We start from the raw sequence: 144,179 nt of genomic DNA on the forward strand, positions 1-144,179 counted from the left end.
AATTCTTTTTTCTAGGTTTTTTTTATTTTCAGGCTGATCCCATTTGCAAGCCACTGCCCTACACTTAAATGGCCGAAATCGGCCAAAAAAAAAAGTAATTTTTTTTTTTGCAACTGTTTTCCATGTCAATGGCCATATATTTGGCCATTGGCATATTTTACATGTTATATACACCCTTTATTTGCAATTGTCATGGCTCCATTTTGTAGTTTGCAGAAATGTACTCGGTTACTAACCGAGTACATTTCCTGCAGATTACATTAGTCCTGCACGGCCAGCTGCCAGCTTCCTGGATCACAAATTCACCTTATTTGCATAGTTTTCACCTGTAAATGGGGTAATTTGCATACAGCAGCTGTGTCTATGCAGGAATAGTGCAGGAACGCTCGTGCACATCCCGGGAGCTTGTTCCTGGATCTCTTGGCAGCCATATTGCCTCCAGCAGCTCCTGCACTATTCCTGCATGTCATGCTGAGCTTGCTGAATCCTGGGGATAGTTTAAAACCAATTAAAGTACTCTGTGCAGCATTTTAAAGCTGTTCAGTTCTACCACATTAGACAAAGGCACGAAAGGAACAGTGGTATCTCCATATTTAAAAAAAAAAATCCACCTCCAGACCTGTTAGACAAGGTAATGACCTGAAACACCTCCACATCCAGTTTACTGCTAAAAAGAGAAATTATTGTACCATAACTAACTATGGGACCCCCTTCATGTCCTTCACAGCCCACACCTTCTACCTAACTAGTATGGAGTCTCAGTGTATTAAGCCAAGCACCATTTTTTAGGAAACTTCAACTACCTCTCAATATACTTGAATATTTATATAGCCTCAGACATATATGACCAAAATTTCTGGAGTTCATCAAAATAAATGTTTTGGATCAGTTAGTCTACAACTTAACCAGGGACTAAAACATCCTGGATTGGTCCTTAGAAAATGTGGTAGCTTTGCTACTCACTGATTCCTTGGTGAAATCAGGCCACAAATCAGTCACATTTACCATAAAACTCAGGATCTCAGAATAATAAAATGATAAAAGAAAACAACTTATACAAATGCAGCTATGAGTGCTGGCAGATACTGTACCAAGCACAAATGCACACAGATATTATTTGTTATTTGTTGGTTGTGTAGGAGATCTGTTCAGTTCTGCATTTTCACAATGGCATGAAAGAAGGCACCTACAGTTGTTATTCAAGACAAGTGACTCATAAAAGGGTTAGTTAAGACAATATGAACATACAAAGTATTAGTTATAGTGAATACTGCAGACGTGTAACAGATAGTTAAAAAATCCTAGGTTCATAGGTACTTACTAGGCTATTGATGTGTGAGGATCATAAAAAGGCTGACATTCCCATGATAGTTTTTAGCCCTTATATTTTGCATTCAAATAACCCAGAGGTAAGCAGACCAAGGATATGTTGGGACATTTACTTGTTGCTCCTATCCATGACAGACAAGAGTTCTAAGCAGGCAATGAATCTGTGGTTTCCCAACCATTCAGCCAAAGTGCATTTGTATAAAGTAAAAGAAGGACTCCACTTTATGTGGAGTGGAAGATGGTTCCATAGAAGAGATATTCTCCATGATAAATACCTATCTCTCCAACATGTTCTGTTTATATTCTCTTTTTTGTCATTCTAAGGGGATGTCTGTTTTAGAATATATTAAAATAAAAATAGCCACTTACATGGATTCAGATGTATTAACAGTGCATAAAATATCAAGTTATGATGAAAAACTGGACACTGGATCCAACTCAGTTTTGTTTGGCCAAGGGCAGGTCATGTCTACTCAACCTGGTGGACTTCTTTGAGAAGGTCATCAAAGCAATGAACAAGTGCAAAATAGTGCATATTGCTTATCATGACCTGGCAGTGGCATTTAATATAATAACGCACTTGGTCATTGTAGAATAACTCATGGAATTAGATATAAGCCCCTATGTCATATACACTGGATAGCTGGGTGGCTCTTAGATTGGAACCAAGAATGTTCTAAGGTATTTTCTGAGGGGTAGCTGGAAGGGGGAAAGAGAGGTAAAATTGGAGCTGTATCTGTCAGCCAGTAGGTTTGTTATATCTTCTGGCTCAGTGTAGGTAGCTCCATTTACAATTAGTTGTTTACATTGTTGTGTACTGTCTTTGAGGTTGTAGACATACCTATAGAAATTTATATGTTTGTCCTTGGCCTAAGAGACTATTTTACCTAAAATTTGAAATTGTTAGAACTGATTTTCCCTCTGAGTTACTTGTTTATATCGATGAGTCTTTATCCTGCTGGGACTTGCACTTACTAATTTTTGCCATGACTTTCTTCCTTTTATTATGCAACCTAGGGTACCTTGTTTTACAAGTTTGTTCTGTGCTTATTCCTCATAGGCACAATTGACTATGTCTCTATGCATCTATTAACATGATTATTTAGATTCTCTGCAAACAATTCCACTTAGACAGGAGTGTCCTCAGGGTTGAGGGGGGAGGGAGGGGAGTGAAATGTTGCCAGGTTATCACTTACTACCAGGAAGTTAGCCTTAGAGTAGTTCTTATACATTCCTGAGTTAGCTGGGATTCTCAGTTTTATTTTTACTTCAAAGGAGACTGTTTTGTGGTCTGACCTTACCAAAAAGACATTACAACAGGGGACGTACAGCTCACAACAGGGGATGTGCAGCTCTGTCCCATGCTATTGAGGACTATATCCTGTATGTTTGCACCCTAGTAGGTGAACCAGCAATCTGGTCTAGGGAGTTTGTGTTTACAAAGTCCATGAATCTCAGTGCCTGCACATTTGTTGTCATACATGACTCCCAGTTAATAGTGAGGTCATTAAAGTCACCCATGAATATGGTATTGGGTCAGATGGTGAGTGGCTCAAATAAGTTTACGGATGTATTATGGGTTTCCTGGGTCATAGAGGGAGATCTATAGCTTGCAAGGAAGTGGTATGGGATTTTTGCCTATGGTTATTTGAATGTGGCAAAGCTCAAGCATATCACCCTTTTTGACCACCCTTGAAGTATATTTATTTTGTATATACATTGAGAAACCTCTGCCTTTAGTCTTTGCTGTGTAGTAACTGGTCTAAATGCATGAAACATGTTACAGTCTTGCACTGCCGGGTGCTCTTTGTAGTTTTAAACCATGTCTTAGTGACTGCACGGATGTCAACATTCACTAGGATGAGGAAAGCTTGTAGGGAGTGGATTTTCTTGTTTAGACTCCTGGCATTGAGCAGTAACATCTTTATATTTTCTTGGTTTTGATTTGCTAGAAGGATTGTCAAGTTGGCATTGCCTAAAAAAACATCCACAGAGGTTATTCACAAAAAAGGATACAGTGCATACACAACAGGGAGGCATAGCTGGCTCAATCAGCATGCTGTGCTGATACCACAGGATGGCACTCCACCCCAGGTATCTCTTCAACTGAAGAGCCAGAAAAAAAAAAAGTTACTTCCACCATCCACATCACTCTAGGTAGCCCTTCCACTGAGGAGAAAAAAAAAGTTCACTTGTAATAACCTGATGGCTAGCTGGGGTTAGCATGGATGTAAATGTAAAAATTAATAATGTAGTCATCAGGTTATTAGAGTTATTATATCCATGCCCCCGAACTTGCCCAATATTACTACATTGTAGCCTTTGAATTATTACATTTACATCCAGGCTCACTCCAGCAAATTCTTCCACTGAAGAGCAAAAAAAAAAAAAAAAAAAGCAATCAGGTTATTGCAGTATTACAGTTACATTCACAAAACTGGACAATTAATTGCCAATGGCATCCTCTCAACACTTTGCACTGAGGGTGATTGCCCTTCTTGCCCCACCCTAGCTACACTCCTGAAAGAAGATGTACTACATGGATGGCCTTAAAGCCCTATCATTGTACTTGGTCTCCTGCAGACTGTTGAAGAGGTGATCTATGCCTGGCATACAAGCCATCCTTGGATCCTGCTCTGATGGACCTTCTGCATCTCTACAAAACAAATATCATCAGAATTACCCCATCAGTGGACATAACCCTTGTTTGCCATATAAATAGGGCATGTTGAAGGGACAGGTTTATGTTTTCTCTGTAACAGGCTTTTTACCTACGTGAAGTAGACTTCTTCCCTAACCCAATTCAAGTATAACTTAGACTAGTGATGGGAATCAGAAATTCTCCCCTAGTCTAGCATTTATGCCCCTAATGTGTGTAATATATTAATACAGTAAGATAGAAGGACGCTTTGAGTAATATACCCATTTACAAGTGTGCACAGAAAAGCGTGTCCTAGCTATCAGTGTTGCTTTGTAGGATGCAAGCGACATACTGTCCCAGTACAAATGCAGTGTTCTGACTACATAATGTTTGAGAAGGGGTTTATATTATTTGCTATTTCTATATTCCTCAGATGGCTTAGTGGTAATTAATGGAGATATGTTTGTGGTACTAATTATCACATTACCAGTGCCACTAATATCAAAGCTGTTGTACTAGCATTCATATACAAATGTTACTTGTTAAATTAGCTGATTGACTACTGTGTCAAATTGCTTCATAGTGCATTTTGTAAAGCATATGAGTATCTAAAGTGCTTGTTCCACTGTCCTAATCTGCAACTATATTTCTTCCTAGGAATACTATCAAACTTTTCACCCAACTCAGCCCGCCCCCTATGAAAGGCTCACAATGCTAGGAGACTGCTGCTCATGTTATACTGAAAATTCTAGCAGTCTAACTTATTTTTAATAAGTACGGAAAATATTATAGGATACAAGGTTAATATTCTTTCTCACTGTTATCTTTCTATGTTTGGGGAAATAGTACTTTAGTATATTGCTCGGGGGTCCGCAGCACCAGCAACATCCCACTAGGCTCCCCCAGTAATCCTACAATTACAAGAAAAGAAAATCGCAAGGAAACTTGTAATTTCCTCATACCCATTCACTCTACATTACTGTTCTACCCTGACCAGTACATACAGATTGTCTCTGGTGTCCCATGGTCTGGTTGGCCTTCACTTCGCTTGGCTCACTCTGCTCCCCTACTCTGCCCCCACTTCCCACCTGCCCCCTCTATATCTACCTTTATTCTAACCCTTTGTCACCTGACCATACCTTATACCACTCAGCTACTTCACATTATTTATTCCATCCATGCACCCTTTCTGACTCTCTGCCTTAAACACACATGATAGCAGCTGGCCATGCCTTCACACCTGCCTCTATACTTGTACCACAATAGTGCTAATACCCAAGCATCACTCCGATACAGTATGCAATTCACTCTAAAATTTCTCTTCCTTACTCTAACAACTCTAGCCTACATCACATCCCTACATACTAACACATCTTTAGACAACGCTATATTCCATACAGCACATATTTCCACAGAAACAAAAACACACATAAACTTCCCTGTCAGTTCAACATTATTTAATGATAGCTCAATACTACACATACATAAGATTTACACACCAAGATCTCACACTAGAAAAATATAATTTAGATCCAACTTAGAAATAGCACGCACAATTACACATATACTGTTTATTACAAAAAGGCTACTTATCTCAGGAGACACACACCCAAACCCAGGGTCACACAATACCTTACTCTCAACCAAACAGATATCTGACTTAGTGATTCTTAACTTCAACACCAGGAGTATATCTAACAAACTTCCCTACCTACGTACATTTATAACACACTACTCTCCAGACATACTGACCATCACTGAGGCCTGGCTAAAACCTCGCACCCAAAACAAAGAAATCCTCCCTCCAGGATATAATATCTTAAGACTGGAAAGAGTAGGCAGGAAGGGAGGTGTGGTGGCAATTCTCTTTAAAAACACACTCAGCATCCAACCTCTACAAACCCCTCTACCTAAATTTCAAAATGCCAAAACCTTAGGCTCAGTCCTATACTTAAACAACACTAAACAAATCAACGTTCTTTGCTGCTACATTCTCCCAGGGAACAACTCCCCCATAATTGAGGAAATCTTACAGGGGACTACAGATAATCTTCCACAAGAAACTATCCTACTAGGCGAACTAAATACTGACTGGTTAGCCTGTAATTCTAACAACCCCACTAACTATATTAATCTTTTTAGGTTTTCTCAACTTATTCAAGAACCCACTAGAGCAGATAAAAAGACCCAAAAACAGTCTATTCTAGATTGGACTCTAGTCAATTGCCCCAAATAAAACTACCAGACAGGCTGTCTACCAGATTGTCTTAGTGACCACTTCCCCACATTCCTCCTAAGCAAATACACCAACATACCCAAGCCCATAGTTTATAGACAAATCAGAGATGACCACAAACTAAACCCACTGGATCTTAACACTATTCTAAAACAGGGTAACTGGGAAGCACTATGAACCCTAGAATTAGACCAAGCAGTTGACTACTTTAACAGTACTCTCACTAATGTCCTTAATATAGTCGCACCCATCAGAAAAATTACTAGAGTTAAGGCAAACTATGTACCATGGCTAAGTAGGGGCACAAGAGCCCTACTAAAGTCCAGAGATAAGGCTTGGAAAATCTAGAAGAGGGATAACACTAGCCTAGCCAAACAAAACTACCAACAACTTAGGAATCAGGCCAAGAAACAAACCAAACTTGATAAACAGAACTATTTCCTTGGTGTCCAAAGCAAACACTCAAAAGATCCTCAAAAGTTTTGGAAAGCTATCAACTCCTACTAAAACCAGATAGAACTACCACTCCAGCTCCCAGCTCCACCAATAATACTAATGACATAGCCTCTCAACTCAATCACCATTTCAGAGTCCATTCTGACATTATCCACCCAATTATCCAAAAACAACTATAAATGTATCCCAACCAAATTTCCAGATAACATTCCTTCCTTTTCTGTCTCACCTGTTCCCATCTCTATAATCAAAAAACTCCTCCTAAAACTGAAACATACCACCCTTGCAGCTGATAGTCTACCTGCTAACTTCCTAAAGATAGCTGCTGAATCCTTATCTTACCCTATTTCTATCTTTATGAACCACTCCATACAGGAAGCCTATAGCCCTCAACTATGAAAAATCTCATACGTCATTGTTGGATGGAGCAGTGGTGCAGCCGTAGCGTTGTCCCCTCCCAGCAAGAGATTCTCTGGTTTGAATCTTGGCTAGGGTGCCTTCTGTGTGGAGTCTTCATGTCCTCCCTTCATTTGTGTGGGTTTCCTCCAGGTGCACTGGTTTCCTTCCATGTTGCAAAGACACATTTGGAGAGTTTCTCCGTGGGCCTCTGCTGAAAATTGGCTTTGTTCCAAGTTGGACTTTCCTGGTTAACAAATGTAAAATAAATATCCTTCCTCTTCATAAAGGTGGCAATTCCCTCAACTTCTCAAATTACTGTCCTGTTGCCATTCTGTTTCCCTTAAGTAAACTACTTGAGAAATGTATCCTCTCTCAAGTTATGCAATTCCTAAACACACATAATCTCCTCTCACCCCACAGCATTGCTTCCGGCCACAGCACAACTCCTGCTCTTTTCTCTTTTACTAACTTGGTTAACCAACACAGAAATGACAATAATTTTGTATCTACTATATTGTCTGATCTCTACAAAGCATTTGATATGGTCTCACACTCCATACTACTAGACACTCTAGCCTCCCCATCCTTTGCCCCTTGTACTATTGCCTGGTTCAAAAACTATCAGATAAGCAGCAATCTATTCAATGGCAAGGTGTACAATCTCCTTTACTTCCATCTACCATAGGCATACCACAAGGCTCAATAATAGGCCCAATTCTTTTCTCTATATTCACTAACAATCTACATACTCCCACCCATCTTGCCACACTTATACAGTATGCAGATGATTCATCTCTAATCTGCTCAGCACCATCACTTACCACTCTACAACAACTCAGTCAGGAATCCTTTAGCTCTGCAGAAAGATGGATTACTGATATCCAACTTATCCTAAACCCCAACAAGACTAAATTGCATCTATTCACCCCCAGTAAATCAAAATCAACCCCTTTTTCTTTTACAATCACTTCCAAACATGGCACTATCATTTCGCCTTCTGCCCATATCAAACTCCTCAGTGTAGAAACTGACAAAAACCTTCTCTTTGATGTCCGTATTTCACAAACCATCAAAAAGGTCCATAAAAAAATGGGAACACTATATAGACACAAAATATCCCTCTCAGATCAGGCACACATCACCCTAGCCCAAACTCATCTATTGTCCACTCTAATGTATGCTGCACCAATTCTTATCCAGATAGGAAAACTTGATCTTGCCAGACTTGAGTCATGTTATAATAAAATTGCCATGTTTGCTAACAACTCCACCTTCAGAATCCATCACTGTCAAGCTCTAAGGAAGCTACAATGGCTAGAACTTCCTCAGCTACTCAGTTACCACAACCTAGTCATTGCCTACAATATTTGAGATATCCTAATAAAATCCCAGCACTAAATCAATTACTCAGTTACTACAGAGCAAATTGTCTTCTCTGCTCTATTGACAAATCACTCCTCTGTATCTCTAGGGCTAACAATACTGCGGGGAAAACACTATTCTCTCAAACCATAGCTAGAGCCTGGAATAACCCCCCCCCTTCTCTGACTTTTGCGTCTACTACTAGACAGTTTAAAAACTCACTTAAATCACATCTAATGAATACCTGACTATGTACATGTATTACATAATCTTCACTGTTTTACAACTCTACACAGCTTCATTCCTATTATTCTTACTGTAAATATGCTTCATTGTTTAGAACTCTAACAATTGATCTCCAGTTTGACGCTACTTCATGTTAACCATGTTATTTTTAGTTCACTACTATTGTTGATATGTGTTTGTCTGTCTCATGTTCTGATTATTATTACCTACTGTGGAGCTTTTCTCCCTGGGTCTCTGCTGTAAATGGACCTGTGTCCAGTCAGACTATCCCAGTGAACAAATGTAAAATAAAAAATAAATAAAAATAAATAATGCCCAGAGGCAGCCTGCAAATGCCTGACCACTCAAGCTGTAGCCTAGATATTCCCCTTATAAAGATATTAAGGTCCCTAAAATGTGTTAGGTACATTTGGGATGCATACCTAGGCTTGAAAAGGGACCTGTGGTCATTAGCCTTGTATACACCTATGACCCTATGAACCTATGAAGTGAAAGTAAAATGTTAAAGTTTATTTTTACAAAAAGCAAAATAAATGCATACCAACTTACAGCAAATTGCAGTTCTTCATGGTCTAACTCATCAGAGCTATGACGCATAAAATGCCCCCTTTACCAAAATCAGGTAGAATTCAATAATTTTTGCAACAGGCTGCATCCCCTCTATATATATCTCCTCATACACAAACATTGGAGAAAAAGTATTTTTCAAATAGTTTATTTATTTGTTATGAATTGGGCAAATGCAAGCCCTCCACTTTCCCTTAAAAGACACAAGTAACCTGAAAGCGGAATGACTTTTGTCAACAAGTGTTTCTCTTCAATATGTGTGTGGCAAACATAAAAAATCAATAGCTCTAACTCAAAAAGAAGTTGTACCAAGGCATAATTGCAATAATTGGCAGTGGAGATGTGGGTTGCAAAGTATATCTTCACTTGCATTTCTATGTAGATCATACCAAACTCCAGCATTCGTGAGTAGATAACAAAGCCACCCACACTCAGACCACTGATTATTGCTTAAACAGACAAAATTTCTTGCATAATTTATTAACAAATGCAGATAACAGATTTTTACATAGGAAACGGGATAAACAGTAGTGCACGTGGTTTGATTTAATTAAGATAAAATTAGGAATTGTAACATTCTGCATACATAACTGAAAATATCACAGAAGTAAAAGCATTCTAAACTAGTCAAGAATGTTTTGAAGGATATAGTTGCCATGCCCTGTAATTGAAATGGCTCTAATCCAATTATTTCATGGTTAAAAGTGTTGCAGTTTCTGAGTTTTTTAATACATACCAGACAACAGAAACTCAGCACCATAGGTTTTGCTAGCAGATTAGGACTACTTGGCTCTTGGTTCATGTCCACACCTGGAGCACTTGGCTCTGGTCATATATCCGTGTCCTTACCTGCTTGATAAGCTTCTCCTAATGATTTTAATCCTCCATGTAATTCTTCCCACGCTCTTCTAGTACTGAAAACAGTAATAAATGACAGCATTTCCAAGAAAATGGGATTGTATTCTTAAAGGTGCATTTGACATTTTGGCAACAGAATATAAAACAAAGTTTTTTTTATATCATAATCCCTCATGTTAATAAAGCATTACTACAATAAAGAAACCTAAATAATCCACAATTAAGCAGTCTCCTGCAATAAGCATATGACAATTAAAGTAACAATGCTTCTACAAATATTAACAAGTGTTTTAAACATTGAATTGGACTGACGTCCGTTACAAGAATTACAATTATGTACAGTTCTTTGACATAACTGTTCAGCTTAGTTTATGTAGAGTCACACAGTGCAACTGCAATGGACTTGACAACTGTCACAGCACTTGACCCCAAGCAACTTTGCTTATAGTGTTCTCTTCACTACAAAACTGTGTCCCTTTTAATACTTCTTCAAGAAATTCTGTTATGAAGAAAAATTGCATTGACTGTAGCTCTTTTGGCAGAATTGCCCTATGTGGTTAACAGAAGACAGTTCTCTAATAAAGCAGTCACCTTATAGTTCTCATCTTCTTCTTCTTTCAGCTGCTCCTGTTACAGGTCGCCACAACAGATCAACTGTTTCCATTTCTTCCTGTCATCTGCATCTTGCTCTGTCACACCAACCGCCTGCATGTCCTCTCTCACCACATCGATAAACCTTATCTTAGGCCTTCCTCTTTTCCTGTTACCTGGCAGCTTCATCCTTAGCATCTTTTTCCCAATATACTCTGCATCCCTCCTCAGCACATGTCCAAACCAATGTAATCTTGCCTCTCTGGCTTTGTCTCCAAACCTTCCAACCTGGGCTGACCCTCTAATATACTTATTCCTAATCCTGTCCATCCTCGTCACACCCAGTGCAAATCTTAACATCTTCAACTCTGCCATGTCAAGCTCTGACTCCTGCCTTTTTGTCAATGCCACTGTCTCCAACCCATATAATAGTGCCTTAATATACTTTATCAGGTGGTATTATTTGGATAGTTTCAAATGTTGTCTTCCAGTGTCCTTAAATTTATTTATTTTCAATTTTTTTTATCAAAAATGATGAATAAAGTGCTGTAGAAATGAAATGTAGAATGTATCCATTTATTTATGATATACAAAGTTACTGTTATCAAGGTTTAGTTTTACTATATACAGTTTATTATAGATTACACAACAGACTGCATGCAATCAGGTGCCATAATACAGGCCAAATGAATGATATCCTTGTCATGAATTTGTGTACCAGTCTATGTCTAAAAAGCATAATGTTTATAACAATCTAGAAAAGAAAACAATGCAGCTTCTGTTAATGATCTTTGTATTATACCTGATTATTTTCACAGCATTAACTGCACAGCATTATGCTTTATGTCTGGTAGGACAATTAGACATTATTAACTAGAAACTGGCAGTGAGAAGTATATTCTGGAGCCCATAGCAACTCCAAATGATGTTATTTCCAGGTTGTGCTACAAAATTCACTTTTTGTGTTAAGATATATGTTGTCTGCACTATGAAAGCATTAAAAAAGTTGTCAAATTGAGTCTATTGTTTATTTAATAGCAATGTAGTGATCATAATAACTATTTTTGTTAAATGATTTTATTACATTTCTACAGCAAGTAAAAAAGCATTGCACAATTATGCTTTAGTTGCCTTCAGATTCACCAAGCCTTTGTTTCTCATAATTACGTCTTTCAATTAGGTGTTCATTCCTGTTAGCCTGTCACCTCATCACCAAGCCTTTTATCACTTCTTTCAGATCCATTCAAATTCATCTCCACTCCTGCCCTGTTAGTCTCCCCAGAATCTTGTGAGAATTGTTCATGACCCCTACATCTGACCTACTTTCTTCTCTCCCAACTCTTTCTTTATGGATGATCAGCCTCCATTCACAGATATAGTCTACTCTATTGGTTTTCTTAAGCAAGTTTCCCTTTCCTCCCTGCCTCTTCATATAAACTCCTACCATAAAAGGTCCACAGTTTGTACTGGTTATGGGATGTCTTCTTGTCTTTCCCTTAAAGACGTCCACACCTTCTTTGCTATATTACCCATCATGCTGAATTCCTATTTAATTGAAACAACTCGGTTTCTTCCCCTTCAAAAGTTGTAGAAGTCTAATGAACACAATTACTTCTTTGGGGATTCCTTCACCCTGCTTATCTCTAATTTCATCAGATCTCCTCTTTGTCTCACCTCACTCATACATCTATCTCTTTTATTAACTCACCTTCCTATTTGCCTGTGTACCTTTATAAAGCAATTCAAAATATTTCTTAATCTCTTTCATTACTTGTCTTCTTATTTTTTTAGTAATTCTGATTTTCTTCATCATAGCCATGTATTTCTTTCCTTTTATGAATAGTTCAGTTAGATTATCCCATTTCTACCTACATCTATATCCATTTTTTCCTCTTTGCTATCCTATATTAATCTCCTCCTTGTCTCTCATTTTTAACATGCCCTTTATTTTCTTATTTATCACTTATACTTGTGAAATGGGCTAAAGTCATTCAGCAGGCCTATTGTTAAGGAAGACCCAATGTGCTACTCATGCAGACCTGGAATAATTCATGCGGAACAGTGGGAAAAGTACCATACTCTTTTTGAAAAGGGTGATAGAGACTGTTTCTTGTCAGGAGAACATGAAGGAGGACTTATCCAAGATGAAGATGACTACTGAGGAAGAGGAATTAAAGCCATCAGATCTTGGAAAAATAACACTACCAAGGATTACTGCATACCATGTTAAGAAGATAGTTTAGTCAGATTCACACAATGAAAACATCAATATGTTGTATTTAGAGAATAGGAAATAAAGAATAAATTTGATTTTTACTTCAGAAATAGCGTGTTTCATCTCCAACAACTTCTGAGATGGTTCCTGAGATCAAATAAAGAAATAATGACAGAGACAGTGGGATGTCATCGGAAAGCGATGCTGAATGCCAGCAGCATTTGTCACTGGAAATGCAGAAAAAGGGAGTGAGACAAATGTGTGATCATATGCAAGTGTTACAGTACATGGAATATATGTTTGAAAAGACATAGAATGAAAGATGGAGCTTTAGCCTACAAAAGAGTACTGATAGGGATTTTCAGAGAAAAAAAAAGATACCAAAACCATTAACGATTAGTTCTGTGAGATACTAAGATAAGCTATTTGGACTTCACCAATGCACATGTAAAATAATTTATCCATTTAGGGTTAGAAACACTTTTTGACATGACCTTTAAGATCACTGGTTTAGGGGCTGCATTTAATACTTCATTAATCCCCTACCCCTAAATCCAACCCTACACTTCAGGGTACTTAAAACCCTTTCTCTAAAAGTTGCACTAAAAGAATAAACACACTCATCTTCTAGAACTCATCGCTTTATTTCTGAATGTCTGTATTTGCTTCCCTTTTGATATCTGCAGTCCCCTCTGTACTGACCAATCTCAGTATTTTGACTGCAGTTACTTTATGTAGGGTATCATTAACTGTGCCTGGCATTCACGAATTCTCCATGCAAGAAGAAGCTGTTCTTGCACAGAGAATTCCGTATCCGTGTAGAGCAGCAGCGCACCTTGCATATTCATGAAGACATGCTGCTCAACTCTCTACATGGACACGATCCATTTACAAGTGCAGAGGGCGTGTCTGTGCAGTGCATGGAGTGTAAACAGATCCCCTGTGCTCTGAAAGTGCCGTATGGCACTTCCTAAGCTGTACGGACAAAATATTAGAGCTTAGCTCTAATATCATCCCAGTATTTCAGTGTCCATGGACACTGAAATGTAAATTAGAGCATTTCAGTGTCTGCGGACACCGAAATCAAGCATGGCACTAGGAAAGCAATACAGGGGGTGTGTCATAGCATCTGTGACATACCCCCTGTATTGCTAAAGTGCTGTACTGCACTTCTGCATCCTGCAGAAGCAGGAAATGTGTGCAAACGCTCACATAACAGGGGATAAATCCCCCAAATGTAAAGAAGCACAACCACAGCCCCACAAAATAAATAAAGCCTATACTGAACATGTAATGCATCAGCATGAAACACACACAGAATCCTGAAAGCCCAGTCATTGCCATTATGTCACAAACACAGTCCCAAGTAGTTGTCACAACACGACAATACACACCCTTATAACCTACAAAAATAATAATATGCCCTTGTTTTTAATACCATAAGGGATGTTTAGGTGTAGCTAAGTGGGTGTGTACATTACAGCATAAACATCCAATAGGACCTACATGAAAATAGAGTGGCAACATGTCCAAGCCAAGATAGGGTAGTGGATAGAGTTTTAGCTTTCCATGGAGGTGTTCATGGTTTGAGTCCCAAGAATGCCAACTTATTTTATCATGTGAAGGTAGTGCTAAACTTATTTTAGTAAGCTTAAATTATGTAGCAATTATTTTTTGTCAACCAGGGTAGTGTAGCAGTTCTAAAAGTGAGATGTCAGTGTAGAAAAGATGTGAAACCCCCCATATAAACACATGTGCCTCATAAAGTATAGTCACACAAGAATATAATGTAATGAAAGCACATAGAGAGATGTCATGGAAGGTAAATGTAAAATTATAAATGTGTATGGAAATATTTATTTTATATTATACAATGAGTGGACATTAACATACAAAAATGAGTACACTAATCGGCCAGCCCAAACAGAGTGCCTGTTGTAAATCCAACAGTATGGAAATGGAAAAAGGTCCAGATGCCTGGACTATTTCCATTTGTATATTTCCTGCTTTTTATTTTTTGTTTGCAGAGATAACAATGGGGAAATGAAGAATTCTGTTCCTTTTTTTGAACATATCTTGCTATGTGTTATGAGTTGAAGAACTCGCAAAACATAGCAAGATATCATAAAAAGATACAATGGAGATCTTCTTTTCAACAGAGAAAGGAAGATCTCTGTTGTCTTTTTAATATATCTCACTATGTTATACGAGTTCATCAACTCGTATAACATACCGTGATACGTTAAAAAAAGCAATCGAGATCCCCCTGTTTCCGTTGCTACCTCTGCACAGCACTGATATACTGCATAAGTGTAGGAACACATCCCTTACGTATGTGCAGTACATCAGAAATGGCCCAGGATACCAGAAAACTGCAGAAGGGCAGCTTGGAGGCATAATACAATGACATTATTTAAGAAAGGTTAAGTACTGTTTTTCTTAAATAATGTCATTGTATAACAGCAATAACCCATGACTGGGTGCAAGCAATGCTGGATTTACCCATGGATTGCATTGTCTGGTCATGAGGGTATTGCCCTCATGACAAAACCACACCAACTGTGAGTAAATCCAGCATTACCCACACCCAGCTGTTAGATATAACATTATACGTATGATATGCATAAATGTGCCTTAATCAGTTTGTATCCATCAGACCTTGTTCTGCCTAGCAACAAAACAGTTTGCCTTATCAAGTCTCAAGCCCAGGATGCTGCCCTCAACAATTACAGCAACATACCACTACACCATCTGAGGTGGGAGAATTTGTAGTGCTTTCACAACAATATCCTGCATTCAGGTCATTTAACATTAATTAAAAAAAAACAGCACTCCCAAGTGTTGAACATTTGACATTGAACATTACAATCAGAGGAATGCACCACTACACCAACTGAACTGTAGAAATTAGTGCTGCTTTTTCAAACATATCATGCAATAGAGGCATACAACATTAGAGAAAAAGCTTCATGGAACCTTTTGTGTGTTGTATATGGACACACACACACACACATATATATATATATATATATATATATATATATATATATATATATATATATGTCTAATGAAACATATATAGTCATAATATAGATATACATATATTAAATATATATATATATATATATATATATATATATATATATATATATATATATATATGTAACATGCAGTGCAGTCATATCTCAGAACCATCTCTCTCTTAACCTGTTAGTGCAAGATATCTGTACAAAGACTATAAAAGGGGGGATGAGCCACATATACTAACATATTTCAAAAATTGCTTTTATAAATGAAGACATGTTACAGCAACAGTGTGTGTTTCAGCAGACAATCACTGAAGGATATGATGATGGGAACTGAAATGTCATGTCATTTATTTATTGACATAAATCCTTGGATCATCACCATGATTTACCAGACAAATATAAATAAATTGTGGAACTGAACATAAGTATGGCCCAAAAATCTGGACATTCTGTGGAAAATCTGCTCAGAACCCCTTAATGCAATGAATGTGGACCAAGCCTGACAAAGTGGGGGGACAAAGGCCTGAAAATAGGGACATGTCCAAAATACATCAGTAGATAAACTGAGAATGTTCATGTAGTAACAGTGTATGTCCTAACATACATCAACTGAAATATCACAATTCCAGAACTCGATTGATTCTCATTAGTTACTGACCTCAGTCCCCACATCATCCCATTGTTGTGTCATGCATACATAACAGTTATGGGGACCAGACCACAAAGATATTGGCCATGCAACTGAACATCCTATGAATATGTGGTCATAACACAGCATTAGGGAAAATACACTGAGCTACCGAGCAAAGTCCAGACTACAATCAGACTGACATAACACTACCCAGGTCCAGCTCTGGGGCTGTACACATGCATTATCAAATATAACAGGCAGTACAGGGATGTAATACTAGTGGAACACAGACACTGGTGTGAAAGTGCATACCCCCAAACAAGTGCACCACAGTCACAGCAAAGTACCAGTAAGCAAACTGAACACGACAGTATAATACTGTGTGAGCAACCACATACCCTTTACCACTCACACATTATCCCTACATATACTGCCCCAATTCACAGTTTACTGGGAATCCTGAGGTGTTACACAACATTTCACAGTCAGCCTCTATAAGCATATGGACCTGATAGACCACCAGTAGCTGTAGCAGTATGCAGAGTAATATAGGTAAAGGATGTTTGGCACTCACAGCTGCTATTCTCCCTATCCAGCCTAAAAAACATATACACACAACACTGCTACACAACCTTGGCAGTCTGTTCACAATGTCCAGACAGACATACTGTCATATGTGCAGATTTCCACAGAATTACCATGGTATGGACCCACAGTCCTGGCCACCACTGCATACCATGGCCAGGATATCTGCCAGTTCATTGTCATGCTAACTGGAGTGCAGTTGTCAATTAATGATATACCATACCTCTATACTTTGAAGAGCAGGAAATCTGGACAATGCATGGCATACTAATGGGACAGGGAGCTGGAAAGAGGGACATATCACACATAATGGTGTTAGAAACTGAAACAGTAGCTGCTGTTACACATGTTGTTGTAACATTATATCCCAGAAGGAAATGATGTGTGGAACACCAATGGATGACAACACTTACTGAATACAATCCTCACATTATCCTACCAACCCCACCAAAACAGATGTTGGTTGAGGAACAGACCAAGCATAATAGGCAAACATCTGGCCAGTCTATGGACAACATGCCAGTTGAGAGCTGAGTCAGAGGCATATCACTGTCAGATGTCAAGTCACCCAGTAAATGAATGTCTGGACAAACTCTCTCAATGTAGCAACCCCCCATGTGTATAACAACACCAGTGACATACATGCTGTACCAAACTATGGAGCTTTGTCCTCCATGTTGCTGGGCTGTCTCCACATGCCCTGTCCTGTGAGGTATTTCCACCTACTGTCTGTGAAGCTGTAACCCCCACACCTCCGTAATGTCCCCCATACAGGCCAGGTAAATGAGCAAGGCCCACATGAAGGGCATCCCATATGTTGGATCTAGAAGCTGTGTCCAGTACCACAACACAATACTATGTGGGCACCTACATAGCTTTATGGCTTCAGCAATACCCGACAGGACAACATCAACTCCCTCAAGGTAGGCTAAATGCTTCTGGTGGAGAGCTGCACTGCGCAAACCACATACCTGGTCCATAGATTGGCCGAACAGGCCAAATCAGGAGCACACACCAACCTGGCATCAAGTCAGCCTTTGTCTGATCAAGCATATAAGGTCACAGGTGGAGTACTAAAAGACTAACTATGAGTACAAATTGGACTCATCCACCAAGGCCAATCACAAGGCCATCTTCACATATGTCTGCAGTCTCTGAGGCCACAAACCAACCCATCCTGTAATGGTGATCAATCAGACCACATACACACACAAAATAGCTATAGTCAACCTACTGCAGACAGGTTTAGAGCAAACATCATAACCTGGCTCAGCAGCACTATAGCTGGATATGCACAGCAACCACACACCTCCCCTCATCACCAATGAGCAGGTACATATTGCCTACTGAAAGGCAACAAATGTAAGTATCCATGACACCTGATAACATCCCTGTCTGCATCCTACATGAACTCAGGCATGTGCTCCCAGCATCATTACACACTGTAGTCACACCAAGCCTTGGCACCATCCACACCACATCCACATGGAAGATAGCCAATGTCATCCCTTGACACAGACATGAATGAGGAGTATAGGAGTAGGAAATTAAGTACCCTCATTGGGAGGAATATGACACCTCAGGAACAGCAGTGCAATGCAAGCTGATACGGTGTTGATACAGTACAGGGGTATGGTGTGGTTGTGTGTGGTGACTACTGGTAGTCAATGTAGATGTGCAGGTTCTGTACATATGGTTGCCAAATGTATGCGGTCCTGTGATGTGTCTCCCTTGTTATCTTGTTATGTCTCCCAGGTGCAATGTTGTATCAGACAAATATAATCATTGAAGCCATACTACACAACTCTGTCATAATGTTTGGATGAAGTCAGCAACATCTGCAGGAGAGGACTGGCCTGTGGAATGACCTTGTCCACAGGGAGAATGATGTCGGCCTGCACGCATGTACATATGAGCAGGTCTGGCATCTTGAAAGAGACTTCAATCGCTATGCCCGACAAAGGGCTGCTGCAGTGACCAGGGACCACACAGCCACAGGCATGGGCCTGGCCTTGCAGCCCCATTGACATCCACTGGGGACCTCCACGGGTACCTTGGGGCACCCATCCCAGTACAACATCAGAGCACAGACCCCCCACATACTGGAGATGGTTGGCACCCAGAAAATGGATGAGAAATGTGCAGGTAAGGCCCCAGTGTAGATTACTAGACTAGTGTAGCAGGCATACTTGTAATTGTAGAGTATCTACGCGCATGTGTCAGGTCAGATTGCAGTTGTGGATGGGGTTTTCTAATGCACAGATGTGCACATCTATGGTGAAGGACAGCAAATTGTGTAGTACTGGGGGTTGTACTTTAAATGTGCAGACATGGTGCATCCATCCTGTACCAATGCCACATGTGGGTCTGCTGACCAACTCCCCTCACACAACAACCTAGGTCCCTTCGGTCTGCATGTGGGACAGCAGCCTGCAGGTGGTGAGTATGCAATTGTACTGCTGTGGTTTTCCAATACCCAGGTATGTGAAGGCCGTGCAATATACCATGCACACAACTGTCACTCATAGCCATATTGCTTTATGTGCATGTTCACTTGTGTTGGGGTCAACCGCATTGTATCACAATCATCACCACAGAGGCCTATCTGATGAGAATGTGTCATCCCTGTAGCATAACTCATGGCCTGTCAGTGCAAGACTTCTGGACAGAGAGCAACAAAATGGGTGGACAAATGGCCTAAGGTAGGGACATGTGTGAAACATTACTGTCATATAGTGGATAAAAACAGTGTACACACCCCTGTTAAGATGTCAGATGTTTGTGATGTATATACAAATTGAGACGACAATATGTCAGTCCTCATCTTTTCCAAACTGTAATGTGACCTATGACATGAACAATTCCCTGTACAAACAATCAATCTGTTGGCCACCAAATATGGAGTATACAAACCTCACAATATGATGGATGCATATATGTGCATACCCTTCAAATAATATGTTATTGCAGCAGCTTGTGATTTACTGACAGCATACAGTCTGCTTGGGTACACACCAGCCATCAAGTAAAGGCACTCTGACTAACACCAAATGCTGTCCAAGTGGGATAATCATGACATTTGCTCAGTTGCCTGCAACAGCAACAGCCATGCCTTACAGACAACATACAAAGTAGTAAAGGGATCTCATATTTGAAAGCTATCAGTCAAGAGTAGGGTACAAAAATATTACCACAGCATGGCATACACCATGGAACACAATGGAGACAGTTGTCAAAAGATGGATTGAATATGGGACAACAGTGCTTTTGAAAAGAACATGATGGTCCTCCAAAAATGCTGACAACACATGTCAAGACTTGGTCAGGGAGGTTGCCAGGGGACATACAGCAACATCGAGGGAGTTGCAGGAACCTCTTGCTAGTACTAGTGTTCTGTACTACCTGTGAGAACACTCTCCTTTATTCTGCCATCCAAGGGTGGATACAAATTGCAGTACAGCACATCATGTCTCCCAAAGGCAGGTGTGAAAATGTGTTATGTTGTAATGAGACTAAGGATTGACCTCAAAGCCACAATACCAACAGTCGTGTGGTGCACAAGCAACACCTCTCATAACCTCCCAATGGTGAATCACACTGGTGGCAGTGGCCTGCTGTGGGGCTGCCATTACACAAACAGAACAGGGCCTGTAGTCACGGTGGTGGGAATTCTGAACATTTCCTAATAACACCCACTTCTGCCCCAAATCCTTCAGCCATCTGCAAGAACGCTGAGGATGAGGAGGTGTGTCAGCTTTCAACATGACAAAGAACTGAAGCATACATCCATAGCTACCTAAAAATGGCTCTACCTGAACACGAACATGGTTAAGGATTGGCTCAGCCAGAGCCTAGACCTACACCAGATAGAAAACCTCAGTGTGACCTGATGAGGGCTATGCACATGAGCTGCCCTTGCAATCTGACAGAGTTGAGTGACCTTTGCTTGAAAGAGTGGCTAAATTATTCCAGGTCAGGATGTGCCATGCTGATAGACCCCTTCACAAGATATGTGAACGCTGTAAGCCACTTACAAGGTGCTTCAGCAACTTATCAGTTCAAGAGTGTGAACACTTATGCAATCACCATATTGTACATATTGCAGGCATTATATTTTACACGTAACACGTGTTTATTGATTGGATTGCACAGGTCATATGTCACATGGAAGATGGGTAACATATTTGAATGCATTATTGTAGTTTCATCTTGTATATTACAAGAACATGGCATGTTAACAGGTTTGTGTACACTTATCATATCCACTGTAAGCTTACAAGGCTGGTGGTGTAACAAGAATTGTGTGACCATACATTCACTGCTGGTTTGGAGATCTGACACTCACATGTATGTCATTAATTGGTGATGTCACTCCTCAGATCATCCCACTTATGTAACAGAGAAACACAGGGGATATGAGCCAGACCTGTACACATCCTGCGGTGATATTTACAGTAGTGAGGTATGTTCTGTAGTACTTGCCACTGTGCTATACAGGTAACAGCAATGATGTGTACATGGGTGCAGTCTGTGCTGGGGAACGGCCATCCCATACTAACACTAATCACATATCCCAGAGCTCTATATTGTCAGTTACATGTAATAAAACTGGCTGCAATGTATGATGTTGAGGGCCATGTGTCATGCAGTCACCATGTGGGTAATGTGTGGTCTGTGTAACAGATTTGTGCCACCTCACCTGTAAGTGTGTGTGTGTGTGTGTGTGTGTGTGTGTGTGTGTGTGTGTGTGTGTGTGTGTGTGTGTGTGTGTGTGTACCAGCCAACATCAAAGTACATGTATTAATGTACATATGTTGTCTTCCCCTCACAGGTGACGATGGGGTTTGGGTTCCCCCTTTTGGAAAATGATGTCATTATCTCTGCAGACTCTGACAATGATGATAGGAATAGCGAGGTACAGGTGGGATTGTCAGGGGCTAAATCTGTGACATTAATTGGCATCCCGTTCTTGTGCACACCATCGCTGTACACAGTGACAATGCCCACACATACCCCGTCACCAGTGGTCACAGATGATGGACAGTTGGCAGGTGGTGGCATTGATCAGGCTAGTGTGGTGTGTGTAGACACTGGCCATAGCCAGAGTGCAGGCAAGGTCCCACACAGGTGGATGGCAGGGGTGCTTGCAGGAGGAATACTGCTTGTTGGGCCACTGTTGCAAGTGCCACAGAAGGAGTCACCAGATGCATGTTCCAGGCTGTCATGGATGCACAGGCACATAGTGAATGCCACAACACACAAATACTCAGAGTGGTGGACGCAGCTCTCCCTGATGTGTGCGGTGACATACATGACTTTGTTGGGTCCACACATCAAAATACTGAGGTTATTAATAGACGGTGGTGTGAGACCTTGGCAATCTCCGACCGTGGCATGTCTGTGCTAGAGCATGTGGTGGGAGATGGGCATCAGTCACGTGGATGTAGGTCATCATCAACAAAGGCTGAGAGTATATGGGGACATGCAACTTCCCACTCCTGTAGTGGCAGTGACACCAGCACTACCAAAGGGGGATTGTCATCCACATCACACCGGAGCAGGCCATGGCCACATAGTCCTCTCAAGTCCTGTCAGGGGCATAATTCCAGTGAACAGTCATCACCATCAGGAAGGAGTACTGTATCTAGCCTTGGGCCTGGTGGTGCCAGTGATACCTCTGGCAAGACCAGTTCTCATCTCTGTGTCCTGAGACGGTGACCTGGACACCCTGCCATGTACGGTCACCAGCTGTCCAATGTACCCCTGTGTAGGGCTGCCACATGGCATGACTGTGTGCATACATACATACACATATCTGTATCATAGGCAGGTCACCTCCAGACATGCACAGCACCTCTTCACAGCCCATCTACTGGATACCCCTCCAAACACACACACATTATGTCAACTGTATGGCCCAGCCTAGCCCTTTGGCAAACCCACACAACACCCTGTGCACATTATGATACCTGTGCCACATCCATGTCATCCATACCATTGATGCAGGGACATGCTAATATGCGTCTGATGCACAGGGTGAATATAGTACAGTGTAGGTATGTAATCCTATGTATGGTGCTGTCTGCTTGCATTTCATATGGTTACACATACAGGTGTATGTACCTTATTAGCCAGGATACATCATTACTGTTAGTACCACTGACTGAATGTAGTCTGACATGCTGTATTCTGTTTGTGTCCCAGGTATCTGTGTGTCTGCAGGCTGTGGCCCTACAGGCATTCCCAAGAAGGAGTACGTCAGACTGGGTATACACTGACCATGTCATAGGCAAGATACAGCTTCATATGTACATGTACCATGTGTGTATGCATGCCACAGTATGTGATGGTCACTGTTGTCAGACAGTGTCACCTTGCATACATACCTCTTGTCACAGATAGGTAGCCCTTAGACATATCAGCTGAGTGTTCTGTACTACCCCAGGCTCATACATACAAGACAGGTTACTGCAGTACTGTCAGCAGGTCCTTCACAAGCCTAGCCATTACATTAACTGCAACAGATTCACCTGTCAACACCTGTTGGCCCAGCCATGACTTTAACATACACTCAACCCTGGTGCAGTTGATGAGGGCATGCATTATACTGTGTATGACAGGTCTGTGATATGTATCACTGAGTCCACGAGGTGGAACAGTGAGATAAAATGGTATATCCTTGGCATACACACAGTAAGGACTGACACATGGGATGTGCACACAGTAACAATAACACAGTTGACAATACACAGATTAGTAAACCTACATTTCCACCATTATGTATTGTACTACTACATACACATTACATGCCCCACATAGATTATAAGCATGGGACATAACACACTACCTCTTTAAATGTGTAATGTTCTGAATGCCTACAAGGATGGTGAGATGACCCACCAGACATAGAATGTGGAGCCATGTATTGCTCCTACAGGCCTCAACAAGTGATAGTGTAGTAGATGTTGTATCAGCATGATGTTTCAGGCAGGTATGATGCATGATGCTGAAGTGTGTCATTGTGAACAATTAGGCAACAATATCACATACATGGGCATTGTTAAGGGACACAGACCACATAAGGTTTGCCTAAATAATGGAATAAAATAAAAGGTCTACGCTTGTTTCCTGCCTTTCCTTTAACTAGTTTAGTCCACATACAAATTTGCTATAACCGGGCCTGTTTGTAAGCCTCTGAGCAGTGCCAAAAGGTCTGCTCTTCAATTGTTCCCTTACATCTACTAGTTCTCTCCTCTCCTGCACTTTTACTAGTTTATTACTCTAGCACTTTACCAGACTTCTTGTAGCAATTATTGTAGCACACAAAAGTGCTACCAGCACAAACTGTTCTACAAGGAAACAGCTCAATTACTTATTATTAATGCCCACCCCTCCAGGCATGTGTAAAGGTCATTTCCCTGTGCTTTCACCTATTAACCTGGTGAACTTGGGCATCCTGAGGTAATGTAACAACTGCCTCATGTACACTGACATCCCTCTTCTCTTACCTCCCAACACTCAGACTTGTGAGAGATGCACTTATACATGCAAATTAGAAGCCACACACTGTCCAGCCAAGACCGGAATAGCTGGTAAAGAGGAGAAGGTCAACACGTGCATGACACCACATGGAACACATAACCCTCCAAAAGACACACCAGCACTTCCTGCACATAACACACACCACACTCCCACCTTCATGGAGGTTCTCATTGCAAATCTAAACAAACAGCAGAGGCCTCCAAGGGAGAAACGCAGTCGACCACCACAACACAACACCAATCATGATGCACATAACTCTCCTAAACAGTATATCACTCAACCAAAGCCTTAAAGGCAAAACACCACGTACAATGCACTATTCATAGGTGACTCGATAGTGAGGCACACTGATGTCCCACTCACTAGGTTGAATAAGGAAAAAGTAAGAGTCAGCTGCCTGTCAGATGTCAGGATACACCACATAACCCATGCACTCAGATCACTCAACAACAGGTACAAATATGACTGTCATTATATATGTGGGTGGGAATGACCTGATATGTCCCTTCCTGGACTACATGAAGAGATACATGGAGTTGCTCTCAGATTATGTAGCCTAGCTGGGTATGACCCTAGCCTTGAGCAGCATCCTAATATCACCAAGAATGGGTTTATATCAGAACATCGAATGCTCTAAATCTTGAATGACATAACATCGAAATGGATTCATCGAACCATTAAAACATCGAATCCATGTCAATGTCAGTTACCAATGGTGACAGGTAACAGTAAGGGTATAGGCAAAGGGGCAAGTGCCCCTGCACCCCCCACACCCCTGCTACCTAAATATACCAACTCTGAGATCATGCTACAGTGTAGGAAATGGAAATAGTCTGTTTCTGCACTGTAGTGCACTTAACTGCGATCTCTGAAGTGGTACATTTAAGTGGCAGGGGGTGTGGGGGTGCAGGGGGACTTCCCCCCCTGCATGGAACAATTTGTTTGTCATCTGCACTCCGCATGTTTTTTGTTTGTTTTTTACCCCCCCAATTTGATGTTCTGAGGTTCAATGAATCCAGTTCGATGTTATGTCATTCAGAATTTGGAGCTTCGATGTTGTGATATACACCCACTAGAATGATACCACAGTACAAGCAGAAAATTATTGATTTCAACAATTGGCTATGTTTCTGGTTTCATTCCAAGGGGGTCCAGTGTCTGTCTGCCTTGCCTGGGATGACATGATTGACAGACCTTGATGCTTTGCCAGAGATGGCCTGCATCTGTCACCCCTGGCCTTCTGGATACTGGGCAAGGCTCTTGCCACCACTATAGTGCCTTTTTTTAGGCTGTGTGCCAAAGACCAAATTACCTCCACAACAGATACAAACAACTGCAGTCTAAGGGTCATGCTGTTCAATGCTAGAAGTGTAACTCTCAAAATGCAGTCACTCGAAGCACTCCTTAAAATGGCAAACATTGACATTAGTGCTGTAACACAGACCTGGTTCAAAGCAGCGGAAAGCACTCCTGCTCTACCAGGCTATACTTCATTCCACACCATTTGGCTCAAGAACTTGGACCAAAGCTCCCAAGGCAGTTGTGTTTCCATGCTCATAAAGGATGTGCACACCTCCACACTGGTATCCCAACATAATGCATCCGAGATACTGCAGGTACAGCTAACATTGGGTAATACAGCGATTCAGGTCATAGCCTGGTATAGTTCCCCGACCATGTCCCAAGACTCACACTCCTCATTCCTAAGCACCCAGGAGAATATTAGGGGCCAACCTAACACTCTCATACTGAGTGACTACAACTACCTCTCCATTAACTGGGAAAATTACTCATGTACCAATACACTTGCCCAATGTTTCCTGGAATTCATTAATTAAAATGCCCTGGACCAGCTCATTCATACCCCAAATACAGGTGGCAACATCCTTGACCTGGTCATTACTAACATGGACAACTGTTGCTCTACACCAATAGTCAAATCCTCCCTGGTTAGATCCAACCACAAACTAATCACCTTGGGAATCCACATCCCTCCTACCCCCTCCTGCAAAAGTAACCACCATGGCAAACTTCTACAAAGCTAACCTTGGGTTCCTTAAAGCAGAGGTGGCTAAGTTCATGGCACCCATGCAAATGGAGAAAAGTTGCATGACCACCAAATCATACACCAATGCACTGTACAAACACATACACATATGCATGGATCTTGCCGTACCCAATAGAACCAAGACGTTGTCCTCCAAAACAGGAAGCCAATCTGGTGGTCCCCTGGCATACACAAACTCAAAAACAGAATAAATAAACTGATGCAGAATAAGGTGACGTCCCATGACTGGAACAACTCCCTTATCTGCCTCAACAAAAGGTTGAAATCACTCATCAAATCCTCTAAAGCTAGCTATGAAAACAGAATTGCAGCAGATAGTAAAGACAAACACAAGACCTTCTATAGTTATGTAAGTAATCTTCACACCAATGCCCAAATGTGCTCTGAGCTACTGCACAAAGATACCTCCTACAACACGCCAACAGATATTGCCAATATACTGTCCGACAGATTCAGCGCAAAACTAACCCCTCCCCCTCCAAAGGACCAATCATAATACCAGTAGATTGCCTGACATCCAATATTACTGCTGCACAGGTTAAAATAGCACTGTCCAAGGCCAGGAATACATTTTCTATGAGACCTGACAATTTCCCTGGCTGTGTTCTACATGAACTACAGCGTTACCTGGCACCACACCTGTGTGCCCTGTTCAATCGCAGCCTCACCTCAGTCTTTGTCCCTACCAAATGGCACACTGCTACAATCATCCCTCTCCACAAAGAAGGAGTGACTACAGACCCTGGGAAATATCACGCCATTAGCCTCACAAGTCTGATATGCAAAGCTATGGAACACATCATCATGGACTTAATAAACAAAGATATAGGGAATCTCCAAACTCTGGATCCCACACAGTTTGTTTTTTGTGGAGGGTAGATCATGCCTGCACAACCTGGTCAACTTCGTTGAGTCACCAGAGTTGTGGATTATGTCAAGGTGGTCATACAGCCTACCTTGATCTGGCCAAGGCCTTTGATACCATTCCCCACTCTGGAATCATATAAAATCCACTAAGGTAGGCATCAACCCCTATATCACTAGGTGGGTTGCAAATTGGCTCACAGATAGAACCCATGGTGTGAAAGTAGCTGACTCCAAGTCAGACTGCAGACTAGTTACTAGTGGGATCCCACAGTGTTTGGTCCTGGAACCTCTCCTGTTTGGAATCTACTTCTCTGAAGTCCAGGCCATCACAAATGTACTCTGGATGACAAAGTTCACAGACAATTGCATGTTGGGTGCTATTATTAACTACCCAAGTGATGTTGACATCCAGCAGAAAGGCCTCACTGAGACCAATGTATGCTGTCAGAAGCATGGCCTGAAGCTCAATGGCCAAATATGTGTCAGCATTCCCTTTGGGAAAAACTCAGTTCCCAAAAATTACCACATCAGTGGTAGTCCCTGAACACAGAATGCATTATAACAGATCTGTAAACACAGGTTAACAGCAACCTCTCTTTTGACCACCACATTGCCACTGTGGTCAGACAGTCCTTCTATGTGGCACATCTGATTACTAATGGTTTTGCATCCAGGAAGTAGGAAGTCATTCTCTCCCTCTACTCTTCCCTCATTAAGCCAATCATCATGTACAATGCCCCATTTGGCATGTATCTCAATGACACCTGCAACAACTGTAGAGGCCACAAAAGTACCTCACAAAGATGATCCTAGGCCTTAAACAGTTGTCGTATATGGACAGGCTCAACTATTCTCTGTCTCATATCGCCTAGTTAGAGGCGATCTCTGCTTGACTTACAAAGCCATGTCTCACCCGCTCTGTTAGAAATGCTACATCCAAAGATATCCCAATCTCTCCTCACCACATGCTCCAGAGACCTCAACCTCATTACCACAATCAACAGAACATGTCAGAGGGATGGGTTCATAACCCAGAGACTGCCCATATTATGGACTAGACGTCCCATACATGTCAAACAGAACACCTCACTGCTACTTGGGCAGGGACACGAAGCACTGATCAGAGAGAAAGGGTGCTGGATGTTTTAGCTTGACCACTAGGCTATGATCTGGACCCTATAGCTGTGCCAGTGGGGAGTCTTATTGGAGATCTGGAGAGAAAGGCAGAAAGCAGCCCCAGACCAACTGTGATCTCTGTGTGCTCTTAGGGGAAATTGTACTTTACTGTGTGTATTTGTTATCCTTTCCAATGTGGACTCCTCTCCCTGGTGTTAGTGGTAAGGACTGAGGCATGTTGATTGCTGGGCCAGTGCATGGGCATCACATATTAATTGTTTGGCAGTGGTGGGGTACCCACATATTAATTGGTTGGTAATTGGCTTGTAGTGGTGTGGATAGTGAATTCCTGTAGCTTGTGTACAGTGATCACTGAAGGTGTTTTTGTACTCTAAATCAACCACACAGTGAATGCACCGAGTTCAGATCACAATTGTTTTATTTCTTTTGTTAGCTTAGATAGTCAGGGAGAGCAGGCAAGCATGTCAGCAGAGGAGCATGAAAAGGTGACAAGGAGCCAGTTGGCTGAGATGTGCCAGGCTAAAGGACTGATGCAGAGAAACCTGACTAAGGCAGACATGATTGCAGCTTTGGTCACGGCTGCATCAGAAAACAGCAACCAGGAGGATGATCAGCCTGACCATGGCCATGTACAACACTCAGGCAATGAACAGCTCAACCTTTGTGCAGAGGACCTAAAAATCCATCTGGAGCTAAAGAGACTTGAATTGGAGGCCAGGCATTTGGAAATGGAAGCTGTGGAAATGGAGCATCAGGGGCAGCAAGAAAAGGGAGATGCTGACTCTTTGCCAGAGTCATGGAGGTAATGGGGAAAGCACAAAAGGTCAGTAAATTTCTTCCACAGCTTACAGATGGGGATCATTTTGATAGTTTCATTCATATGTTTGAGAGGGTATGTAAACAGTATGATGTTGACCAAAGGCTCTGAGTACAGTTCCTGACCCCCTTACTCCATGATAAAGCTGTAACTATTTTGTCCAAAATGTCTGATGTTGACTGTTTTAATTATATTGCTGTTAAGAATTGCTTGTTAGAATTTTTTAAGTTAATACATGAAACTTATAGGAAAAAGTTTTGTGAGCATAGACTCAAGGCAGAAGAAAGTGTGAGTGAATATGTCGCCGAACTGAGCACTTATTTTCATAGGTGGATGTCAGGTCACCACTTCTGAAGGGCTGGCAGACCTTTTGGTAAGAGATTGGTTAGCTGATAGACAAAGTACTACTTCAGATGAGTTGGGGAAGAAAATAGACCTATACCTAGCAAGCAGGGCACCCTGCAAAGGATAGGGATCCCCAGTACTGCTCATAGGTCTAATGGCCCAGACTGCCTCAACAGAATCTGCCAGTAGCAGGGGAAGCCACTAGACTAGTCCAGGTAGACTTCTAGGACCTAGGGTTAAATGTTTTGAATGCAGCCAGTGGACCCATGTGGCATACAGATGTTCACAGAGGCAAGGTGGGGAACAAAAGGTGAGAGAGCCAGTAAGTGGGAAAGAGAAAATGCCAATGGTAGGTTGTCATGAGAGAACAGGGGTACCAAACGACCATCTGCAGATGTCTTGACAGGGAAGGATTTTGATGAGGCAGTAATATGTGCTAATGCAGTTACACACAGTCAGACTTCAAGACAAGCATGTGGATCTAGTAGCCTGGGGAGACCCAGACAGACCGCATACTTGCAGCCAGGACTGGTGAGATGGTTACTTCAGGGAGGAAGCTATGCTGTAGCAGTGGGACTGAGGGTGAGCCACAGCTGCTTGTGGGTACTGATGTTCCCTTGCATAAAGTGACTGCAAAGGTAGAGGTGAGTAGTTGCACCCAGGATGACAGTGAGGCACCACTGTCAGAGGATGCCAGACTTCCTGTGGAAGGGTAGCTGGGGGGTTACAAAGAGAGAGTTGAGACAGGCTCAGCTCTCAGACCCGTCATTGCAAGGCCTTAGGCAGGTAGACAGGGAGGCACCTGATTCTCAAGGGAAGGGGGAATCTGTATACTGGGACAAAGGGTTACTATATATTGGACCCCTGAGGGAGGGCTAGAATGTGAGAGGGTACAGCAGTTGGTAGTGCCTAGAGCCTACCATCTGGCACTTCTAGTCATAGCCCATTATATTCCCTTTGCAGATCATATGGGCATAAAACATACAAAGAGACATATTATGCAGAACTTCTACTGGCCTGGAATTTCCAGAGATGTAACTGGGTACTGCAGGAACTGTGAGCAGTGACAAAAGGTAGGCAAGGCAGGACAGGTGAGAGCTCCTTTGATGCCTTTGCCTGTGATTGAGGAGCCATTTCTGAGGGTAGCTATGGATATTTTGGGGCCTCTGAGTATCCCAAGTTCCACAGGGAAAATGTATACCCTAGTTGTAGTAGATTATGCTACAATATACCCTGAGGCAGTGGCTTTGTCCTCTATTGAGGCAGAAAAGGTGGCAAATGCTTTGTTAGAGATTTTCAGCAGGGTAGGTTTCCTAAACAAAATACTGACTGACAGAGCTATCAATTTCCTGTCAGAGCTGCTGGCTTGTCTGTGGAAGAACAGTGGGGTGAACCACCTGAAGACCACCCCCTACCATCCCCAGACTAATGGTCTTGTTGAGAGGTTAATCTCTACATTCAAGTCCATGCTGTGGGCATTTGCAGACTAGTTTAAGAGGGAGTGGGACAAATATTTGCCCCATCTGTTGTTTGCTTACAGAGAGGTTCCCCAGGAATCCATAGGTTTTTCACACTTTGAGTTGCTGAATGGGCATAGGGTGAGGGGACCTCTAGATTTAATTCATGATGAGTGGGAAGGTGGGTGTAAATCTCAGAAGGAGTCTGTTGTGGCATATGTCCTAAACCTCAGGACAAGGGTCAGGGAACACATGGGCTTGACCCAGGAGAAAATGTCAGAAGCCCAACAACAGAAAAAGGTATGGTATGACAGGAATGCTTGAACTGGAGAGTATGCTGTAAGGCACCAGGTAATGGTTCTCATTCCTGTCCAGATATGACAAGCTGCAAGCATCTTGGGTGGACCCTACAAGGTGGTAAGAAAGGTAAGGGATATTAACTAAATAGTAGAACTCTAGGCAGGAGGCAGGAACAGAAATTGTACCATGTTAACATGAAGAAACATTACCATGATAGGGAGGCCCTTGTGCTGAGTATTTGCAGTGGATTGTAAGAGGAGTTTGAAGGAGATCTGGTGACTGATCTCCTCAGAGAGGCTCAGACTGACACCTCAGTGGAAGGGGTAGCAATGTCCCAGCAGCTATTTTCTACCCTAGTTTGAGAAATCCAACCAATGTTACAGTAGTTTGAGGACATGTTCACTGAGAAACCAGGGTGCACCCACCTGCTACAGCACCTGGTGGATACAGGACCCCAGAGGCCTATTGGCCCCGTATAGGGTGCCTGAGACAGTCAAACAGACTCTGAGGGAGGAGAAACAAGAAATGTTGGAACTTGGGGTAATTCAAAAGTCCAACAGTCACTGGGCCTCCCCAGTGGTGGTGGTGTTAAAGAAGCATGGCAGCACCAGGTTCTGTGTGGACTACAGGAAATTAAATAGCCACACAGAGTCAGATGCTTTCCCCATGCCTAGGACAGATGATGCCCTAGAGCAGCTGGGTGGGCCTAAGTGTCTTACAACCATTGATCTTACCAAGGGTTACTGGCAGGTGCCCCTGACTTCCAGTGCTAGAGAGAGGTCAGCCTTTGTGACTCCTTTTGGCTTGTATCAGTTCATAAAGATGCCCTTTGGGATGGAAAATGCCCTAGCAACTTTCCAGAGGCTGGTAGATCATATCCTAGCAGGAGCAGAAGGGGTTGCCCTTGCTTACCAAGATGATATTTCTGTCTACAGCCATTCCTGACAAGAGCACCTTCAGCATGTCTGGGAGCTGCTGGGCAGACTACAGAGGGCAGGGTCGACCATTAAGCCCAGCAAATGTCAGGTGGGTATGGCAGAGGTCTCCTACCAGGAACATAGAGTGGGGAGTGGTAAGATCAGGCCAGAATCTGCCAAAGTGGAAGCCATTCAGACATGGCCTGCACCCATTACCAAAAGCAGATGAGGGCATTCTTAGAGACAGCAAGGTACTACAGAAAGTTCATCCCCAATTATAGTACTATAGCTATTCCCCTCAAAGACCTGACAAGGAAAAACAGGCTAGATAAGGTTGTGTGGACCCCAGCATGTGAGCTGGCATTCCAGAAGCTTAAAGAATCTTTGGGAGGACCCCCTGTGTTAGCCAGTCCAGATTACAGCAACAAAACTGTTGTGCAGGTGGATGCTTCAAACCATGGGGTGGGGGCTGTACTTAGCCAGATTTCATCAGTGGGAGAAGAGCACCCAGTGGTTTATCTCAGTTGTAGGTTCTAACCCAGGGTGGAATGCTATGAAGCTGGAGAAAAGGAATATCTAGCCATAGTGTAGGCACTACAAAAACTTCAGCCTTATTTGTATGGAAGAAAATTCACTGTAGTTACAGACCACAATCCCCTAACATGGTTACAAAGAGCCAGCCAGCAAAATGCCAAGTTGCTAAGATGGAGCCTAGGGTTGCAAGGATATGATATGTCAGTGCAGCACTGCAGTGGGATCAGCAATGCCAATGCAGATGGGCTGTCAAGACAGGGAATGGGTTAAGGTATAGTCAGATAGACCTAACCCTCTCAAGCAAAGTTTCTCAAGGATCACTTGAAAAACTTGCTTGAGTTCTCCTGGGTTGATATGTGAAGCTATATGAAGGCTGCTAGCCTAGCTAGATTGGATTTTGTAGATAATTCTGTCATTTGTAAATATTAATATAAGCCACATGCTTGTTCTCTTAAATGGAAGAAAATGGTGATAAATGTGGAATGTCAAAAATGTAACAACAGTGTACTCTGCTGTCAGAAAGTGGATAAATCAAGCCTTGTATGATTGTTTGATCTCAAACTCAGATCCATGATGTCTAAACCAGCATATTCTTTCTATTGTTTTGAGACCAGAGTTAATTGCTAAATTTTACATATATAATGTTTACTTATTGTGGTTTCCTGACCAGGTGCAAGATCAAAGCAATGTAAATGTAGAGTTTCTGTTAGCCTGAGAAACCAGTGAATTGTTAAGAATGATGTAATCTAAAATGAGTAAGCAGGAGGTATTATCAATTTAAAGGACTTTCTCAGAGACAGAGAGAGAACATTTTCCATTTGTTTTCAAACTGACAACATCGCCAGCACTGCTTTGCTCTATATGTAAGTTTGTTTTAGAACTGTGTTTGCTCTTAGATATAGATAGGAAATAGTAACTCTAGTCTAGCTGTTTTTCTATATTGATGTCAGAACTTTTCTACTGTATTATTTTAAGCATTTCTCTGTGATCTCTGAACTCTTGACTAGCACTGTGTATTAAGAAGTATTGTCTTGTGTTCTTATTATTTATTAAATATTTTTAAATCTTTCAACTGTGGCTGTTTTATGTACAGATCATTTAAGCTTTAGAGTACATTGCATGTATATAGTGATACTGTCCAAGCCACTCCAATGGCTTTGGCCCTGAGTCACACTTACTATTTGGATAATAATATTGCACAGTAATAATTGGACACCCTTTAGTAAGGGCCAAATTAGTATCTGATATTAGTGGTTGGTGGCAGTGATTCCTACCTTATCACCTGGCAGAGAAGGGGCATAGCTGGAGATCCTGTGCCAGCCTTCCCCATAAGTGTCTCAAAGTGTGTGTGTGTCAGCTACTTGGGCAGGGACATGAAGCACTGGTTGGAGAGAAAAGGTCCTAGAGGTTTTAGCTTTACTACTAGGCTGAGATCTGGACCCTATAGCTGTGCCAGTGGGGAGTCTTAGTGGGGATTAGGAGAGAAAATGAGAAAATAGCCCCAGACTGACTGTGATCTCTGTGTGGTCTTAGGGAACATTGTACTTTACTGTGTGTGTATTTTTTATCCTTACCAATGTAGACACCCTTACTGGTGTTAGTGGTGAGGATTCAGGCACCTTGATTGCTGGGCCAGTGCACAGGCATCACAGAACATTTGAACCTAAACATCTGGTTATTCCATAAACATCTGTACAGAGGACTGGAATGGCCTGCACAATGGTTTAACATGTTGCATGTGAGACAGCTGCCATTACCACACTATATAAAATAATGCCATCAGGAGGGGATAAACAGGCATGGATGGTATACAAATCAAAATGCTATCAGCTAAACAAGATATGATCTATGCCAAAAGAGACACATACACACACACACACACACACACACACACACACACACACACACACACATGCACATGCACATGCACACATGCACACACACATGCACACAAACATGTGTGTGCACATGCACACACACATGCACGCACATGCACATGCACACACATATGCACACACATGTGCATGCACATGCTCATGCGCACGTGCACACTTATGCACACGCACACGCACATGCACACGCACACGCACACACATGCCCACACACATGCACACACACGCACACACATGCACACGCACCTGCACCTGCACATGCACACACACACACACACACACACACACACACACACACACACACACACACACACACATACATGCACATGCACACACACACACACACACACACACACACACACACACACACACACACACACACACACTTGCCAATATTGGATGTAGAACCCCTACCTTTCTTGTTATGCCTACTATAGTTTTACACACTTACCAGACATACCACAGAGCTTTCATGATTTCCTCTAGTCTCGAGGTACTTCTAAGGTTAATGACATCAGCAGGCCTAGTAAAGTAGGGTGATGGGACATTTAAATGGTGGTACACAAATCAAAATGGTATAACCCATACAGTATATTATTCTCACACTCACACAAATAGTTGCTGGTGCTAAGAATAGAACCTCTGCCTATCTAGTTATTTCTACTACAGTGTTATGCACTTATCATCAGATGCACCACAGAGCTTATATGATGTCTTTTATTCCCAAGGTACTTTTAAGGTGAATGACATAAGCAGGCCTAGTAAAGTAGGGTTCATAGGTTCACAGGTGTGTACTAGGCTAATGGCCCTGGAGCCTTTACAAGCCTAGCCTATAGGATTACCCTGGAATCATGCCACCCGACCTTAGTTCCCAGTGCCTATGTCAAGTAGAGCCACTGGAGTGATCCCCAGGGTGAATTCTCTATTTCCCATCCATTCATCAAGATTTTTTTTGAAGAGGACCAGTGAGGTACTCTGCTTGACATCTATGGGAAGTCTATCCCATAGCATGGGCAGTCTCTGGGTTATGAACCTGTCCCTCCAGCATGTTCTGTTGATTGTGGTAATGAGGTTAAGGTCTCTGGATCGTGTGGTGTGAAGGGATTGAGATTTCTTTAGATGTAGCATTTCTAACAGAGCTGAGTCAGACATGGCTTTGTAAGTTAGGCAGAGATTGCCTCTAATTAGGCGATATGAGACAGAAAATACTTGGAGTCATTTTGAGTTTGTCCATATTGAGTACAATGCCCCATTTGGCCTCTCCAGTTGTTGCAGGTGTCTAGTGAGGTACATGCCAAATGGGGCATTGTACTCAATGATTGGCCTAATGAGGGAAGAGTAGAGGGAGACAATGACCTCTTTCTTCCTGGTTGCAAAACCCTTAGTAATGACATGTGGCACATAGAAGGACTTTCTGACCACAGTGGCAATGTGGTGGTCAAAAGAGAGGTTGCTGTCAACCTGTGTTCCCAGATCTGTTATAACACCTTCTGTGTTCAGTGGACTACCATCGATGTGGTAATTCATGGGAACCAGGTTTTTCCCAAAGGGGATGATGACACAGTTTTTGGCATTGAGCTTAAGGCCATGGTGCTAACACCAGTCGTTGGTCTCAGTGAGGCCTTTCTGTAAGATGTCAACATCACTTGTGGAGTTAATAATAGCTCCCAACTTGCAATCATCTGCAAACTTTGTCAGGCAGAGTCCCTTTGTGTTGGCCTGGACTTCAGAGAAGTAGATACCAAGCAGGAGCGAACACAGGACCAAACCCTGTGGGACTCCACTCTTGACTAGTCAGCAGTCTGAGTTGGAGTCAGCTACTTTGACACTGTGGGTTCTATCTGTGAGCCAGTTTGTAACCTACCTAGTGATATAGTGGTTGATGCCTAACTTAGTGAGTTTGTCTATGAGTCCTGAGTGGGGAATGGTGTCAAAGACATTGGAAAGATCAAGGTAGGCTGTATGAACCAACTTGCCTTCATCCACAGCTCTGATGATTGACTCAAAGAAGTATACCACGTTGAGCACGCATGATCTACCTTTCACAAAATCAAACTGTGTGGGATCCAGAGTTTGGAGATTCCCAATATCCTTGTTTTTTAGATCCATGACTATGCCTTCAATAGCTTGGCATATCAGACTCATCAGGCTAACGGGGCAATAGTTCCCAGGGTATGTAGTCGCTCCTCATTTGTGAAGAGGGATTACCATAGCAGTCCGCCATTTGGTAGGGACAAAGCCTGAGCTGAGGCTATGATTGAACAGGAAACAAAGGTGAGATGCCAGTTCACTCTGTAGTTCATGTAAGGCACAACCAGGGATATTGTCAGGACCCATAGATGCTGTATTCTTGGCCTTGGACAGTGCTGTTTTAACCTGTGCAGCAGTAATACTGGGTGCCTGACAATCTACTGATATTGTGATTGGTCCTTTGGAAGTGAGAGGGCTAAAGTTGGCACTGAATCGGTTGGCCAGTATATTGGCAATATCTGCTGGCTCGGTATAGGAGGTACCCTTGTGCAGTATCTCAGAGCACATCTGGGTATTGCCATGGAGATTCTTTACATAAGTATAGAAGGCCTTGTGGTTGTCCTTACTATGTGGTACAATTCTGTTTTCATAGCTAGCTTTAGAGGATTTGATGAGGGATCTCAACTTTTTGTTAAGACTGATAAGGGGGGTTTTCCAGTCTTGGGGATACACCTTATTCTGCATCGATTTTCGACTTCTGTTGTACCATTTCTTTATGGCAGGGGACCCTCAGATTGGCTTCCATTTTTGCAGGAGAGTGTCTTTGTTATATTGGGTATTGTGAGATCCATACATTTGTGTATGTGTTCGTATAGTGCATTGGTGTATGATTCTGTTGTCATGCAACTATTCTCTATTTGCATGGGTGCTGTGAAGTTAGCCACCTCTGCTTTTAGGACCCCAAAGTTAGTTTTGGAGAAGTTTTTCATGGTGGTTTCCTTTGAGGCAAGGGTGGGAGGGATGTGGATTTCCAAGGTGATTATTCTGTGGTCAGATCTAACCAGGAAAGAGTTGACTGTTGGTATAGAGCTATGGTCACCCATGTTAGTAATGACCAGGTCAAGGATATTGCTACCTCTAGTTGGGGTAAGAATGAGCTGATCCAGGACATTGGAATTAATGAATTCCAGGTAACATTGGCAAGTGTATTGGTACATGAGTAGCTTTCCCAGTTAATGGAGGGGTAGTTGAAGTCACCCAGTATGAGAGTGTTAGGTTGGATCCTAACATTCTCCAGGGTGCTTAGGAATGTGGAGTGTAAGTCTTGGGACATGGTTGGGGACCTGTATCAGGCTACAACCTGAATCGCTGTCTTACCCAATATTAGCTGCACCTGAAGTATTTTAGATGCTTTATGTTGGGCTACCAGTCTGTAGATTTGCACATCCTTTATGAATATGGAAACACCACTACCTTTGGAGCTTTGGTCCAAAATGGTGATGGGACATTCACAGGGTGCTACACAAATCAAAATGGTAAAACTCACACAGTATACATTTCTCACACTCACACACAAAGTGTTACCAGTACTGAGATTAGAACCTCTTCCTATCCAGTTATTTCTACTATAGTGTTATGCCCTTATTAGACATGCCACAGAGCTTACATGATTTCTCCTACTCCCACAGTACTTCTAAGGTTAATGACATTAGCAGGCCTAGTAAAGTAGGGTGATGGGACAATTACAGGGTGATACACAAATCAAAATGGTATAACCTAGACAGTATATGATTCTCAAACTCAAAAACACAAAAAATTGCTAGTACTGAGATTAGAACCCCTGCCTATCTAGTTATTTCTACTACAGTGTTATGCACTTATCAGCACGCCATGGAGCTTACATGTTTTTTTAGTCCCAAGGTAATACTAAGGTGAATGACATCAACAGGCCTAGTAAAGTAGGGTGATGGGACAATTACAGGGTGGTACGCAATCAAAATGGTATAACCAAGACAGTTTATTATTTTCACACATACAAACAGTTGCCAGTACTGAGATTAGACCCCCTGTCTATCTAGTTATTTCTACTACAGTGTTACACACTTATCAAATGCGCCACGGGGCTTAGATGATTTCTCTTCATCCCAAGGTAACTCTAAGGTGAATGACATCAGCAGGTCTAGTAAAGTCATGTGATGGGACAATTCAGGGTGGTACACAAATAAAAATGGTATAACCCACACAGTATATGATTCTCACACACACACACACACACACACACACACACACACACACACACACACACACACACACACACACACACACACACACACACACACACACACACACACACACACACACACACACACACACACACACTGGACATTGTGCAAAAATCTGTACAATTGAAAAGTATGCCTATGTACCTATAAGGGGGGGTGACATCAGCATGACTGATAAAGTAGGCCAGTGGGTGGGTAACTTATCAGAATACTTCTTCATACAAACATACACACACTTATACCCCACACAAACATTTGCCAGAACTGAGACTAGATCCCCTGCCTATCTAGCTCTCTGTACTACAGTGTTGCACAGTTACAGCACACGCTACAGAGCTTGCTGGCATTACAACTGGCCAAAGGTCCTGATAAGGGAAATGACATCAGCAGGCTTGATAAAGTAGGCTTGTGGGTTTGAGGCTTATCAAAATACTTCTTCTTACAAACATACACACACACTCAGTTGTCAAGTCTGAGATGAGAGTCCCTGTCTATCTAGTGATTTGTACTATAGTGTTACGCACTTATCACACACACTACAGAGCTTACTGGGCTGACAGCTGGCCAAAGGTAACAATAAGGGGAATGGCATCAGCAGAACTGATACACTGGGACACTGGGAAGTGTTGTGGGTGTGAATGGCCTAAAACTGTTTCACCTACAAAAAAACAAACACACACACCCTCATTCTCACATACACACACACACAAACACACACACACATGCACACACACGCATACACACACACACACACACACACACACACACACACACACACACACACACACACACACACACACACACAGTTACCAGTACTGAGATTAGAATCCCAGTGTGACTCAGTTATTGCACCTGCTACAGAGCTTATAGGGGTGTGCAATAGTACTTCTAAGGTGAATGGCAGCAGCAGTTGTTGGGAAATAGGGCAATGTGAAGTATACTGAGTGGGAAGAGTCTCCTAATACTTGGACCTATGGAGACATGCATACACACACTGCCAGATGATGTGATATTACTCTACTCATCACTCATTAGACCCATTATAGAGTACAATGCCCCTTTTAGTATGTAAATCACAAGACATCTACAACAACAGGAAAGGCCACAGACATACCTCACAAAGAGGATTACCAGCCTCAAACAAATGCCCTATGCAGACCATCACAAAAAACTCCAGCTTTACTCCGTCGCATATCACCTACTCAGAGGCGATCTCTGCCTAACATACAAAGCTATGCCAAACCCAGAGCTGTTGGACATGCTCCACTTAAAGAAATTCCAATCCCTCTGAGCTACACGCCCTAGGGACCTAAACCTTGTCACCACAATAAACAGAACATGCTGGAGGGATAGATTCCTGTCCCAGAGACTTCCCATACTCTGGAACAAACTACCTATCAATATCAAACAAAGCTCCTCATTAGCACTCTTCAAGAAAAATCTTAATGATTGGATGGGAAATAGTAAATTCTCCCTGGGATCACTTCTGTGGCTCTGCTCAACAGGGGCACAGAAAAATAATTTTCTTGGGTGGCAAAAGCCAGGATACCCTTTTGGCTGGGCTTATATAAGCCCTAGGGCCAATAGCCTAGTACCTAAATATGAACCTATGCACCTATTATAAGCTCAGCCTCAGTACTGTTAAACAAGTGGGCTCACCTTTTATGCTAACACATACAACTGTTTACAACTGGTATGCCACTGTCCACAGAACGACATCACTTTATGCCATTCAAGGAATCCGTGTGTGTGTGATTCACTCTGTGTCCCCCTGTGTATCTCTCTGTATCACTGTCTGTCTCTCAGTTCCCCGCATCTATGTGTGTGTATGCTTGACATATGTTATCTGTTGCCTATACATATATATATATATATATATATATATATATATATATATATATATATATATATATATATATATATGATGCAGATATAACACATGGGCCACCTAGGTATTCCTGTCTGATGCATCTGTCTGATGCATGTGTGTGTGTGTGTGTGTGTGTGTGTGTGTGTGTGTGTGTGTGTGTGTGTGGGGACAGTGGAGGTGAACATAGCTGTCTGCATGCATGGACAGATATACACAATACAGTCATATATTCCGATGTGGGTCCCAACATGTCCTGTGATTCTCTAAGACTAGGAGCATGCCCAGTGTGACCTTCTATAGTTAGGGTTGAACTCCATTCCAGAGATAGGTGTGCTCCAGCCCAGGGTTTTGTGTGCTATAACCATATCTCTCTGGAGTACACAGCAGTTTTGCAGGGTACTTGTTTTGTTTAGCAGACATTTTCTGACATATCTGTAGTCTGTAACTGCAATGTATTGTGTTGTTACCTAGTGAGAGACATCCTCAGATCACCACAGTGCTTTACCAGAGGAATACTAGTTCTATGATGCATAGACCAATATTATGAGAGCAGCTATGTAAATTCTTCCCAACAAGGCCATTTGTGAGGTGTGGCTACAGGCAGTGTAGTAATGACACACAGCTGTGTAAACAGTCCAGCAACCTGGTGATATACTGGCTGGGGATATCCTGCTTGTGTAGTATATTTCTAACCTGAGATGTCATATCCTTGTGTGTGCATACCTTTGACCTGTACATTTTTAAGCAGGTTGTCCAGGTTTTTGGCTAGAGGTTTCATCCTTTCTACGCAAGCATGTGTTTTTATGGTAAGTTAGTTAAATATGATTGAAGTGTGATGTTACATGATAATACAGACATTACTGTTTCAGAATACATTACCTTCAAACCATTTCCCCTACTACAAACCCCTCGCCCTACCAACTTTCTCAGTATGTAAAGGCAATATTTACAACACATGCCTATCATTGTGCCTTTGTTCCACTTTTATTGCGCCCCTTGTCCCGACATCTTGCTGTCAGAGTTTGGGAGTTATGGGTGTGGGCACAGAGTGCATTCAACTGTGCAGGCATGTCCATTCTTTGTAAAAGCATACATGAGAAAACAGGATTATTGAGAATGACCACTGGCAACAGTACCACAAAGCACTTAAATTCACAAAAACCCTGGCACTTCTGCTACACATCCTTCAAGATGTCACTATGTGTAGTATATTCCACATATCACTGTAACTTCCAGGTATGTCAGTGGCAGAGAAGTGGGTCTTACTGACATGCATAACAGTTGGCACTGCAGTTATCTGCACATGGCCCTGTCAAAGGCAGTACTGTACCTAGGGCAGTACAAGATGACCACCAGAAGAACAAGCTGGCCAGATCCAGAAAGTATTAATCACACACACACATAGCTGATTGACCCCTGCATATTGTGGACAGGCAACATGTTTTCATGTGTGTGACACCTGTGCCCAGGCCCAGCAATTGAGGATCCTCAATCCTCACCAGTAACACTAGTAGAGTCCAGATCTCAGCCTAGTGGACGACAAGCTAAAACAACCAGAACCCTCTATGTCCAACCAGTGCTTTGTGTCCCTGCTCAAGTAGCTGACACACACACACACACACACACACACACACACACACACACACACACACACACACACACACTTTGAGAAGAGTTTATATAACCATACAGACACTCCTGGGGAAGGCTGGCACAGGTTCTCCAGCTGTGCCCCCTTTTCCCAGACTATACAGTAGTACCAGCTGCCACCACCCACTAATATTTATCAGCTACTCAAAGGCCCTTAAAAGGGTGTCCAATTATTACTTGTAATATTATTATCCAATTGGCAGTATAGCCCAGGGCTAAAGCTATTAGAGTGGCTTTGTACAATTTTACCAAAGGCATGCAAGTACTCTAAAGAGCTTAAATTATCTCTACAAAAACAGCCACAGTTGAAAGGGTTTAAAAATATTTAATAACAAATAGTCAAAACACAAGACAATACGTTTTACTACACAATGCTAGTCAAGAGTTCAGAGATCACAGAGAAATACTTAAAATAATTCAGTAATACAGTTCTGACATCACAGAAAAACACTTATTCTAATCTTTCTAGTTTCTAGATATTTCTAAGAGAAAACACAAGTCTAAGATAAACTTACATATAGAGCAAGACAGTACTGTGAGATGGATGGTCAAGACAAAAATGCTTAATGCTCTCTGATTCGCTCTGTTTTTAAAATCACATTCCTGGTTCACATTACATCCTTCTTCACACTTCTGTGGGTGCCCAGGCTAACAGAAACTACATTTACATTCTTCACCTCTGGGCAGAAACCCGAGCAATAAAGGACATTTATGCATGCAAATTCTGGCCATTAACTCTGGCCTTAAAACAATAGCAAGAATTCCTTTATCTAGACTGGCCGGAGCCATGTTTACATCAAAGGGTCACAACATGCTTTACTTGGTCAGCAGAGTGCACTGTTGTTACATTTTTTCCAGTTCCACGTGTAACACTAGTTTTACCATTTAAGACAACAAGACTGTGGTTTACATTAATATTTACAGATGACAGAATTATCTCCAAAATTCTATCTGGCTAGGCTGGCAGCCTTCATCTGTCGTCACCCAATCTTCACAATGTGTATTGGTACAGCTCTGCCAATGTGTGCTATGCTGCTTCTTCCATGCATGCATATATGTTAGTACATTTGTGTGGGTATATGGGGGGGGGCACACCTGTCAACTGTACACATTTGCTGATATTTGCTTTACATTTTGGTTCCATTTACCATACTATAGTGCCTTGTCTTGGGGAGTGGAGGCATATCAGTATAGAGGCCAGGTCAGATTGTACTGGCATATATTTAATTTTCAGACTTCTTACCCTTCATAGCCTTACTGCAACTGTGGGTCCTGCTGTGCTATGATTGTGTGAGTCTGTAGGGGGTTAATTTAACATTGCCACCATTTGTGAGCCTTTACCATAATTTTTTCTGTGGTTTTCTTCAGCTGACTTGCTGTGTAGGTATGAGGGGTGGTTATGGGACCCCCACCCTGACATCCATGCCTGTGACCTATAACCTCCCCAGTTAGTTGCCCCCACATATACACTGCAGTGGGACTTGCCACCTTGGGTACTACTGCATAGTGTGTGGAAGCCAGTTTCAGCTAGACATTTCCTGGTGTCCCACATAGCTGTCAGTTGTGTGCTGTTATCCCAGTAGGTCACTCCATTCCCTTGCATGAATGCAATCATTACCATAGATATGCTAGCAGAACATACTATTCCATTCCTTTATTGTTAAGAAAACTGACTTGCCTTGTACTTGCATCAGTTATGAGGATGGTGCTTGAGGGCCGCCTATGTTGGATGCACACTCTACACTGCCTATACATGGTATGTTACAGGTAATGTGATGTGTGTGTCATCCATTTGCTGTGTGTGCAAGTCTGAGAGGGTGTCAGTCCCTGGGGTCCCTACAGTGTGAGTATGTGTGCTATGAGTTGCCTCTTTGCCAAGACATGAGCATACTGGGCATGCCACTGTCTACCTCTGGGGGCAGGCTCAGGAGCCTCCTCCTGTGAGTCCCTCTGTGCCTGTGGGGACCTTGGCAATGGTGGTGGGCTGTGTGGCCCTTACCCATGCTGTTCCGACTGCAGCTGTTTTTGCAGGATCATATTGTGTAACATGGCACATACTATGAACCTGTGTGCACATGTGGCTGGAGAGTACTGCAAGGCTCCACCAGATATGTCAAGGCAGCAGAACCATGACTTGATCATCCCAAACGCATGCGTTATATTGATCCTGGTTTGTGCGTGTGCCTCATTATTGCATTCTTGTGTGGGTGTGTGTGCATTTCTGATGGGTGTCATCATCCATGGCTCCAGTGCATAGCTGGCATCCCCCACCAGATGGCCATATGGGATGCTCCTACTAGCAATGCCTGGTACAACTGTGATGAATGCAGATGTGGAAGTCGTGATAGCTTCCAGTGCTGCCAGCACATACATTCATGATAATGCCCTGGGCATTGCACATGACCTGTCAGTTGATGGAGGAGAACCCCTTGTGGTTTATGTAGACCCTACCCTCTTCACCGGGTGGTGCTTTGATGTGGATGTGCATGCAGTCTATGGCACCCAGTACCTCCAGGTATTGTGCTACATAGTGGAGGAGATGCATATTTCTGGTCCTCTCCTCACGGGTGTTGGGGAAGCAAATGTGCTCACCGACATGTGTTAGCATGGTATATAGGAAGTGGTGGAGTACCCTGGATGCAGATTCCTGTGAGACCCCCATGATGTCCCCAGTAGGTCTTTGCAAAGTACCTGTACCTAGAATTATTAAGGCTACACATACTTTGGTGTCCACTGGGATGGGTTCCACATACCTTTGTATCCACTGGGATGGGTTCCCCTCTGTTGGTTCTAACTCTGAGTTGAGGCCTGCACAGCTCAGTGATTTGCTGAAGTATGTCTCTGTCCACCATGTAGCACTCTACTATCTCCAGATCTTGTAGCCCCTGGTAGGTTACCCTGGGTCTGTGCACTCTTCTCCTCCTCCTTGGTCTGTGGCAGTTGTCAGCATTATCCTCCTCTACGCCGTCAGCCTCTAGCACATACTGATGGATCAAAGCAATGGCAGCCCCTAACATTTTCCAAGTTAAAATTCCCCTGCATGTATACACCAATGGTGGAGAGTTTGTAGATAAAAACAGACTGTAAGGTGTTTCCATACTTTATACTGCTGTGCTGCAGATGCTGCCTGTATGATTGGCTGACTATGATACATTCCAGCTGCCAGCTATATTACTCATGGCTTTGCTTTGGCTACTGTGAGTGTCAGAGGAATTAGTGATGCATGATTGCCTTTATTCTGCTGTTACCCTTTTTGTAATTAATTTTTACTTGCATCTTCTCCCATTTAGAGCTATGTGGCCAACTCCCAGCTGTATTATAATCACATGGCCCATTCTGAGTTGCAAGACGCCCTTAGTTGTGATTTATATGTCATTTCACCTTTATTTTGTGCTGTTGCCCTTTAATTTTATTTTACATGTCCTCCCATCTTCAGGTATGCAGCCAACTACCTGCTGTATTATATGTGCATGGCCAATTCTGAGTTGCAAGTATCCCATAGTAGTGATTTCTACTTCATTTCTTCTTTATTTTATGCTGTTGCCCCTTATTTTTTATTTTACATGTCCTCCCATTTTCAGCTCTACAGTCACCTGTGAGCTGTATTATTGAGCGTTTTCACTGGCCCATTGTGGGTTGCAGACTCCCATATTGCTGATTTGTACACCTTGTTCTGCTACTTCCTTTGCCTTTTCCTATATTCTTCCTCTTTGTGCCTGCAGGTAGTGTAAAGAGCATGAAATGTCCCTCCCCTGTGCATGAACATGCTCCTCAATTCATGGAATAAGAATAAACAGCCTCAAACACATCCCCTTGCTTAGCTGTGCTTAGCTAAGCTGACACCAGCCAACAGAGCTCCAATGTGCTTACAGTAAGCATGACACACACCCTTTTCATGTCCATTGCTCCTCCTGCCTACACGATCATGTTAGAGCACCTACACAGTTAGATGCAGTCTGACACTTAGAAAAATTCCTGAGAAAGTTGTGATTCAGTATAAGTCCCCTCATTAACATACCCCACTGCATTAAGCCCTAGTTACTGCACTAATCATGAGCCTTCCCCTTAGCAATCACTGTTCCCTGCCAATCTTTACTTTCTGCATGCCATTGACTATAAAGGAAAAATGCCGAAAGTTGTAATAATGAAGTCCATCTCCCCATTTCTACATATTCCCTCCCTTCCACTAGCGTACCACTTCCCCTGCCCTCAATGGCCGAGTTCGGCCAGCAAAAATAAAAGTTTTTTTTTTTTTTTTTTACATGGTTTTGCATGCCAATGACCATATATTTGGCCATTGGCATACATAACCTGATTAATACATGTTTTCTGGAGCACTGACATTCCTCCGTTGTATTATTTGCAGAAATGTATTCGGTTAATAAACAGAATACATTTTTGCAACTTGCACTGTTCCAGCACAGAGACACGACGCATTGCTGGATCACTAATCCAGCTCATTTGCATGGTTTTCACCAGCAAATGAGCTGATTACCATCCAGCACAGCTTTACGTGCTGGAACAGTGTAGGGCTGCTCATGCATGTCAAAACAGCATGTACCTGTATCCCAAAGCAGCCATTTTCTGTGCAGGAGCAGCTACACTGTTCCTGCATGGAAAATACTGCTTTGTGAATCCCAGAGTGTATCTATATTATCTCCTTTCATAGCTTTACCACTGGATCAGACTCAGTTTCAGGTTTACCATCCACAGAGATCTAAACCTTCCCACATGTTAATGTTCTAATACCATAATTTTGTCTTTATTAGAGCATAGTATCATTATCAATGCTTCTAGCTTTGCCCCTTTTGCATGTTCTACAACTGTTTGCAACAAGGAAATTCATGTACAGTTATCACATCATATGTATGATTAGGCCTTAAAATTATAGAGCATAGAACTTTGCCTACAACACTTTGTGTTTCTCCATGGGTTATAGAATACATTGTCTTGTAAGCAAACAAGATAAGCATATATATTAATTTACTTGCCTGTTGGTAATAGTTTTATTCTTGCTCACATATTGTGTACAAATAAAGGTTATCATGCTTCTTGACTACACCACTCCTTGTAATTCCTCTCCATCTATAAAACAGTACATTTAATACGTTTGTTAATAGTACAATGACAAAATGCAGGTTCTACACTTTCAGTAGCTAAGCACTCAGCCAGACCACATTCCACTAGTTATATATTAATTCACTTGCCTGTTGGTAATAGTTTTATTCTTGCTCACATATTGTGTACAAATAAAGGTTATCATGCTTCTTGACTACACCACTCCTTGTAATTCCTCTCCATCTATAAAACAGTGCATTTAATACATTTGTTAATAGTACAATGACAAAATGCAGGTTCTACACTTTCAGCAGCTAAGCACTCAGCCAGACCACATTCCACTAGTTCATCTTCAAATGCTGGTTGCTTAACAGCTTGTTGGCAGTTATGATGTCACAAGGTATTTTCATAAGCTATACAATACTTCACTATGTGTCACCTCTTAAAACAGTTAAAGAAATTTAGTTTGTATAGCATTAATTTTTGCTAACTCACAGGCACAGACTCATGTTTTTGTTTTATTTTTGAAGATTGTATAATTATGCTCCTAAAATGTTTTGTGATAATTTTGAGCTTTTCTCCCTGGGCCTTCACTGAAAATGGGCTTCTACCCAGTCAAACTTTTCCCGTAATCAAATGTCAATAAATAAATAAATAAAGTATTTACTTTGATTACATGCATAGGCACATACTTAGGTGTGACTTGTCAGAAGCCATTACTCCATGCAGGTCTTACTTAAGATTTATACTTTGAAACAATACCAAATGTTTGACTACAGATATTAGTTGTTCAGAGATTATTTATTATTTATTATTTATTTCTCTTTATTTACCAGGCAATCCCATCTGGGGATTCTCTTGTTTTCAACAGAGGCCCGGGGAGGAAACGCTCCACAGATAAGAGAAAATACATTACATAACAGAAAATAACTATACAGATAATATAGATAATATACTGAGCAAATGCCAAGAACAGAGAGCCAATAGAAAAGCCCTGTGGGAAAGTAAGATAGAGAATAACCAACTGACAGTAAACAGAGACAAACCTATTGAACTATACAAATAATATAGAGAATACAGTGAATTATATATCACATTACACAGGGTAATGCAGAGTACTTTCCATACACATTTGAGTTATTAAAACATGAAATAGCTGATTACAGAGAGAGAGATTTGACATTTAAAAGTAGCTAACTTTGTTAGTGAGATTTTTAGTTACAGTATGTAAAGGTGGATAACACCAGAAGTAAAAAAAGATTATACTGAATGATGTATTTAAAGAAAACGTTATTTTGAAGCATGCATTTATATAAATTGTTTGGTAGTAACATCTTAAATGTGTCTACTGCCATGGTGTAATATATGTATATACATATAAATATATACACGCACACATATGTCTATATATATATATATATATATATATATATATATATATATATATATATATATATATATATATTTATATATAAAAACCAAAGGTAAATAAATAAAAATGCTGCCGGGATGAAATCCAACAGATTTTATTAGAAAACATCAAAATAGTTTAAGCACTTTCATTTGGATTGACACAGAACTTCTTCAGAAACATTTAAATGCAAAGAATCATTTCCTTAAATAAACTTCCCTTGAATTTGGCACCAAAAAATGCATTTTTATTATTAGTATTGTGCTTTTGAACATCATTATATTTTCTTATTAAAGTTATGACTGTATAGCTTTAAGAATTTCTATGTGTTTTTTGGCGCCAAATTCAAGGGAAGTTTATTTAAAGAACTAATTATGTTTCTGAAAAAGTTCTGTGTCAATCCAAATGAAAGCACTTAAACTATTTTGGAGTTTTCTGTAATAAAATCTGGTGGATTTCATCCCAGCAGCATTTTTATTTATTTATGTTTTTATCAGTATGCTGGTTTTTTTGCTACTTTTTTCATTTTTATAAACCAAAGGGTAAAAGGTAACACAGACATGCCATTCAGTAAAGTCTGCAAGAAAAACCCAACCCGGCTAGAGTTTTCATTCTGTGATACCTTAAACATTTTGTAATGGAGGTCCATGAGATATATGCAAAAGATCTCATGGGAAAATTAAGTGTTTCAGCTACATGGCTTCTGCATACCTGTGATTTTTTTTTACTTTTTAAGTCATTATGGATACATTCAGGCCGATAAAGCCAACCCCCCACACCAGACAGAGATGTGCAATATTGGACATCAAAACAGCAAAGTACTGACATCGAAAATGTTGACATATTAATGTCGATAGCACAACATCAACAAGCTACTGCACATACTCTGAAAACTAACCTCTGCAAAATAAAAATCAAGTGTTTTTGCAGGGTGACACCCTACTGAACACCCCATTATCCGTATCACCAGGGGCAAGTGATATTGCAGGTAGAAACCTATCCCTCCCTTCCTGACAAACATTCTTATGGTTCTAACAATAAAAAAAAATGTTAAAAATCTTAATGAAATAAATGGTATAAGTCGAGTGAAGCACAATAAATGGTCTGTGCCCATTCTTCAAGTGTTAAACAGAAACAATTTTTTGTTTTTGTGTGATGATAAGTTAAGTATAAGGCAATTTGCTACTACTGAACTATAATTTGAACCTAGTATGAAAGCATTAATGACTGTGCTGCATGGTAGGGGGCTTTTCCCCCAGGGCCTCCGCTGAAAATGGTCTATTGCTCAGTTGGACATTCCAGGTTAACAAATGTCAAAATAAAGAATAAAATAAAAACAAATAAATACAATTCTCAAAAAATTGGCTTAGCATCTCCTTATTAACAAATACTGTCTGATGATGATTCAAAAGAATACATGACCATTAATACACAGAGAGGTTTGCTTGTGTGGACATTGTATTGTCTGAGTTCTGCACCCTCCAGGTTTTCAAAGAATAATAGAAATCTGCTCAAAGTATCAAATAGGGCAATGACCCTAGCTCATAGAATGAGGGCCTCCATCAAATACAGAAAGTGCTGTAAAAACTGGAAGAGCATGGTTTGACAGCAAAATAAATGAATGGATGAATGAATAAGTACATAAATGTGTGAGATGGCAAATTGCAGACTGAGTATCTGTGGCATTTGACAAATGAAAATGAAATCTGACATTCCATCTGAAAAGCTAAATGCGATTCAGGATACAGCCACCACCTTACATTTAGGCATTTGTTGGGATGGTAAACTACTATTGGGAAGAGTGTATCTACTCATAAGGCATTACAGACTCTGTGACACAAGCTGGTTTAACAAATTCAGGGAAGTTGAAATCCCAGCAATGTAAAGATGTATTAATGACTTGTAAAGTAATGATGCATTGTGTCCCATATGTGCCTCCTACACTAGCTTTTTTTAGCATTTTTATTTGATACTGAGTCATGATTCATCAATGTATCCCCTCAGCAGAGGCAACTGTCATTTACATTTCTAAAACACCCTCATGCAAAGAAAAATGTTTACAAATAAAGAATGAATATCTAGCTTTGATTTTTTTTTTTTAACTATAGAAATTAGGTCTATATCTCTGTCATGAAAAGTTAAGCTGTGTTTGCTGAGCACATGAATCTGCCCACCAAGATAATATTGAATGTCAAAAGGGCAATGTAGACTGGTTTGTCAAGAATTCAGTTAACTGATGTCACTCGTAAGATAGCAAAGGGTATGACAGAATTTAATTTCAGGAAGTGTCAGTGAAAGATGAAATAATATCTTGAATGACAAGTGATGAGAAGTAACTGTTGAAAATATTAAACTTTTAAAAGAAGATTGGCCTTCTAGTACTCTTTTGTTGTGGGGGGCTTGTTTGCTGCTGTATGTGAATATCATGTGAGATATATTCTTATACCTGCTGCATTAGTGATCAACACATACTGTAATCACCAAAAAGTGTCAATGCATGAATGTTAAGGATATCAGAAATGAATAAAATGGGCAAAAAGGAAGTTTCTTCAGGGAATGGCCCTATACTACTAAAACGAAAGGATGTTCACCACACACACTGCTACTTACACGTGCACTGACGGCAAAATCACTGTATCTTGGGAAAAGGAAGAATCCCTGTGATAATCCACTCTCAGTCACATGGTATAACACCCCCAGAATCACACATTAGCTATCATACAAGTATTGATCTCAAATATATCAATTCTATGAGTGGCACTCTCTTACACTCTCTGTTATATCCTCTTATCCTGACAGTAATTAAAATGGCTGCTAGAAGTGGTTCTCCCCATTACCCCGATTAAGAAACACTAAATAAATAAACATAGCAATGCAAACTTAAAAGCATAAGTTTGTCAGTAGAGAAAGGTTGGGTTCTTGAGAAGCAAGAGTTGTATCTCTTTGGAAACTGAACATACAGTGACAGAAGAACTGAATAGTATACATTTTCATGGTGTGAAAAAAAGAAACTCTGCATAAATGTTCATGTGGTGGTCAGAATTTGATGATGAAAGTGAATGCATTTAATATCTGGCAGTTAGCAGAGAGGATTAAGTCTATGAGCTGATAAAGAGCTGCTTCCTGTGGTACAGGTTTGGTTCCCTCAGTCTTCATTTGTCTACTGTATGACCTTGAGCAAGTCACTTTACCAGACACTGCTTTGGGGCAACTGGGAAACTGGGCAAGGTTCATCAATGGGCTATAGGACCACAAGCCCAGCAACTTCCTATGAACCTAAAACATGTGCACCATATTTGATGTAAATACAGATATCCAGGCAGACACCATTCTCTCCATAGGATTTTTCAAGAGGACACTGGAAAATATTGCATTTGATTTAAAAAATTTCTTCATGATCTCTGCATTCACGCTTGAGGAGGATGCATGTTTATAAGGGCTAGAAGTATTTCACATGAATGTGTGTATGTCACAAGTTACAGTAAGTATATGAAAACATGATAACCATCACCTCAGAATTGTGTTGCTTCTTTGAATAATATGGAAAAATCCATTCCCCTTATATATGAGGACATCCTGCAGGCAATGAATTGGCAGGAAAATATATTCAAACATGCAAAATGGAAAAACTGATAAATGCATTTCTGGATGTAGAAGATAATACTTTGATATTCCTCTTAAAATACAGTTCCATGCCTAACTGGACAGCTGGACAGACACCAGAAGATTTACACTTAAATAGACTTGTGAGATCTAAGCTTAGCTTATTTAAACTAAAATTAAGTGTAGTTATACACAGATATCACCTACAGAAATTTCAACATGGCAAACATGTTTCATTGGATAGGTTCAAATTACCTGTGAGATATGTATAGTGAGGCCCTAAGTATAACCCTTCCTTTGGATGAAATATTAAACCAAGGTCCCATCTGTTTTGGTGGTAGCTCAAGTGGTTGTGAAAGCTTCTACAACAATTAATCAAAAAGAGTAAGGGAAGTTCTCAAATGTCCTGGCCAAATTTCCTCTTGTAATAGAAATACCACCTTGGGCCTCACCTGGAAAGACACTTCTAGCCTGGTGGGACTAACCAGATCAACAAAAGATAAATAATAATAAAATGTATGACTATGGAGCACAGAAAACTATTCTCATTTTGTGCTGATGAACCAGGCATAGGAATTATCTACATATTGTTAATGATCAGTTAAGAACAACAATGAGTGTTAGGAGTCACCTTTGTGAAATAGTGTGTTGAAATACAAAAAGAAATGACATGTCAAACCTTCACAGAGTGGTATAAAAAACCCAAGACTTCACAGGAGTTTATAAAGCTAAACTGTAAGCCAGAACTGGTATGTCTGTATAAGGTGGAAAGTTTTCTGAGCTTCTAACATTTGGTTGTGAAGTTTTCCAGCTTATATTTTAATGGAGATTTATGTGCCACAAACCAACACACTCAAAGTGCCATTTAACCATACTAAGCTGTAATCATATTTTTTAAACACAGATGAAGATAATGCACTATCCTGACACTGCTATTCATTTCAGTAGAAGGACTGACATTTAGGAAAAGTAACCAAGCTGTATTATAAAATGCAACTGCAGATGAGTACAGAGTTCAGACAATAAAGTGTGCTTAAAGCCTATAATTGATCTTTCCATGTTTTCTTTCTCCATACAGTACAAAAGGGTTTGTTTCCTTCTTAGCTGGCCTTAAAGGTTGCAGTAGCAGTAACTGGACTTCACCTATGGGTCCTCACTGCTCATCTCAATGAGGTTCAACTCAGTAAGTCCAGAAGAAATTTGTTAAAATAAGTTGTTGCACTCTCCCAAGTGCAGGGCATGCCTTCAACATTTCTCAAGCCTTATATATCTCAACACTATGCTCACAAAACCACCAACACCTTCATAAACTTGGATATACCAAGCACATGGTCACACAAACACACACAAAAAAAAAAAGTAAAATAGCTAAAACAATAGGACTCACTGATGGACTCACCTTAAAACAGCACTGGCAAAGATTTTTAATGAAAAAGTACAGTTTTTGTAAGTACTTACCATAATAGTAAATATCCTACTGATTGCAGTAATCTTAACAAATGGGTTATCACTGCTGACACCCAGATAGGGTACCAAAGTTTTAAATTCTCAAGATCATATGTTCGACAAGTGACTTCAACTTGTTACTAAAGGGGTATAAACTCAGACATACAAGTGTAATTCCTCAGACTATCTCCAAGCTAGCAGCTTGAAGACCCCTGACAGCAAGAGACTGGTCAGTTAGGAGTGAAGTATGATGTGGTATGGAGGTGCCCTTTGTTCTAACATGCTGTCCACAGTACAGGAACAGGGGGAAGAGAAGCAGATAGTGCCTATGAACTTATGGAAAAAGAATATAGAGAGGCAAAAGGGTGGGAAGAAATACTGCAACAGTGATCAGTAGGTCATCTAGTGTTATGGTAAGTTTTTACACAACTGCACTATGTCCTGATTGAAATTACTGTTGCAGTATTCATAACAAATGTGTGATAACCAGAACTGAATGGGATGTAAGGGTGATTGATTAATGAGCTTCAGGACTGTCCATGAGGCCCAAAAGGACTGGCCTAGTAAACTTAGCCCTAAAGCTTGCAAATGCATCAGTTCTGTAGTTTTTTAGACAATAGTTGATCCAATTCTGAGTGCATAAAGGAGACAAACAGTTGGCCAGATTTCCTAATGGATTTGGTTTTGTCCAGATACAATCTTAACTGGCCGTGAATGTCTTGAAAATATAGCAATTTTCCCCTCCTGTTCTGTGGGTTGGGAAAGAAGGTAGGGAGATTAATAGCCTGGTTAAGTGACAGTGCATTCATGAATGAATGGTTCACGCTCAGTCTCAAGGACACCCTGTCCTTGCGATAAATAAGAAAAGGTGGGATGGCCATGAAAGCCTGAAACTCTGAGACTAACACAGCTGAAGTAAGAGCCAAAAGTAGAATAGTTTTTCAGGTGCAGAATTTGAGGTTTGCTTAGATTACTGGTTCTAAAGGAAGAAAAATAAGTTTCACTAGCACAAAGTTGAGATCCCAAGGAGAAATTATGGGCTTCAATGGTGATCTAAGATGCAGGACCCCTTTAAGGAGCATCTGTCTGTCAGATAACTGTGTCAGACAGGAGTGGCTTCAGTCTGGATATAAGAGGAGGATTGAGGGGTCGACACACAAAGATGTCTGACAGGTGGGCTTTGATGGAGGAGTAGGCCAGATCTGTATGCATGAGCTCACATAGGCATTTTAGTAGAGGAAGGTATCTGTGATATGTTGGGGTCCTGTCCATTCCAGTGGCACCAAAAGGAAACTTCCATTTGGTTATGTAGGATTTTCAAGTGGTGGGTCTCCTGGCTTCTTGGCGAACCTTAATTATGCCCTCTGAATGATGGTGTCTTTAAGGAAATAAAACCCCATCATCCACAGAACTAGGTTCAGGGATGACAAGTTATATACCGGCAGTGGCCTGTGATGTTTGTCAATATTGGTGCTGAGTAAAGGAGGGTATGCAGTAAGAAGGTAGTGGTGATATGACAACTTGCAGTGATAGATAAATAAGGTTTTGCAATGTAGAAAATGTATATTTTTTGGTGTGTTTTTTCTCTGTGCATTGAGTGTGGAAGTCAAACTCTAGGTCTTCCCCTGTGTAAACCCCTAGTAGCTTGGTTTGTGTGACAACTTCTATTTTGATATTGTTGGAAAAGGTAATAGTGAAGGATGCTTTCTTTATTGTGAGTTGTTTGCCAGTGAAGAGAATTAGTTTTGTGTTTTTAGGGTTTATGAATAGCTGAGAGGTAGTTAGTTTTGTTTAGAACTGAATTCCTGAGTCAGTTTTTGTAGGGAATCAAAGCTGTTTGCTGAACAGATGATGGTAGAATCATCTGCATACTGCACTCTTACTGATCAGATCAATGACATTAACAAGGATCCTGAACCGGATAGGTCCTGGTATGAATTCTTTTGGGACCACCAACTGTAAAAGGGAGTAAGGATGAGATGTATGTGAGCCATTTCACTCTCTGGAGTCTGTTAGAGAAGAACCTAGAAAAACAGGATACATAGGAACTGTCAAGGCCTTGATTGGAGAGAGTATAAGATAGATGACAGTGTTGCAGGCTTTTGGATAGATCAAGAAAAAGAGCAGATACAAGTTTACAATACTTTCTCTTTGTGTTAACAGTATTAGAGAAATTAAGGAGGCTGATGGAGGTACTGTGCAAGAGGTTCTCTGGTTCAATTCCAAGTTGTGGTGCTTTTTGTGTGGAGTCTGCATGTCCTCCCTGTGTTCACATGGGTTTCCTCTGGGTGATCTGGTTTCCTCCCACATTCCAAAGACATGCAGTAGGTGCGATTGGACACTTTAATCTGGCCATATGTGTGAGTGTGTGTGGTGTAGAAGAACTACTGTGGCAGGGCTAGCCACCCAGTAATGTAAACCTTGGGTGTAGATGATTGTCACTTTGAAGTGACACCCCGAGCTAATGTTGAAAAATGGGAAAAAAGGGGATGTGAATGGATGGAGCTACTGTGGTGCAGGTGAAAACCATGCTGTGAAGGAGAGAGGAATACATTTTGTGTGATATAGTCTAGTATGATATGAAAATAGACTGGAATACTGCCCTCAGTGGTTCAAATCAGTATGGTAAGGATAGTAACAATGGGTTTTATATTATTAATCTTTACATTTATGAACACATATCAGTAAGTCACAAGCCTTGTCTGAATAAAAGTAGCCGGATATATTAGAGATAAAGACATTTATCCTCCTTTCAAAATTGCCATAGTCACAAAACTGAAGTCTAGGTTTAAAATGCACAAAAACTATACACTTTTTTTATCAAATCATCCAGCTAAAACTATGAATAGTGACAGGTCTCAAAAGCTGAAAAAAATAGAAAGATAGCAAACCCACTTGGATCACTCTTTAACCACAGTCTGAACTGGCTATTTTCCAGTAGAATGGAGGACAGTAATAGTAATCCCTCTGCGCAAAGGGGTCCATTAAATGACCGTGGGAATTATAGGCCCATAAGCTTGACTAGCTTCATCTGCAAGGCCATGTAAAGAATCATTATGGACCTTATTAACAAGGACACAGGTAATCTCCAAACTCTGGATCCAACCCAATTCAGATTCATTAAAGGTTGATCATGGCTGTTACACATGGTTGACTTCTTCAAGAAAGTCACCAAGGCCCTGGTGAAGGGAAAGGCATACTGCCTATCTTGACCTAGCCAAGGCATTTGACACAGTCCCCCACTCAGGAATTATAGACAAACTCTCCCAATTGGGAATTAACCCCTGCATTATCAGATGGGTAGCCAACTAGCTCACCAACAGGACACATACTGTCAAACTGGGTGACTTCGCCTCTAGCAAAAGAAAAAATCACCAGAGGCATACCACAGAGTTCTGTGGTGGGTTCTGTACTGTTTGGAATTTATTTCTCAGAAGTCCAGGCAAACCTGGATGGCCTGTGACTGACTATGTTCACTGATGACTGCAAATTGGAAGCAATCATTGAGTCTCCCAGTGATGTTAATATACTGCAGACAAGGGTTAATGCAGACAAATGGCAGGTGCCAAAGCCATGGACTAAAGCTAAGTGAAAAAAATGCATTATTACTCCCTTTGGAAAAGCCAAAATACTGCTAATTACATTATAGACAGCACCCCCTCAAGTGTAGACCCAGTAATATGTGATCTGGGTACTCAAGCTAGTAGCAATCTGAACTTTGACCACCACATATCCACAGTAGTAAGGAAATACTTCTATGGGGTGAAACTTACAAGTAAAGGCATTGTGTATATATCTAAGGATGTTATAATTTTATTATACTCAGTCCTCATCAGACCAATAATTGAGTACAATGCTAACTCTTGCATTTACCTCGTCAGATACCTCCAATTATTGGAGAGACCACACAGGTTTCTCACCAAGAAATTACAGGGTACACAAAACAAATCTTACCTGGAAAGACCAAAAGCCCTGTCACTGTATTCTGTCTCCTACATGTTGCTAAGGGGTGAACCATGCCTGGATTACAGAGCAGTCTCTGACCTGGCCCTAATGGAAATGCTACACATCCGTAAATCAAACTGCAGGAGGGTCACTTACTCCTGGGATCTTAAACTAGCCTCTGACATGAACAGGTCATACTGGAGAGATAGAGGCATTTCCCAGAGACTGCCACTTCTCTGGAACAAGCTTCCAATTTACATGACACTGAGGCCCTCCTTGATCTTCTTCAAACAAATCTAGATCAATGGATGGGTGACTGCAAATTCACTCTTTAATTTCTCTAAGTCATTTGGGTTTCTAATAGTATGACAGGAATGGACCCCATTCCTAAGTCAAAGTACGATTAAAGTTCATGAAATTAGTATTGTTTCAATCTTTGATGTCAACCAGAAGTGCTCTTCGCAGCACCCACAATGTGCCCAATAATGACTCCTTCTGAATTTCATATGGAATTATATGTATTAGTAACATATCTAAATATGATTGTAGATTCTTTTTTATAAGACCCGTTGCTCCTACTACTATTGGAACTCTCTGGGTATCTTTCTTCCACATTGCTCTCATTTCTACCTGCAAATCCTGATATTTTATGACTTTATCTCTATATGCAAGATACTGTAGTCGCTGGGTGTAGCAATTTCAATGATCAATGCTACTTTTGTTTTCTATTTATGGACCAAAACATCTGGTTTTCTCACATCTATCTTTGGAACTGTTGGTAATGGGTAACCTCATGTTATGTAGACTTCATCATTTTCTATGATGCTTTGTGGCTCATGTTTCCAGTCTTTTTTTATCCACTTCAACAGCATAATATTTGCACTATCCCCAGTACAACAGTCTTGCCACATTATTATGCCTTTCCGTATACAATCATTCTGCTATTAATATGTCATAACTAGCAAAAAGGTGTGTGACTGTTTCCAATTCTGCTTTACAAAACCTACATTTGCCTGTTTCTCCCACATGTTCAATAGACTTTGTAAAATGTAAACCAATGTGTATGTAGCCCAATATCTTGGGCCACCAATATTAACCTTTCATCTTTCGGTTTGAATTTGCCTGTCCTTAACCATTCCTGCATTCAATTCTGATCAACATGAGGTTCTTCCAGACGTTTTCTATACTTGCAACTATATTTATGCGTTTTCCACATTTCTTGCCTTCTCATCTGATCCTTCACCTTATATTCTTTCTTTTGTTTTTTGGCACATTCAGTTGCTGCCTGAATTGTATCTACTTATGGTTTGATTTCCATTCCTGCTTGACACCTATATGCTTCAACTAGACTAAGCAGGAAAGTCATCTTAGATTTATTCTCCTCATGTTTGGGTCTTGTGAGGTCAGTAGATATGTGTGCAATCCCACGATTGCAGATCTATACATGCAATCAGTTTCAAGGAGGCCAATACCTCCTTTGGAATGGGGAATATATAATCTTGGTATGCACTGATTTTAGAAATCATATGATGAGCATGAAGCATCTTTCTTGTTTTCCTGTCTAATCTACCCAACACCTTTTGAGGCCAGTCAATCACTCCAAAAGTATAAGTTAGGACAGGAAGAGCAAATTGGTTTATAGCTTGAATTTTGTTCCTAGATGTCAACACAGTTTTCAGAATGAATTTAAGTCTTCTAAAATATTCCTTTCTAAGTTTTATTCACATTTGTTCATGTTTTATTATTGATCCTTTATCAATTCCCAAATATTTATACACTCCTTCTTGCTCAAGTTGATTTATATCACATTCTTGTCCCAAACTGATGTTTTCCTGGTGCTCCAGTTTTCCTGCTTTAAAGGTTGCTTTTGCACATTTATCAAGACCAAATGACACTCTTATATCATCTGAAAAAATGTTGACTACTTGCAGTTGGGCTTTCAATTCCTTATCTGATGAGGTATGCAGTTTTAAATCATCACCATGGCCTAATCTGTTAAGTAGACAGCATAATGGGTTAAATGCAAGACAGAATAGCAGCGGTGACAGGGAGTCACCATGGAATATCCACCTTTGAATTTTTATTCCTGGAAGAATAATTTCTCCTTTATCATGGCTTAATTGCATAGTGGTCTGCCACTGTTTCATGGTCACTGTAATGTATTCAACCAGTGTAGGATGAATCTTACACATTTTTAAACACTCTTTTATTCATGAATGTGGGATACTGTCAAATGCTTTTTTGTAGTCAATCCATGCCATACATTAATTTTTCCCCTTTTTAGTGTTCTCCACTATGATTTTATTTAACAACAAATGATCCTTTGTTCCATATGACTTTTTGTATTGCCCTTTTGTTCTATTGCCATAATACAGTTTTCTTCAAAATGACTATAAACTCTGTCGGCATCAATTCCATTGTATACTTTATACGTCGTCGGAAGGCAAGTTATTGGTCTATACTTTTAAGGGTAGCTTGCAGGTTCACTCTTAAGTAAGAGGATTGTTTTTCCTGTTGTTAACCAGGCTGGTGTTCTTTCAGGGTGCGCATATAAATAGTTCTTACTCATGGCTAAATCTTTGTGCAAAGATGTTAATACTTTTAACCAGAAGTTAGGTACTGCCTCTAGGCCTGGTGTTTTCCAGTTGGGGAGCTTTTCTTAATTTTGTTTCAATCTCTCTGGTTGTTACTTCATCCCATTTCATATCATGTACCTTAGAACTTCTTATTCTTTCTTTTACTTCTATCCATTTAGCATCTTTGTTATGTTCCACAGGATCTTCATAAATACTTCTCAAAAATGTATGTATTTCTTCTTTTTTAGGTGGTCTTTCAATTACTTCCACCTTGTTTCTGAATTCTCTGTAGAACTTTTTCGTGTCATTAATAAACTGCTTATTTTGTAATTTTCCTTTATATTTATCTGTGTAACTTCTAAGTTTTTCTGCCATAGGCATGTATAAACAGTGATAGTGTGTCTGGTTATGAGCGTGAGGTTAAAAATCAAAGACAATGGTCTGTAAATAAGAAGACTGTCCATTCATGGGAGGCTGGATTTAGTTTAGCATATTTTGAGTTTGCCATTTTATCCAGGTATCATTAAAGCACAAGTCATAAATGTTTCCAGAAATAACAGTCTCTTAGGTATGATGTTAGAGGATTCCATGATAGCAGGCTTGGTTAAAAATACTTTTTCACTGGCAGAATGACTAAAACGTAGATAAGTAAGGGGAACATCATTGTAATACATTGCCATTAGAAAGAGAGTGAGTGAATGAGTCAACAAACAGATACATTTACCTTAGTGAACAAGTGGAGAAGATAACATCCTAATCCTCTGACTATAGAGGGTCAGCAATGGAGACAGCCCACAGCTGCATTGATCTGAGGGAGTAGATATAGAACGTATCACTCTGACACAGTCACTTCAGAGAATATGTTAAGGAGATACTGTAATACTTTGACCTTAGGCAGTGAATAAAATAGATAGCATACTAATATATTGCCACTACGGAAAAAGTAAAAAACGTAGCTCCATAATCCATTGATATTAGGGAAAAGCAAATGAGGTAGCACCCTGTCACTCTGACATTAGGGAGAAAGAGTGAAGAAGACAGCACTCTGATCCATTAAACATAGTGAGTAAGTGAATGACAGAGCACCCTTACAGATCTGAACTGAAAGAAAAGATTAATGAGGTGGTAACCTGATCCACTGAGGGATCCACTGAGGGAGTAACTGAAGGAGATATCACCCTGATCCATTGACTTTAGGAAGTAAGCTAAACACGATACATACAGCTTAGAGAACAGCTGGTAGAGACAGCACCATGATGCATTGTCTTTAGGAAGTAAGCTAAACACGACACAGCACCCTTACAGATCTGAACTGAAAGAAAAGATTAATGAGGTGGTAAGCTAAACACTGATACATCCACCTGAGAGAACAGCTGGTAGAGATATCACCCTTATCCATTGACTTTAGGAAGTAAGATAAACACGATACATACAGCTTAGAGAACAGCTGGTAGAGACAGCACCATGATTCATTGACTTTAGGAAGTAAGCTAAACACGATACATACACCTTAGAGAACAGCTGGTAGAGACAGCACCATGATTCATTGACTTTAGGAAGTAAGCTAAACACGATACATACACCTTAGAGAACAGCTGGTAGAGACAGCACCATGATTCATTGACTTTAGGAAGTAAGCTAAACACGATACATACACCTTAGAGAACAGCTGGTAGAGACAGCACCATGATTCATTGACTTTAGGAATTAAGCTAAACACGATACATACACCTTAGAGAACAGCTGGTAGAGACAGCACCATGATTCATTGACTTTAGGAAGTAAGCTAAACACGATACATACACCTTAGAGAACAGCTGGTAGAGACAGCATCATGATTCATTGACTTTAGGAAGTAAGCTAAACACGATACATACAGCTTAGAGAACAGCTGGTAGAGACAGCACCATGATTCATTGACTTTAGGAATTAAGCTAAACACGATACATACACCTTAGAGAACAGCTGGTAGAGACAGCACCATGATTCATTGACTTTAGGAAGTAAGCTAAACATGATACATGCACCTTAGAGAACAGCTGGTAGAGACAGCATCATGATTCATTGACTTTAGGAAGTAAGCTAAACACGATACATACAGCTTAGAGAACAGCTGGTAGAGACAGCACCATGATTCATTGACTTTAGGAAGTAAGCTAAACACGATACATACACCTTAGAGAACAGCTGGTAGAGACAGCACCATGATTCACTGACTTTAGGAAGTAAGCTAAACACGATACATACACCTTAGATAACAGCTGGTAGAGACAGCACCATGATTCATTGACTTTAGGAAGTAAGCTAAACACTATACATACAGCTTAGAGAACAGCTGGTAGAGACAGCACCATGATTCATTGACTTTAGGAAGTAAGCTAAACACGATACATACACCTTAGAGAACAGCTGGTAGAGACAGCACCATGATTCATTGACTTTAGGAAGTAAGCTAAACACGATACATACACCTTAGAGAACAGCTGGTAGAGACAGCACCATGATTCATTGACTTTAGGAAGTAAGCTAAACACGATACATACACCTTAGAGAACAGCTGGTAGAGACAGCACCATGATTCATTGTCTTTAGGAAGTAAGCTAAACACGATACATACACCTTAGAGAACAGCTGGTAGAGACAGCACCATGATTCATTGACTTTAGGAAGTAAGCTAAACACGATACATACACCTTAGAGAACAGCTGGTAGAGACAGCACCATGATTCATTGACTTTAGGAAGTAAGCTAAACACGATACATACACCTTAGAGAACAGCTGGTAGAGACAGCACCATGATTCATTGTCTTTAGGAAGTAAGCTAAACACGATACATACACCTTAGAGAACAGCTGGTAGAGACAGCACCATGATTCATTGACTTTAGGAAGTAAGCTAAACACGATACATACACCTTAGAGAACAGCTGGTAGAGACAGCACCATGATTCATTGACTTTAGGAAGTAAGCTAAACACGATACATACACCTTAGAGAACAGCTGGTAGAGACAGCACCATGATTCATTGACTTTAGGAAGTAAGCTAAACATGATACATACACCTTAGAGAACAGCTGGTAGAGACAGCACCATGATTCATTGACTTTAGGAAGTAAGCTAAACACGATACATACACCTTAGAGAACAGCTGGTAGAGACAGCACCATGATTCATTGACTTTAGGAAGTAAGATAAACACGATACATACACCTTAGAGAACAGCTGGTAGAGACAGCACCATGATTCATTGTCTTTAGGAAGTAAGCTAAACACGATACATACACCTTAGAGAACAGCTAGTAGAGACAGCACCATGATTCATTGTCTTTAGGAAGTAAGCTAAACACGATACATACACCTTAGAGAACAGCTGGTAGAGACAGCACCATGATTCATTGACTTTAGGAAGTAAGCTAAACACGATACATACACCTTAGAGAACAGCTGGTAGAGACAGCACCATGATTCATTGTCTTTAGGAAGTAAGCTAAACACGATACATACACCTTAGAGAACAGCTGGTAGAGACAGCACCATGATTCATTGACTTTAGGAAGTAAGCTAAATACGATACATACACCTTAGAGAACAACTGGTAGAGGCAGCACCATGATTCATTGACTTTAGTGAGTACATAAAAATAATATTAACCTGATCCATTGAACTTCTGGAGTTAGCAATGGAACAGCACCCTGATATATTTACCTTATTGTGGAACTGAAGATGACTACACCCTGATCAGGAGATCTTAAGCGAATAAGCAAAGAAGATATTACCCAAGGAAAGAGGACAGTGCTCTGATCTAGCAATCTTATAGTCTAAGCAAAGAAATTCATAGACTGATCTACTGATCTTAGGGAGTAAGCAAAAGAGATGTTACCAAATTTATCAGTCTTATGGGGTAAAGGAAGGTTATAGTACTCTGATTCATTACCTTATCTTCTTCTTCTTTCGGCTTTTCCCAGTTAGGGGTCATCACAGCAGATCACCTGTCTGCTCATGATTGGCAGTGGAGTTTTACAGTGTTGAGTTGCCAGCCTGGCACTCAACCTTCCACAGAAGGTACACACATGCACACACTCACACCTAGGGCCAATTTAGAGTGCCCAATCCACCTAGAGCATGTCTTTGGGATGTGGGAGGAAACCCACGTGACCACAGAGAGCACATGCAGACTCCATACAGAAGGCACCCCAGCCGAGGATCGAACCGGAGAATCTCTTTCTGTGAGGTGGCAACGCTAACAACTGCACCACCACGGCCACCCTGATTCATTACCTTATGAAGTAAGCAAAAGAGGATGGACTTTTATACATGACCCTTGGGGAATATACAATGGGCATTGCACCATGATGCACAGATAATAGAGAATAAGTGACAGAGATAGTACTATATCCCGTTTATTTACTTATTTATTTATTTTACATTTGTTTACTAGGATAGTCCATCTGGGTCAGAAGAACCCATTTTCAGTAGAGGCCTGGGGACAAAAGCTCCTACAGTACAATCAGTAATGGTAAGTAACCTTTACAGTTCCATAGCAAGAGACACATACATCAGTAATTAGACATTATCAGAGGAAATCAAAAATATATGCAGATAATACCTGTTATGCAACCTGGCCTTTGGTAATTGATACAATCTGTTAAAGGATTGATTTCTATGTTATAGTAAGTAGTTATAGCTGTTGACAAGTATTTAAAAAATTTGCAGAGGAAAACAAGCATTTTTGCATGCAACACAATCTGGTCTTTGGATATCCGTACAAAGTGTAGAAGGATCTTTGTGAGATAGTCAGTAGTTAAAATAGTTGTACCTTATTTTAATGTGGTGTTTAGGGTAGTTGCATTATAGTGATAGGGATGTTATATATGAGGAATGCCAGGGGGCTATTAGTTATTCTTAAGTAGTGTCAGTTTAAATGAGAGAAATGTCAAAGAGAGACTCTGGAGGGCATATGCATATAGACAGAGGGATGGAGGGGGGGTATGAGAAATTAGCCAGGAGTAAAGCATGAGCAAAGCCAAGACTTGTTAAGATGTTGCTTTAGGGATATTTTCAAAGCTACTAGTTCAGGAATACTTATGGTTGACCGTGGGAGTGAGTTCCATGTTTTAGCTACACTGTAAAAATATAGGCTTTGTCCAGGAAGCTTTAGAGATAGTAAGAAGCTTCTTATCTTCGGACCTGAGGGTTCTACTGGGGCGGAAGGTGTGGTTATGTTGTTCAAGGCAGGGCAGGCTAGGACTTATTGATTATGTTGTGTAGTGTTGTGAGTTGGGTATAGAGGAGATGGTTGGGGAATTCTAGCCAGTCTAGCATTTGCAGTGGTATACAACGGTGAGTGCTGGTTTTGGAGTTTGTGGCAATTGTTGCCATTTTGTTGTAGTACTGTTCCATTTTGGATCTAATGGATGTCTGTAGGTTAGAGAATATAGTGGCACCGTATAGAAGGGAGTGTAGTAGGAAGGTTTTTGCCAGGGTGATCTTGGTTAATGCGGTCAAGGAGTGTGATGCCAAGTTTCTGTTTTTTTATGTTTTGTTGGACATGGAGGTCAAACTTGAATTGATCATGTATAGTTATACCTAGCAGTTTGGTGTGGTGGACTATTTCAAGAATAGCATTATCAGAAATGTGTATTTTGAATTGGCTTGTGTCTATGGAATGAATTTTTAGTAGGAAGAAAGTGAGTTTAGTTTTCTTTGCATTTATGAATAGTTGGTGGTTAGTGAGCCAGGATTCAAATGTTGAAAATGCTTGTTGTGTGATTGTGAGAAGTTGGGGTAATGTAGGACAGTTGCAGATAATAGTGTAATCATCTGTATACTATATGAGTGTTCCAATGGATGAGGCCATATGTAAGGTGTTTGTAAAAATGTCGAAGAACAGGGGACCAAGTATAGAGCCTTGTGGGGCTCCAGTGGGGTTGTGTAAAAGGGGAAGGTTTCATTTAGCCATTTTACTGCTTGTTTTCACTCGTGCAGGTAACCGTGAAACCTTTGTAAGATGGGAGGGGTAAGGCCAAAGTCAGAGAGCTTGTGCAAGAGTAAGGAATGACAGATGGTGTCAAATGCCTCAGAAAGGTCATGAAATATGGCATATACCAAGTACCCTGTGTCCCTAGCTCTGTTAGTAGTTTTAGTAAAGGATAAAAAGGCAGTGGATGTGCTGTGGTCTAGTCAGAATCCATGTTGAGTTTGTGTAAGAAGGTTGTTTTGCATCATGTATTTCATTACATAAATTTTTCTAATATTTTTGAAATGGGAAATAGAATGACTATGGCTCAAAAGTTAGCCAGTTCAGTAGATCAGCTGCCTTTGTGGATAGGGATGGTATAGGGCATTTTCCATCTTTCTGGTACTTCACATTATGAAATAGATCTTTTAGCACGATGTTGATTGGGTAAGCTATGGAGTTGGCAGCTAGTTTAAGGTAATGGGGAGGTTGTCAGCAGATGTAGAGCAGGGTTTTAGTTTTAGGAGAAGTTTTTTTATTAGGCTTGTAGGTATTGGTTGTAAGGAGAATATTGTTGAGTTTTCAGAAAGGAGTTTCCAGCTGTTATGTAGGATATGGTCAGAGCTAGCAGTGGATGTACTATTAGGGGGAGTTGAGGAGGAAGAGGGGGAGGGTTGGGGTTATTAAAGATCAACTCGGCTATGGATTGTATGAAGTGGTTGTTAAATTTTTTTTGCCATTTGGGATGAAGGAGCATTTAGTGAAGGGCAGGGATCTTTACAAGTGCCAGGATGAGAACTGTTTAGGGTTAGTTTCTTTTTTGGGGGGGGGTGTAGGTAGATATAGTAGGATTGTTTGTCTTTAACAACCTTATTTATTTTTATTTATTTATCATTTGTTGACCAGGAAAGTCCGACTAGGTTCCTCCTCAGAGTTTGTTTTCAGGCCCGGGGAGAATGTGATATACATGTCTTTGTTGGGGAGTGGGAGGAGTACCGAGTGGACGGAGGAGGAACACAGGAGAACATGCAAACTCCACACAAGGACACACCCCCACCCAGAATCGAACCGAACCGTGCAAACTCTCTGGCCGACAAGAGTTAAAAGCTGCACCACACCACTGCCACAATAAACCTGTTTTTTTACTTGCTTCCACAATTGTTTGAAGTGTATTTGATCTACATTACTTTTGCTATGCTTTCAGAAACCCCATATTCATCCCTTTTTTTCATTAGAGTTTTACAAGCCTTGTTTAGCCAAGCGGCAACATTTTTTTTATTCTTTTAGTGCTGACTGGAACTAAGGTGTCCAGTATTTTTATAAAGCTGGTGTTAAAGTTGTGCACCACTTCATCTAGTGGAAGATTTTTTAGTGGTGTCCAATTTATTCTGAGAAGTAGTTCACTGAATTTGTCTTGGGTAAAATTGGTAAGGTTATGAATGGACTTTAGACTATGGGTTCTTGGTAGGTGTACATTAGTTCTAATCGTAAGTGTCAGTAGGTGGTCACTGAGGGAGTTTGACAGAGTGCCACTAGAGTTGAAGTTAGTTGGATGTGACACCAGAATCCAGTCTAAGGTAGATTGTGAGTGCAGTCCTTATTGTATCTAGTAGGGGAGTTAATTAGTTGAGAAAAACCACAGAGGCTTATACTGTTTGATGGTAGTTCTAATGAGATGGACTGCCAATCAATATTAATGTCACCTAGAATAATAGTCTTATGCTTGATGGTTTAGGAGGTCCAGGATAGAATATCCTTTAATAGGCCAATATTTTGTCCTGGAGTAATGTAGAGAACAACGATGCAGATTTGTTTAGTACTGTTAAGGTTTATAAAGGATGTGAGCATTTTGGTGTTGGGGAAAGTGGGATGTTGTCATTAAATAGAGTTATATTAATGGTGTGGGCATAGTGCAGAGTTACTCCTCCTCCTTTCTTGTCTGTCTAGTGTAGTTATGCTCAGCATAAAAAAGCAAAAAAAAAAAAACACGGAAAATCCTCCAACATAAATGTAATTTTAGTCAATAAATCACACAAAAGGATAAGCACTTTTGTTCTGTATGTACAAAACTTCATCAGATAAATCCATGCAGAAAAAAGTGCCATTTAAATAATTAAAGAATGTCATGTGATAAAATATTGTGATAAAATACATGACATAAACAATGCTGTGTATTTAAAAGTAACCTAACCTCTTGTAAAAAAAACAAAAAATCATAGCACAACCGAAAAGAAATGAATGAGTAAAGGTTATAAATATATAAAAACGTATATAAATATGGAATCCCACACAAATGCATTCTATAAGCACTTACACGAGTGCATGGATCTTGCTATTCCAAACAGAACCAAGATGCTATCCTCCAAAAAAAGGAAGCCAATCTGGTGGTCCCCTGCCATAAACAAACTCTACAACAGAAGGAAGAAACTGTTGCAAAAAAGAGTAAAATCCCATGAATGGAGGAGCTCCCTGGTCAGCCTCAGTAAGAAGCTGAGATCCCTTATAAGATCCTCCAAAGCTAGCTACAAAAACAAAATTGCCGTTGATTCTAAGGGCAACCACAAAGCATTCTATAGATATGTCAAGAATCTCAATGGCAACACCCAGATCTGCTCTGAGTTACAGCACAACGGTACGAAAATTACAGACCATGCCTTCTGAACCTGATCGACTTCTTTGAGGCAGTCACCAAAGCTGTAGATGAGGGTAAGGTGGTTTACACAGCCTATCTTGACCTCACCAAGGCTTTTGGCACCATCCCCCATTCTGGAATTATAGCTAAACTCACTAAACTAGGTATAAATCTCTACATCACAAGATGGGTTGCCAACTGGTTCACTGACAGAACCCACACTGTTAAAAGTTGCAGACTCCAAATCTGACTTCAAACCAGTGACAAGTGGAGTACCATAGGGTTCAGTCCTGAGAACTCTCCTGTTTGGTGTCTAATTCTCTGAAGTACAGACTAACACAGAAGGCCTCTGGCTAATGTAGTTCACAGATGACTGCAAACTAGGAGCCATAGTCAAATCCCCAAATGATGTAGACATCCTACAGAAGGACCTCACTGAGACAGATACTTGGTGTGAGAGGCATGGCCTCAAGCTCAATGCCAAAAAGTGCATTGTCATCCCCTTTGGTAAAAACTCTGTACCCATGAACTACCACATAAACGGCAGTCTACTTAATGCCGAATGTATGATAAGAGACCTTGGGACCCAGGTGGACAGTAGTCTCTCCTTTGATAATCACATCGCCACAGTAGTCAGGAAATCCTTCTATGTGCAACACCTCATCACAAAAGGGTTCTCATCCAGGAAAAAAAGAGGTCATTGTTCTCCTCTACTCGGCACTCATTAGACCCATTATAGAGTACAATGTTCCTTTTAGAATGTACCTCTCAAGACATCTGGAGCAGCTGGAAAGGCCACAGAAGTATCTCACAAAGATGATTACTGGCCTCAAACAGATGTCCTACACTGACCATCTCAAAAAACTCCAGCTTTACTCTGTAGCATATCGCCTACTCCAAGGAGATCTCTGCCTAACATATAAAGCTATGGTAAACCCAGAGCTGTTGGACATGCTACACCTAAAGAAATCCTAATCCCTCCGAGCTACACATTCTAGGGACATAAACCTTGTCAACACAATAAACAGGACACGCTGGGGGGATAGATTCCTGGCCCAGAGACTTCCTATACTCTGGGACAAGCTACCCATCTATGTCAAGCAAAGTTCCTCATTAGCACTCTTCAAGAAAAATCTTGATGGGTGGATGGAAAATAGAAAATACACCCAGTGGATCACTTCTGTGGCTCTGCTCGACAGGGGCACAGGAAATTAACTTTCTTGGATGGCGTAAACCAGGGAACCTTGTTGGCTAGGCTTACTTAGGCCCTTGGGCCAGTAGCCGAGTACCTACCTTTGAACCTATGAACCTATAAAATATTAATCAATTCCATCTCATTAGAAAAAAACAAATAGAATATTTCATCACCTTAATGCATTCAACTTCGGTAATGGAGCAATGGCAATATGATCATTCAACCCTGGCCAATTGGCGGCATTATCCATCAGTGGATCTACGAGCACACATATGAGATACAAAATGGAAAAAAAAACACTAACATCCTATTTAGACATATTAAAGGGCATACCGGGCATTCTTTTAAATTCACTGTTTTGGAGAAGGGCATACCTAATCCATGTGGTAGTCCCTGGACAGTTCTGCTTGAGAAGATAACTATTTTGGCAACTATATTTTAATTCTTATAACTGGCCATGTGGTATTTTATCACATTACTTTTTTTAATTATTTATATAGCATTGTTTTCTGCATGGATTTATCTGATGAGGTTTTGTACATGCAGACTGAAAGAGCTTATCTTTTTGTATGATTTATTGATTAAAATTACGTTTATGTTGGAGGTTTTTCTGTGGCATTTTTGGAGTTTTTGTGCTGAGCTTAGGTTGTTTCTCCTTCCTGTGCAGTTCTTAGTCTATTTATGCCATAGTTAGCTGGTAACACTTCAACATCTTTTATGGTTGGTTTAGCCAGGTTTCAGTTAGGGCTAAAATGTCTGGTTTGTGTTGGTCTATCCAATCATGAACAGGGGATATTTTATTGTGTATGCTTCTAATGTTAAGGGGCATAATATTTAAGCTTCTTGGACATGTTCAGAGGTCTTGGTGAGTATGTGTACCTGGACTGGGCTGAATATCTCCACACTGAAGCAGTGCTGAGATTAAATAAGAGAGTAGTGTATTAATTTTTTTGGAGAAGTACAAATAAGAGGTATAAGACAATATTTACTCTGTGGGGTGTATAATAGTTTAGGAGGTGAGTAATAGCATAGGGAATAGAGAAAGAGTTGTAGGGAGATATCCAATAAACTGTTAAGATAAGGTTGGTGGGTGCCAGTCATAGTATGTGATAAGGGTGTAATTGTTAAGGCTTGAGGTGGTAGTGATGTTATATGTGTTAAGATGATTAGTAGAGTTGTTAGGCTTGATATTAAGTATATAATTGGGTGAATAGGGTGTGGAAGAAGAGAAATTGTGGATGTTAAAGTGTGCTATAATAGAGTTATGGAGTGTGGTCCTAGTTAAGAGCTGTTCTGAGTGAATATGTATGACTGGGGTACTTTAAGGGGTGTGTTGGGAATTGATTGTGGAGTTGGGTCAATGTGGTGGGTGATGTGGTTGGTTAATTGAAAAAGAGGGTGGAGTTATAAATATATAAATGTAGGAGTAGTGGGGGTGGGTGTTATTTGTGGGTAGGGTAGGGGAACGGAGTGAGCCCGAGTGGAGCAGGCTGAACCACCTTGCAGTAAACTGTGAAGAACAATCAGTCACAGAAACAATAGTTAAATCACATAAAGAGTGGATTATAGTAGCTGTTAAGCCTGCAAGAGTGAGGTATGTGAGAGGAAGTTGCAGGCTACAAAAACAGAGATATATACAGGAATATCTTATAGCCAGCACGCAATCATTTATACAGCTTTAATGGCCATAAGAGTTAGGGAAATGGAGGTTTATAGAAATAGGTTACACAGACCGAGGTGGGGTTCTAGAAAGTACAATGTGAAACTGTTGCTGAGAGCTAGCATATAGGTAATGATAGACTTCATACAGATGCACTGTGAGAGTTGCAAGGAGGGATATGAAAGTAAGTGGAGGCAGAGATGCACAGGAGGGGATAGGGCAAGCAGTGTGACTTGGTGATATGCAGACAGGCTTAAAATGCAGATAAATTGCAAGTATATACTTATATTGGTTAACATACATTAAATAGATAGGAATAGGCTCTGGCAGGGCTGAGTGGACCATGTAGCAGCTGATTTTCATGTTTCAGACAGGTCAGGAATGAACTTGCAGTTGTTTGGTGGAATCAAGGGCTTGCAAACTTTCTCAGTGTAGTATCCACAGAAATAGTTAAATATCAGTTAGTTATCTACTCCTGCACATCACCAGGATGAGTGTGGGGAAAAGGGAAAGCCAAAAATGAGAAAAGAAAGGAAACAACTGAAGCAGATAGCAACCCAATCCACACTGACCTTGGGAAGTAAGAAAGGGAGATGTCACCTTAAGACACTGACCCCTTACCCCAAGCCAGAAATAAATGAGATAGAACTATGATACCGTGTTTTCTTATGAAGTGAGCAAAGAAGACTGCACTGTGAATCATTGACTTTAAACAGTAAGTCAAGGTGATAGCTTCCTAATCCATTGACTTTCAGGAGTAAGCAAAGAAGACAGCACCCTGATCCATAAAATGCAGAAAATAAGTGAAGGAGATAACACTAATCCGCTGATTTTAGGGGATAAGAACAATAGATAGCACTCATTACACTGACCATAAAAGTTAAGGGAAGTAGACAGTGCTCTAATGTATTGACCTTATGGTGTAACTAAAGAAGATAGTACCCTAATAAATGGACACAGAAGGAGCTAACAGCCCTGATCTAATGACCACAGAGAGTAGTGGGTCTATATTAGATGATCGAACTTTTAACAGTTCAACCGTCATATGGCCAACACCATATGATCGAACTTTTAAAAGTTCGAACATCTAATAAAAAAATAAATAAACTACACAAAAACCTACCTGAATATTTTAAGCAGGAGCAAGCCCCCCTGCACCACCCACATGGGGGGCTACACCCCCCACACCCCTCATTCTTTAAATATACCAGCTCCGAGATTGCACTACATTGCAGAAAAGGGAAATCTTCCCATTCTGCGCTGTACGGAGATCTCTGTTAAAATGTTCAAACTTTCAGAAGTTCGAACTTCGACAATCTGATATAGACCCGAGAGTAGCACCCTAATATATTGAACAACACAAACTGCATGCAGCATATCACATGCTATTTGCATTTTATTGATGACATCTTTATTGTGTGGGAAGGTGACACCTTGCAGCTTGGAGATTTTATCACTTTCCTCAATCAAACAACCCCCTTCCTGAAGTTTGCCTCTTCCCATAGCTATACTTCAACCACTTTCTTAGATATGCAGATTTCCAGGAACACCAACAATAACACAATCACCACTGATCTATTCAGAAAACCAACGAGGGTTAACTTATTACTCCACAGTAAAGGTCTACATCCTACAAAAAACAACTATAATGTAGTGAAGTCCCAGGGCTATAGATTAGCTAGAATTACCACAGAGATGGAACCATTTTTGAGAAACCTGAACAACTTTGAGAATGATTTTCTAGTGAGAGGCTATGAAAGTCATATGTTAAAAAACATCCTGGAACCCATTATGCAACTGAAAAGGACTGAAGCACCTTCACTCAACCTCCCCAGTAGGAGAATGTTAAGAAATTCCACAGAGAAGAACAAATGCAAAAAAAAAGCTGCATCCTGACATACACTTTGGATTATCACAGTATCAAAAATGTTATTGAAGAAAATTGGGACATTGTCACAGGAAACGATTTTCTGATTAACATCTTAGGTGAAGCCCCATCCTTTGTTTATAAGAAGGCCAGGAACATTACAAGTTTTCTTGAACGTAAACCTAGACCATATGAGAGAAACACTAAAAGATGTGAAAATAATTGTACATTTTGTATATTTATATAGCAAGGTGATAGTTTGTATTGCCCTTATTTAAAGAAAATCATTAAGACCAGTCCAGGTGGTGACTTTAACACTACAAAAGTAATTTACAGGGCACAGTGAATGAATGTGATGTATTCTATGTGGGCAAGACTGTAAATAAACTCAAGCGTAGGATTTCATATCATCTGTCAGAAATCCACTCTGGATCTAAAAATAATGCACTAGCCAAAAACATTTCTCTTTATAACAGACACACAAGTTTCAAGTTTCAGATCCTGGATCACATAGACATGGGTGATCTTGAAGGAGACATCTCGAATATTCTTGAGAAACTGAATTCATGTGGAAATTAAAGCTGAACTCTTTTAGGTAGCCTGGACTAAACTACTACTGTTCAATTTAAAGTGTACTGAACTTAGAAAATTGCCACATTGTTTACATGACTAATTTTATTTTATTTTATTCTACCAGTTGGTTTTAAATACCATTTTTAATCAGTTATAATTTAAATGTATATTTTGTTTCCATCATCATACATTTTTTCTTATTATTTATTTCTTTTTCTGGTTCTTTTTTCCACTTTATTCAAAATGATGTGTAATAACAATACTAATTATACATTAATATTTTTATAGATAGTTTTTAGGGTTCTTGTACATAGACATGAAGAAGTCTAGAAGGATGAAAGTGATCTTTGTTAACAATAGGTTATGAAAATAGAATATGAATTTTACAATTGATTTTTTCCATGCAAAGTGTATATGTATATATTTATATATATTTTTGATTGTCAAGTAGACTAAGGTCGATATATTTCCAGCCATGTAGTATATTGTCTTGGATAAAATCACAGACTTAATAATCTACTTAATAGTCTGGTTAAATAAGAGGTACCACATCATTATAAATTTTATTTAAAGTACATAAGGGTTATATTATTATGACAGCTACTAAGTAGAGCAGGACCAGCTTGAATGTCACACTGATGGGGGAAGGGATGTGAATTTAACATGTGTACCAATAACATTTTGTTTTACAGCACAATAAACCACTCCATTGCCTGATAAAAAGTATATATATATTTAGAAAGCTTGTGAGGAAACTATTACTCTATTTTTGTTTTACTTGTATCAATTGTCTGTGTACTTAATAAAGGATTTTCGACTCAAAACAGACTGTCTGCCTTGCTTGGATTACTTTCAAATACTTAGTAATTCTGTACAATTATATAGTTTTTATTATTTTTTTTTACTTAAGACGAGATTAAGTTTGCTACTTCTACTACAGTTGTCTGATCGGATTAATATACAGTGATTAACTAGAGATATTTGGACTGAAAATCTTCCACACAGAGAAGTTTTTTACACTGTTTTGTTTTTGGACCCGCTATACTTGTTTAGTGGGTTGTTTTGAGACTTTGGGGATACCACGGAGATTACTTGTTTTTTTTTGTTTGTTTTTTAAAGCTGCATAATGTCTGTCTCTTCATATAGTCCAAGGGGGTACATCTTACGTCATTTATACCTACATGGATTATGATGGAATCATATGGGTACCTGGGGCATAATGACTTGAGTGCATGTGTGATTTAACAGATCTTGGATCCAGATAAGCAAACGACAGTTATCTTCTCCTTCTTCAGCCTGACTAGTTGGGGCATTAGTAAATCTTCCAATGTAGTCCCCTGTGATGAGAGTACTGGGAAGTCTGTTTGGTTGGCTTAGTGTTTGGACCTTCACTGAGAATGTGTGGTGCTTGGTATTGCTTTACTGCGTGCCTTTGGGATTGCTGATGCATAGCTTTTACAGCAGGTGGTTTATGGAATCTTTTTTGTTTAGGAAGATTGTTTTTAAGTGCCTCAGCATATGTCAGTCTATGTGTGTGATGCATGCTATGTGAAGTGGGTGTTGTGTCGATACTTTCAACAGCCTCGTGTGGATTTGTATGCGAGAGTTTCCCTCCAATGTCATTGTCTAATTACATCTCTTACACACTGTGATTGATTTGTTAAGGATTAAGTAGCTGACAGCAAACATGAGACAACTGCTACATTGTCTCAAGATTGGGGAGAGAGATTGGATAAGCAATTCATAAAGAAACAGTGGACGGAGATATGTATGTCTCCCAAATATGCAACAAAATCTAGAATATTTAAGATTTTTGCCTGGAAATGTTTACACAGATATTTTTATACCTCAAGTAGACTGCAAAGAATTTTTCTTCAGGCAGACAGCAAATGTTAGAGGTGTAAAAGAGAAGAAAGAGGTAACTGCGAACATATTTTCTGTGAGTGTGGTGAGTTGATGGACTTTAAGAACTCCCTGCAGGGTGCACTGTCAGAGATGCTGGGTAGGCAGACTGGTCTGACAAGGGAGATGATTTTTCTGATCTATGATACAGAATCTGAATTGCCTAGACATGGTAAGGCCTTGCTGTGTCTAATAATGGTGGCTGCCAAAAAAGCAATTACTAAAGCACGGAAATCAAAATCTAAACCAGCTATACTGGAAGTAGTGAATATATAACAGATATAAAACAACTGGAAATGAGATCTTTAGAAAAGGGCAGGAGCAAACTATACAGGAAAAAATGGGAATTACGGGAACAATACATACAAGGGAGGAATAAGGTTTAAAAGGTAACAGGACTTAAATGAGCTATGTAATGTTTGAGTGAGAAAGATTGGGTAGATTATAAGTCATGTATAATGTTTGTAACTGGGGATGTGTCAGTGTGGTTTATGATGTAAAATGCTTGCAGCTAGGGTTGTGTGAGTGTGGTTGTTTTTTGTTTATATAAATGTATGATTGTCTATCTAGTAAGTGATGGTTTAATAAAGACATTTCTTGTTTAAAAAAAGGCAGGAATTGAATAATTTATGTAAAATTGCTTAGGTTATATGCTATATAGCAATATATGTGACATTTAATGTTTATATTAATATAACTAGATTACTTTTATATGAATATAAACTTGCCTGTGTCACAAGTGATAATTAATTACACGTGTTGAAAAAAAATCCCATACCAGCCAAGCTGGCTACAGAGAAGTTAGAAAATTGCATATCCATTATGTCCAATCCTTTGATTTATGAAGTTGACCTAAGGCCGCTCCTGGCTACATGGGAGTGGTGTATTGGGGTAAGAAGGCTATTAAGGATGCTTTGTTTGTGCAGGCTAATAAGAGAGCTTTATCGGGCCAAATTAAACTAAACAGTGCTAAATTCTAAGGACTTTAATGCTTACACAATACTGAATTCTATTAAATCTTTAGGTATTACCACTCGAGGCCCAACTAGCTGCTCTAAAGCTTGTTTGCATACAAAGTATTTACATTATATTATCGCTTTACATATTACAGTTTTATGGATTGTTCAACACAGAAAATTTGCTTTCTAGGTGTTTGTTACTCTATAGTGCACTGCTAACACACACAAACATGCAAAATTTATAACAACTAAATAATGAGCCATGTGGCCAATAAAACTCTGCTAGGAGTCCTCTTGTATATTTCAAACTCAGATAGACCAGGCAAACACCCCCCTGCCACAAAATGAATAAACGTAGTCCTTGTTATGTAAAAATACAGTAGACGTGACCCACAAGTGCAATGCAAAGACAAACCACTTAAACAACTAGCTAACAATCCCTCTCTGAAAGTAATTTCAAGACAGTAACAGTAGAGGAAGAGCATTTTTAACAAACAAAAAAAAAAAAATCTGTGAAATTAACACATATAAAAGGAGGAAACAAAAACAATCACGCAAAATAACATAAGTGTGATTTAGCAAAGGCACTTAACTTTCCTTGGATGGCACTGAATGCAAGGAAAACATTTCTGGAATGCAGGCTAAGACCACAAGGTTTGCTGGGCTCCAGGAAAATGAGCAAGTCACAGTATGTAGTAAGGGAGGTTTCCTCAAGAACAATACTGGTTGGCTGGGTGGGGGCTTAGTAACATGGGTCTATGGAAAACAGTGGATGGGAAGAGGACATAAATTGCTTATATTAACAGTCAATCGCAATGATAGAGAGGATGGACGAATTTTGAAATCACATAATCATAAGGGGTGAAGGGCAGAGACACAACCTTATAAAACAACAACCATCCCTTTCAACTGTACCTCATTATGAGGAACGTACCTCATTTGGGGTCTTAAAAAGTTCATGTTCCTCGAAGCTCCACAAAGTTCCACATTGAAAGGGTCTGTAACACATTCAGTGTTGGGAATTTTTTAAGTGAAATCCATGGTAAATAGAAATAAATCATATTAATTCATTAAAATATATTCTTTATAAGTAAAATCAGCATATTTTAACCATCCTATGACCTTCCTAGCTGAAGTTGTTAGTAAGCCATTAGTACCTGTTCCACATTTTGCCTATTTGTTCCTCATTATGAGGGCCAGTGTTCCTCATTTTGGAGATGAAAGGCTGAGAGCTATTACAACAACAGCACAAAGGTGTGAAGACTGGAAAATTTTCAAGGAACAAGCAGGCTAGCCACAGAGATTAGCAATCAAATGAAGGCAATATAATAGCTCTTTCAGAAACTTTAGCTTAATGTGTTAGTGGGGATGATGGGGCAGACACAGAATGCAAGGAGGTAAATAATAAGCAGAATATAAAAGCACTGAAGCACAAACTGGAGCAGAGGCAGTTCTCTCACTAGTGAACTTCTACAGTTTAAGGCATCAGACTATGCAGAAATATGCCAGCAAAATTGTTTATCAGAAATAATACAGTAATAAATGATCAGGACACACGTCTGGTAGTTGGAGTACACCGTTCTGCCACAACTGTGAATTAAACTATAGGGTTTTGGCCCAGCAGTGTTTAACATAGAAACATATGGCTTTTACAAATAATTCCACTTGTGGAAATAGGAGTACAGAATAATTAATGTCCTAGAACAAACTATAAAAATGCAATCAGATGGAACAGAGCAGAAAAACAGAAAGCAGTATCCCCAGACAGCTCACAAGTGCACTTAAACGTTTAAGTAGAATTAAAACAGTTAATATAATTTAATTCTCTTTCCTGTTTTTTGAACAGTTCCACACCTCTCCAAGCTGTGGATAAAAGACCTTTGTAGCTACCCTGCCTCCCCCACACACACAGTGTTTTTTATGCAAGACTTGTAGAAATGGCTCCAAAGTGTGCATAGAATATCGTCTCATCCATTAAAGAATGTGGATATTGCAGGGCCATTAGTGAAGGTCAGCAATATGTACCAGTATATTCTGATAGTAATAAACTATGTTACTACATTTCTTGAGGCTAGTCCCCTCAGGAAAGCTAACTTCACAGCTCATCTAAAGGATATGATGTTGCTATTATTCCAATGGGTACCTAAAGTTACCTAGAAGTATGCTAAAATGAGATAGCAAAGTTTCCACCAGCTCAACACATTTCAGTCACCACTGCACTGCACTCCAGTCTTTAAACTGACCTAAATTCCCTCATCATCTCACCTACATATAGGTAATTACAGCTTATAACATAATTCATAAACCCTTTTCCTGTCCTTCCCTCAACAACATCATCCTTTGCTACCAACCCGGAGACCTCTGACAACAAACATATCATCTCAATCTACAAACACAATAATTCTCCTGGTCTCAGCCTCTACTCCGACACTCTAGCAAAAAAATTGGAATTCTATGCCATTCCCTATTAAATCTAACCCCAAACCTCAAACATTCAAAGCCACACTAAAGGAATTCCTAACAAAACTTGGCTCTGCTCCTACTCCATTCTTGGCTAATCTCTTAGTTTCCTTTGCACTTCCTCTTCTGCTAGTTGTTACATTTCCTGTTGTATTCATTATAATAATATGCACCTATGTATTTTCCACAATGTTCCTGCTCTTCTACAAATGCTGCCACTGATGTCTGTTGGTCATTTATGCAATGTTATTTTTAATTCTGTATCTGTGATTTATGATCTGTGTTTCTACTGACATGAATGGAATGTATGTTACTATTTTGTAGTCCTGCCTGTGAAATTTAAGTGTCTCTGTCTTTAATGTTTTGTATGTAGATATATATGGAGACATACATTGTACATGTATCTATAGTTTTTTTTCTCTGCAACTATTATGTTCAAAATTATTGAATACTTCTACCAGATTTTTAAGGTAAAGTATTGAGAGCATCCATTTTTCAATCACAAACCAAGGGGTTTTGGGAATGTTTTAACAGAACACTAAACTCGATGTAAAAAAATGTCATAGAACAAAGATGGAAAACCTAGGACCAGCTACCCATATCAAATGCTTTTAGTCTGGGAGATGCCTCTGTGGGATTACGTGAAATGCCCCAGTCAACTATGAGATATAGTCAGAGACACGTGGAAAGAGGGGAAGACACTTTTAGTATGCTTTTAGATATTTGGCAGAAATTTGACCACCATGTGTCCACAGTGTTCTATGTGGCACAGCTTATAGGTAAACGCATGGCAGCCAGATCTAAGGAAGTCATAATCCCACTGTACTTGGCCCTCATTAGACTAATAATTGCACCCTCTTGGCATATACATGACCAGCCACTTGCAAGAGCTGGAGCAGCCTATGCGGTTCCTTATAAAATAATACAGGGTGTGAATAACATGCCCTATGCAAATCAAGTAAAATCCCTATCCCTTTGCTCTGTCTCCTACTAAATATTAAGGGGTGATCTATGCCTAACCTACGAGGCACTCTCAAATCCAGCTCTGACGCAAGTGATACCCATTTGGAAGAAAAACTACAGTAGGATCACCCTATCTAAAGATCTAAACCTGAGCTGTGACATGAACAAAACATGCTGGTGAGACAGATATGTGTCTCTGAGATTACTTGTTCTCTGGAACAGGCTTTCTATTCACGTAAGGCAGAGCTCTTCCTTGGCCCTCTTCAAATTCACTTTAGATCAATGAATGGGGAATTGTAAATTCATTCCTCAGGTGGCACCCATGTCACTTATGGACATGGGAGGTCTGTAAAATGCTCAAAGACATAGTCACAAACCTAAGCCATTACCTAGCACTTAGGAATTGAAAATTGGGTAAATTCAGATAATAATGGCTAGGCGTGAAAGGACTCTTAAGCTGTTAGCCTATTTATCTCTTATGAACCTATGAATCTATAAGAGTGTTGTAGAGCAGTGCACTGACTTGCAGGAAAGAAAATGGGTAATATCACCCATTGTGCATGAATAAATAGAAGAAGAAACACAAGCCAGCCAACAGAGGTTTAAAATAGGAATTCCCACTACAGGGAGTTTCAAGTAGGAGATTAAGCCTAGTTCTTTTCCCTGTGACAGAAAATAAACTACTGTCTAAATGGAAAGGACACCACAAGGAAGCTGCAAAAAATGATGAAGAAGAATAGAAGATTAGACTGGTAATGAAGAGGCATGCAGAAGAAATGTGTTACTTAAATGTCTTAAAACCCTAAAGGAGGCCCATGTCAGTAGGATAAGTACAGTTTTTGAGGTCAGGGATTCAGAAGATGAAAACATGTTGTGATTTAGATCTAAGATTACAGTGGACAGCACCCTTTCAAAACCATTTTGGTAAGAATTACAGGACTTCCTTTTTAGGAACAAATATATCTTTCTGAGATGCCTGGGAAAATCATTCTTATCAAATATCACACACTAATATTTCCAGGAAGATAAATAAAAGACTGTATAAGGTTCCAAAAGTCAAGAAACAAGCAGTCCCATAGGAGATACAAAAGATGGTAAACATGGAAGCATGTGAAGAATCAAGCTGTGGTATCATCCATGCCAGTCTTGAAACTAGATAACTGTCAACTTTTTAACGAGTTGCAGAGATGCAATACTATCTCTAAATTTGACAGCTACCCTGTGCTAGATAAGTTGATACAACAGCAAGATAGACTAGGTTATTAAATAATCTGGATGTTATGAAGGAGTACTCACAAATCCCTTTAAACAATGTGGAGAAATCTTCCTTTACAAAAACAGATGATTATTTTATTATCAACAAACGAACACTGTGAGAACCACACAGACGGAAACTAGATGGAACCAGACTTTTTAATAAAAAAAATATATAAAAATAATAACGAGTTAAGCACTTTCATCCTCCAATGTCAGACTTCATCAGAACTAAATGATATATCAACAACCAACCCTTAAGTAGTGTCCCAATTAACCCCTCCACTTCAAAATCAATCACTAATTATCGTAATACCAAATTTATACCTATTTATAAGACAATACAAAAACCTGCCCAATAACCACCAAATACCTCTGCTGAAAAGCTCGATACAGACAAAAATCCAAAAAAGAAAGCTGAGGTAAGGCTCCAGTGTCCAAATGAATGCAGAAACCAGTCTTTAGGCATTGTATAGAATGAAATCTTCTTTAATGTCACACAAGCGCTTTCACACAATGCTTCTTCAGCTTTCTTTTTTGGATTTTTATACCTATTTATACCTATTTTAGGTATAAAGGGTTAGAAACTTGAAAAAGATATTGGAGAACTACACGGTTAGCAACCCTCTATGTAGCCACAAGAAGTTGGAGACATACTAATAGGTTCATAGGTTAGTACTAGGCTAACTGCTCTTGTGAGCCATTTTAAGCCTAGCCAGTTATCCCCTGTGAGATTCAAACTCTGTACCTTGTGTTTGTAAGGCAAACACCTTAATCATTAGGCCACCCTCCCCCCTTTTTTAATCAATGCGAGTTCTTGAGTAACATGAAGGATATCTATTTGGAAGCTAGGGATTTAACTAATAGGTCCTCCAGTTATTTTAACTGTAACAGTAGCGGTGTTGTTTACCTAGGTTTATTTATAGCCTGCACTAGTTTTTCATTAAAAAACCAGAGAGATTTTTAAGAAAACGTATCTATGAGCACATACATGACATAACTCATTTAAATTAATCTAATGCTTTGTAGATACATTCTAAATCTTGTCCTTTGAATAAATTTCATTTTTTGTGCTACAACACGTAATAGGTTTACTATCAAAATTGGAATGGCAGCTGTGCATTTATTCATAATGCCAAACCAAAAAGTCAAAAATGCACTCACCATTTTGTACTAAATGTCAGAACTAATAACTGCGATGTTCCCATTCAAAAGTATGAACTTTTGGAATTGAAAATCTGTGTTAGTGTTTACGTTTTGCAGGGTAGCAAGCCCCCCCCCCCACACCCCTTGCAAATTATAGATACCAACTCTGAGATTGCAGTATGGTGAGGAGAAGGGTAAATTCCCTGATCCTCACTGTACCGTGATCTCCATTCACAATGCCGAACTCATACTTAGGAATCACGCTTTACATTCGTTATCATAGATTCATTCTATTTGGGTTCGGAATTGTCCATCAGTAAAACTGTACTTTTCATCACCTGGCGTTTGACAAAGTGTATTTCAAGGTTTTGATAGTAAACCATTAGTACTAGGGAGGCCTTGGGAGATGACAGTTGAATGTAGGAAGTTGTTATGACAGCTCAGATTAGTGCAGGGAAAACCCCTGGGTTAAATGACAACATTTCTATTTGAATATGTTAAAAATTCATGCAGCTAAGTTATGAGATTTCAAATTCCCATATATCACACAAACACACACACACACACACACACACACACACACACACACACACACACACACACACACACACACACACACACACACACACACACGCATCTATATATGTACAGAGAGAAAGCATTATTTTTTGTGTAATTTCTGTGTATATGTTATATAGATCTATATCTAATCTATATCATCTATATATATATATATATATATATATATATATATATATATATATATATATATATATATATATACAGAGAGAGAGAGACAGAGATATGTAGATTAATATATATATATATATATATATATATATATATATATATTTTTTTTTTTGTAAATTTTTACGGATATATTTATGTAAGCATATGGTTTTATTATTCAGCTATTTCTGATGTATTTATAGGATTAGGCAGTCATATATTAGTTTTTTAAAATACATCTTTAGTATAAATTTATAGGCAAGGTTTTTGTGGCTACTTGGTTGCCTAGTAGTTAATTACATCTGACTTGTTAATTGTCAATTATTTTTGAATTATTTTTGACTATGGTCATTGATTTTGAAGTGTCTGGAGTAATTGGAGGACTATTTAAGAGTTGGTTGCTGCATCATTTAGTTCTGATGAAGTCTGATATTTGATGATGAACGCACTTAACATGTCATTATTTTTATATATTTATTTTTTTATTAAAGCCTGCTCCTGCTGTTCCATCTGGTTTCCATCTTTGTGCTTCCCGCAGTGTTGGTTTCTAGTTTCTGGTTCTGAAACTGGTATTCTCTTGGTTAGAGTATTTCAGTATGCTGACCTTCCTTTCTGCCTCCATGAGGCCCTAGCCATATTTCAAAGCTTGAAGAACTGCATAATGGGCCCTCACCATCCTCATTCTCTGGTCCATTTGGATTATGAGGTCATGCACTCCAATGATTGGGATTCACATCTTCCCACACTGTGAACTGTACTAGATTCCATATGATATACTATTCCAAGTTTTAAGTCTCACGGTGTGGCAGTTCAGTTACATGTTTGGGAGGCGGAAGATCAAACCATCAAAAGTAAAAAAAAGTAAAAAGTTAAATATATCAAGGAAAGACCAGCTCCCCAGACAAAATAAAAAAAAAGTCTTGTGGGTTATAAGAAGTTTATTCCCTCATTCGTTTCAATAGTATGTACCCTTATGAATCTAATTAAAGGGGAAACTGCCTGAATGGGCCATAAAATTTATTTTCCTAGCCAGTTCCAGTTCTGCTGTCTCCTGACATCTCCAAGCTTCTTCTACACAGATGTTTCTGAGGTGAGGACAAGGACAGCTGTATGAAACAATGAAAACCCAATCTGCTATTTCAGTATAAAGTTAACCAAGGCAGAGACCAGATATTCTACACTTGAGAGAAAAAGAGAGAGAGAGAGAGAGAGAGAGAGAGAGAGAGAGAGAGAGACAGAAAGTGCCTTACTAACAGATGGCCTTGGGGTCCTTATGTTATTACTTACTAGGTAGGTGATTCACCTTAGAGCCCCACCGCTGTGGCTGTACAAACAAAAAAGAAGGCAACGTCAAGCTCTGCATGTGGGCCCTTAACACTGAAATGATTGCATTTCTTTATCCAACATCATCCTGGTTTTCATCACAACAAAGCAGATGTCCTTTTGAATGCCCATGGACCTTTCAATTGGCTTAAAGCTGATAGTTCCAAGTTGGGAGGTCAACTGCAACATGGCACAGTAATAACTTAAATGATGCTGTAATGACTAGCTAGGAAATTAAAGTTATTAAATAAGATAAATTACAGGTTATTGAGGATATAGATACTTATTCATTTAACAGGAGATACCTGCAGACAAGGTAAATTAATTTCCAATGTGCACCTGAACCTTTTTACACCTGAATTATGTGCAATATGGCAGAATTTGTTGGAACAATGATTCAAAGAAGTGTGCAGTACACTTGCATGAAGGACAGATGAATTGAAGCAAGAGTGTTTGTCGCTCAAACAGGAGTCTGTCTGCATGTCAGACTCCAAAACCAATGTCCTAAGTAATAAAAATGTTTTCCTTGATAGTTGAGCCATGAGCTGGGGGTGTATTTGGCTGTATCAACACTTGAGCTTATTAGCTGTTAGCATCTGAACTGAGTATTTCTGTTTTTGTAGCTGAAAGACTAAAAGACTGAATGTGTTGTTTTATTTAACCTGTTACTGCCATGTACAGTTATGTTTATGGTCAAATTAACCTTAGATTTTTCTATTTGTAAGCTTTGAAAGGTTTGCTATCTAAAATGCTTCACATAAAATTAGGCCATATGCCTACTAGAGCTAAGCAGTTCAACAAAACATAACTATATATATATATATATATATATATATATATATATATATATATATATATATATATATATATATATAAATATATCTATATTATATGGTTTACTATCAATATTGCGAAAGGCTGAAAGGCTAAATGATTTCCGTTCACAGTATCAAAGTAAACCATCAAAACCAGAATCTTGTCCTCGCCACAACGTCAACCCAAATGATCAACACATTTGAGTCGACATTGTCTTTGAAAACATGACATGATATCCATACAGGAGCTGATGTAAATCAAACTTCTATATGACATATCATGTTTTTTTACAGGGGCTAAGCTCCCCTGCACCCCCCCCCCCTGTGGGATGCTGTGCCACCCACATCCCCTGTTAATAATATATTCCAACTCCGAGATTGCACTACAGTGGGGATATGGATGAATTTCCAATCCTCACTGTACCGCAACCTCCGAACAGTTTGTTGAACACACTTAGGCAAATGGACTACTGCATTCACATAAGTGTGTTCGACCATCCCACTCAGTTTACATTCTGTAGACTACAATCTGATTTTCGACAGCATACGTGCTGACAGGTTGTTTTTCACAGTATTGATAGTAAACCATATTTTTATAAATATATATATATATATATATATATATATATATATATATATATATATATATATATGCAAATAATATATATATATATATATATATATATATATATATATATATATATATATATATACACACACACATACACACACACACACACACACACACACACACACACACACACACATACATATACACGCACATACACTCACATACACAAATAAATATATATATGTATACACTAAAGTATGTATATAGCACATTAAGCAAACTCGAAGGCATCTTCTATGTATGTGAGTTTTGCAATACACAGTACCTTTGCAATATTTATCAGTTAACACCCATTATGTTAGAACACATTACATTACTATTGTTGATAACTGACAGTTGGGGGCATAGTTTTTGATGCTGAATAAATAATATAGGCTACATCATTCTAATGACATTAGCAGTATTTAGGCTGATTAGGTATATTTATTCAAAGTAAAGCATAGAGGTAGATAAGGTAACATGGCAGTCAAACACTGTTACCAGAAAAAAAAACATATAAATCTTAACTAAAAGGCAGAATCAACAACATACTTAATTATTCCAGTACTATAAATGGCACAATATTTTCTCATACTGTAACTTTTCAGGGCTTGTTTGTCTTATTTTCCATTAAATGATAGTGTTTAAACATAGCTTGCATTCCCCAAGATAATTTCTTGTTAGGTTCATGATTTCTTTTTATATTTTCCATTTGTCTATTGGCATCTAAACCATTCTAAATGAACTCTTCTGCAGGATTCAATAATACCTACACTAAGTGTACACCGTTCTAAGTGAACAGACAACACAGACATCAATCTCACCTTCTTCCTCCTAATTTTAGTTTTCCTACTTATATTCTTGCAGCTTTAAATATTTATTGACGGATTTCTTCAATAAGTGTTTCTGATGTGCTTCTTGCCAAAGTATAACATGGTAGAGTGAATTTATTTTCTAGTACATTGTCTCAGTCATCAGCCTTTTATTTTCTGTTTAAACTTGAAACCTAAACTAGCGTCCAAATAAGACATAGATTTTTACATTTGCAGTTTTCGAAAAAAGGTTACAATTTTGTACAATTTATGCAAAATTGCTGATGTAATGCATAATTCATTAGTGGCACATTTCATCCCAAGAGATATAGTGTGGTATAGTATGAGTAAAGGTTTTTGCAGCCGCTGCCTTCCAACAGATGGAAACTACTCCATGAAATATGACTCCTATAAGCCTCAGGTAAACTACATGCAGGCTCCCATGTGCCTTAACCTTATTATGTCAGAACGTTATGATAAAAACAGGAACATTTTAACAGACAGCATCAACATAAGGCAAATCTACTAAAGCAAATTGTGTGCACACAAAATTGAACTACTATCCTGATAAAAATGTTGCTAACACTTTCTCTGACCAAATAGATTTTTAATGCCATCATGTGTCAGTATTACATAATATTCAAAAGACTGCAATATTTACAATGAAAATAAGCTCAATCACTACCTTTCAGAGCATACTAGTAATTTTCCTCATGGCAACATACTCTTCAAGATATCTTCTGTCTTCATTGATGCCTATAGCCTGCCACAGAAATTATATAAATAGGCAAAACCTTATGCCAGCAGATGTACTACTGAACTAGATTACTATTTATTATATTTTGTTGACATGCTAGATACAACTGAGACTGTATAGCCAAATATTAAGTCAATACCCTTTTTTGTAATACTATAGTATTTAGCACACATCTTGTCCACAATGGAATACAAAAACTTGATAGTTTTATCAGTGGTATGGCAAACGTGTCCTTCAGCCATTCCAAACAGATAACCACAAAATCCACCAAGAAAAGCACCAGAGAAACTGAGAAAGTTCTTTTTTAGCGTAGTTAAAATTTAATGTTTGCTATTCGTCCCAAAGACTTCATCAGAAATGATAAAATACACTTCCAAATCACTTTTAAACCATTCAAAAAACATTTAACCAATCAGATCATCTCATTAACAAGTGAATTAAATACATAAAAACATTTAAAAGCATGCTACAAAAAATGTACAACTCAAAGTGTCCACACAGTTAACACAGTTTAAAACACAGGGGCATTCACCCCTGTATGTTCACTTTAGTAATTTTCCTATTTTTTAAGAAACATTTTATGTTCACCATATCATTCAGACCAGGGGTAAATAAGAAGCAAGTTTAATCTGCCATTCTGCCTCTCTTTGTTCAACATAATTTCTAAAATCCCCTCCCCTAAGGTCATGCTTAATGACTTCTACTATAGAAAAAGTAAATTTATTCCAGTTGTCAAAGAATGCTTAAAAAGGGCATTATTACTATTTTTTGTTTTTATACCATACAAGTGCTCTAATACCCATTTTCTTAGACTCCTTGTGGACATGCCAACATAAAAACTTGGGTATGTTGAACACATCGCAAGATACACTATACCTGTTGTACTACAACTTAATTTTCCAGGGATGGGTATAGTAAACTGTAGATTTTTTACAGTAAACTGCAGATTTTTGGTACCGATTTTTAAGTATAAGGGCGATGTGCAGAGCTGTAGTAACTAAAGAGGGATTGAATTGATCAGTCACAGCATGAAGTTATGGGAAAGAGTAGTGGAAGTTAGATTAAGAAGGGATGTGATGATTAGTGATCAGCAGTATGGTTTCATGCTGGGAAAGAGCATTACAAATGTGATGTTTGCTCTCAGAGTGTTGATGGAGAAGTACAGAGAAGGTCAGAAGGAGTTGCATTGTGTTTTTGTAGACTTAGAGAAAGCATATGACAGGGTGCCTAGAGAGGAGTTGTGGTATTGTATGAGGAAGTCGGGAGTATCAGAGAAGAATGTAAGAGTGGCACAGGATATGTACGAGGATAGTGTGACAGTGGTGAGGTCTGTGGTGGGAGTGACAGATGCATTTAAGGTGGAGGTGGGATTACATCAATGATCAGCTCTGAGCCCTTTCTTATTTGCAATGGTGATGGACAGGTTGACAGACGAGATCAGACAGGAGTCCCCGTGGACTATGATGTTTGCAGATGACATTGTGATCTGTAGTGAGAGTAGGGATCAGGTTGAGGAGACCCTGGAGAGATGGAGAGATGCTCTAGAGAGAAGAGGAATGAAGGTCAGCAGGACTAAGACAGAATATATGTGTGTGAATGAGCGGGAGGATAGAGGAATGGTGAGGATGCAAGGAGTAGAGGTGGCGAAGGTGGATGAGTTTAAATACCTGTGATCAATAGTTCAGAGTAATGGTGAGTGTGGAAGAGAGGTGAAGAAGAGAGTACAGGCAGGATGGAGTGGGTGGAGAAGAGTGTCAGGAGTGATTTGTGACAGACGGGTACCAGTAAGAGTGAAAGGGAAGGTCTACAAGATGGTAGCGAGACCAGCTATGTTATATGGGTTAGAGACAGTGGCATTGACAAAAAGGCAGGAGTTAGAGCTGGATGTGGCAGAGTTAAAGATGTTAAGATATGCACTGGTTGTGATGGGGTGGACAGGATTATGAATAAGTATATTAGAGGGTCAGTCCAGGTTAGAAGGTTTGGAGACAAAGCCAGAGAGGCAAGATTGTGTTTGTTTAGACATGTGCTGAGGAGGGATGCTGAGTATATTGGGAAAAAGATGCTAAGGATGAAGCTACCAGGTAACAGGAAAAGAGGAAAGCCTAAGATAAGGTTTATGGATGTGGTGAGAGAGGACATGCAGGTGGTTGGTGTGACAGAGCAAGATGCAGAGGACAGGAAGAAATGGAAACAGATGATCCGCTGTGGCGACCCCTAACATGAACAGCCAAAAGAAGATGATGTTGATGATGGTATAGTAAACTGTAGATGTCCCAGGAACACAAAGGGACCCTCAGAAAAAAATCTGCATGCCCTTCACCCTGAACATTTAAACATACCCCCAGTTTCACCAGAAGTAAGGGTTGGCCCAAAGTTATTATTTTCAACAAATTTTTAAAATATTGATTTTTCTTGTAAACAAAATGAGTTTGTGGAGCTTTTAAGTGCTAGTACAGCATTTCTAAAGTTCGTGGTGGGGGAAATAGGCAACAAGGTTTCCTTTTTGGAAGTTAACTTGACAATGGACACTAATAAGAATGTGTTTTTGAGTAGTATTAATCGTAAGAGTACATTTTGTAACAGCTATGTCCATTTCAAGAGTTGCCACCCTTACATTATGAGAAAAAATATTCCTAGAGAACAGTTTTTTCGAGCATCTTGAATGATAGTGGAAGACTCTGTTTTTTTGAAGGAAATTAACTTCATAAAAGAGTTGTTTCTAGAAAGAGTTTACCCTGGACACCTACTTGAAAATATGGCTCAAGAGTTCATTCATAGGAGACAGACAGATTTTCCTCCTATTCTGCTAAGAAGTTTTGTTAAAAAAGCTCAGAATGTAGTACCTAGTGGCACACATATAAAAGAGAGAGGGGGATAAGGTCCCAGATTTTGTTTTGATATGAATGTTGACAGTAATTACATCCTCAGATTATTAGTAAAAATTGGAAAGTAATTATGGGTAATGCAGATTTATCTAAAGTTCTTGGAGAAGGCCGCCATTTTATTTACAAGAAAAATCAAAATTTTAAACATTTGTTAGAAAATAATAACTTTGGGCCAACCCTTCCTTCTGGTGAAACTGGGGGTATGTTTAAATGCTCAGGATGCAGGGCATGCAGATTTATTTCTGAGGGGGCTTTGTGTTCCTGGAACATCTACAGTTTACTATACCCATCCCTGGAAAATTGAGTTGTAGTACAACAGGGATAGTGTATCTTACGATGTTTTCAACATGTCCAAGTTTTTATGTTGGCATGTCCACCAGGAGTCTAAGGAAACAGGTATTAGAGCACTTGTATGCTATAAAAACAAAAAAAGTAATAATGCCCTTTTTAAGCATTCTTTGACATGTTCTAACTGGAAGAAATTTACTTTTTCTATAGTAGAAGTTGTTGGATTTTAGATATTATGTTGAACAAAGAGAGGCAGAATGGCAGATTAAACTTGCTTCTTATTTACCCCCTGGTCTGAATGATATGGTGAACATAAAATGTTTCTTAAAAAATAGGAAAATTACTAAAGTAAATATACAGGGGTGAGTGGCCTTGTGTTTTAAATTGTGTTAACTGTGTGGACACTTTGAGTTGTACATTTTTTGTAGTATGCCTTTAAATGTTTTTATGTATTTAATTGACTTGTTAATGTGATGATCTGATTGGTCAAATGTTTTTGAATGGTTTAAAAGTGATTTGGAAGTGCATTTTATCATTTCTGATGAAGTCTTTGGGACAAATAGCGGACATTAAATTTTAACTACGCTAAAAAAGAACTTTCTCAGTTTCTCCAGTGCTTTTCTTGGCGGATTTTGTTGTTTTTTGTACTGTGGACATCTTGGCCTGCTTGTATGCTGCTTTTCTCTTTTCATTCCAAACAGATGATAGCAAGAACATCCCACTGTATTTGTCCTTAGACAGGCTTATTTGTGTCTTGCATGTATAATAAAGAAACTGTGAAACAGAGGGAGGAAGAAATCATTGCTGTTGATATTCACTTCTGAAGTTTTAAATTACTAACAGGAATCCTATACATCTTAAGAGACAAAGTGTCAGCAACATGCCTCTTTCTTTCTTTCTTTCTTTCTTTCTTTCTTTCTTTCTTTCTTTCTTTCTTTCTTTCTTTCTTTCTTTCTTTCTTTCTCTATTTTAAGCTCTAAAATAAACATTTCTTATCACTTTCTATTCTCATAAAGTAGAGAGAAATGTAGTTTATGTCTAGCAGGTATAGGTCATATGACACATGAAGATTTTGTCTAGAATGGTGCTGTTAAAAGATTAAAGGCCACATTTGAAATTGCTAGCTCAACTTGGGAACTACATAAAAGCTCCACTACTACACATTCACTTCTAACAGGAATACAAACAATTGCATGACTGGTTTCCAGTTTTCATTATTGGTTAAAAATACCCCACTATTCAGATAAGACTGTAGATTTTGAAGACGACTGACTTTTCATTATCTGTTAGTGAAACAGAAGATGTGCTGGACTGGGTCTTTGTGCCATGCGAAGTTATAGCCATTTCATTTGTTTGATATTCATCTCCAGAGGCTACATGTAGACAAAAATGGACTTCTCCACACATCGGTAATACTGTAGTCATTCCTTTATGGGTGAAATAAGTACCTTACTTGTCACAGCAAAGGTCTTGTAGATGTTATCCAGTGCTGTCATAAGCGGCCTGTATTCCAATGTTGCCTGTTGATGGAGGTTTGTGCATACCAGTGGCAGCAACACAGCAGCACACAATGACCACCAGGTTATCACAATATCCTACCTCACAATGGAGGTGGTCTTGCTAAAGAGTGACCCAAGATGTGGCCTCTTCTCTGCACACTTTATATAGATCATGTTTCATAACTTCCACCATGTCCCCTTTTACATGGACAGGGCGCCACTTTCACTTCATCCTAACTATATCTCTGTCATTTTGCCCAACAACGCTACATATGTCTATAAATCACTATAAATAGCTACCTAACTCAGTATTTTATATTTTATAACAATATTTCTCTGACTACTTCATAATCTTACTAGGAGTACCAGCCAAAGTTTTACACTTCTTTATGTCATATTCAAAAAAAACAAATTTCAACTGGATCTAATCCCCCATCCCTCTCAAATAGTTCTTTCTCAGTGAAATATTGACTAAATACTGATTTGAATGCAATATTTCTTTGGAAACTTATGACAGTTATCTTAACAGTGAATGATGTTCTAATCCAGGGATTGTTATATTTAAATCAGTGACAGAGCAAAAGAAATAGAGCTGTTTGTGTTAATTTCCAAGACATCAAGCCAGAATAACAAATGTGAAGTTTTTCATTTACAATGTGATAAATATATATATATATATATATATAGAGAGAGAGAGAGAGAGAGAGAGAGAGATTATTCAAACTAGTTGAAAAGAGAATTTGCAGTAACTGACCTTTAAAAAATCAGCATCTTAAATGCTAAAGCATAATCCTGTGTCTATGAAATGAAAAAGAGCACGTCCAATACCTGCAGCTTAACAGCTAATGTGTGAATGATTTCATGCAGCACAAAAACAAGACGGATACATATAAACAGAAGATTCATCCTAACATCTTAAAGGAGAACCTAATATATATGGATTTCAGTTGACATCATGAATCCAACTACAGTGAGAGCAGTTTTGATGATAAAAAAGTAGAAAGGAAAAAACGAGACACTGCTGTTAGTAGGCATACCTAGCTATCATTATGGAATGCCTGGATAAATACCCAGTTAGGGAGTAGTACAGGATAAGTTCACGTATTACTACTGATGCAATTATAAACTTAATCTGCCAATAATGTAATGAAAATGTTAAACAGAACATATCTTGTATGTGTTATAGTCTTTAGAAACATTTCTGAAATATACAGAATGCTATCTGTATGGCTCATGCTGCAGTATTAAGTAAGCCTTCAAGCAATGGGGAAGTATTTTCAAAAATGTATTTATTTTACATACCCAATGCAAAGTGATGTCTACTTTTTATTTGTGTAAAATGCACAGTTTGTTCAAGGTTCACATCACTAAACAAACATGAGAGGAAAACCCATGTAGGAATAAAATTGCCTTATTCAGATATTTTATCACGAGTCTTCAGAATTATAAAACTAATATTATGGGAATTCATTAAGTTTACCTATTCCTGTTCATTATTCAGAGTCTAAGAGGGAGTCATGAAAAAATGTAAAGAGTTATTCTAAATCATTGCACCTTTTTCACAAAACATTGAGAAGGGCAGATTAATAGAAGAAAATTAGTAAAAGGTTTGTGTGTTTACATATCAAGACAGTATATATGTGGCACTTATAGAACATACATTGAAAGATGTATTCAGAGATATAGTCCAGAACTTAAATAAGTTATAGTGTAGCAGGCAGCTCAGATGTTAAACCTTCAAATTCATGATTGAGGAAGGTGGTTTATGTGTCTGCTTCTGATCATTGTACTCTGGCTAATGGAATGAGTGGTACAAAGTATAGCAATGATGTGCATTCCCTGAGTGCAGTATGCACCATAGGAAGAACAACACTGAGGGTAAGGTTTAGTATATGGTATTTATAGGATCCATAGCCGTCAACTGTCCAGATTTTGTTTTTGCAGAATGTCCGGATATTTTTGCTTCACATATTTGGTCTGTTCCACATAAAATGTATGTTCTTTTGACAAATTAGTGAGAATTAAAGTAATTAAATAATGACAGACATTTTATTTTTAGATTTCATATCCTTCAGAAAATGTGTGCTAACACAAAACATTTTATTCTAGCACCTTTCTAAGTTTATAAGAGCAATAATTAAAATGTTTCCCTATTTTTGGGTCTTTCTTCCCATTATTTTTGGCTGTGTCCAGATTTCTTATGCCAAGAGGTTGACAGATATCATGGAATCCAGTATGTCAGAGTAGTGTAACAACAGTAATACCAAAGCTCTGTAGTTTCATAGGTTCATAGGATGATACTAGGCTATTAGCCTGGAGGCCCTTATAAGCCTAGCCAAGAATTTCACCCATGTTCCCACAAAATCAGCAGCTGTTTTCTCTGTCCAACAGGGACACAGGTGGGATCCTAGGGGTATATCTTCTGTTTCCTATCCAGTCATCCAGGTTCTTCTTAAAGAGGGCAAGTGAGGTACTATGCTAGGCATGGAGAGGAAGTCACTGGCACACAAATCTATTCCACCAACAAGTTCTATTAATGTCACAGACCATGTTGAGACATTGCATATGGGTTGAATGAGTGGAGTTTGACTTATGGATATGCAGCAACTCCATCAAGGCTGAATCTGAGATGACCTTGTATGCCAGACACAGGTCACGTCTGAAAAGTCTGTATGAGACTGAGTAGACAGACAGGGATTTTAGCCTATCTGTATAAGATAGGTGCTTGAGACCCTGGATTTTCCTGCTCAGAAACCTCTGTGGTCTCTCCAACTGCTGTATGTGCTTAGCAAGGTACATGCCAAAGGGGGCATTGTACTCGATAATGGGTCTGATAAGGGAGGAGTACAAGGATGTTATGACCTCCTTGTTCCTGGATGAAATACCCTTACTTATAAGGTGGGCCATGCAAAAGGTCTTCTGTACAACGGAGGCAACATGGTGGTCAAAAGTCAGGTTGTTATCAACCTAGGTGCCCAAGTTCCTCACTACTGATTGCGTGCTTAGTACGTTGTTATTAATGTGATAATTAGTGGGGGCACCATTTACTCCAAAGGGGATAATGATACATTTCTTGGCATTCAGTTTGAGGCTATGCTTCTGGCACCAGTCATTAATTTGGTTAAGGCCCTCTTGGAGGATGTTCACATCACTAGGGGAATTTATGACATTATTCATCTTGCAATCATCTGCAAACATGGTCAGCCACAGACCACTGATTTTGGCTTGCACCTCAGAAAAGTATATCTCAAACAGTAGAAGCCCCAAGATCAATCCTTGGGGTATGCCACTTGCTACGGGTCTACTACTAGAGGTGGTTTCCCCTATATTGACTGAGTGGGTTCTCTCAGTAAGCCAGTTAGCTACCCATCTGGTAACATATGGGTTGATGCCTAGCTGGGAGAGGTTATCTATTATGCCCGAGTGGAGAATAGTGTCAAAGGCTTTGGCTAGGTCAAGGTAGGTGGTGTGCAGTGTCTTGTCCTCATCCATGGCTTTGGTGACTGTTTTGAAGAAGGTGACCAAGTTTAACAGGCATGTTCTCCCTTTGACAAAACCAAACTGTGTGGGATCAAGTGTTTGGAGGTTGTCAATATCCTTGTTTATAAGGTCCATGGTAAAGCATTCCACGGCCTTGCAGATCAGTCTAATTAGGCTGATTGGTCTATAACTGCCTGGGTTGGTGGACTCTCCACCTTTGTGCAGAGGGATGACAGTGGCTGTCCTCCATTCTGATGGGATGAAGCCATTGCACAGGCGATTGAATAAAGTACCTAGTGGTGCTGAGAGCTCTTGCCTGAGTTCATGAGGACACAGCCAGGGATGATGTGGGGTCGCATCGAAGCTGTATTTTTTGCCTTTGAAAGGATATTAATAACCTGCTCCCTGGTAATAAGGGTAGGGGGCAGGTACTGGGGATGGTCTGATTTACTGATGAGGGGACGGGGGTGAAGTTTTCACTGAACTTGTCTGCCAACAGGTTGGCTATATCTATGGCATTTGTGTATGTGGTATTCTTGACCACCAATTCAGAGCAGATTTGGGAGTTACCTTTGAGATTGTGGACATATGTGAAGAAGGCCTTGTGATTGTCCTTAGTGGATGTGGCCAATTTGGGCTCAAAGTTAGCCTTAGAGGATTTCACCAGTGACATCATTTGCTTGTTCAGACAAAGGAGAGATTACTTCCAGCTTGGCACCTCCTACTTCTTGGTCCTGGACAGCAAAGAGCCTGTTTATTGCGGCTGTCACCAGATAGGTGTACGCTTCCTTGAGGAACATGATTTGGTCCCGTCAGGTATTGCTGAGTCCATGCAGCTATATAGGTGCTCATATAGTTTTTTGGTGTAAGCTTGGACATTAGTGCTTGATTCAACTGATGGGATGGTGGATGTGAAGCTCCTTATACCTGCTCACAGGTTGTTGTAGTCAGCTTTGTAAAAGTTTTTTTGTTTGACCCTGGCAAGGGGGGTGGGGTCAGGAGAGATGGAGACATTAAAAGATATTGCTTTATGGTTGGATTTTACAAAGGAGGATGACACTGTAGGGTGCTACAGTGGCTACTAATGTTGTTTAGTACCAGGTCCAGCTGATCCAATACATTGGCATTGACAAAGTTGAGAAATCTCTGGGCATTCGTGTTTGAACTAGAATAGGTCTTCCACTCTATGGTTGGGTAGTTAATGTCACCCAGGATGAGGGTAGAGGGTTGAGTCTTGATGAATTCAAGTAAGTCCAGATAGGTGGAGTGGGTCTTCTGAGTCATGGCTGTGTGTCTGTAGCTAGCTATGATTTGAATAGCTGTTTTCTCAATAGTTAACTGCACCTGGAGTGTCTCCTGTGTGTCATATTATATGACCAGCCAGGAGGTGTGTGTGTCTTTGGTAAATATTGAAACTCTACCTCCTTTGGCTTTGTAGCCCTCCATTTGGGGTCTGAAAGTATGATAGGACAAGTAACCTGGTAAGGTTGAGGAGCTCGCCACAGCTTTGAACCAGGTTTCAGTGACTGCCCAAATGTCAGCATCTTCCAGGAAAAGGAATGATTGCAATGATTGCAGTTTCATGTTAAGACTCCTAGCGTTCAGCAGAATGACCTTTAAATTTTGTTTGAAAGAATTTTTCACATTGGTAATTTTGTCCTCATGACTTTACCTAAAAAAGACACTGGCAAAGATCCTTTTCCAGAAGCCTGAAGCTGACACAAGACAGATGAAGGCCATATCTGGCAAAGCATTGCGGTCTGTCAATCATGTCCTCCCAGACTGTCGGGTACTGGATCCCCTTGGAATGACACCAGAAACTAAGCAAATTTCAAAGTTGTTGACATTAATCATGAATTGAATTTATGAAATATACTTGCACCTGTCACCCATAGCCTTTCAAATACTGGCCAAGGCTCTTGCCACCCCCACAGTGCCTTTTTTAGGCAAGGCTCAAAAGACAAACCCAGCTCCATAAACAACACAAGAAACCAGAAACTGAGGGTAATGCTACTCAATGCCAGAAGTCTAAACCTCAAACTGCACGCACTTGAGGCACTCCTTAGCATGGAGCAAATCGATATCTGTGCAGTAACTGAAACCTGGTTCAAAGCTCCAGAGTGCACCCCAGCACTACCAGGCTACAACTCATACCATACCTTTCAGCCCCAGAACCCAGACCGAAATACAAAAGGAGGGGGTGTATCCATTTTCATAAAGGATACCCACACCTCCAGGTTAGTAACACAGCACGAGGCCTCTGTGACCATTCATGTGCAACTAACAGTGGGCAAAGCTGCTTTTCAGATTGTAGCATGCTACAGATTACCTACCTTGTCTCAGGACCCCCACTCAGCATTTCTGAGAACATTGGAAAATATAAAGGTCCTACCTAACACCATAATATTGGGAGATTTCAACTACCCAAACATTGACTGGGATAACTACTCAAGTACATACTCCTTTGCCGAATGCTTCCTAGAGTTTATAAACTCGAACACCCTGGAACAGCTGGTCACCATGCTCACAAGAGGTGACAACATACTGGAACTGATCATCACCAACATGGGGGATCAGTGCTCCACACCAGAGGTAAACCCCTCGCTGGTAAGATCAGATCATAAACAAATCACACTGGACATACACATCCCGCCTCCACCCCCAGTCAAGGAAACCACTGTGAAAAACTTTTCAAAAGCCAACTTCACACTTCTCAAGACTGAGGTGGAAAGTTTCAAAGCCCCCTTGCTAAAGAATAGTTCTGCCCAAACCGCAGAATCCTTTACAAGTGCATTCTATGAGCATCTACAGGGATGCATGGATCGAGCCATCCCAAGTAAAACCAAGACTCACTCCTCCAAAAAGAGGAAACCAGTCTGGTGGTCCCCAGCCATAAATAAGCTATACAACAGAAGGAGGAAACTAATACATGCTAGAGCAAAATCCCAAAAAGAAAAGCATCACTGATCAATATTAGCAAGAAACTACGATCCCTCATAAAATCATCCAAGGCCAGTTTCGAAAGAAAAATTGCCAAGGACTCTAAAGATAACCAAAAAGCCTTCTTTAGCTATGTCAAAAATCTAGGTGGCAACTCTCAGATATGCTCTGAGCTAGTGTAAAATGGCAAAAAATACACTGAACCAACTGTCATTGCCAACATCCTGGCTGACAAGTTCAGTGCAAACTTCACCCCCCTTATCCCCATCCCAGAAGAATGCAGAGCTCTAGTAATCATGGACACACAGGTAAAAACAGCCCTCTCCAAAGCTAAGAACACAGCATCAATGGAACTGGATGGTGTCCCAGGCTGCGTCTTACACGAGCTCCAAAAGGAACTAAACCCTCACCTAAATTCACTGTTCAGACTCAGCCTTACCACAGGCTATGTACCCAAAGAATGGCATACAGCAACAGTCATCCTGCTCCACAAAGGTGGTGCCACAACAGAACCTGGGAACTATCACCCTATAAGCCTGACTAGCCTGGTCTGCAAAGCTATGGAGCGAATCATCATGGAACTCATAAACAGAGACATTGGGAACCTCCAGACACTGGACCCTACCCAATTCGGCTTTGTTAAAGGCAGATCCTGCCTTCTAAACCTAGTTGACTTCTTTGAAACAGTTACCAAGGCCATAGATGAAGGAAAGGTAGTCCACACAGCCTACCTGGACCTAGCTAAGGCCTTCGACACTATTCCCCACTCTGGCATCATAGATAAGCTCACCAGCTTGAACATTAATCCCTATGTTATGAGATGGGTGGCCAACTGGCTCACGGACAGAACACACATGGTCAGAGTTGCGGGTGCCATGTCCAGCTCTAAACAAGTTACAAGTGGCATCACACAGCGCTCAGTCCTGGGACCCCTCTTGTTTGGTATATACTTCTCTGAGGTACAGGCAAGCATGGGATGACTATGGCTGACCAAGTTCACAGATGACTGCAAACTGGGGACCATAATCGACTCTCCGGCTGACACAGACATTCTCCAGAAGGGTCTTACAGAGACAGATAACTGGTGTCAAAACCATGGCCTCAAGCTGAATGCCAAAAAATGCATAGTCATCCCCTTTGGGAAAAACAAAGTGTCCACGAATTATCATATAGGTGGTAATCCATTAAGTACGGAAGATGTAATTAGGGACCTGGGGACCAAAGTAGATAGCAACCTCTCCTTTGATAAAATTCCTTCAATGTAGCCCACCTAATCACAAAAGAGTTCACCTCTAGATCAAGAGAGGTCATTGTGCCCCTCTACTCATCACTTATTAGGCTCATAATAGAGTACAATGACCAATTTGGAATGTACCTTACTCGACACCTGCAACAGCTGGAAAGACCACAGAAGTACCTCACCAACAGGATCATGGACCTCAAAGAGATGCCCTATGCAGCTTGACTAAAGAAACTCCAGCTCTACTCGGTTGCTTACCGCCTGCTCAGAGGTGACCTCTGCCTGACTTATAAGGCCATGTCCAACCCGGAATTAATGGACATGCCCCACCTCAAGAAAACCAAATCTCTTAGATCCACACATTCCAGTGAACTAAACCTCAGCACAACAATAAACAGGACATGCTGGAGGGATACATTCCTGTCCTAGAGACTTACATCGCTCTGGAATAGAATCCCAGTTTATGTTGGGCAGAGCCCCTCAGAGACTCTCTTCAAGAGAAATTTGGTGAGTGGATGGGAAATTGTAAATTTACCCCTGGGATCACTTCAGTGGCCCTGCTAGACAGAGGCCCAGGAAACTAATTTAAAAGGGAGGCAAAAGCCAACACATTCTGGCTAGGCTTATAAATGCCCTTGGGCAGATAGCCTAGTACCTACCTATGAACCTATGAATAATATATAATATCTTGTGTTACAATATTGATCATTTCACCTTTTTGGTAATTTATTTTGCAACATTTGTTCAGCACAGTTTTATTTAAAATATTACCAACTGAACAATTAGAAATGATGGGGTCCCATTAGGAAACAGCAAGTATTGCCTCCTTTGATGCCTAAAAGGAACATGAGAGTAAAAAAAATGAAACAATAATTCAGCAATGTCCAAGAATAAGAAGAAAATATACTACTACTAAAAGCAAGTCTGATACAATTCTATGATTATCTAGTCTTACAGTGGCCCTTTTACCTATTCATGAAGCACTGTCTATGGTTTTGACTGATTTTAGTGAAATTAAACTAACACTAAAAGACTTGAATAGAATATTAGATAAGGAGAGAGTAAGGCCCTTTAATGCAGGAGATGTCACAAAAATAAGCAGTACTCTAGTCTAACATAGATATTAAAATCCTTTAAGACATCACTGCTATTGGTTGGTAAAGTAGTCTGATTTAAAAAGGATACTTTAGGCAAGGACAGGCAACTGCCAATACAGCTGCTGAAGACTGGCATTCAAACATGCTTCTTCGAATGTATCACTGACATTAAACCCATTCTTTTTCCTTTCCTGACAGGATTTTTTGAAGAAAAAAATGAGCATATTTATAGACAGCAATTAATGACAAATATTTTTAATTTACTTATACGTGCATATCCCGGCATCCTATATTTCTATATCCCTTATAGTTTGTCTATCTGACACTTGAACATTTAGCAAGAGTAGACATCATAATTTTTTAAACTGTTCAGAAGAAGTTGTCTATCCCTGCCCTTTGAAAAAAACAAAATTTAACTTATTGTTTTTTTTTCTTACTATTATTTTATTTTATAAAAACAAAACAACAAAAGTTGCAACAAACAAAGTAAATGCCTTGCGCTGCTATTATAAATGCTATAAATCCAACAACAAAGGAAAAACCAGCACAGGCAATCACGGACTTCACAAGATGCCACTGTAATCTTTAAAACTGCAAATTTATTGTGCACTGATAAAAACGGTGAGCGCTTTCACTATAGCTTCATCAGACCTTTACAAACAGAGGAAGTTGAATATACATGTAAAAAATACATGTAAAAAATGGGGTGGCAGAGACATGCTGTTACTATCGCCTAACCTTACATCCCCTTGCTTTCAATACCGGTCTCAATGAAGCTCTCTCATTGAGTCCCTTCGCACAGTCAGCGCTTCATCTCATAATCCATCCCATCTCCCTCTTTTCAGTCCCATTCCTAACATCTCCTCCACGTATAATTGGCTTAATAACTTCTATAACCCTGAACTTGAACTGATGTTCATTGCCATTGATTTTGACATGTTTAGCTAAAGCATTGGTTGATGAATCAATCCTAATGGCATATAAATGCTCCCTAATCCTGATTTTTAACTCATGTTGGTTTTCCCAACATAGAATGATCCACAGCAATCACAAACAGCTAAATAGAGTACATGTGCAGTATTACAATTAGCTAAAACTTGAAACTTGTACATCTGTTTTGTCTCTGGATGTATAAAACTGTCACTCATTTCAATATAGGAACAAAAATTGCATCGACCACATGTAAATGAACCAAAAACATTCACTACCTCAGTATCTTTACGACACATGCGATAACATAACATATTCTTCAAATTGGATTTATTCTTATAAACATACTTTGGTTTGTCACCAGCCAATGCTCGAATCTCATCGTTGGTGGTCAAAACCCCCCAATGCTTGTTAATAATTTCCAAAATAAATTTATTATCAGCAGAAAAAACATAGGTAGCCTGATATCAAACTGGAAGGTAACTGTTCTACTCGACTCTCCACTAACCATGTTGGAGAAGTAGGGAGTGGCCCTATCTTGTCTTAATGTATCAATGTCACTAAGCCCTGTGTTCACCTCTACTTCACTGTACCCATGTTTATACAATCTCTTCTTTAATGAATGTAACTCATTCATAAATCCTTCATCAGATGCGTGGAGTCTAGAAGCTCGCATCCCTTGACCCCTTATGATGTTCTTAAAAATATATTGCAGATGCATGCTCTCTCTGTGAAGCAAAGTATTTCTATAACATTGTTTCCTAAAGACTCCAGTATTAACTAATCCACCATTCAATCTTTCAACATATATATCAAGGTAGGAGATTTTATTTTGTGAATGAGTCATGGTAAACTTCAAAAACTCAGTCATACAATTCATCTTATGGATGAATCTTTCCAGACTGTAATCACATCCTGTCTAGACAAAAAAAAAATCTTCAACAAAATGTCGATAGAATGGAGCAAACTGTCTATACTCATCCAAAACAAATAAGCTATCTTCCTCCCAATGAGCTAAAACCATATTGGCATAGCTATTGGCACATGAAGTGCACATAGCTACGCCATCAAGTTGTAGATAAATGACATCATCAAACACAAAGATGTTATTCTCCAACACAACTTCCAAATGTAGACTTATCAAGTCTCTTTGTTTGTTGTTGTAATCACTATGCTTCAACAAGTATTGCTGTATGGTGGTAACCCCTTTATCATTGGGAATAACCGTGAACAGGGACTGTACATCCAAAGTTACAAAAATAGCCCTAGAGTCCAAATCAGCTCTATCAATAAAGCTATATAGGTCCAATAGAAACTGCTTTGTGTCTTTCAACACTATCTCATTCTTGTCCAAAACAGGTTGCAGCATTCCTTCCAAATGGACATAAAATGGCTGGGTACACCAACCTCTGCCTGAAACAATTGATCTCATGGGGGGATTTTTCCCATTTTTATAAATTTTAGGGAGACCATTAATTGTTGGTATCATTGGACACTCAACTAATAAATATTCAAATAACTCATTGGTAATAACATGGCTTCAGATTAAGTCATCCAGTGTAGCTTGTATACGCTGTATGAGTAGTGACACATCTTGCATATCAATAATTCTATAATAACTTTTATCACTCAACATCTCTCTCATGGTCCTCACATAGTCAACATAGTCCATGATGACTACAGGGCCACCTTTATCCACAGGTCTGATAATTATATTCTTATCAGCCTGCAACCTACTTAAAGCTTTACATTCATTATAGGTTAAATTATATCTAGTCATCTTGTATCTATGAGAAAAAATGTCCTCTTGATATTTCTTATACATATTCTATACAAGTTTATAGAATGCTTCTACAAGGGGATGATTGCGTACTTCTTAGATGCATTTCTTATATTCTATATATAATTCCCATTTTGTGTATGTGCCCCTCCAGGTTTGTAATTGCAATTCATTGTTTAAATGATGTTATTACTATTTTTTAGATGCTTCGATAGTGTTTTAACATCATGATGCTGCTTTAATTACAGCTAATTAAGTTTAATTGATTGATTACTCTTATATAAAAGCAGACCAACTTCCTCTGTTGGTAAAGGTCTGATGAAGCTATAGTGAAAGCACTCACCGTTTTTATCAGTGCACAATAAATTTGCAGTTTTAAAGATTACAGTGGCATCTTGTGAAGTCCATGGTTGCCTGTGCTGGTTTTTCCTTTATTATTTTAGTTTAGTTTTTTTCCCTACATTGCAAGGTCATGAAAAATTTTAGATAATTTGTCATGCATACAACACATGCATAAAGAACATTTCCAACCCTGTAACAAACCAAGCTACCTTAAGCAGTATTTATTTAAATGGAATGGGAATCTTTCACACTTCACTACTGATTTTCCACATGAAATTGCACTGAGAAGACAGGCACTTGAAATATGTTTATATTGTAATCAATACAAATATTAAATTGCAAATTGAGTTACTGGTCATCCATCATTTTTCAGCTGGAGAAGAGAAGCTCATCTGGAATAATACTCATGAAACAGAAAATGGGTTAGAAAATAATTTCCTGGACCAATTTGCTCTCTGATTTAATTTCTTTTGTTACAGGGAAATTATGTCAGTTGACAACTTGGAAAAGAGTTTGGAAATGAGATGAAGATTTTGCTTTTCTGTTATACGTCTGAATCTACATGTCTTTTCATGCTCAACCGATTTCAAAAAAGTTTTCATAGTTTTGTGTCTACATTAGCAGGATTATAATTGGTGAGTTATATAATATACATAAATAAGTATCTACTCATTATTTATGTGTTCATTAACATTAACTGTCCTATTCCAGCTTTGCTGGCTGACTCACATTCATGATATAACTCCACTGTTATTTATCAGGTTAATACTCTTCAGAGTATATCTGATATGCTTTGATATTAGCTAACCGAGTAACCAATATTTCTCTTCACTGGGTTCCTGTAAGAGTAAAAATTCAGTTTACATGCTAGGTAAATGATTTCAGCTGTCAGAGCTGTTACTGATACTTTGTTTTACTTTTATATCCTTGTCATCATGACTGAAGGATATTCATAGCTTATTTCTTATGTTAAATGATGAAGTTTATATTTAATTATTCTCGTGTACTGTCTAAGTTTCTAATTGCCTCATGGTTTGTCAACATATGAACCAGAAACTGTTTTGTTCTTCTTCTTGGTACTGTGCTGAGTTCAGGCTTTGCTGCTATTTTTATTTTCAGTGTTAATTTTTCCCACTTTTAATACAATATAGTTTGTTCATAGTTATGCCGTGGTGGTGCAGCGGTAGCATTGTTGTCTCACAGCAAGAGGTTCTCCTGTTCGATTCTCAGCTTGAGTGCCTTCTGTGTGGAGTCTGCATGCCCTCCCCACGGTTGAGTGGCCTTCGAAAGACATGCGTGAAAGGGGCGTGCCTTTGCTGAAGGTTGGGCGTTGGGCTGGCAACTCAACACCATAAAAAAAATCTACTTCCAATCATTAGTGGACCGCAGTTTCGCTGTGGCGACCCCTAACCAGGAAAAGCCAAAAAGACAAACAAGTGGCCATGCAACAAGCTAATTTCCCTCTGCATTAGATACCTTTGTAACTTCTAAATATGCTCGAAAAAACAGGGAAAGTACTACCCGCCAAAGGTCTGTTTCCACAAAGAAGCCAAGGTAAATCTTAGAAAACAATGGAACAGGACCACCACGAAGAATAATCAGCTCTTTTACTGATTGATTTGAGCATGTGGTTTATATATATATATATATATATATATATATTGCTGCTAGAATTGTTTTTAGTTAAACCTGAGGAAGCGTGTATTACAAGATGTGAAAGCGCTTGTTATTTACAGAACAATATTAAAGAATTTTATTCTTCATGGTTCCATCGTTTTCTAAGAACTTCTAAATATAGAGTGCAGCCAGGATTGAGAAGAAAATGGTAATGTGACCACAGTACAAAAACTAGTGTGGTCAAAGCTGTATGATGCAACCTGACACAGATTAAGTATGCAGTAGCCCCAACTTAGTGCAGACGTGGCATTCCTAGTGTTGCATACGTAAACTATTAGTTCAAAAATATAGCAGCCACTGCAGAGAGATATGGGTCAAGCTACTGAGCATCTCATGACCTGGACCTATTAGTGAGCAGATAGCATACCTGACATAATAAGCAGATGCACTCACATCAAGGTGTTACTCCTTTACGGCACAGGCACATCCAGACTATTTCTACAAAGAAAAGTCCCTACTATATTTATATTATAAATAGAAAGGGAATGAGTAACTAGGACAGTCAGAAAGGGCAGAGAGCAAGCAGGCAAACACAAAGAAGGACAAGGTAAAGGGAAGAATTGTTGTGGGATATGAAGGGCAGGACGGTTACCTTTTTTATTATTATTATTTTTTTTAGAGAACACACAGCTAGTATTCTAAATATTTAAGTATAGAGGGATGAAGGTAGCATGGAGAAAGTGAGGGTAGAAAAAAAAGGTATAGGAGTATCAATCGAAGCCAACAAACAGACATAACAAACAAAGGCAGAGAGAAGAGATACTGATTTAAATGGAGGGCAAATAAAAGTATAGGACTGGACAATAAACTGAGGAAGGAAATGACACACAAGAAAAGGGAAAATCACAAAGGAGGGATAGGGCTGGGCAAGGACTGCCTACCAGTCTGCACACTGGGGAAGCCAAACAGAAGTCAGTCATCTACATGACTAGGCCCAGCCACTTGTAGCCTGTTGGTTGGGGCCATGCGAATATGTGGCTCTACAAGTTGCACAAGGATGTGCTGCAGGGTAGCCAGTCCATGTGTCCACTCATTAATCCACTAGAGACCACAGCAGCTTGTCTACGTCAAACTAGGTAATGAAGCAGGACGCCCAGTAATGATCACATATGGCTGCCTGATTAGGGAAGTTGAAACAAAAGCCACCATTGATCCCTCTAGCCCCCCCCAACTCACACACACACACACACACACACACACACACACACACACACACACACACACACACACACACACACACACACATTCACACACACACATTCACACACAGATGCACACACACACACACACACACACACACACACACACACACACACACACACATTCTCACATTCACATTCACACACACACACACACACACACACATTCACACACACACACATTCACACACACACACACACACACACACACACACACACACACACACACACACACACACACACACACACACAAATTCACACACACACACACACACACACACACACACACACACACACACACACACACACACACACACACACACACACAAATTCACACACATGCACACACACACACACACACACACACACGCACACACACACAAACGCACACACACACACACACTGGATTATCTTTATTGCCTCGCGATGAAGAATTCTGAGGACCCTGCAGTTGGTGGAGAAGCTGATTCCAGGCATGGTGGATGTGGTCACACCACATCCTATTCCAGAAACATCACTGCAGAAAGCATAAATATAAATGGGAAGAAACAAAACATCAAATGAAAAATAATAAAATAAAGAAGATGATGATGAAAGGAAACAAATAAAAACTATGGCCAGTGTGGTATGCTGCACTTCTCTGTAATACAGGCCAAGAGAAGACCAATCACAGAACTAAGTAGAGTACGTAATTGGGTAAGATGGGCGGTACCATGTCACCACTCTCCAGAACAGTGTCACATTGTATGACTGTCATCTGATTTGAGTGCAACTGGCATCAAAGCTAGAATGATACAAATAAACTGTACAAATGAATTGCACAGCCTGAGGAAGTAACCATGTAGTAATAGATAGCATACACAGTGTAGCAAATGTTGGGATGCATGTCACAGGGTCAAGCAAAACTTGGAATACCAAAAGGAATTTACATGTGGCATCTAGTGGTAAGACTGTACCCTGACAAATATTAAAACACGTGCTTAGTTACATGACAGCCTGAAATACCCATGCCCATACTCATGGTATGCCAGGTGTGCTTGGCACAGTCATGGGTAGTGGACAGGGCAATCTCACAGTATGATGCATCAAACTGATAAGGGATGTCTACAGTACCTGCATAGTGGTTACATGGGTAAGAGACACTTGATGGCGACATGATGGTGACATGGTGACTTGATGGTGATCACTTTAAATCGAGTTGCTGGCTACTGAGACTTCTCTGCATACATCAACTGGATATAAGTTGATTTAAGTATATTTTCTGCACTTATTTAAGATTTGAGTGAGTAAATATTGTGTGTCTTGCATTCAGTAAATATTGTGTGTTTCTCTGAATCTCTGCAGTAGTTCCGCAACCCCCCCTCCCTGTTTCTTGTTGTGGGGTTAATCTTGGGTGACTTTGGAACTGCCTGCCCCTGCTGTAAATCACTTTTTGCACACTCCTCCCGGACCCATCTCATTCGCTCACTCAGCTGAGTACAGTGAGATCATATTTTGATTTTGGATACTCTTACCAGTCCCATCAACTCTGCAGTGTACAGAGAGAGCACTTGGGAAGGGCATTCCCCTATAGTATCTTAATCTGCTCTGTTTCCTCCATCTTAAAAAAAAATCATCTGTCTTATTGCATTTGTGTTTATTCCTACTTTATTACCTTATTTTGCCTTTTCCTCTTTTAACATTTTAAAGTGGAACCTGTGTGTTGAGAGACAGCCTTACAAGACTATCTGCAAATATATAGAGTTGAGTATATTTTTCTGTATTATTCTGTATTATAGAGATAAATTGTTGCTTAGATATCTGTTGTCTTACTGTTCTGCAAATATACAGAGATCAGTATATATTTTTTTGGTTTTATAATTTGCACTCTGATTCCTCACATCTCTGTTGAAACTAGTTTCCCCAACCCCCCTCACTGTTCTTGGTTGTAGTTTAAATTTGGTGGCTTTTGCAGTGCCCCCACTGTAGATTTGATTTAGGACACTCCCCCAGTCCCATCTCTTTACCGCATTCTACCTAATAAACCCTTTCTGCACTTGCTTTTAGTCCTTTTTAATTTAATTACATTTTTTCAAACTGTGTGTGGACTAATATTGCTACATACTCAAGTGTGCCAGCTTACACTGCATGTGAATTGTTTTTACTACTGTTTTTGCTACTTTTCTGAAAAAAAAAATGTATCTGCTTTTACTGTATTTGTGTTTCTTCCTACTTTATTTTGCTTTTGCGTCATCTACTCAATTGTATTTATTATTGCTTGGTGTATCTCATTCTAAGCCTTTTAGTTTAAGCACTTGGGCTTCAGACCAGTTGTTTTACATTAAGAAGGTTTGTGGTCTGCACTGTGGTGGCAGAGCAGGTAGCGTACATCCTTCTAAGTTGGGAACTGCTGATTGAGGGCTCAGTGTCTATTATTCCAAAAGTATATTAGTTCTGGTTTAAGCACTTGGGCTTCAGGCCAGTTATTTTACATTATAAGGGTTCGTGGCCTGCACTCATGTGGGAGGAGAGGCTGGACACTGCCCTTCTGAGCTGGGAATTTCTGGTTAAAGGCTTATAGTGCCTGCATATCTGAACTGCTTCTTACTGAAATTGGTACACCTTGTTTGCTGTAGCATAGACTACATGTAGGCCTGCTGAATCTAGCTTTGTTTGTATAAATTGAGCACTAATGCAGGCATTCTTTAAAGCATTCAATTGTATTTATTACTGCTTGGTAGTAACTTGATTAAAGTGTAGCTATCATTCTAAGTCTTTTGGATTAAGCACTTGGGCTTCAGACCAGTTGTTTTACATTAGGAAGGTTTGTGGCCTGCACTGTGGTGGCAGGACAGGTAGCTTACATCCTTCTAAGTTGGGAACTGCTGACTGAGGGCTCAGTGTCTGTTATTCCAAAAGTATATTAATTCTGGTTTAAGCACTTGGGCTTCAGGCCAGTTATTTTACATTAAGAAGGTTCGTGGTCTGCACTCTTGTGGGAGGAGAGGCTAGATTCTGCCCTTCTGAGCTGGGAATTTCTGGTTAAAGGCTTATAGTGCCTGCATATTTGAACTGTTTCTTACTGAAATTGGTACACCTTGTTTGCTGTAGCATAGACTAGATCCAGGCCTGCTGAATCTAGCTTTGTTTGTATGCTTGTTGTTTGTTTGCTGTTATTTCCCTGAAATGCTAATTCCACCTAAAACATGGCTTTTTAGCGCTTCTGCAGATCCCTAGTGATACTTGCATTGCTTACTGTACTTATTTCCTTATTTCACTTGAAAGAAAATTACTGTTTGTTGTTTTTGCATTTAAGTTACCTGTAACACATTGCATTTAAGTTACCTGACACTTGCCCACTAAAGCAATTATATAAGTCAGCACTAAAAAATTAAAAGCACTACACCCTCACAAACTCCCCTTGAGTACCTTGTTCCCCATTAGCCCTTTTTTTTCAATTATAAAGGAATTCCCAATACTATTCTAGCATGTCCAAAGGTCAGTTGTCAATCTCCTCTCCAGTCCAGCTGGTGAATCTGGGAATCTTGAGGCAATGTTACAACTGCCTCATGTACACAGACAACCCTCTCCTCCTGCCAACAAATTCCAACACATGTGAGAGATGCAACCATATAGCCATACTGGAGGCTAAGCTCTCTCAACTCAGTACTGGCATAACCAGTCAGGAGGAGAAGGAAACCACACTCACTACAATTCCAGTCTCACATAGACCTACCATGACAGCAAACCAAACACATAAACACACAAAAACATACTTGGAGGCTCTAAATAAAAATCTGCCTAAGCAGCAGAGACCTCCAAAGCAGACAACCAAGCAACCGCTACCCCAAAACAAAACACATACAACACATAGCTCACAAAGCCAGTGTGCCAAACAGTCACAGCCCTTAAGGCTAAACAACACACCTGATACACTTGTAATAGGTGACTCTATTGTCACGCACATTGACATCCCGCTCACCAGGCTGAACAAGGAGAAGGTCACACTGAGCTGCCTGTCGGGTGCTAGGATCTGCCACATAACACAAGCACTCAGGTCACTCCAAGGCAAGTACAAATATGACTCAGTCATTGTCCATGCTGGTGTGAATGACCTGAGACGTACCTCCCTGGACTACATGAAAAGAGACATAGAGGAGCTCTCTGAGCATGTAGCCCAGGCTGGTATGACCCTGACCTTGAGTAGCATCTTACCCTCACCAAGAATGATGCCACAATATGAAGACAAGATTATCAATTTCAACAATTGGCTTAAGTATTGGTGTCATTCAAAGGGGATCAATGCCTGTCAGCCTGGGATGACATGCTTGACAAGCCACGATGCTTCACTAGGGACGGCTTGCACCTGTCACCCCTGGGCTTTCGGATATTGGCAAAGGATCTTGCTACCCCCATAGTGCCTTTTTTAGGCAAGGCTCAAAAGACAAACCCACCTCCATAGGTATCACAAGGGATAAGAAACTAAGAGTAATGCTACTCAACGCCAGAAGTCTAAACCTCAAGATGCATGCACTCGAAACTCTCCTTAGCATGCAGAACATTGATATCTGTGCAGTAACAGAAACCTGGTTCAAGGCTCCCGAGAGCACCCCAGCACTACCAGGTTATACCTCATACCATGCTTTTCGGCCCCAAAACTTGGACTGAACCACAAAAGGAGGGAAAGTATCAATATTCGTCAAAGATACCCACACCTCCAGGTTGGTGGCACAGCACGAAGCATCAGAGACTATCCATGTGCAACTAACAGTGGGTAAAACAGCCTTCCAGTTTATAGCCTGCTACAGACCACCCTCCCAAACCCAGGAACCCCACTCGGCCTTCCTGAGAACACTGGAAAATATGAAGGTCTCTCCAAACACCATTATATTCCAGACATAGACTGGGAGCATTACTCTAGCCAACAAAGGTTCCTAGAATTTATAAACTCAAATGCTATGGAACAACTTGTTACCACTGGATAACATACTGGACCTGATCATTACCAACATGAGGACTCTATGCTCCAGACCAAAAGTGTATCCCTTATTGGAAAGATCAGGCCCTGAATACCACAGTGAAAAACTTCTCTAATGCAAATTTCACACTCCTCAAAACCGAGGTGGAATCCTTAAAGCCCCCGGGCCTGTGGAAAATATGGCCCAGACCGCAGAATTCTTTATAAACGCATTCTATGAACACCTTCAGGAATGCATGGATCATGCAATCCCAAATAAAACCAAGTCCCAATCCTCCAAAGGCAGACATCCTGTCTGGTGGACACCAGCCATAAACAAACTATACAATAGAAGGAGGTAGCTACTACATGATAGAGCAAAATCCCAAAAAGGGAAGGCATCTCTGATCAGTATTAACAAAAAACTACGGGCACTCATAAAATTGTCTAAGGCCAGCTTCGAGAGAAAAATTGCACAGGACACTAAGGATAATTACAAGGCTTTTTTTAGTTATGTTAGAAACCTGGGTGGGAATTCTCAGATATGCTCAGAATTAGTCCAAAATGACAAAACCCACAGACATTGCCAACATCCTAGCTGACAGGTTCAGCGCAAACCTCCCCACCAAAATGGCAAATATCTATCCCAGCAGAGTGCTGCCCCCCTGACATCTCAGATGCTCAGGTAAGAGCTGCCCTCTCCAAAGCTAAAAACACAGCATCAATGGGACCAGACGGTGTCCCAGGCTGCATCCTACATGAACTCCAAGAAGAGCTAAACCCAAACATAAAACTACTGTTCAATCTCAGCCTTACTACAGGATATGTACCCAAAGAGTGGCGTACAGCAACAGTGGTCCCTCTCCACAAAGGTGGTGCCTCAACGGATCCTGGAAACTATCACCCCATAAGGCTGACTAGCTTGGTCTGCAAAGCTATGGAAAGGATCATCATGGACCTCATAAATAAAGATATTGGGGACCTACAGACACTGGATCCTATCCAGTTTGGCTTTGTTAAGGGCAGATCCTGCCTCTTAAACCTGGTTGATTTCTTTGAAACAGTCACTAAGGCCATTGACGAGGGGAAGGTGGTCCACACAGCCTACCTGGACCTCGTAAAAGCCTTCGATACAATACCCCACTCAGGCATTATAGATAAGCTCATCAGCTTAAATATAAACCCCTATGTCACTAGATGGGTTGCAAACTGGCTCAAGGACAGAACCCACATGGTTAGAATTGCTGGAGCCATGTCAGACTCCAAACCAGTTACAAGTGGCATCCCACAAGCTCAGTCCTGGGACCTCTCTTGTTTGGTATATATTTCTCAAAGGTACAGGCCAACATGGAAGGACTGTGGCTGACCAAGTTTGCAGATGACTGCAAACTGGGCGCCATAATCGACACTCCAGCAGTCACAAGCATCCTCCAAAAGGGCCTCATAGAAACAGACAACTGGTGCCAGAGCCATGGCCTCAAGCTAAACGCCAAAAAGTGTATAGTCATCCCCTTTGGCAAAAACAAAGTGCCCACAAATTACCACATAGGTGGTAATCCATTAAGTACTGAAGAAGTAATTAGGGACCTGGGGACCCAAGTTGATAGCAGTCTCTCATTTGACAACCACGTGGTCAAAGTGGTTAGAAAAACATTTTATATAGCCCACCTAATCATGAAGGGATTCACATCTAGATCAGGGAGGTCATCGTGCCTCTTTACTCATCCCTCATCAGGCCCATAATTGAGTACAATGCCCTTTTGGGATGTACCTTACCAGACACCTGCAGCAACTGGAAAGACCCCAAAAGTACCTCACCAAGAGGATCAAAGGGCTCAAACAGATGCCATATGCTGCCCGGTTAAAGAAACTCCAGCTCTACTCAGTGGCATACCGCCTGCTCAGAGGCGATCTGTGCCTGATGTATAAAGCCATGTCCAACCCGGAATTAATGGACATGCTGCACCTCAGAAAATCCAAATCCCATCGAGCTCTGCGATCGAGACTTGAACCTCAGCACTGAAATAAATAGGACATGCTGGAGGGACAGATTCATAACCCAGAGGCTCCCTTCACTCTGGAATAAAATCCCAGTCCAGGTTAGGCAGAGTCCCTCATTGACTCTCTTCAAGAGGAATCTTAATGAGTGGATGGGAGATCGTAGGTTTACCCCAGGTATCACTTCTGTGTCACTGTTAGACAGAGGCACAGTATACTAACCTCGAAAAAGGGCATAGCAAAATTATTTTAAAATGGGTGGCGAAAGCCAAACACACTCTGGCTAGGCTTATAAATGCCCTAGGGCAGATAGCCTAGTATGAACCTATGAACTTATAAACCTATGAACTAAAAAGTTACTGCAGCAGAGACTTACACATTAACTGCTGTATTGCACCCAAGGTCAGTCCATTCTGCAATATGAGGACACTGTTAAGTATACCTGGCAGTAGTAAGGACCATAGTGTAACTCACAAAGCAAAGTGAAACTATTTTACTGGCAGCATTTATATATACATAAACTGATGCGGGAGAGGTGTACTTGCCTCATCTGGCAGATGCTGAAAGACATAAAACAGAAAGAAAAAAAACATGAGCACAGCATAGCCATGAATACTAATCACTGCTTATAGCTGTGCAATAAAGACCTGCCTTTATAAAACCCATTATATCAGGTAGACATATATACTGTACTACTCAGGCTCCTACCTTCTTCTTACTGCTGTAGAAGGTAAGGGTGTTGCCACTTCAGGTTGATGTACTGATGAGGACATTGCACAACAGAGTGGGTAATGCTTCTGGTATCACTCACTGGCCTGGCATCACTCGCTGCTCTGGCCAGACAGCGTCTGGGATCTATCTTGTACTGGGGGCCCTCATATGAGTCCCCATGAAGAGCTCCCCCAGTGGCACAGATGCAACAGATGAAGGCAGCTCTTTGTCTCCCTGTTGCACCATGATGCTGCCCTTCCATCTGTAACACTTCCAGGAGTCTTAGTCACTTGCCAGGTTGAAATGGTAAATGGTAGCTGAACTTTGCTGTGTCATGTGTCAGAAACCACGTGACGTACATCAACAAGCAGCATGGAAGCATTATGTAGCCCAATTCCAATGTGTGCTAGAGCTACAAGAGATATTGGCAGGGGGTGGATGATTCATGCCCACAACCCATAGTAGTGCACCTCTGCCAGTATACATACAGTAGAATAGCATGGCAATGCACCACAAATAATGGCACCAATGTGCCACTGTTATTCCTATAGGCCACTTACTACACTGAAAAGCCAATGGGTGCATGACTGTAATGGAGCTGCCTGAGAATATGCATAATGTATCACATCCTACCTTAGATGTGAATAGCCAGGAACAGGCTCCATAGCACACTGCAGGGTGAATATCACACTGCACTACATGTGTAGTTAAAAAATATTTTAACGAAAGTACTTTATTAGCATAATTGATGTGCTACAAGCTCTGTAACATTATAATAAAAAACATCACCACAACTGTGGTCTTGCGACATTATAGTCTGAATGTTTTAGAGAGAGGCTATTACAGTGCTCTACACAGTTTAAAGAAGTGCTGTACAGCAGCTGTGCTAAGAGAATACATCCCAGGAGCAGATGGGGATATAGACTGGGTATGCTAGCTTATTTGGGAGATTGCTTAACAATAACCTACAGACAGTGGGACTAGCAAAATGCCAGGGGGCTTATAACTGGGGATGTGAGAAGACAGGGCCCAATCCTTCAAGTCAGACTGCTGAAAGAGAGAGAGAGATTGTTGGCATAGCTGCATTGGTTGGCTTGCAACACAGAGAAGGATGTAATGGATTTCAATATCATCCACTACAGTAGTTCAATTGGCATACACATAGAAAATAGTGAAGAGGGGAAGACATACCTGATAAATGATTCAGGCTGCCAATGTGTTCTGTGTGATTTAATGAGGTGTTGCCTGTGTGAAACAGGTCCATATAAACTGATCACAGGGTGGATTTATCAGAATACAGATAACAAAAATTAAACTAGCCTGTGTTTTTTTTTTCTCTGCTTTCCTTGCATTTGCGTTGCTCAAAGAATTGTGATGTTTCTTACAGAGTATAATGTCCCTCCCCTGCACCCTCTATCTTCTTAGTTAGTAATCTGAGTGTTTTAAAACTTCAGGCATAATATTAACCTACTTTTCCTTTTTTATTTCCAGTCCCTCAGCAACCATTTTATCTGTGTCCTGCCCAAACTGCAGTAAACCAAAGGCTGTCTGGTTGCCCTGCACTGTGAGATCCTGCATCAGTGGAACGCTAAAGTGCTTTCAACTAAACTAGTGTATATTAGAGTTGTATTTAATCTGTCCTCTAAACTGAAGCCATTCTTGCTGTAGCCTTTTACTGCAAGCTTGCATACTACTGGTCCCCCCATTTCTCTTCCTAGTGTACTCCTAGGTCAGGTACTTAAAACTACTTTCTTTCTCTTAGAGAAGATTTACCTATGTACCTACAGCCCAGTACTTGTAATGTTTTCCCTATAGAAGTGGAGGTCCTTGTCACCACACTGTACTAGATTAGTAGCACAAAATTTTTAGTTATTAGGAAGATACCATGACACACTGACCTGGAAATAACTGAGCTTGGTTTTACTGATTGTTTTCTTGGAAGCTATCCTGGTCCGGTTTTCTGAGTCATCCTGCTCTGTTCTTCCCTCTGCACTTGGGCCCATTCTGATCACCTTCCCTACCCCCATTCCCAACCACCCTGACGTAATTTCCTTTATAGCTAAACCTGCTTTGCTCTGCCTTTTGCCCAACCAATAGACATCCTCTCCATCATCTCATATCCCGTATCATCTTAAATTCTCTTTAATTCCCTCTCTTGCTCTCTCTTGAGCCTTTTCTGTTTTCACTTCTTTTAAGTTTCTCACAATCCAAAACTCCTTCTTCTACCTCTTGAATAAATTCTTCCCAAATAAATTTTTTTTTTTTCCTTAAAATTTCTTGACACTGAAACTTAACCATACTCTCTCTCTCTCTTCTAACTCTCTTCTCTCTTTTTCTCTCTCTCTGTTTCTCTTCATCTCACTTCACCTCATTCTTCACCTTCTTCTTCACCATCTCCCCACTTTACAAATAACTACTCCACCCTTTTGTCCCTCTCCCACCTTTTCTCCTATATCCTACTTTAACTATTGCAATATCATTATATTACAAAATTCCCAACATCTCATCAAAACAAAACATTATTATTTTGCAAAATATTTTATTTCAAAAATATTTCACATGACAATACTACTCTTATCTGATGATATTTACCCCACAGGCCCTTATTCAACCCCCACAAACACCTTTTACTAACAATATACTTACTGCTTATACAGCACCCAACTCCAACACAATCCACAAGCCTCAAAATTTTTGTCAAAGCCTATAAAAAAATTTTTCAATAAAAGCATCCTCCAAGCATTGTCAATAAAAATAATTCCTCTCTCACTAGGATTTTCAAATATGAACCCAATAATATTGAAAATTAATCAACACATGCTCCTCTGCCCTGGTGTTATAATATTCTTTGCTCCCTGGTTATAAAAAAGTTGGAGACTGGATAGAAGTACTCTCCTCTTACTCTCTCTCCCTCTCACTCTCTCTCTCTCTCTCCTCTACTCTCTCCTTCACCTGCTGATTAAGCAACTGCTGAAATACTTGTAGCAACCTGTAACCTAAATCAACACAAAAATAGAGCCCCCCAGGAAAATCTATATAACTGAAAAAAATATTCATCTATGTAAAGCAGTTTCCTTTCCTTTCATTTCTATGTCCATTCCCTATGAAACCATCATCTTGGGGATATGAATATTGACTGAACCCATACTATACTGTTACCCTAGTTACCTTTATGGCTTCCTCCTACCAATCCCTTAACACCCACACACCATTCACACACAAAAACAAGTCTCATTAACCATTGGGTCATTGACTGATTATTACCATCCACCCCCTACCCAACCTATAACCCTTCCACCCTCTCCAACTCCCTTAGTGACCACCTCTCTGTGTCAGTTGTAACACACCATTCCCACAAGAGCCACCAGTTCAAAGTGTCTTCTAAACTTAAAAACCTAAAACTGTTACCCCTAAGTCACCCTAAATGAATTACTGTGGTCTGTCCTGCATACATTACTGCATACAAGGCTTCTTGGAAGCTGGGTCCCAGTAGAAAAAATTAGGCTAAAATCTAATTATGCACCGTGGGTAAACCAGGCAACGTGATCCCTTATGAACAACAGATACAGTGCCTGGAGAGCATGGAAAAAAATAACAACTCAACTTTCCACTTGAACTTATATAAACAGCTCTGCAGCCAAACAAAAAAGCAGGTCCTATTGGACAAAAAAAATGTATCAAAAATCTCTGAGCAACCCACATTCCAACCTGAGGAAATTCTGGCACTCAACAAACAAATTACTTTCTCCAGGAAACCCCTCTTTACCAAACCTCTTCCCTAACAAAACTTCAAGTGAAACTGCAACTTAACAACTTTTTTTATTGAAACAATAGGAAAGCCTAAAAAAAGACACTCTCAATATTAAGACCACAGCTTCCACCGCATCTCTTCCCTCATTCTCCTTAGCACCCATAGCAACTTCGTTCATTAGATCACTTCTTAACAAACTCAAATCCTGTTCCCCATCAGCTAACAAACTCCCTCCATTATTTCTCAAACATGCAGCCAGATCTGTAGCATACCCTGTATCTATACTTATCAATAGATCTATCCAAGAAAATACAGAACCAAATATTTGGAAATAATTATTCATAATACCCCTCCATAAGGGACAACATTCTACAGAACCCACAAATTACAGGCTTATTGCCATATTATCATCTTTATCCAAGATACTGGTAAAATGTATACATAGACAAATACTAAACCACCTCTTACAGGTAAACCTAATTACACCCACACAGCAAGGTGTCCGACCATTGCACAGTAATACTACTGCCCTCCTATCTTTCACACACAATATGGCCCAAGCCAGAGATAATAATAAACTCATATCAGCTCTATTCTTTGACCTGTCCAAAGCATTTGATACTGTTTCTCATCCCATCCTCCTAAATAAACTTTCCAGCCTACAACTGTCTACCTCCACTACCTCTTGGTTTAACAGCTACCTCTCAAACAGATATCAATCTGTCAGATGGCAGACATCCTTCTTCCATTTCTATCTTGTTAAAACCAGGGTTCCCCAGGGCTCTATCCTGGGCCCCCTAATTTTTAATATATTTACAAATAACCTCCATGGCTCCTGCTCCCACTCTACCTTAATACAGTACACAGATGATTCCACAATTTTAGCACCTCTGACAAGATACAAAATCTCCACACTGTAACTCAACAATAACTGCACCGAGTAGAACAATGGCTAATAGAAAACAACCTGTTTCTCAATCCCTAAAAGGACCAACCTTCTCCTTTTCCTTCCTAAAACCTCAATCCAGCTAAAGAAAACTTCACCGTCTCATCCTTAGATAATACAATTATCACCACCTAATCAAACACCAAATTGCTTGGCATTACTATAGACAACCAATTAAAATTCGACCTACATATCTTAAACTGTATTAATAATTCCAATCAAAAACTAGGTCTTCTGTACCACAACAAGTATATACTTAACAAATCTAGACCTATACTAGCCCAAACATTTAATTTTACCATCCCTGCTATATGTTGTTTCCATACTTACTAGCCCCCAAAATAATCTCTTAACCAAACTACAAATCACCTATAATAAGATAGCCAGATTTGCAGCAAGTAATAGCTAAAAATCCCATCATTGTATATACCTGAAAAGCTTAGGATGGCCTGAGCTCCCCCACATGCTTCATATATCACAAATTCAAATTACACATAGCATCCTGAATAGCCTCAACTCCTACCCTGCCCTTACATCCATATTTGTACTCTACACACCCAATCCAGATCTCAGAAGCACACAACAAAATCTACTTTAGGTAACCAATCCAAACAAAAATATTGGAAAAATACTTTACAGTCATTCCATTGCATACACATGGAACAAACTTCCATTGTCCCTTCGCTCCACTACCAAAAATGGAGAATTCAAAAAACAACTAAAAATTCATTTCCAGCATGCATAGATCTGTACTTGTCAGGAATTTACCTAATGAATTTTCCTTCTCTCAATTAACATATCTGCCTGGTATCTGCTATCTAAACTGTCTACATATATTACTCTCTCTGCAGTTAATACCTATGCTATTTAATGCATCTTTGATGTACTATGTCATGATGTTACTCTGAACTGTATATTACATATTAGAAAATATTTTTTATTTAAAGGCATTGCTATATTTCCTTGTATATAACTTAATGCTAACCAAATTTCTCAAACATATTGCTACTGCATTCTCAAAATACTTTATTTTTGCCTTTTAAATATTCCTGTTGTATATTTCTCGTTCTCTGTTTTTGTACTAAGTATCTTACAACTTGAATTGTTATTTTTTTTTTCTTATTTTTGCTAATTACTTTCCTGGAGCTTTTCTCCTTGCGTCTCACCTGAAAAAGGACTCTCTGGGCCCAGTCAGACTAACCTGGTTAACAAATATAAAAATAAAATAAATAAATAAAACTGTTACATGCAATACTACACATAGGCTGTGTAGTATAGCGCATTGACTAGAAATGCTATGTATTAGACATTATTCACCCTCCTCCGGGTAACACAGAGTGGTAAGCAGGACGCATCTGTCATCATTTGCACAAGTGGTTTGGAAAACAGTGACAGGGATCAAGAACAGCAGTATAGATGGAAATGGGGATGGGATAGAAAAGCGAAAGAGTTATTTTGCTACATGGTAAGAAGACTGGGGGATCTGGCTATACTGAATAGAGGGGGGAACCCCTTAAGGGGAGCAGGTGCTCAGATGTTGGTGTTTCTTACACAGTATTGGTGCCTAAAGAACATAACTGCAACTGATGGTGCAGCACGGTGGTGACATAGATGTAAAAGGGATTTTGGGCCCACTGGTTCAGAAACTGTATACCTTGAATTACTTTGGCTGTGATGGTACTCTCTTCATCGAATGGCACTGCAGACAGTACTCACTGCCATGGATGATGTGCAACTGCATGACCATGACTGCCTGCTTTAGCAATTCACAGGACTCTAAAGGAGGCTACATCTGTTAAGGTGGCCCCTTTGTGCCAAAACAGGCTCAGCACCAGTAGGTGGCATTGAAGATGTGTCTCCCTTTTGGGACATAATCAAAGTGAAGAGAGAGGGCAGATTACAGTGTTTGCCCTTATACACTAATCCAGGAGACACCGTATGGGCTGCAATAGCTGGTTAGTAATAATCCAGGACTGGACCATATCCATAACTCCTCACCCAGCATTGTGCAAAGTCTCTTGGGAAAAAAAATCAACCCATCTGGTGACCATATAGCCTATGTCTCTTTCTGATAATTCAACACAGGCAACAGATGCAGTATTACCTGTCTTAATATACCATCTAGTTGCACAGACCTAATCATATCTCTGTGGTCTGCCCCAGCTGAAGTCTGAGTACTCTGGAGCCAGTCCTATACCAGATTGTCATTTATTTTTTTGATTTCAGTGGCTTGGATAATTACTGCTAAGTCTTCAACTATTTATTCAATAATAATACCTGGAGAATGATGTGCATAAACTGTTTCATTCCCATCTTGAGAGAAATTACATTTATGATCCATTTTAATCTGCATGCTTTTTTTTCTGAGAAAGAATAACTGAAGGTGGGCCCAAAACAGTTTTCCTTAATGATGTCCTAATACTGAAGGGTCAGTTGATGCATTCTTTTTCTGGACTTACATACTGCACTATTAGGCTGGCACTGTAGACCATGGGCTCCTTTTGTACCATTTACAACATTGTCATCTCACAGCCATAGTCATGGATTGGTTTTCTTTCTACATTTCTGTACAGCCTTAGAGGATACTTTATGATATCCTTTTATCCACTTTTTATTTCTTCAACTCTTGATTGCAACAAGGCTCTGTTTTAGGTTCTCTGTGCATATGCATCCTTGGAGACAGCTTAATTTGTGGAATAGTCTGTCTTATCACTGCTATGATGATGACATATTGGTACTTCTTCTTTTATCAGGATACATGTCTACTGTTCATTCTGTTGCAGTAGATTTGGAATACACCTACCAGTAAATGATGATCAATCATCTATAGCTCAAAACTGCCAAAATAGTTCCATGGCAATACACATCATCACACTTTGGAATTCTACTAATCAAGTCTTGTGCCCCATTTATGTCTATGATAACAGAAGTTTTAATTCAAGCTGATCATGGTAATTTGGGGGTAATCTTTAATGAAACACTGACAATAAAGTACCAGGTGTTATTAGTTGTTAAGCCCTTGTGCTACAATTTTAGAAGCATTTCCTTTATAAAGCAATTCCACCTTATGACATTCCTAGGATTGTACATGCCTTTGTTTCTTCCTGTTCACACTGCTATGTTTGTACATGGTGTTGTATCCTCCCATTCACACTCCTATGTTTGTACACACCATTATATCCTCCTATTCACACTCCTATGTTTGTACATGACGTTGTATCCTCCCGTTCATACTCCTGTTTGTACACAGTGATTTTATTCTCCTGTTCACACTCCTATGTTTGTACATGCTGTTGTACCTTCTCGTTCACACTCTTATGTTTGTACACACTGTTGTATGCTTCTGTTCACACTCCTATGTTTGTACATGGTGTTGTATCCCCCCCATTCACACTCCTATGTTTGTACACGCCATTGTATCCTCCTATTCATACTCCTATGTTTGTACACGGCGTTGTATCCTCCCATTCACACTCCTGTTTGTACACTGTGTTTTTATTCTCCTGTTCACACTCCTATGTTTGTACATGCTGTTGTATCCTCTCATTCACACTCTTATGTTTGTACACACTGTTGTATGCTCCTGTTCACACTCCTATGTTTGTACATGGTGTCGTATCCTCCCTTTCACCCTAATGCATTTAGATGTAGATGAGGCTTACAAATTCAGGGACTGATCAGCTGCAATCAGAGCAGAGTTCTGTTACTCACTTACTAATGTTTTTTTTTTTTTTTTATATTATTATCTTAATCACACTAGATTTGAGCTCCAGAGTCTGCACTGGTATTAAGTTCAGTCACACATCATCACTAACGTGTTAGTCTTGGTTTACTTAGTCACATAAGAAGGGTTCAGCCTAAATTCAGGAGTTGATACCATGTGTCGTCCATCCTGTTACTTCTGATCTTTTCTTTTGGAGCGTTTAGTAGTTCTGACAACACACCGTGAAGCATACAGATTCTATTATTATGTCCACTCAAGTTCATGTCTTTGGACGCTCCTGCCAGGGCAAAGAAGGAAATCCCCATTGCCTATGACTTTAAGAGATCTCGAAAACACATCTTTTTGATATGACTTTCAATTAATAGTTATTGCACTTGTTGCCTGGTTTTGATCTTACCATGGTTTTACTTTAATTATGAGTAATGTAAAGACAGGAAAAGGTGCCTTAAAACAAGAAATTTGGTACATATGCCAAATATTTCTTTTTAAATGTCCATGTATTGGTACTTTAATAAATCTGAACTTTAAGAAGCTAAGATGTTTGTGCAGAAGCTGAAATGTCTGTACAGACCTACCAGCTGCTGATGTTCATACATATCCTCTCCAAAACCACAACTTTATGCATTTTATTGTGAGTGTGTTTGTGGGCTTCAAAACTACAACACAGGCTGTTTTACACAACTGTTATCAATTTTATTGTACACTTGTACTTCAAATATAATAGATGCTGTGATACTTTGCTCAACATACCCCAGTGTTGTAATTAACAAAGCATGTTTATTGCTCAATTTCTTCTCACTGTCATGTTCTTGGAGTACTCTGACTACAGTTTTATTCTGAATGGGTCCTGAAAATTCAAAAACACAGAACTTTGTGCAATGTGTCATCAGTACTGACATCCAACAGTTCTCACTAAGGCAAGCACCTATAATCATGTCTTGCATGTTTTAAGGAGTGTGTGTGTGTGTGTGTGTGTGTGTGTGTGTGTGTGTGTGTGTGTGTGTGTGTGTGTGTGTGTGTGTGTGTGTGTGTGTGTGTGTGTGTGTGTGTGTGTGTGTGCGTGTGTATTTTCAATATGTTTGTGCATGTCTGTGTGTGTGTGTGTGTTGGGCATGTGTGTGTGTGTGTCGTGCGTGTGTGTGTGAATGTGTGTGTCTGCGTATATTTTCCATGTGTATGTGCATGTTTATCTGTTCTAGTGTGTGTGTGTGTGTGTGTGTGTGTCTCTGTGTATTTTCAATGCTTGTGCATTTGTGTGTGTGTGTGTTGTGTGTGTGTGTGTGCGTGTGCATGTGTGCATGTGTGCGTGTGTGTGTGTGATTTTGTTTCTGCATCCATGCTTGCTTGTGTGCGAGTGTCTGGGGTACATGTGCATTTTCACAGAAGGAAGTTTCCTTTTGTTTCTCTTCCTAGTTTCAAATCCTTTCAGCATTTCTTAAATGTTATTAAATTTGTCAGATGTACTAAATTTCTTGTTTTAAGGCACCTTTTCCTGCCTTTACATTCTCATTGACAGCCTACTCTGACTGCAAACTCCAGCAACCCTACAGCTGAAAACGTGTACAAACACATCAGAGATATACTGAACCTGGCAGTTGTACTAGCATTCCCAGCCTAAATTTCAGCTGTCTTCACTATCTTTTCCTTAGCCCCCAATCTTTCAATAAGCTGTCATTCCAGACACGGCATTCATGAAGTCAACTTACTTAAAATCATCCTCTGCAGAATAACAAGCGTCTTACTGAAAATGATGTAGTTGACATAAATTACTCTAGCCTGAGATGCCTAATCCCCCCACACACACACACACACACACACACACACACACACACACACACACACACACACACACACACACACACACACACACACACACACACACACACACACACACACACACACACACACACACACATGTATGTGTGCATCCAGTAATCCATCTGTGTGAATTGTGTGTGTGTATGCATGTATGTGTGTACTTATATGTTTACATCATGATCTCTCTGACAATCTATCACCCAAAAGGCAACCAGAGTGTAACAGTAATTTAATATGGGTGCTTTGTATCCAAAGAGATTAACAAGGCAAAAGAAAAAACAAATACACAAACAATGTGCAATGAACTCAGCATGTTTTTGGCTGCACCAATAACTGTCTTTAAAATTCAGTACTATGTACAAAAAGGGAAGAGGACCACATCACTCTCACATTTATACAGATTAATATGAGAATTCAGAAATTTCTCAAAAGCATAATTCCAACTTATTATATAATGTTGCTGTCTTCTACTGCAGCCTTTAATTAAAAAATAATTGGAGCACAGCTCCTCAATTAATAGAAAACACAAAATGAAAGTCAGACTCTGAAAACAAGACATTTCCGAAATTATTTTCAAAGCCTCAAACCAGGAAGGATCATTAAAGACAAAAAGTCATCAAGACAGTAACTGCTGTATAAAAATGTAGGTTTGTAGCAGGCCTGGTTGGCAAATGTGGGAGAAGTTTAACATCTTGCAAAGGTGCCAGTCAGTGTTGGAGTGGTGATGGTGATGAATCTAATTGGTTAGTGTACTGTCAATCAGGAATGATCACATTGAAAGGAAGGAGGTGTGACTTATTGATGAGGGGTTTCTAGCCACTCTGCTGTAGTTGAAATGGTTTCAGAATATCTAGCTGTATAAACTCAGATTATTTCTTTCTGTTACATTTTCTTCAGTTCTCCTAGACTAGCTATTCTCATTACTTATATCATCCTGTTTTTCTTTAGTGGAACTGCATGGCTTCAAGGAAGTCACCCTTGACCCCCCCACCCCCCCACCCCTTTCCTTTCTTATTTCTCCTTGCCTCAGACAGTTATTAAACCACTTTCATCTCGGAGCTACTATTTTTGCACAGTCAGTACTGGCTCACTGCACTGAACTGTCTCTTTACTATGTTTTTATTTTGCTGTAAGTGTCCCTGCAGGCAAATAGATATGTATGTAACAATGAAGTGCAGAGTTTGAAGACCAGGCTGTGGGCTATATTTTGATGTAAATTATAACTATTTTGGCAGCCTAAAACAAACAACTTTGTCCACTATAATAGCTCCATTTTTTTAGACCACAGCAGTCCCATTGGTACCTTCTCCTTTAATGTGTTCCCTTTATTGTTTTAAGCAGTCAGTTGTCTCCTTTCCTTACATTTGGTTCTCTTCTTGTGTAACCACTTTTAGTTCTGAGCCAGTATTTTTCCACAACTGCAGTCCTGCATTCTTGTTTACTTTTTCTCATTGTATTGCTGATCTGTGGGGGATGGTGTAGCCTTTAGACTTTGCATTTCAAAGGCCATAGAAACCTCCTTACATGACACAGTTGTTCAAACAGACCAGTGCATTTTTTTACTGTTGTCGAAGTCAAGGTGATATTGGACAAACTCTCCTGCTAAAACTGTGTCCTATAGCAACAAAATCAAGACTTTCATCTACAAGCGCAGAGACCTTTTAAATTACACTTCTCTCTCCTTCAGCAGATTTGTGGCTGTTTAAGTCCAGTCACTGATTTTTTCCCTCTGTCAGCTAATGTATCTCAACAAAAAAGAGAATCCAAACTCACTTTACTAAATATGAACGTAAGAAGCAGGTGCAATAAAATACTCCTGACGGTTAAAAAAGAAATAAAGGATAATGAGATCTCCCTCCCAGGCAAGGGAGCCCCCAGGATTTTGTGCAGGGGGGTGCAAAACCCAGAGCCCCGCCCATGCAGCCCCGCCCCTACCCTACAGCCCCTCCCCCGCACAGCCCCGCCCCCCCGACACAGTCCCTCACATACACACACAGCCATTCCAGTGTCCCATTACTTGGCTATTTCTCCCCATTTTCCACAGACACTGTTCAAATCTATCAGTATGCATACTGTCTTATGCTTTACTTCAACAATGATTACAGATATTTGGATTTAATTTACAACCTTTATTTCAAATTTTATAGCAGAAATACTGAGGCACGCATTTCACATTTACTAAACAACGCAACAGTCTTGCAATGAAAACAGACTTAGCATTAAAACTTCTCTGCTTTTGAAACTCACATTGATTGAAACAGCATTGAAACCCACATTCAAAGCGAATGCATCTGGGCAGTGGCAGGTTAACTTTACCTTTGGGCTGTTTTCAAAGCATATCAAATGCACACATTTTTAGGCCCATACAAAAGTATGGTGATTCATGTTCCTGATGGGAGATAGGAAATTCACCCCGGGGATCACTTCTGTGGCTCTGCTCGACAGTGGCACAGGAAAATAATTTTCTTGGGTGGTGAAAGCCAGGGTACCTTTGGCTAGGCTTATATAGGCCCTAGGGCCAATAGCCTAGTGCCTACCTATGAACCTATAATTGAATTATATCCTTTGTACAGCACCTGCACCACCTGTTAGAGTGTATTTTAAATTTACAGTTTTGAACATTTTCCAGTAAGTAGTGAAACAATTCAAAACATATGAACCATTAATGACAAACTGCCTAGTTCAGAACATTTCAAACATAAAAGGCCACTCAAACTTCTATCATTATAATCCACCGATATTAGTCCATATGCACAATCTCTGCAGTCTGCAGAAGTCATCTGAATTCCACATTAAAAAGATCTGAAATTAATGAAGAGATTGTTGCTATAAAACATATATTTCAGTGTTTCATCTACAAATGTAGTGCCCATTGCTCTAGAAGAATAAATTGCCTATGTTAAGTTAAAAGAAATGGTAAGCTGGCATATTGCAACAGGGAATATGTGACAAGCTGAAAATGAGGTTCATAGTTACTAGGCTCCAAAGGGGCATACTCAGGACAGGACTGCAGCACCCCATCCCCTTAAATACACATTTACATGCTGTGGAAGTAGAAGCTACAGCCCTCTGTATCAAGATGCAAGTATGCTACCTGCTGTGCTACTAACACTGCTTTAAAATTCTATACTACAATGATACCATTTGCTAAACAAAAGAGTTGCATATTTTTACAAACCTAACATGATGAGCAGCAGTAAACTTCTCTTCCCTTGAAGCTCTCAATTCCTTGAAAATAAATTCCACCTGCTAACTCTAAGTAGGTCATTTCAGGCACACACACACACACTTAACCTGTTAGCAAAAGAAATCTGGACAAAGCCTAAAATAAACAGGGACAGATTAAAAATATCGCTCTGATGAACTTATAAAGTTAAGTTGCTAGAATAACAACAGGATTTGTGTTAGTAAGCATTTTTCTAAAGGGTATGAAAAGTAAAACTGAAAATGTCTGTCACTAATTAGCAACTGCAATCCTTTTCATGTGGAATATGCGGCATAAATCTGGACGTTCTGCAAAAACCTGGATAGCTGAGGCACGGCCCATGGGGTATACTACAATCCTCTGATACACACCCCTACCTGTCAATCTCATCTCATAGCACAAGTAATGTGTAAGGCCCAAAACTGGGAACACATTTTGAAAGTTGCTAGAATAAAAGGATTTGTGTTAGAATGCATTTTCTGAATGATATGAGGTCTGAAACTGAAATGCATGTCATTATTTATTAACTTTAATGGTTAGCTCATCATCCCAGTGATTTGTACCAAAAAAAAAAAAGATTTTTATGAGGAACAGACTAAAAATATAAAGCAGAAATCTGGACACTGAAAATCTGTACATTTGACAGGTATGACACACATAAATCTCCCTACCTGCCTTGTAGTACCTCCTTAGAAAGTGGATAGATGGATAGAGCAAATCTTTTGGGTTTCTAGCATCGTGACAGGAATGTACTGCATTCCTAAATCAAAGTACGATTAAAGTTCACAAAATCAGTGCTGTGTCAATCTTTGATGTCTGCCAAAGTGCTCTTCAGCTCTTCAGAGTACCTGCAATGAATGTGCCCAGTAATGACTCCTCAGCCCTCCTGCAATTCGTATGGAGTTACATGCATTGGTAACATGTCTAAATATGAATGTATATTATTTTTTAATAAGATCCATTGCTCCTACTACTACTGGAACTGCCTGGGTATCTTTCTTCCACACTGCTCTCATTTCTGCCTGCAAATCCTGATATAGTATGAGTCTGAATTTGTGTCTCTCTGTACATAACACACTGTAGTCAGTGGGTGTGGAGAGTTCAATGATCAATGTTACTTTTGTCTTCTTCTCTTGGACCACTAATATCTGGTTTTCTAGCATCTGTCTTTTGAGCTGTTGGTAATGGAGGATGATCCCATGTGATGTAGGCTTTAGCATTTTCTATGATGCTTGAATTGCAGCTTATGTTTCCAGTGTTTTTCAGCCACTTCAATACCATAATGTTTGCACAATGCCCAGTGCAACAGTCTTGCCACATTATTATGCTTGACAGTATACAGTGTCCTTCTACCATTAGTATGTTGCAACCATTAACGAGGTGTTCAACTTCAACTGTTTCCAGTTCTGTTTTACAAAACTTACATTTGTCTGTTTCTCCCACATGTGCAATGGACATTGTAAACCAATGTGTACACGATAGTCCACTATCTTGTGCCGCCAATATTGACCTTTCATCTCTTGGTTTGAATTCACCTCTCCTTGACCACTCCTGCTTTTGTTCCTGATTAGCATGAGGTTCTTCCAGAAGTGTTCTATACTTGCAATTATATTTATGCATTTTCAACATTTTTTCGTCTTCTCAATTGGTCCATCACCTTGTATTCTTTTGTTTCTTGATACATTCAGTTGCTGCCCGATTTTTATCTACTTCTGGTTTGATTTCCATTTCTGCTTGCTGCCGATATGCTTCTGCAAGCCTAAGCAGGGAAAAGCAGAGAAGTCATATATCTTAGATTTATTCTCATTTTTCAAAACTTTCACTACATTTGTGAGGTCAGCAGATGTGTGGAGTCCCATGACTGCAGATCTGTACATGTAATCAATTTCAAGGAGGAATATCCCTTCTTCACAATGTGGAAAATATATAATCTTGGTATGCAGTAATTTTTTATAAATCATTTGGTGAGTAAGAAGCATCCTTGTTTTCCTATATAATCTATGCAACAGACTGAGGTCAGTCAAACACACAAAATTAATTTAGGACAGGAAGAGCAAATTGGTTTATAGCTTGAATTGTGTTCCTAGATGTAAATGCTGTTTTCAGGATTCATTTAAGTCATCTAAAGTATTCCTTAGTAAGTTTGATTTGCATTTGCTCATGTTTTATTGTTGATCGTTTATCAGTTCCCATTCCCAAATATTTGTACACTCCCTCTTGCTGAAGTTGTTTTATATCACATTCTTGTACCAAACTGATGTTTTCTTGGTGCTGCAGTTTTCCTGCTTTAAAGGTTTGTTTTGCACATTTATCAAGACTAAATGACACTCATATCATCTGACTTGCAGTTGTGCTTTCAGTTCCTCCTCTGAGCTCTACAGTTTTAAATCATTGACAAAGAGAAGATGAGAGGTCTTTACACACTGTTGCTTTCTAGGAGCCAAATTATAGGGCAAAACAGAGTAGCAGCAGTGACAGAGTCACCCTGGAGTATTCCCCATTGAAGTTTTTCCCTGAAATAATAATTTGTCCTTCATCATGGCTTAATTGCAAAGTGCTCTACCACTGTTTCATGGTCACTGTCATGTAATCGATCAGTGTAAAGTGTATGTTATACATTTTAAAGTGCTCTTTTATACATGAATGTGTGATACTATCAAATGTTTTTGTAGTCAATCCATGTTGTACTTATTCTTGCCTGTTTTACAATTCTCCACTATGACTTTAACAATAAATTATTTTTTATTCCATGTGACTTTCTTTTACTGCCCTTTAGTTCTATTGTCATAATTGAGCTTTTTTCTAAATGACTATAAACTCAGTCAGCATGTACAGTTTATACAGTGTCAGGAAGCAAGTTATTGTCCTATAATTTTCAGGGATGTTTGCAGGCTCAGGCTTAAGTAGGAGCATTTTTTTCTCATTAGCTAGGTTGGTGTCTGTTCCGGGTGCGCATATAAACAGTTTACTCATGGCTTTATCTGCTAGTGATCTTGATTCTTGCCTTACTGAGATTGTCATTCCGAATGTGGTCTATTTCAATGAGACTGTTGATATGTTGTTCAACCTTTACCAAGTTGAACAGATTGCTACATCTGGACAATGGGCTCAAGAACTGTTGAGTAATTTGCAATAATGGAATGAGAAATAAGAAATATGCATGAAGAGCAAGCATTGAGTAAAATACTGTATGTGCATTTTGTCTGGTTTCACTGACAGTGCTCTTTTGAAAATCAGCCAGGCAGTCAAATATTTTATCAAACTTCTGACTAAACAAATGAATGGATTTATATTTCTCGGTCCATCATGTCTCCACAGAAGAGGTATATTTGGTACCAATGCTCATCATTTTGGACTGTCACAGAAAAAAAAATGAATCTTGATAACGTCAACAGCACTACATATTTCAGGACCATCATTCATATCACACTGACTATCCACTGTGCTGTGCTTCTCAGACTAAACCTTGCAAAGGCTGCTTTTGGATACTTTTCACGAATCTTTGCTTGAACACTGGATGCTTGCCATTATGAAGCAGCCATCATAGCCTTGTCCGAGTAACTTGTCCAAGTCTAGGCCGTACTTTGTATCAAATGTCATTGTCAATGAATGCATAGTGTGTGCATCTTTCACAAAAATGTGAACAAAACCAATAGTTATTCTAATCATGTTCCAAAACTTTCAGTATGTTGAGTCTTGTGAGGTCAGATGTATTCATCTCAGAATTGCAGATCTGTACATGTAATCAATTTCAAGGAGGCCCGTCCCTCCTTCAGAAGGGGGAATATATAATGTTGGTATGCACTGATTTTTTTATAAATCATTTGGAGAGCATGAAGCATCCTTTTTGTTTTCCTGTTTAATCTATCCAACACGTTTTGGGGCCAATCATCTCACAACTGTAATTTGGGCGAGGAAGAACAAATTGAGTTACAGCTTGAATTTTGTTCTTAGAGGTCAATGCTGTTTTCAGGATTAATTTAAGTGTTCCAAAATACTCCTTACCAAGTTTTATTTGCATTTGTTCATGTTTTATTGATCCTTCATCTATTGTCAAATAGTTATATACTCCCTCTTGCTCAAGTTTTTTCATATCACATTCTTGTCCCAAATTGATGTTTTCTTGATGCTGCAATTGCCCTGCTTTGAAGGTTGCTTTTGCACATGTATCAAGACCAAATGGTCATGTCATTCTGTTATCATCTGAAAAGTTTTGACAACTTGTCATTGTGCTTTCAGGTCTTCCTATGATAAGCTATATAGTTTTGCATCAATCGACAAAGAGAAGATGAGAGGTCTTTACACTGTTTGTTTCTAGGAGCCAAATTATAGGGCAAGAAAGAATAGCAGTGGTGTCACTGACAGTCACCCCAAAATTTCCCCCATTTAATTTTTATCCCTGGAATAATAATTTGTCTTTTATCATAGCTTAATTGCAAAGAGGTCTGCCACTGTTTCATCATCATCATCATTGTAATGTAGTCGATCAGTGTAAAGTGTATGTTACATTTTTAAGCACTCTTGTCCTTGAATGTGTGGGATACTATCAGATGCTTTTTTTTAAGTCAGTCCATGCCCTACTTAGATTCTTGCCTCTTTTACAATTCTCTAGTATGACTTTAACAAATGATCTTTTGTTCCATATGACGTTCTGTATTGCCCATTTGTTCTACTGCCATAATTGAGTTTTCTTCTAAATGACTATAAACTCTGTTAGCAACATTTCCAGTGGAGAGTTTATACATCGTCAGAACCAAAGCAAGTTACTGGTTTAGGGTAGCATGCAAGTTCACTGTTGAGTAGGAGCATTGTTTTTCCTCCTCTTAGTTCGGTTGGTGCCTGTTTGGGGTGCGTATATACATAGTTATTACTCATGGATAAATCTTCATGCAAAGATGTTAATACTTTTAGGCAGACGTTACTTACTGCATCTGGGCCTGGGGTTTTCCAGTTATAGGATTTGACTTTGTGTTAATCTCTGGCTGTTAAGTCGTCCCATTTCATATTGTGTCCCTTTAAACTTCTTATTCTTTTACTTCTATCCATTTAGCATCTTTGTTATGTCGCACAGGATCTTCGTAAGTACTTCTCCAAAATGTATCTGTTTTTGTCAGTTCCTTTTTCCTCATTTCCAAATTCTCTAAAAAATTGTTGGGTCATCAATAAATTGCTTATTTTGTACTTTCCCCTTATATTTATCTGTGTATCTTCTAATTTATTCTTCCTGTGCTGAGATTTTTACTTTACTTGCGATAGTACATGATACATCCTAAGCTGTTCTAATACTGCGCACTACCTTTATCACATCTATCTTTGTAAGTATTTTTGTAAATCTGTTCCCTCTTCTGTAGTCAGTGACACGGTGACAACCCCTGTCTCAATTGCTTTACAGATACTTGCTTCCATGATGGCATTGAATTTCTCACCTTCCTTTCTCTCACTACTCTGTGTTCTTGTGGCTCAAAAACTTTATCAGTTATCAAATTAACTGCATAGTAATACAGCCTGTTTACTTCTGTTATATTCGCATGAATCTCTATGGACAGTCTTAATTACTTGTTTCACTTGTTTTATCAAACTTCTAACTTTCTGGGTTTTACTGACCTTCTGAAGTCTGTTTTCATAATTTACCTTAATAATGTCTCTCTCTACCAAATCAAGCAACTCTTAGCTCATTTTCTTCTAAACTGAGGACACATTTTGTGTTTTCCATTTGCAGTGAGCATTCTATACAAAGTTCTATAGCATATTCCTGTGTGCACACTGTTTCATCCCATGTCATCCATTGCTCTGACATATGGGAACTCATTGGCCTATCAGTATCACTCCTCAACATTGACTGCACACTTTCCACAGTTACAGTTTCCTGTTCCTTCTGTTGCTGTTCAGCTTCAAGTGAACGTTTATACGGGCATCCTGTGAAAATTCCTAAATATATTCATATGGCATTGGCATGTGTGACCAATTGCTTCCCGTTCCATTGGTTTCCACTTAATTGGATGTCCATCGATCTATCATGTTGTGATTTGTGATGCTTTCTGAATTAGATTTAATACACTGAATCATTCACTTTGCAGGTACTCCATAACCTCAGTTTCTACTACTATAACTTTTCCATTACTGTCTCCTTTTCTACTTTTTCTATTTGTCTTTGTATTTTCCGTATTGTCAAGTTTTCTATCTCCAGATTCCTTTGTCTGTATGTGTCTTCAAATATCATTGCTGTTGTTCTTTTTGTATTGATTAGTTTTGCTTTCTCCTTTGCATAGAAATTACACCATATTAAATCTATTTTCTTTCCCATGTCCATATTTCTTCTTCATATGTTTCCTGATCTTCCTGTTTCTCCTTACTTTGAGAACTCGTTACATCATGCTGTGAAGTAACCTGCGTGTTAGACCTACACCAAATCCTTCACTTTCCAGGCACTCCATAACTTATACTTCTATTTTGCTTTTTTAATTCTACTTTATTAATCTTATTTTCTACATTCCCTCTGTGACTTTTATTGTGAAATGTTGCATATCTGGATGCCTTCGCCTGTATTTCTCGTTGAATATCTTTGGGGCTGCCTTCTTTATACTGATTAATTAGGCTTTCCCCTTTGCATGAATATTGCACCATATCAAATCTTTTTCCCCATGTCTATATTTCTTTTTTTACACTTTACAAAAAGTTCTAGGTTTTGTTATTTATATATTCATACCTCCTCGGATGCTCCTTTTTTCAAACGGATCAAAGTTTCTTGGTCTATACATACAGTTTTTCACATATCTGTTGTAATTAAGACACATTTTTATTTGAAGCTTCTGACAGTTTCATTCCTGTAATGTCTCTCTTAATCTTTTTATATACCTTGTGTCTGGAAATTCTGGGCTGCTTACGTAATAGTAACAATACATCATTTCCTTCTTATCCTCAATAGTTCACTGTATCGTCTTTATGGCTCTTCTTTGGCCTATCAGTTTTTTGTGATTTTTGTGGTCTGCTACTTCTATAACAGGGAGGCCATCCTCCTTGCTTTGTGCATTTGTTCCAGATTCTGGATATATTTTTACCACCTAAAGGCATCTTTTAAATGTCAACATCCATCAAGTGCATAAATCCAAAAACTATGTGGACCACCTCCAAGCCTTGCCACTCTTCTTGGTCTCAAAGGCTACTGAGGACAAATTTGTGCTACACGTGCATAACCTCATAGTCCTGTCAAAACTCCTGCACATTCATAATTGCAATGAGGGCATAAACACTCGCTCAACAGGTGTCAATCTGTACTGCAATATAAATGTGGGAAGGACAGATGTGTATCAAATAGACTCCCTCTTCTTTGGAATGATCTTCCTCTCCACATAAAGCAAAGTAGATCTCTTACTGTATTTAACCATAATCTGGATGGATAACCCTAATTTCATTCCTGATTTTAGTAGCCTTGTCCCTCTTACACAGGAACATCATGTTAATATTCAGCTTGCCTCAGGGTTAATAAAATGTGAGATATACAAGGGGAATGCTGTTATAGATTTCGAAAAATCCTTATGGATCAATAGACTAGCAAGTACCTATGTGAACTAGTCTTGTTATTGTGCTATACTTTGCATTTCTGAACATAATTTTGTATATACCTTTGACCTTTGTGACAACAAAAAGGGCCCAGTTAAACTTCTTGGTGAACCAACATAAACTTTTAATAATTACAAATCCTTTTATTGCAGTCTGTAATACTTTTGAAGTCCAGGGAGTCAACCCTCTTGGCCGCACTAAACTCCTTCCTCTTTTCACTCCACTTAACTTTTGCTGCTTAAGTGGATATCATGGTTTGAGCTGCTTCTACCTGTATTGTGGATCCGGTTCTAAGATACTGCATCAGAACAAGGATTTGTCAATTTTCACTAAAAATCTCCCTGCGCTAACAGCCTTAAAAATATTTCACTGACTCTGTTTTATTTACTGTCTTTATGCTGCTGCTGCTCTGTACATGTGTGATTCCATGTTTAATTTTCAGAATTTTCATTAACCATGGGTACTGCAGACAGTATCCTTTGCTTGTGCTGCTTGAAATCACCTCATCGTCTGTGGATTTCTATTATGAAATAAGACCAATGGAACTGTAGTATCAAACTCATTTGTTTAGAAATCATACATTTTGTGGGTAACTGCAATTAAAAAGCAAAAAAAAAAACACTGAATGAACTACATGGTCAGTTTAGGCCTATGACTCCTGTGGCGCAAATATAAATTGTAAGCATCTGCTGTAGGTGCCAAAAGCGTCAATAACTTTACTGGTGAACTGTTTCTTTTCACGAATGACACGTTCATGAAGAGCACTAATCATGCACAGTGCTGAAAGTCTATCATCAGTCATTGTACACCTTATCCAGGTCTTGACCCGTCTCAGACTGCTGAACGATCGTTCAATGGTGCAGGTAGTGGCTGGTAAGGTCAACACAATCAGAACTGCTTGCTTAACAGCAGGAAAGAAATCACAGTGTTGCAACAAGTCAGCAAAGTCCACTGTTTTGGCTATAGCTGGAACCTTCGTATGCCAATAGTCGAACCAGTTCATCATCTCTAATTCCAAATTGTCGATATGATATAGTTCGTTACTGACTGCAATTCGTTTTCGGAATTCTTCAGGTTCTAGGTTTTGCATCATTTTAGGATGCAGATAAAGTTGAACTGAGCAGTGTTACTGCTGGAAAAGCGAGACATCAGTGAAGAAACTAATGAGTCAACATAGGGAATATAAATACTCGTTCTGTAATAACTCTCAAAATCCACGGCTACTGTGCTTGCTCGGTGTGTTTGTCGACTGCAAATCCATGGAAACACTAACCCACTACCAAGTTTATCTGCTAATGATCTTGTCTTACTGAGAATGTAATTTCTAAAGTGCTCCTCAGCATGGTCGCGGTGCTGCTTGAATATTTCAGTGAGTCTGTTGATGTGTTGTTAAGCCTTTACTATATCAAGCTAAACAGACTGCAACATCTGGGCAATGGGCACAAGAACTGATGAGTAATTTGCAATAATGAAGAGAGAAATAAGAAACATGCATGAAGAGCAAGCACTGAGTAATATATGTGCATTTTGTCTGGTTTCACCAGCAGTGATCTTCTGAAGATCAGCGAGGCAGTCAAATATTTTCTCAAAGTTTTGACTAAACACACGAATGGATTTATATTTCTCAGTCCATCATGTCTCACACAGAAGAGGTATATTTGGTACCAATGCTCGTCGTTTTGGACTGTCATGAAAAAAATTAATAATCTTCTTGATAACACCAACAGCACTACGTATTTCAAGAACATAATTCAGATCATTGACTACAAGGTTTAGTCTGTGAGACGCGCAGTAGATAAAGGCTGCTTTTGGATACTTTTCACGAATCTTTGCCTGAACACCATTCTGGATGCTTGCCATTATGGAGCAGCCATCATAGCCTTGTCCAAGGAATTTTTCCAAGTCTAGACCGTACTTTATGCATTCACTGAGAATGACATTTGATACAGACTGTGCATCTCTCGCAACAATGGGAACAAAACCCATAAACTCTTCTCAAATACAATCACCATCAACAAACCGAATGCCCAATGACAACTGCTCAATGCCCGAGATATCTGCAGTTTCATCTGCCAATACACTAAATCCAATTGCCCTACACGCTGCACAAACAATCTCCTTTCGAAGTACGTGTTCGCATTCTGCCAACAACTCATTTTGCACCCTATGGGATGTGTACCAAGCATTTCCTGCAGCTGTTTCACTGTGCTGTTTTAATATTGTGTCCCCAGCTTCAATACGAAAATCTAATAAGTCACAGAAATTTCCACCAGAGCCTTCTCTTCCACGAAGAGGAATGTCATGGGTTGCACCGTAAATAATGGTAGATAAAATTGGTTCCAATTTCTTTTGGTTCTCTGCAATTTGTTTTGCTACTGCTGCATTTAGCTGTGGAATAACAGCTGTTTCTGGCTTCTGTCGTGTACAAGAAAAATTGGCAGCATCTTCAGTAGAACCTTTGTGCCATGATGACTGCATGTGATTTCTTGCAGACTCATTGAAGGCATTTTATTTTGTGCACACACTAGTGGTGAAGCTGACTTGCAACCCACAGTGAACTGACTGAGGAAATAATACACAAGTTAAGCAGAGTGGGCCTTTCAAGAGAGGAGAATATGCAAGCCACGGTGAATACTGAGACAACCAACTATATCGGAATGCTCGCTTCTTGTCTGATGCATCAGCTTTGAAGTTGTAATTCTCTGGAGGGATGTATGGTTGTGTCAGTAACCTGAATTTCATGAAGTCATCAATTCTGTCTGATCGAATGTAACAGCCAATATCAGTTTCTGCACATACACTTTGTGGGGTCTCTCGCTGTTCCCCAAACATAGCAGAGACAGCACCTTTCTCGGTACGTTCATCAACAGACCCAGCTAGTTCTGTTACTTCATGTTGCTCGTACCTTGCTTTCTTACTAATTTGTTTGAAAAATGTTCTAATGTCCTCACTGTGTGCCATCACATACCCTACTTATTCAATAATAGACAACCTAAAGCATCCGATGATGGGCTAGTGCTACCTTTGTAGTAAATATATTGCAGCTCTTCTATCAATGATGTTACTGAACAAAAGAAAAAAAAACTGTCAGATATGGGATTAAAAAAATGTTTGATGTGTTTCAACATCACCAATGATTAACAAGTTTCTCATGCTAACCTGGACAACAACAAAAAATAAATACATAAAACTAGTTGATTTTTGCTTTTGTACATATTTATGCAAGGAAAACTTAATACTGCAGTAAGTACTATCTGGACAGAAATACATGCTTTATGCACAGTCTTCACAGTTTTCCCAAATAAAGCAAATAAATAGTCCCTGTAGACTATGATGTTTGCAGATGACATTGTGATCTGTAGTGAGATTAGGGAACAGGTGTTTGAGGAGACCCTGGACAGATGGAGATATGCTCTAGAGCAGGGGTGTAGCCATGATTTTCAAATTTGTACTCAACTCCCAGACTGCTGCTGCCCCCTCAACAAGCCACATCCACATTAACACTGCTGACCAAGCCACGCGCCCCCTTTATATTGCTGATCTCTGAACAGAAGTATATGCCACGGTAGTAATTACACGATGCATGAACATTTTTATTCCAAAGGTACATCTTCCGTAAGTCAAAAAACAAAATACCTTTCCATTTACACTAGGACAGATCAGTTTGACCCCCCCCAAGATTACTCTTCTTCTCCTTGCAGCCCATAACCCCTGTAGTGCCTCATTACACCTCCAGTAATGCTGCTGATTAAAGGACTGTCAGTGTCTAGGCATCACATGCTCCGCAGTGTTGTGGTCTGTAGGTACAACATATTGTGCTCTCCCTACGTAACACCCAAGCTATGAGCCACAACTACCTCCCTTTCACCAGCATGGGTCACCTGGCAATGCATGATCACTCCTATGGCCTACAGTCACACTAAGCCTTTTGGAATGGTAAACCTTACATTCCCAACAGCAAATACATTTTAGCTGGGCTAAGTCATACTGCCGCTGACAATTAATGAAGATGTATACCCATGGGAGTCAATCAAGCAAAAAGTAAAGCAGTTGAAATTTACATCCTTACTACCTTGCTTACATTCTGTGAATCTCAAGAAGACACCCTCGACCATAAATCGTCTGGCTATCACTAGCAAGCAAGTCTTCAATGCACTCTCCAAGTCAAAGAATACTACCTCAATAGACCCTGAGAATATCCTGGGATACCTCTTGGATAGCATGAAACATGTGGTATCAAGCACTCTAAATTCACTGTTCAACATTAGCCAACTAATTGGCTTCATGCTTAGTGAATGGAGGACTGCAGTAGTTAATCCTTAGCACAAGGTTTACTACTACTGTTTGTCTACTGACATGGATAACCATAGACCATAAGTCTGACTGGTCTTGTACCTAAATGCATGGAAAGAATCATAGATATTTTAAATAAAGACACAGGGAACCAATTTTCTTATTTACTTCTACAATTATTACAGATATTGAAATAAAATAGCACAAGCACTGATAGCCATTTGCTAAATACAGTCTCACAATGAAAACAGACTCAGCATGAGCAGTAAACTTCTCTGCCCTTGAAACTCACACTCATTGAAATGGCATGAAAACCCACATTAAAAGAAAATGCATCTGACAGTGGAAGATTAAGTTTACCTTTGAGCTGTTTTCAAACCATAAGCTCCTTGCACACATTTATAGGGCCATGCATACGTATGTATTATTTGATTCACCCTCATGATAAATTATATTCCTTATATAATACATCACAATTTGTTAGAATGGTATTTTAAATTTGTAGTCATGAACATTTTTCTAGAAAGCAATGAACATTTTTCTAGAAAGCAATGAAACAAAATGTATGAAATAATGATAAAGCTACCCATTGCAGAAAATGTTGACCATAAAATGCCACTCATACTTCCATCATTATAATACACCAATACTACTCAAAAAGCACAATCTTTTCAGAAGTAAAAGTCATCCAGATAGTTCTACCTTAAAGAGATCTGTAACTAAGAAAACTTTACATTTCAATGTTTCATCTACAAATTCAGTGCCTGCTGCCTTTGAAGAATAAATTGTCTGTTACATTAAAATGGTAAGCTGATAATATTGCAATAGGGAATGACTGACAATCCAACAAGTTACTAGGCATCTTATACAAAGGAGGACACACAGGAGTGTAGAACCCCTATACTTTCTTAAAATGCAAAGCCAGGAAAAATGCACAAAAAATATGGTAGCTCCATGGCCATAGTCAACAAGTTCATAGGTAAGTACTAGGCTATTTGCCCAAGGGCATTTATAAGCCTAGCCAGAATGTGTTGGCTTTCGCCACCCCCTTAGATTAGTTCCCTGTGCCTCTGTCCAGCAGAGCCATTAGTTCCCTGTGCCACTGTCCAGCAGAGCCACTGCAGTGATCCCTGGGGTAAAATTTTTGTTTCCCATTCACCCATCAAGGTTGCTCTTGAAGAGTGTTAGTGAGGGTGATAGCCTTTATCTCACTCATGCAACTACTAATCACAAATAGAATAATACAAGCAGAAGTGATTTCTTGTCTGCTTTTTTTACATTATACTATTTACTCAATGCTGTATCTGATGTCTTATAAGCTAGTATATTACACTATAATTACATTTCTGTGCTGTAATCTAAGTAATGTAACCGTATGAAATTTTCAGACTTAATTTCTATATTTCCCCCGTAACCCATCCAGTTGTTTGCATTGTGTATGCACAAGCACCAAAATGACACAATAAACTATTTTGCCAGCGGTCACTTCAGCAGTTATATCATGTATCCACAAGCACTACCCTGATATACAATGAATTATTTCCCCAAGCAACATCCTCATTACTCTGTCCAGGTATAAATGCATCTCAATGAAATGTTTCCCCCAAACAACCCTTCAGTAACATTTCCTACTACGTGCATCCACCAGCATGAACACTTCACCCAAACAACCCCTTCAGTAGAATGTTGAGGCATGCACAATCACCAAATTTAAACACTTCCCCAAATGAAACATGTGTAACATTTCCTAGTATGTACAACCAGTCAAAGTAGTACAGCAGTTATATCTTACTGAGCATTGGATATACCATGGAACACAGTGAAGACACTCAAACAGTGGAAAACAGTGGAGAAAATATGGGACAACAGTGATGTTGCAAAGAACTGCACGTCCCTACAAAATTTAAAAAAAGACAACATGGTCACTGGTCAGGGAGGCTGCCAAGAGACCTACAGTAACACTGAAAGAGCTGCAGGAATTTCTGGAAATTACTGGTTGTGTACTACATGTGACAACTATCTCCCATATTCTCCATATGTCTGGATTATAGGGTAGGTAGGGTTGGAAGACAGAAGCCTTTTCTTTTACAGAAAAACACCCACGCCAGGCTAAAATTTGCAAAACAAGACATCAAGTCTCCCAAAAGCATGTGGGAAAGTGTGTGTGGTCTGGTGAGACCAGGGTTGAACTTTTTGGGCACATTCGAGAAGATACGTTTGGCACAAAAACACCACTTCACATCACCAAAAGAACAACATCCCCACGGTGAAGCATGGTGGTGGCAGTATAATGCTTTGGGGCTGCTTTTCTTCAGCTGGAACTGGAGCTTTAGTCAAGGTGGAGGCAATTATGAACAGTTCCACATACCAGTCTCTGCAAGGAAAACGGATATCAAATTGCAACTGTAGTAGTAAAGTAGTAAATAAGTGTAGTAAAGAAAAGGCACTGGTGTAGATTCAGGAGTTATACCATTATGGGCAGATTCCAAAAGCAAAAAAAATAATCCTTTCATTCTACAGACGTCTGATTGGACTACATCTTAAATGCTGCGTACAGTTCTTGAGACAACATAAAGTAAGAGATATCAGGTACCTTGAAGATGCATAAAAAAAAAACTGTTGCTGCTCATAATGGCGAGGTGCACTCTAAATTAATAAGCTACAGCAAAACACATTTTAAGAAAGGGATTATCTGAAGCAGGTACACACAGTATTATTGCATAAAGCCATCAAACATAGAGTACTCTATGAAACATATTTGGCCAGTCTAATACAACTGTCTTATTAGTATGCACTTCCATTTCCTGAGTTTCGGCCTCCATACTTTTGCTTCCACCTGACTTATCAAGTAAACAAACAGTTGTATGTAGGGGAAAGTGTGTGTCAACTCGTGCCAGAATTGTGCACGCTCAGGTTTAAGCACATAGGTGCCATGAGAAGGTACTCGGGGTTAATGAGTTAAAATGTAAAAGGCATGCATAGTGCACCTTATGCTGGAAAGGGAAATATTCCACGAAAGGCTGCACTGACAGAATATTGAATGCTGCCCATTGCCAAACACAAAGCAGGTTCATTATTTGGTGCTCTGTGCCAAACAATACAGGGCATTATTATTTTCACTACTCAGCTGGTCTTTAACATCAGAAAAATGGGTAGCTGGTAGTAGAGGTGCAGTCCAGTAATGCCAACAAGATGGTCAAGTTACCAGGATAGGGAAAATAGAAGGGAAAAAAACCCAAAACAGATCCATGTAATCATGACAGAAAAAAAAACAGACTTCTATTTTCACAAATAACTACACATTTCAAACAAAAATATTTAACAGTACGGTTCAAGTGTGCTGTACCGATGTAAGAAATACACAGGCCAGATAAGGTAGTATGGACCACAGCATGTGAGCAGGCATTCCAGAAGCTTAAAGAAGCAGCTT

The sequence above is a fragment of the Protopterus annectens genome, chromosome 2.part2, assembly GCF_019279795.1.
Source record: "Protopterus annectens isolate FY-2018-M chromosome 2.part2, PAN1.0, whole genome shotgun sequence".
NCBI lineage: Eukaryota > Metazoa > Chordata > Ceratodontiformes > Protopteridae > Protopterus > Protopterus annectens.